The sequence below is a fragment of the Schistocerca gregaria genome, chromosome 5 (assembly GCF_023897955.1).
Source record: "Schistocerca gregaria isolate iqSchGreg1 chromosome 5, iqSchGreg1.2, whole genome shotgun sequence".
Taxonomy (NCBI): domain Eukaryota; kingdom Metazoa; phylum Arthropoda; class Insecta; order Orthoptera; family Acrididae; genus Schistocerca; species Schistocerca gregaria.
In genome coordinates, this window is record NC_064924.1 from 91509604 (window position 1) to 91653672 (window position 144069).

Consider the following 144069-nt stretch of genomic DNA (forward strand, 5'->3'; position numbering starts at 1 on the left):
ATGTCACAGTTGAGCTGTGAGGCGCCACTGTTTAGGTGACACTGCACGTATTCTGTATAGGGCTGCTTCATTTTAAAAAATCAAATCTTGAGACTTTTTCACTAATCTGCAGTCACCTTATACAGATTGCCTGAGTTTGCAACTGGATTGTGGTTACCTAATTTAAATGAAACTTGCACTAGTACAAACCAAAATCCTCCAAAAGTAGTTGCAGAAAAATGTGTAAAACAAGATAGTAAGTGCTCGGGCACAGATGAAGGAACATCTGTGATAACATGTAGCATTGTTTCTGCCTAGTGCAACACAATTCCACCTGTGGTGATTTTCCCTAGGGTTTACTTCAAACCCTACATAACTGATCATGCTCCTTCCTGAACTCTAGGCTCAGCTTACAGTTCTGGCTGGATTACAGCTGAGCTTTTCGTACAGGTGATGAAGAACTTTATTAAACATTCTAGATGTCAGAGACAGAAACCAACTTTAATTCTCTGTGATAACAACAAAAGTGTTTTAATACATGACGTGTTAGATGTAGCAAAGAACGTGTCTTCACAGAAGTAGACTTCATAGGTCGTTATATCACTGACCACCCTTTTGAAGCTTCAGTAGAAAAGGAGTCATTGTTGATGGAAAATGTTCGCCAATAAGAGGCTTCATGCACAAGTGAATTCCACACATCAAAGGAAAATTCACAAGTCTTCAAATATTCTCTTGGAAACATCTGTGGCTACCCCAAAGCTAGTAACAGGAAAAATGAAAGACATGCTCGCAGGAAGGGCAGAAGGGTAATTGCTTCCAGCACACCAGAAATGAAAACATGGTAAGAAAATTTAATGCACAGAAAGGTAACATCATAAATGAAGAGGTCACTTTTTTCAAAGAGAAAATGGGATGACTCAGAATCTAACAATGACAACACTGATGGTAATGTCTTAGATGATTCTGATAAAAATAAAGAAATGCTTGAAGAACTAATGTCATCATTAAAGCCAGATGAGTTTGAGGATCTGGGGAGGGATGCGTAAGCAGATGATTGTTTATGGTGCAACTTAAAACTTCCAGCAGGAAGAAATTTTGCATTGGTATTGCAACCAAATAAAAAAATCTATGGTAAGCTTCTTTAGGTCCTGCACAGAAAAGGGAAATTCATATCTAAAACCACAGTTGCACCTATTCAGTATGGGCAAACAAAAAGACTCAAGTGTTACTTGTCAATTGGAGCTGACTTTTCTTCTATAGATATGGGATAAATCTCACTGGGTAGTTCCTCACAGAGTTATTAAAATTTTGTGTTTATTTGGTAGGTGCAGACATTTTTATTCTACTGTCATGAATCATTCAAGTTCTCATATTTAAGCCTAAGTAGCCTGTATCATTTCAAGGTTAAGAGTGCAGTTTTTTGATTGATAATGTCCAATAATTTTCATGCTAATGTGTTTTTGGGTAAAACCAGATAAATGATTCAAGTTGAAATGTTAGAAATGTTTGTATCACTGTGCCCCTTCAACCATTTGAGTGTTCCCTATACATGTGCCCCCATCAACCATTTGAGCGCTCCCTATACATGGGGCACAGTGAAGCAAATGTAATGTTGATTTAAAATTATAATTACAGATAGCAGAAAAATTTCTTGACTCTGACAGTTGTGTTCTACAATGTGCCAACAAGTATCTATTTCTCCTGTGTCTTACAATGTTATTATTATAAATAAAAGTGGATTTACAACTCAATTTATATTAATTGTTTCACTCTGCTCCATGTTCCCCCACTTATTTTCTCCAATGAGAAGGTTACAAGGCTGAACACAAAAAGCTTTGCTCATGTGTGGGCATACCTCTTTGGAGCAAGGTTATTAAACACTTTTGAGTCACCAGAAGAAAACTCCTGGTCAGTTGAAACTAGTTGCAACCATCCACTGAAAGCCACTTGAATAGCTTTTGCCCAGTCATAAATCATGAGAAATGGGAAAAGCTCGCATCAAAACATTCGCATGATTCCTATAATTTGGTCAGTACATGCAAATCTGTAGTGTTCTCTCAGGAATTAACAAGAGAATAGAAGGCAGCATACACACAATGGCAAAACAATTATGTGAAAGTAGTAAGTTCGATAGAAAGTGTGCTAAGCAAACCAGTTGCTGAACTTGTGATGATGTGCAGTGCAAAAGAAATACGGCAAAAACTCTGTGTGCAATTTGAATGTAGAAGCATGTGATGTTTAAATATGTTAACTGGAACCTTTTTTTTGGGTCAAATGTGATGAATCAAAAGATATTAGCTAATAAGTAACTAAGCTGCAACAGTTATTTGTAGATCTAAATGATGAATTAATGAGACATGAAGACAATGTATTGTATGAGAGAACATTAAATGATCAAATTTTATCTATGCTGGGAAAGAAATATAATTTTAAAAATCTCTGGGACACAATACCAGTCAAGAACCAGAGTTTGAACTTATTTATTGAAAAATTTTGTGCCACTGAATTGCATGTACAAAATTAACAGATGTAACTGTTTTGTCATTTCTAACACATGGAAAAAGGAGATGCCGAAAGAGTGGGAAGAACAAAAATTTGTGTATGATAAATGTAAACAACTAGGTCACTGGCATAGCCTACATTACTGAAGCTGGAGCCATGAAAAGTGGCAATAATGCTGTGAAGACTGCCTATTGAACTTATGCAGTTCTGCATTATGAGATGTACAGACTGCGAATGTTTGGCTTTGTTCGCTGTGAGATCTGCTACTTTTGTTAAACTTTTTCCTGTGACATCTAAAGGTCACTGGTCTACCTATAAGAGTGAGTTTTCTGATTGATAAGTTTTTTTTTAATGTTAATATAGTGTACAGTTTAAAGCCACATGATGAGCATGTTTTGATGAGTAGTTTGTTATCTACAGTAAACATGTATTACCATTAATTTAATGATGCGTAGGGTTTGGTAATGAGGCCATTGCTATTTAATGTGTTTGTTAATGATATATGTACTGAGGAGGAAGAAAAGAAAATATTGTATGCTGACGACATGACAATACTAAATAGTGACCAAAATATGGAACAGCTTGAGAGAAGAGCATACATATCTGTAAATATCACAGCTCAATGGCCGTTGGAAAATGAACTGGTTATAAATCTAAAAAAGACTTTGTCTGCAGTGTTTAAAAACAAGGAAAAGGCTGTAGACATGGATTTAGACGTTGATGGAACAAGGCTGGAAGAAGTAGAATCTGCTAGATTCTTAGGTATTCTCATGGATAATGAACTGAAGTGGAAAAAACATATTAATAATGTCTGTAAGAAACTGAGCTCTGTCATATTCTTAATGATGCAGCTATCACAGTATTCAGATAAGAACCTTCTGTGTCCAGTGTATCATGGACTTTTCGAACCATACTTATAGATGGAGTGACTGTGTGGGGAAACTCAAACAAACAAGAGACAAAACGAGTGTTCACACTACCAAAAAAAAAAAAAAAAAAAAAAAAAAAAAAAGCAATTAGGGCTATTTTAAGAAGAAAGACCTCTGAAACGTGCAGAAACTGTTTCGAGAATTTAGGTATCTTAACTTTTTCATCATTGTATATATACAAAACAATAATGTACATCACAACAGGTAGTGAGGACTGGATTACAAATGCTAGCGTACACACCCACAATACAAGAAGGAAGAAGTAAGTACGGAGCATACCCCACCGATTGGCAATGCTAGAAAATGGACCCCAGTACTCTGGTATCAGGCTACTAAGAAGTCTGCCTAAAAACCTGCAAGATAGTGTACTTCACAATAAATTTCCAAAGAAATTTAAAGACTGTCTCATTGAAAAAGAGTTTTACTTATGCCATTAAATTTGAATATATTGTTATTCATTATCAATTATGTAAAAATGTAAGCTAAAGGTGTAGAAAAATTAGTGATAATGAATGGTAATACTTTGACTTGTCCTATATTACATTTACATTTACTGTGCACAATGTAATCTTACAGGCTCAAATAAAATTCGATTCAATTATTTAAGCAAACCACCAAAATCTGACTCTAGAAAAGATTCAAATGAAAGAAGATGAAACTGAGAGAGAGAGATCTACATAAGTGTGGCTTGCAGAAAATGGTATCAAAAGTTTTACAGACCTGTGTGAAAACTAAGTAGAATTGTGCAAGGTGACAAGTGGTGCTATACTGCAATTAATGATTGTATATGTTTCTATAGTACATCAGTGGAAGGCATTCCACAAATTCAATTTACTGTAAAGATTTGGCAGTTGTATGTGAGTTCAAGTACGTGTTGGCAATAATATTGTAAGAAGTGCTCAAGATCTGCAATAAGTAGGGTCTCTAAACTTGAAAATAACTCGGTGGTCACACCTAGACAACATTCTGCAGAAGTATGTAACTATTGAAACATCCAGGGAAAGTTGTGAGCATGATTGTGTCACAAAGCTAAGAAACTCGGTTGCATATTTGGAGCAAAATTTGACTGAAGACAATGGAAGCAGCCTTTGTGTCAATTTCTTGTCAGAACAAATTATGTTATGTGGCAAAAAAGAAAAGGTAACTACTCTATACATTGCTATACTCTTTCTTAACATTTGAACAGCAAATGGAGAAACTTACTGCTTCCTTAAACATTCTGGCAGAAAATAATTCAAGTGATTATCATTTTCTTAAGATTGTAGCAGTCAGATTGCCTGAAGAGGAATGAATACATATTTTACAGTTGGATGAATTTATATTAATCCAAAGTTTCAGTTCAAGGGAGGTGTTATAACTGGCATTCCTGAGAATTTGTAAGAACTGAAGCTACAACACTTCTAGCTTTTCTAGTGTCATCTGATTTGGCAGTAAGAAGGAGATTGTTTTATTGCACCCGATGGAGAACATGTCTGGGCATGAATTATATGAAAAACATTAGCAATTTTACAATCTGTAATGTCTTGTGGACTTAAAGTCATAATAATGTAATAACAATACTTTAAATAAAAACTTGTTCATGAAATAACAGAAAACTATGAAAGCAATTATTATGTCCATTTTTCTTTTGACAGTAAAGATAAAATACCGGTACAAGTCATGCATGACACTGTGCAACTATTTAAGAATATAAGAAAAAACTGGACAAACTTAGCTGGTGCAGACAAGATATTTATCTTCCCCTTATTTGAACAGAAATGTGGTCAAGTTTTAGAAGCGAAGTGTTTTGGTGTGGTACACTTATATGGGGCAAAATGTAGAGACAACCCTATCATAAAAGCAGCTCCAAAGCTCAATTACAAAAATTTATATCCCAATGACACTGAATGTCAAAATGTAAGCTTGGCCAATAATGTTTTTCATGACACAACTGTTACTGCTGTGAGTGTTTTGAAGTGCAGAGTGAAGTGCACTGTTTGTATGAATAGTTACAGATTGGTGGAAGACAGTGAAAGTGAGAAACTCAGTGCAGTTGTTTGCAATGACTCTATTCCACAGTAATCAGAAAGCTTCAAATTTTGATTAAGCAGGTGGCAATTGTTAAATGTAAAGGGCTCATCACTTTCAAGAGGATCACACAAATCTTTGTGCCGCACTAATGAAGTTCTTTGCATTACTCAGCTATGCAGAATTTTCTGACTGGAAACTTTCAGACTGATAATTTAAAAGCAAGATTTGGATTGTACAAACAACTATCTGGAGCAAACTATCACGTGTCATACACCAAGACTTGGGAATCAGAAAAAAAGAAATTGTGTCAAGAGTGTAATTGGTTTGTGGTCTGAATGATGATTCTGGAATGTTCCAGGCTGACTGTGCTGATATGGATGATTGCATTTTTCTAGAAAACCCAGAATTTGAAGGTTAACGTGCACAAAGAGCCAGAAATTATATAGCCAATAATAATACTGCTTTTGTTTATGTAGCACAAAGGCTTTATAAAAAGAAGGATCATTTGAAGCTTGTGTTACAGTTCTAAAATTAAGTAACAGCAATAGCCTCTATTCTGACATTTCTAAACACAGTGGCTTAACTTTGTCATCCTTAACAGTTATGAAATTGTGCCACCTGGCTATGAGTATTGTTTGTGTACTGATATCAGATTCCTATGACTCACATATTTTAAAAATATGTAAACAAAAACAGCTTCTAAATTTAATTTTGAAAATAATACTTTTGTCAGGCACCAGTTTCTTCATGATAGATGTGGGTGATGTGCAGTATGTGACATGTGTGAAGATATAGTCAATACAGATTTGTTTCCAATACTCTGCTGAATAATAATGCGAAACAAAAAAATGATACCATAGTTGCAAACAAAAGTAAGAGGAAGCTTCATGTATTTCAAGGAAAATAAAAATGTAGTTACATAGTGATGTTTTATTTGTGCTGCAAACCTGTATCAAAGTAATTTCACACTTTGCTCTTTTGTATCTGATTCTGGATTTTGCCTATTGATTCTCCTGATTTAGAAAGTGTGGTATAAGAAAAGCATAGCTTTACAGTAATGTCAAATCACAGTAGGCTATATGAAATCTTTCCCACCACAAAGATTTGAAGGCGGTTAGTTAAAAGCAATCTTTTCCCTGAATTCTCTAATTTGTGAGCCTTTGGAGTAATTACAAATGGATTTAGACACCAGGAACTCTGTGAAAATAGATAAAAAGTTTGCTGCGTTTTTTTCTCAATCGAATTAGAAATGTTACTGCTTTCTCCAGTAAATAGGCTCCAGTGAAATTCTAATGAATGTCAACGACTGCATAATGACGGTACAAAGCAACGGATACACTTCTCATTACATAATACCAATGTAGTATAATATTTAACGTTTATTGTTTTGAAAAAACTTTAGTTTTTAATGTGCTGTTCTATGCAGCTGCACAATATCTTTGTTTTCGTGAAGAATAAGTTTCCTGTTTTAAAACTTCACTCTTGGAAATAGAAATTGGCAGTGTAGCAGTGATTTGTTCGTGCACACTTTTATTATCAGTAGAATTGCGCCAATTAATGTGCCCACCACAAGTCTTATTGCATAATTGACTTCTGCATTGTGTTCTGGTTTCGTGTATTACAGTTTATGGCTCTTGATAAAATTGCATTCGTGGCTATTTAAATCGTAAGAATATACATGTTTCATTCTTGTGTGCATGCTGCAATTATACTATTGCATTTATTACAAAGTGAAACTCTTTTGCTTTTAAAGTGCAACACGTTCATTCTGGCTAACCGGATGCCTATTTGACGCGTCCGCGACGTTGCCATGATGAAGATTCCGGCTTGTGTGAAATTGGCACTCACGGGGCAGCGGTGTGTCGGTAGAAGGCTCTTGACTGCTACAGCGGGTGGCAAAACCAGAAGGTGAGTGGAAAGGCAGTGTTTGCTTCAAGCGCCATGGGTTCATGAAATAGAAAGTATATTGACGTAAATATATTGTATTGTGATAGCCGTGCCACGAGGCATATCATTCCGAATAAATGGTACTCCGTTTTGTAAAGTGAATTCGATGTTCCTGATGTTGTTTCATTAGAAAGACGAGGTACTAATATGCGAAGGAGAGGAATTAGTGTTTAACGTCTCGCCGACAATGTGGTCATTAGAGACAGAGTTCAAGCTCGGATTAGTGAAAGATGGGGAAGGATATCGGCCATGCCCTTTCAAAGGAACCATCGCGCCATTTGCCTGAAGCAGTGTACGGAAATCAACGGAAAACCTAAATCAGGATGGCCGGACGCGGGTTTGAGCCGTTGTCCTCCCGAATGCGCTAATTCGCTCTGTGAACGGCCGCGTATAATGGCTACAAATAACGTTCTACTGCAAAGGTGTTAGGAATGAGGCTGTCTCCTCTCCCCGCGTATCAACCCATTGTTGGTGGTGGTTAGTGTTTAACGTGCCGTCGACAACGAGGTTATTAGAGACGGATCAGCCCATTGATTTGAGAGCTGGAGCTCTGCAACACCTGTCTGTTGACCTACATCTTCGTCCATACTCAGGAAACCACTGCGAAGTACATGCGGGTCGGTACTTTCCACTATACCAGTTATGATGGCTTCTTCCCGTTCCATTCACTTATGGAGTACGGGAAGGATAATTTCTTAAGAGTTTCTGTGTGTGCTGTAGATAGCCCAATCTTATTTTCGTGATCCCTATGGTTTCTTCCTAGATTTCTCACTTAAAGTTGGTTCTAGAAGATTACTGAGGCTTTCAAGGCCTGGTTTGCGTCTTTTGTTCACGCATTGGTCATTCATTTTTCACCATCTGTGAAGTTCTCCCACAGGTGAAGGTAACACATTGTGTCCTCCCTTGCCAAGAAATCCTTAATCCATTCACAAATTTCTTTTCATACCCCATAGGATGGTATTTTCGATAATACGCGGAAGGGACCTGGAAAGAATACCTGCTGTCTCGATCTTAGCGCTTACTCCTACAGCTGCCGCCCTTGTATTTATTATTCCCGACCAATTGTGCACTACTACTACCACAGTCTAACAGACTATGCTACTACTACTAGTACTATTATTATTATTATTTCTAAGAATCAAAATTACAAACAACGACTTAAAAGCATATGAGGTGGTCAATAAGCTCCACGTACAATGCGGTAAGCCAATAGCGAATGAATGGGTTGGTTACTTCCGAACGAATGCTACCACTTTTCTGTTTGCTGAGAACAGTCGAAGATATTTGTCAGTTTCGAGCTTCAAGTCCGTCGAAAATCTTTATGGATGTAAATAATCTTGGATTTTGTCCTTTTTCCCTGGTTTCAGAACCGAATTTTATTATTGCGGATTATAGTTAGCAATATCATCAGTATCATGAAAGAAGATAAGCTCAGGATACAATTTAACGAATCACACGAAGACTTTACACATTCAGATATCCTCTTATCTTTCACACTGCAGTATGTTCTCGCAACAAATCTAGCCGGTCAATATTACTGTACAATAATATCGTGCAATAACGGTTCTCTCTAGACAGCTCAAAGATAATGTGCAGTACATAGTCTGGTTCAGATTTTGGTCGCTCAAGACATTGTTGTAGTAATTGCTCTACCTTCTTTCAACCTGGAGGAAGAAGGTGGACGAAAAACTGATACAATGTATGAAATTCACTTAAGATAACTTATTAAGAAAATTGTGGTTGTACGAGATAAATGATTTTCGTATTTTGTTGTGAGTTTATGGTTCGACATTTCGCAAGTTACTGGAAGTGGTTACCCTTATGTTTATTCTTAAAGATTTTTCCAGAGAGCTTCTCTCGTAATTGTAGGATACCGTACAACTCGATGTATTTAGAGAGCACCAGCTTTCCAGAATTATTCTAAAATTTCCGGGTTTTTTATTTCATCTTCCATCCCATAATATCGACAATAATTTGTACATTTAGATGCACTCTAATATGAGTGACTGTAGTGTATTCATACAGTAATCATTTAACGCCAGTTCTAGAAAATTTGTTAACAAAAATTCTCGGGATAATTTACTTCTGTCTTCAAGAGTCTTCCAGTTCAGTTCTTTTACTATCTCTGCGACACTATCCCACGGATTAAACAAACCTGAAGCCGCGCGGAGTGGCCGTGCGGTTTGAGGTGTCATGCCGCGGATTGCGCGGCGCCTCCCACCGAAGGTTCGAGTTCTCCCTCGAGCATGGGTTTGTGTGTTGTTCTTAGTATAGGATAGTTTAAGTAGTGGGTAAGCCTAGGGACCGATGACCTAAGCAGTTTGGTCTCTTAGGAATTCACACACTTTTAGAGCCAAACAAACTTGTGATCATTCGTGCTGCCCTTCTTTGTATACGTTCAATATCCCTCGTTAGTGCCGGCCACTGTGGCCAAGCGGTTCTAGGCGCTTCAGTCTGGAACCACGCTGCTGCTACGGTCGCAGGTTCGAATCCTGCCTCGGGCATGGATGTGTGTGATGTCCTTAGGTTAGTTAGGTTTAAGTAGTTCTAAGTCTAGGGGACTGATGACCTCAGATGTTAAGTCCCATAGTGCTTAGAGCCATTTGAACCATTTTTTTCCCTCGTTAGTCCTACTTTGGTATGGGCCCCACATACTTGAACAATATTCTAGGATGGATCGCACGAGTGATTTGTAAGCAGTCTCCTTTGTAGATATATTGCACTTCCCCAGTATTCTACCAACAAACGAAAGTCTTCAGAATGGGGTTTTCACTCTGCAGTGGAGTGTGCGCTGATATGACAATTCCTGGCAGATTAAAACTGTGTGCCGGACCGCGACTCGAACTCGGGGCCTTTGCCTTTCGCGCTTGCCCATGAAAGGCAAAGGTCCCGATTTCGAGCCACGGTCCGGCACACAGTTTTAATCTGCCAGGAAGTTTCAAACCAAAGCCTGCTACCTGTTTTACCCACAACTGTGCCTATGTGACCATTCCATTTCATATCCCAACAAAGTGTTAAGCCCAGTATTTGTATGAGTTGGACGATTCCAACAGTGACTCACTGATATTATAGTAATAAGATAATACATTTTTTTCGTTTTTTGAAGTGCTCAATCTTAAATTTCTGGACATTTAAAGTAAGTTACCAATCTTTGCACCACACTGAAATCTTATCAAGAGCTGACTGAATATTTATGAAGCTTCTTTCAGATAATACTTCATTATAGATAACTGCATCATCTGCAAAGAGCCTGACGTTACTATTAATATTGTCTGCAAGATCATCAATATACATTGTGAACAGAAATGGTCCCAACACACTTTCCTCGAGCACGTCCGAAGTTACTTCTACATCTGATGATGACTCTTCATCCAAGATTTCTCAATCCAGTCACAAATTTTACTTGATACTACATATGATCGTACTTTTGATAATAAAAATGGCGTGGTACTGAGTCAAATCAAGAAATACTGCATCTACCTGATTGCCTTGATCCAAAACTTTCAGTATGTCGTGTAAAAAAGTAAAAGTAGGGTTTCAAATGATCGATGTTTTCGGTATCCGTGCTGGTTGGCACTGAGGAGGTCATTCTCTTCAAGGTACCTCATTATGTTTGAGCTCAGAATATGTTATAAGACTCTACAAGAAGTCGATGGCAAGGATACTGGAGGATCGCTTCTACTACCTTTCTTATAGACGGGTGTGACATGTGCTTTTTTCCAAGAACTGGGCATGGCTTTTCGTTCGAGTGATCTACGATAGGTTATAGTTAAAAGAGGAGCTAACTCAGCCTCAAATTCAATATAGGATCTGATAGGGTTTCCATTGGGCTCTGGAACTTTGTTCCGTTTTGATGGTTTCATCTGTTTCTCAGCACCAGTGACAGTAATACTTATTTCATTCATCTTTTCAGTTGTGTGAGGATTAAATTGAGGCAATTCTCCTGGGTTTTCCATTGTAAAGGGACATTTGAAAACGGAATTAAGCATTTCAGCTTTGCTTTGCTACCCTCAATTTTAGTTCCTGTCTCATTCGCTAGGGAGAGGACCCTAACATTGTTCTCACTAACACCCTTTACATACGACCAGAGTTTCTTTGGGTTCTGTGAAAGATCATTGGACAATATTTTGCTACGGTGGTCATTGAAGGCATCGCGCATTGCTCTCTTGACAGCCAAACTCATTTCTTTCAGCATCTCTCCATCTATAGCCCTATGCTTTGTTTCACACCTATTTCTTTAAAAGTTTATTTTTAGTGACCGTATACCATGGAGGGTCCCTCCTGTTAGGGGCTGTTGTACTAGGTACATATCTATCCAGTGTGCGGTCAACTATTCTTTTAAACTTGCACCATAGTTCCTCCACGTGTCCCTGCACTTTACTGAAAGTTTCAAGTTACTCATTGAGATATGTCACTACTGATTATTTATCTACGTTGATGAACATGTATATCTTTCTGCTTGTTTTGGTTGTTCTTTGTACTTTGGCAATCATTGTAACCACAACCGCATCATGGTCACTGGTGCTAGTTTCGATGGAGACAGCCTCAGAGAGGTCAGGTCTATTCGTTGCCATTATGTCCAACTTATTTTCATCACGAGTGGTGTTCCTAACTATCTGTACTAGATAGTTATCAAAGAAGGCATTTAGTAATGTTTCACTTGATGTCTTATTAACATTAACAACATTAACAAAACACTAATTTTCCCAATTAATTGTTGGATGATTAGTCTCCACCAATGATGACCTCGTTCCTTCAATGGCTGCTGGAATATCGTCTTGAACATGCTGAATGAGGCCTCCAGGAATACATACTCAGTGCACCTGTTGCCCTTTCCTGTCCTTTGGCATCATTTCCCTATGAGGTACCATCATTCGTCGTAAGTTTGAACTGCCGACGATTAATGGACCCCTGCCCTTTTGCGTTTGCCTCCTCTCGACACCAGACAAAACGGGTTTCCGTTTTTCCCAAAAGGGTGAAGTGAGTCCCACTGGCTCAATTTCAGTTCCGGCGAGAGACAGCACCTCAGACTTGTTGGTTAGGGGGATCGGTACAACACCGTGAATCCTCCACCGTCCCCATCCACCCTGTTGTACATATCGTATATTACGTGTCTTTCGCTATAGCTTACCCCTATTTTTCTCAGAAATTTGAACATCTTGCACCATTTTACACTGTCGAATGTTTTTTCGAGTAATCCTGTGAGAGTGTCTTGATATTTCTTCTGCCTTGCTTCCGTTATCAGGTGCAACGTGAGGACTACCTATCTGGCGCCTTTACCTTTCGTAAAGCCAAACGGATCTTCATCTAACAGATACACATCTTCAATTTTCTTTCCCATTCCTCTGTGTATTGTTCCTGCATGCAGCTTGGATGCATAAGTTAAGCTGATTATGCGCTGGTTTTCAGACATATCTGCCCTTGCCATCTTTTGAATTGGGTGGATATTTTTCCCAAAATCGGATGGTACGGCGCCGGTCTCATAGATTCTACACACCAACTTGAATACCGACTTCCCCCAGCGATTTTAGAAATTCCAATAGACTGTAATTTACTTATTCTGCCTTATTGAATTTCGTGTTTCAGAGACCTAATGTCATCCATATCGGCTCCAATTTCTTCTCCCGTTACATTATCAGGTGAGTCCTCCCTCCCATAGAGGCCTTCAATGTACTCCTTCCATTTGCCCGCCCTCTCTTCTGCGTCTAACAGAGGGATTCCCTTTGCACTCTTCAAAGTTACCATTTTTGATTTTAATTTCGCGGAAGGTTGTTTTGGATTTTCTCTATAGTGAGTCAGTCCTCCCGACGACTTCGCGTTGGCTGCATTCCACGTACTATTTATTTCATTCCTAAGATTTATATTGGTGTATTCCTGTCTTTTCCTGAACGTTTTGTACTTTCTTCTTTCGTAGATCAATTGAAGTATTTCGTCTGTTAATCAATCTCTCTTCGCAGCTATCTTCCTTGTACCCATGTTTATTTGTCAAACCTCTGTGATTGCCATTTTGAGAAATATCCACTCCTTTTCGACTGAAATATCTACTCTGGTACTCCTTATTGCAGTATCCACATCCTTAGAGAACTTCAAATGCGTCTCGTCATTCATCATTACCTCAGTGGCCCACTTCTTTCCACATTGAGTCTTTTGGACGATTCTCTTAAACTTCATTCCGTTCTTCATCGTTACTAAATTGTGGTCTGATTCTATATCGGCACCTGCCCCTTACGATCCAATACCTGATATCGAAATCTCTGACCTTGATGTAATCCAGCTGGTACCTTCCAATGTTTCTGAGTCTTTTCTAAGTATACCTCCTCCTCTTGTGATTCGTGAACAGTGTATTCACTATTATCGTCTGAAATTTATCGCAGAATTCAATTAGTCTTTCTCCTCTCGTTTCTACTTCCAAGTCCGTATTCTCTCGCAATGCTTTCTTCTGTTCCTTCCCCTATAACTGTGTTCCTGTGCTCCATGACTATTAGATCTTCATCTACCTTTACATACTGAATTACCCGTTCAGTATCGTAATATACTTGCTCTTTGTCTTCATCTGCTGCTTGCGACGTTGGCGTGTATACCTGAATTATGGTTCTCGGCGTTGGTTTGTTGTCGAATTTGATGAGAACAACCCTATCACTGAATTTTTCACAGGAGCTCACTCTCTACCCTACTTCCCTATTCGTAACGAATCCTGCTCCAGGTATATCATTTTCTGCCGCTGTTGACATTACCCTATATTCATGTGACAAGAAATCCTTATCTTCTTCCCGTTTCACTTCACTGGCTCTCACTACATGTAGAGTGAGTCTTTCATTTTCCTTTTTAGATTTTCTAGCTTTCCTACTACGTTGAAACTTCTGACATTCCGTGCCCCGACTCGTAGCACGTAATCCCATCGTGGGTTATTCTATCTTTTTCTCGTGGCCACCTCCCCCTTGGCAGTCCCCCTCCCGGAGATCCAAATGGGTGACTAATATCAGATCTTTTGCTTCAGAATACAAACAGAAAATGAAAACAATGAACCCAGCTGCCAGATGCGTCGACGGGAGGCGCTAGGTCAACGGAGAGAGAGAGAGAGAGAGAGAGAGAGAGAGAGAGAGAGAGAGAGAGAGAGAAACTTGCCACGGCAGTGTGTGGTTTTCATGGCCTGTGGTCGTCGTGTAAAGGTCTAGGTATACTAGGTGAGCCAGTATATTGTCCCGCTACTGTTAAATATTTATCTCTTTTTACTTTTTAAAATAAATCTTTATGTGCTACTTATAGAGAGAAGTATAAGCAATAGCAAAAAATGGAAAAATTATTTAATTATTCCTTCTGTTAATTGCGATCATAATCTCTGAATTTAAATTTTTGGTATCTTAATTTTAATGCTTTAGAGGGCGTCGAATAAGGTTGATGAACAAAATTCTTAGTGAAAATATTTCTATCGTTACGTAAGAACAAGCCACAGCCTGTCGCGAAAATACTCGTTAAGAAACTGCAAACTGACTGTAAATTACGTTACTCCCATTCATTAATATGCTGAAAATCAGAATGTATAATTTACTTTCCTGTCTCACAATTTAAAGAACATTAAGTCTGTCGTGTAATAGCGGCGTATTGTTGCGCGCCAACGATGTTATTTGTCGAAGCTACAGTCTGAAGTAAAATATGACAAATGCTTAAATATTTGAGATGGAGGGTACCATTATTACATAACTAACCTCAAAAGTAATACTTAATACATATATTATTCTTATTTCTCACAATACAGACGGTATACAACAGCGTAAGTAATATGCGTCTACTTTCGGTTACATCCAGAGAACAAGGTTCATTAATGTCCGATCTTATGCACCATTTCAAGGAGAAGACCTCAGAGTTTATTACATAATATGCTATTCACAGACATTACGGCACTCTGTTTATTCTTTGCGAAGATAAATAAAATTCTTTTACACTTATTCTCACATAAACAGCGTTTATCGTACGCGTTAAAAATAATAATCAGATGTCACATAGGAAGTTCTTCGCGGTGATGCGTTTAAAATCTTACATTATTTAATATGTTCATCCATATGGGGACGCTATACCAGAACTTTCTTTCAAAGATTTTTCAGGGATACCTTCTAAATAATTTGATACGAAGGTCCCAAACTCTTCTACAGCTCGTCACGCGGTTATTGCATTTCATTGGTTTCTTTCCCCAATCAGCTTTGTATCTGTATTGCACTGAAAACAGGGCACAAAATTTCAAATGTAGACAATATTCGTTGTGTATAAATTTGTTTCACGATCTAACTTTGCACCCGATGTTAGGAACCCAATTGATGTACAGTAGTTACAATAGTATTATGGTCGCGGCGGTCCTGTTCCATGGCCAGCTTGGTCGCCTGAAATGACGCAAATGAACTTCTTCTCCTGGATGCACGTGAAGAGCCCAATTTTCGAGATTCCGGGTGATATTTGCACGGGCATGGTTTTTCGGATTATCGCAGACGCAGAAGTAGTACGCCAAAACTCCTGGAATTCTTGAGCGTGTAAGACAGTTGATGGTGCGTCGCTGAACGCACTGCCGTCCTCATGGTGGTCGACAGTTTGAACAAAATCCGGCAGGGAACAGTCCTGCATTTGTTACGTGCTGTACACCAGTGGCGGCTCGTGACCAAAGAAGATGGTGGTGCACTTTGCTCACGAAGGAAAACACCAACAAAAGAGAGAAAAGCAGTACACTGCTCATGTTTTTGTAATGCCTGATATAAACAGGCCGCTCTGTCGTGTCACTCCTACATCTACTCGTAATAAAACCAAAAGGCGTACATAGAAAAAAGTATTACTTTTTCAGAATAAAAGGAATTAAAATAAACTCCCGCTCTATGTACTCAAAAAGGCATGCCTTACTAACGTTTTTCAGCAGGACTGATGTTAACGCCGTTCGATTTTATCTCTGAATTTGGATGTAGTGGTGATCACTTATACAGGAAATCTATTCTCCTTTTCTTCATATTTGCAAATCTTTCAGTCACTCTTTGATTCCTAAAATGAGGTCTCGTTCAATAGAGAGCATCGCAAGTGCTGATAGTCTTTCTTGGTCCATAGTATTCCGCAAGTAGGTTTTGATGCGTTTCAGCGAAGAAAAACTACGTTCTGCTTCTGGTGTGGTCATTGGAATTTTCATCGTGACCTGTTGTTGCAGTCTGACGACGAGCTCCGTGCAAATCTGTAACACCGCGGTGTCCACTTTGTACGACGCGTCTTCAGGGGACCTAAAGATAGTAGGGTCGCCACCGGCACCTCTATCTTCGTTATTGAGGGTGACACCCTGCCCGAGAAGGGCAAGGTGATGATATATTGATGTCATGTTAAGCCTTACGTCCCTCCTCCCATGCGCTGCTTTAAGTGCTGGAGGTTTGGGCATATGTCATCGAGACGTGATGCCAACCCTACCTGTCATCCCATTGTGGACGTACCTCCCACCTGAACGTCCCTTGTTCGCCGCCCCACTGTTTGTGTCAACTGCAGACAGAAACATTCACCTTGCTCGTCAGAATGCGCGGTTTATCAAAAAGAACGGAAGATTATGGAGAATAAGACCTTGGACAGGCTGACTTACACAGAGGCTAAACGCAAGTACGTCCGACTTCACCCTATGAGCATTTCATCGACGTATGCTGCAGCAGTTTTGATGTCGCCATCCCTGACACTGAGCCCCTTTTTGTGGACCCTCCAGCCTGGCCGTCTATTCCTGCCCCTCTGGTAGTTGGGGGATCACCCTCTTCCAGTGCTCCCGTGTTTTCAACATCGGGAGTAACAACCCCTCCTTCTTTGAGGACACCAATCCCCACCTCTGAGCTGGAGAAGTGCCCACCTTCTCCAGCTCCCCTCGTCGGAAGTGATCGCTTGGTGCCCTCCATTCCACGGTTACTGCCCCTCCAGATGTCAGCCAGTGGCTGAAAAAGCCACCACCTGAGGGCCGTAGGGCTTCCAGGTCTTCCTCAGTCCATGAGACTGGGTCGTAAAAGCCCACCCAGCCTGATAAACCAAAGGACAAATGGGAGCCAACCAAAAAGAAGAAAAAGCAAAAGGAGAAGGACATAGACACATAAAAGGAGTTCACCACTGCACCTGAAGATGATGTGGAGCATCAAACGTCCACTCAGGAGCTAGATGTTGCTCGACCCAAAGCTCCTATGGAAGTTTGTCAGGCTACTTCGCAATTGGTGGCGGCGAGTGCTTCTAAGGTGTGACTTATCCTCCCCCCCCCCCTCCCCCCAGGTTATTTTTGCCTTCACAGTCAGATACCATTATCCTTCAATGGAATTGCCGTGGTTTTTTCCACCACCTTGCTGAGTTGAAACAGCTTTTGTGCTACTTCCCTGCCACTTGTCTGGCCCTACAGGAAACCTGGTTTCCTATCCAGCGGACCCCCTCCCTCTGTGGCTACCGGAGTTACTATAAGAACCACGTAGAATACGACAGGGTGTCTGGTGGTGTCTGTCTTTATGTTCCTGCCACTGTTCCTAGTGCCCCAGTGCCACGCCTTGTGGCTCTCGAGGCTGTGGCTGTTAGAATCCAGGCAGGAATGGAGCTTACCATCTGTTTCTCTACCTTCCCCCAGATGAGGTTGTCCCTCTTGGCCAACCTAGCTGCCTTGTTCGCCCAGCTCCCCTCGCCATTCCTCCTTTTGGGGGACTTAAATGCCCACCATTCTTTATGGGTTGGGGCCCAGATCTCGGACCAGGGTAGGTATGTTGAGGCTCTCTTGGCACAGCAGGACATTTACCTCCTTAACACTGGTGCTCCCACATATTTTAGCTTGACTCATAGCACATACTCGGCCATTGACCTCTCTCTTAGTAGCCCAGGTCTTCTTCCATAGCTCAGTTGGAGGGTCCACGATGACCTCTGTGGTAGTGACCACTTTACTGTCCTGATTTCTCTTTCTCTATCCCAACCCCCTGACCAGCTGCCACGATGGTCTCTTTGTGGAGCTGATTGGGCAGCCTACACCTCAGCTACTATGGCCATTGCCCCGCTTCCTGGTGACATTGATTTGGCAGTGGACGAGGTCACTATGGCCATTGTTTCTGTTGCCGAGGCAACTGTCCCCTGCTCTTCAAGCACCCTAAGGCGTAAGTCGGTCTCTTAGTGGACACCAGAGATTGCAGAAGCTATCTGGGACCGCTGGCGAGCCCTACAACGACATCGGCGTCATCCTTCCCTAGAGAATCTGGTTGCCTTTAAATGGCTGTGGGCCCAGGCTCCGGTTAATCCAGAGGAGCAAACAGGACTGCTGGGAACGATATGTTGCCACCACAGGTTCTCACACCTCCCCATCTCAGGTGTGGTCGCGGGTTCGGCGCATTTTTGGCTTTCGCCCTCATGCATCTGTCCCTTGCCTTTCTCTTCAGGGTACACTGTGTACTGATCCAATTGCCATCGCCGAACATCTGGCAGAGTATTTCGCTCGTAATACTGCGACAGCAGGATACAGCTCAGAATCCGCGCCATTAAAGAGCAGGCTGAGCATACACAATTGTCGTTTCGCACGCACCGTTGGGAACGATACAATGCCCCGTTTAGTGAATGGGAGTTCCAAAGTGCCCTTACAGCTTGCCCCAATACATCTCCAGGTCCAGACCGAATTCACAACCAGTTACTTCGCCATCTCTCGGCACACTGTCAGGGAGAACTACTCACCCTGTTTAATCCCATCTGGATGGAGGCAGGATAGTGTTACCATCCCAGTGCGGAAACATGGTGCAGATCCGCTGGTGGTTGATAGCTATCACCCTATCAGTCTCACTAATGTTATGTGCAAACTCCTGGAACTGATGGTGAGTTGGCGGCTCATGTGGATCCTCGAAGCTCGAGGCCTCCTAGCCCAGCAACAGGAGGGCTTCCATCAGGGCCGCTTGGCGATCGAAAATTTAGTCTCGTTAGAGTCGGCTATTCGTACAGCTTTTACCCGGCGAGAACATCTAGTTGCTGTTTTCTTTGATCTTCGGAAGGCGTATGATACCACCTGGCGCCATCATATCCTTGCTACACTGCACGAATGGGGCTTATGGGGTCCACTTCCGATTTTTCTACGGAATTTTCTCTCCAATCGCTCCTTTCGGGTTAGAGTTGGCACTTATTTTAGCTCTGCTCATATTCAGGAGAATGGTGTCCTGCAGGGCTCGGTTTTCAGTGTTCCCCTCTTTTTGGTGGCAATTAATGGTCTTGCGGCTGTGGTGGGCTCATTAGTCTGTTCCTCTCTATATGTCGATGACTTTTGTCTTTATTACAGTTCCCCAAGCATCAGTGCCAATGAACGGCGGCTGCAGGGAGCTATCCGTAAGGCACATTTTTGGCCATCCAACCATGGTTTTCAGTTCTCAGCCTCTAAGACCCGAGTGATGCATTTCTGTCGTTGTCGAACGGTCCACCTCCATCCAGAGCTCTACCTTGCCAATGAACTCCGTATTGAAGAGACGCATCGCTTTCTTGGCATGCTGTTTGATGCTCAGCTCACTTTCACACCTCATCTTCGCGGGCTTAAACAACGGTGCTGGCGGCACCTCAACATCCTTCGCTGCCTCAGCCACACTGTTTGGGGGCTGCACGAACAACCCTCCTTCAGCTCTATAAGGCCTTAGCCCAGTCCCATCTCGACTACGGGAGCGTGGTGTACGACTCAGCAGCACCTTCAACATTGCAGATCCTCGACCCGATTTTCCATTGTGGCGTCAGCCTAGCGACGGGTGCCTTCCGCACTAGTCCGGTGACTAGCCTTCTTGTAGAAGCTGGAATCCCTCCGCTACGATACCGCCGACAACAGTTGCTTGCGTCATACATCGCCCGCGTCCATGCTTCGCCCGACCAACCAAACTGCAGGCTCCTTTTTCCATCTTCTACACTCCCCTCCCCACGACGGTCGCCTAGGTCGGGTCTCCCGATCGCGGTCCGCATTCGTTCCCTTCTCTCGTCACTCGAGTCCTTTCCCCTTCCTCCATCCTTCCAGCCCTCTTCCTCTACCCCTCCTTGGTCGTTCCCTCGCTTGCGGCTTTGCTTGGATTTGCCCTGCGACTCCAAGTCCTCCGTTCCACCTGCCAGTCTTCGTCAAGAATTCATGGCTCTTCTTGCCTTGTTTGGCGACGCAGATGTAGTCTACACCGATGGTTCTGTGGTCGATGGACGCACTGGGTTTGCTTTCCTCCACGGCGACTACATTGAGCAGCATTCACTGCCTTGTGGGAGCAGTGTTTTCACTGCGGAGCTGGTTGCTCTTTATCGTGCACTCGCTCACCTTTCCTCCTGCCCTGGGAGTCATTTGTCATATGCAGTGACTCCCTGAGTGGATTGCAAGCACTCGATCAGTGTTTTTCTCGGGATCCTTTGGTGCGCGGCATTCAAGATGCTGTTTTTGCTCTCGCCGAGTGTGGCCGTTCAGCGACGTTTGTGTGGACCCCGGCCATCAAATAGAGCGAGACATAGATTATAGTGGTTTCAAGGGAAGCAATGGATGGTTGCATGACATCAAACAATGCTGTAGAATTAAACCACGTAAGATAACGAAATGTGAAACAAATTCCAGGGTATATATGATAGTGATCTACCACGTTATGCACATGAAATTGCGCGCGACATAGATTATAGTAGTATCAAGGATAGCAATGGATGATTACATGACTTAAAACAATGCTATAAAATTGGAAGAGGTAAGATAATGAAATGTCAAACAACGCGACAACTTGACGATGCGCAGCCATCGTTCAGTAAAGAATTTGTGTTCAGCTCTGAACAATCGAAATTTGATGCTGAAATGTATATGGAAGGAACCCTGGAAACAGAGGTACCAAGGGAGTTGTATCAAGATTAGCTAACATCAGTGCCTTAAACGTATTCGTATGCAATTATTCCGAGTGTTAATCTGTATGGTAAATTGGCTAGAAAGTGATTTAGTGTGCTGCGAGAAGTTGGGAAGGCCCTGCCCCCTACGATTTCTTCTCGTGTACGCGATCTTGCAAGGACAGTAGGGAATATTTACGTGACAACAAGCAACAGTGGGAAAATAGACGTAACAGAACTAAAACTATCTATGGGCATTGCTTTTGGTCAATAGCTGATCAAAATAACTTGCTTATACTTGATTCCTGGTCTGCGTATAAAAATTATACTCCTTTAGAGCAAACATTCCCTCCTGAAAAGTACACTCCTGGAAATGGAAAAAAGAACACATTGACACCGGTGTGTCAGACCCACCATACTTGCTCCGGACACTGCGAGAGGGCTGTACAAGCAATGATCACACGCACGGCACAGCGGACACACCAGGAACCGCGGTGTTAGCCGTCGATTGGCGCTAGCTGCGCAGCATTTGTGCACCGCCGCCGTCAGTGTCAGCCAGTTTGCCGTGGCATATGGAGCTCCATCGCAGTCTTTAACACTGGTAGCATGCCGCGACAGCGTGGACGTGAACCGTATGTGCAGTTGACGGACTTTGAGCGAGGGCGTGTAGTGGGCATGCGGGAGGCTGGGTGGACGTACCGCCGAATTGCTCAACACGTGGGGCGTGAGGTCTCCACAGTACATCGATGTTGTCGCCAGTGGTCGGCGGAAGGTGCACGTGCCCGTCGACTTGGGACCGGACCGCAGCGACGTACGGATGCACGCCAAGACCGTAGGATCCTACGCAGTGCCGTAGGTGACCGCACCGCCACTTCCCAGCAAATTAGGGACACTGTTGCTCCTGGGGTATCGGCGAGGACCATTCGCAACCGTCTCCATGAAGCTGGGCTACGGTCCCGCACACCGTTAGGCCGTCTTCCGCTCACGCCCCAACATCGTGCAGCCCGCCTCCAGTGGTGTCGCGACAGGCGTGAATGGAGGGACGAATGGAGACGTGTCGTCTTCAGCGATGAGAGTCGCTTCTGCCTTGGTGCCAATGATGGTCGTATGCGTGTTTGGCGCCGTGCAGGTGAGCGCCACAATCAGGACTACATACGACCGAGGCACACAGGGCCAACACCCGGCATCATGGTATGGGGAGCGATCTCCTACACTGGCCGTACACCTCTGGTGATCGTCGAGGGGACACTGAATAGTGCACGGTACATCCAAACCGTCATCGAACCCATCGTTCTACCATTCCTAGACCGGCAAGGGAACTTGCTGTTTCAACAGGACAATGCACGTGCGCATGTATCCCGTGCCACCCAACATGCTCTAGAAGGTGTAAGTCAGCTACCCTGGCCAGCAAGATCTCCGGATCTGTCCCCCATTGAGCCTGTTTGGGACTGGATGAAGCGTCGTCTCACGCGGTCTGCACGTCCAGCACGAACGCTGGTCCAACTGAGGCGCCAGGTGGAAGTGGCATGGCAAGCCGTTCCACAGGACTACATCCAGCATCTCTACTATCGTCTCCATGGGAGAATAGTAGCCTGCATTGCTGCGAAAGGTGGATATACACTGTACTAGTGCCGACATTGTGCATGCTCTGTTGCCTGTGTCTATGTGCCTGTGGTTCTGTCAGTGTGATCATGTGATGTATCTGACCCCAGGAATTTGTCAATAAAGTTTCCCCTTCCTGGGACAACGAATTCACGGTGTTCTTATTTCAATTTCCAGGAGTGTATTTGACGTTGCACTTTATACCACTTGGAACCACTGGACAAATTTACAACCTATGGGTGTTTGTGTTCTTCGTGCCTATGAAACATGTTATCGTACTATCTGGAATTACGCTTTAGAGGATAGCCAGTTTTACGATAACCCCCAGACTGTTTCACATTCGGTTGCATGCCATAACATTCCATCAATTCTCATCACCACATTCCAGTAAAATGTTTCTATATACTTTCTTCAAGACTGGATTACCTAGCTAAACGTGCTGTATGATTTGTAACTCTCAAGGAGTTCACCTTTGAGCTTGATGGTGTGAACCTTTGTGGTCATTGTGCCGTGCCATTTTTCATCGGGTGTTCGTGGTGCAAGTTAATGGTTTGTTTTGAATATGTCCTGAATGTCGACGATATCCACCTTGTGACGTGTAATGCATACATCGCACAGAAAGTTGATCTCTGCACCTCCCAAGCACTCATTTTCTGTCAATCTCCTAATGCACTCTTTTTTTCTTTTTTTTGTGACATCGGTCTTCTGACTGGTTTGATGCGACCCGCCACGAATTCCTCTCATGCACTAACCTCTTCATCTCAGAGTAGCACTTGAAATCTACGTCCTCAATTATTTGCTAAATGTATTCCAAGTTCCTTCTTCCTCTACAGTTTTTGCCCTCTGCAGCTCCCTCTAGTACCATGGAGGTCAATCCCTGATGTTTTAATAGATGTCCTGTCAACCTGTCCTCCTTGTCAGTGTTGTCTCCTCTCCCATTCTACGCAGAACCTCCTCATTCCTTACCTTATCAATTCACCTAATTTTCAACATTCGTCTATACCACCACATCTCAAATGCTTCGATTCTCTTCTGTTCCGGTTTTCCCACAGTCCATGTTTCACTACCATACAATACTGTACTCCAGACGTACATTCACAGGAATTTCTTCCTCAGATTAAAGCCTATGTTAGATATTAGTAGATTTCTCTTGGTTAGGAATGCCCCTTTTTGCTAGTGCTATTCTGCTTTTGATGTCCTCCTTGCTCTGTCCCTCATTGGTTATTTTGCTACTTCGTGATCATCAGTCGTGATGTTAAGTTTCTCGCTGATCTCATTTCTGCTACTTATCATTACTTTCGTCTTTCTTCGACTTACTCTCAATCCATATACTGTACTCATTAGACTGTACATTCTATTCAGCAGATCATGTAATTCTTCTTCACTTTCACTCAGCGAATCTTATCATTGACATCTTTTCACCTTGAACTTTAATTCCACTCCTGAACCTTTCTTTTATTTCCGTCATAAGTTCTTCGATGCACAGATTGAAAAGTAGGGGCGAAAGGCCACATCCCTGTACTCTACCCTTCTTAATCCGAGCAATTCGTCGTTGGTCGTCCACTCTTATTATTCCCTCTTGGCTCTTGTACATATTGTATGTTACCCGTCTCTTCCTATAAATATGTGAGTGAAATCTTATGGGACTTAACTGCTAAGGTCATCAGTCCCTAAGCTTACACACTAATTAACCTAAATTATCTTAAGGACACACGCACACACACACACACACACACACACACACACACACACACGAGGGAGGAGTCGAACCTCCGCCGGGACGAACCCCACAGTCCGACTGCAGCGCCTAAGACCGCTCGGCTAATCCCGCGCGGCTCTCTCCCTATAGTTTACCCATACTTTTCTCAGGATTTCGAGCATATTGCACCATTTTACACTGTCGAATGCTTTTTTCAGGTCGACAGATCCTGTGAATGTGTCTTGATTTTTGTTTATTCTTGCTTACATTATCAACCGCAACGTCAGAATTCCCTCTCTGGGGCCTTTTCCTTTCCTAAAGCCAAATAGGTCGTCATCCAACACATCCTCAATTTTGTTTTCCATTCTTGTGTATATTATTCTTCTCAGCAACTTGGTTGCATGAGCTGTTAAGCTGATTGTGCGATAGTTCTCGCACTTGTCAGCTCTTGCAGTCTTCGGAATTGTGTGGATGATATTTTTCGGAGAGTCAGATAGTCTGTTGCCACATTCATACATTCTACACACCAACGTGAATAGTCGTTTTGTTGCCACTTCCTCCAATGACTTTAGAAATTCTGATGAACGTTATCTCTCCCTTCTGCCTTCTCTTAAATTCTGATACTGGATTCTCTATATCTTTTAAATCCACTTCTGATTCTTCTTCTGTAACATCAGACAAATATTTCCCCACATACAGGCCTTCAATGTACTCTTTCCACGTATCCGCTCTTTCTTCTCTGCATTTAATAGTGGACTCCCAGTTGCGCTCTTAATGTTACCTCCCTTGCTTTTAATTTCACCGAAAGTCGTTTTGACTTTCGTATATGCTAAGTCAGTCCTCCCGACAAGTATTTCTTTTCCGATTTCTTCACATTTTTCACGCAGCCATTTCGTGTTAGCTTCCCTGCACTCCGAATTTATTTCATTCGTCAGCGACTTTTATTTCTGTAATCCTGAATTTCCCTGAACATTTTTATACTTCCGTCTTTCACTGACCAACTGAAGTATTTCTTCTGTTACCACTGGTTTCTTCGCACTTACATTCTTTGTACCTATGTTTTTCTTTCCAAATTCTTTGACTGCCCTTTTTAGAGATGTCCATTCCTCTTCAACTGTACTCCCTACTCAGCTATTCCTCATTGCTGTATCTATAGCCGTAGAGAACTACGAGCGTATCTCGTCATTCCTTAATACTTCATATCCCACTTTTTTGCGTATTGATTCTTCCTGCCTAATCTCTTGAACTTTAGCCCACTCTTCATCACTACTGTATTGTGAACTGACTATATCTGCTCTTGGGCATGCCTTACAATCCAGTATCTGATTTTGGTATCTCTGCCTGACCATGATGAAACCTAACTGAAATCTTCCCGTATCACTCGGCCTTTCCCAAGTATACCCCCTCCTCTTGTGATTCTTGAACAGAGTATTCGCTATTGCCTGCTGAAATTTATTACAGAGCTCAATTTTTCTCCTCTCTCATTCACTGTCCCAAACCCATATTCTCCTGTAACATTTTCTTCTATCCCTTCCCCTCAACTGCACTCCAGTCCCCCATAATATTAGATTTTCATCTCCGTTTATGTACTGTATTACCCTTTCAACATCCTCATATACTTTCTGCATCTCTTCATCGTCAGCTTGCGACGTCAGCATGTATACCTGAACTATTTATTGTCGGTGTTGGTTTGCTGTCGATCCTTTCCAGATCAACCGTACCACTGAACGTTCTCAGTATCACACAACACACTCTCTGCCCTACCTTCCTATTCATAACAAATCTTACTCCCTTTACACCATTTTCTGCAGTTGTTGATAATACTCCATACTCTTTCGACCAGAACCCCTTGTCTGCTTTCCATTTCACTTCACTGAGCTCTACTATATCTATATTGAGCCTTTGCATTCCACTTTTCAAATTTTCTAACTCCTCTACCACATTCAAGTTCCTGGCATTCCGACCCCCCCCCCCGTCTCATAGAACGTTATCGTTTCGTCGATTATTCAGTCTTTTTTTCATAGTCGCCTCCTCCTTCACAGTTCCGAATGGGGGACTATTCCGGAATCTTTTGCCAATGGAGAGATCATTATGACACTTTTCCAATTACAGGCCATGTGTCCTAAGTTATGTGTCTTTAATGCAGTGGTTTTCCGTTGCCTTCTGCATCCTCAAGCCGTTGATCATTGCTCATTCTCCTGCCTCTAAGGGCAGTTTCCCACCACGAGGGCAAGAGAGCGCCCAGAACCTCTGTCTGCTCATCTGCCCTCTTTGACAAGGCCGTTGGCAGAATGAGGGTGACTTCTCATGCCGGAAGTCTTCGCCGGCAATGCTGCTTATTAATCAAAAATTAAGCGGTGGCAGATTTTGAACCTGGGACCAATGACGCTACCTCCTTTTTTTTTTTTGTCCGTTATTGTTCGTTGTATTTAGTCGTAGCCGACGTCACATGATGCCCGTTGAAGTTCATTGTTGATCCCTTAACTCATTTATTATTATTATTACAGAGACCACTCAGCTCTCTGACCGAACGTGCCGAGCTACCGTGCCGGCAAACCCTAGACCATCGGTCGGTGGCAGCTTAGTTTCTTTCCCTGTCGTAATTGTTAATAGACACTTTCACTAAAGATTGAACATGCGACTTCGCACACGAGGAGTTCGTTCTTATTTCCGAAATTTCGATTCGACCAAACGAAACTCCAATATCGACGACTGTTTCGCTACTTGAAGTCAATTTTGCCGTTAAAACTAAAGTAACATCTCGCAGCACAAGCGCTAATAGTACTGTGAAACGATGCTACATGACACAACCCACTGACTCAAAAACAAAGTTTCAAAATAATTAACCATTCCATGCCTGCCGTTATTAATGAGTTTATCAGGTGTACCGGTATGAAATGAGCGTCAAGATACAAATGTGTCGATAGGGAACATTTGTTGTGAACGACACTTAATTTTTTTTGTTTGGTTGGTATGACATCTGTCAAAGATATTTAGTATACATCAAGTCATGGAACAAAAAACATCATATGTTTTCATCGTGTTAACAATGTCGAATTTTGTACCAGAAAGTGATGATTTGCGGAAAGCATTAATTTTTTCTTTTGAATTGAAAAAGTGCTGCAGAGTCGCATCGAATGCTTGTTGAGGCATATGGTGATCATGCTCTATCAGAAGCAACATGCAAAAGGTGGTTTCAATGGTTCAGAAATAATGATTTTGATGTAAGAAATGAAGAACATGGAAGAACACCAAAAAGTTCGAAGACGCCGAATTGCAAGCAATATTGGAAGAAGATGATACTTTGAGTCAGACGCAAATGGCAGCAATGCTAAATGTTGCACAACAAACAATTTCTGACCGCTTGAAAGCTATGGTAAAGATCCAAAGGTGTGGAAAATGGGTGCCACATGAATTGAATGAAAGACAGATGGAAAAACCGAAAAACCATTTGTCAAATTTTGCTTCAAAGACATGAAAGAAAGTCAATTTTGCATCGAATTGTTGCTGGCAATGAAAAATGGATTTATTTTAACAATCCTAAACGGGAAAAATCATGGATTAATGCGGGACAACCATCAACATTGAGTGCAAAACCAGATCGATTGGGCAAGAAGACAATGCTCTGTGTTTGGTGGAATCAGAAAGGTGTGGTGTATCATGAGCTTCTAAAACCCGGTGAAACTGTGAATACTAATCGCTACAGACAACAAATGATCAATTTGAACCGTGCATTGATCGAACAAAGACCAGAATGGGCCAGAAGACATGGCAAAGTAATTTCTTTACATGACAATGCACCTGCACACAAAGCAAAACTTGTTCGAGATACGATCAAAACACTTGGCTGGAAGCTGCTACCCCACCCGCCGTATTCACCAGACTTGGCCCCTTCCGACTACCATTTGTTTTCATCAATGGGGCACGCATTGGCTGAGGAACACTTGGATTCCTACGAAGGAGTCGAAAATTGGGTGTCCGAGTGCAACATTTCTATTGGCGTGGTGTCCACAAATTGCCAGAAGGGTGGTCAAAATGTATAGAAAGCAATGGTCAGTACTCTGAATAAAATGTTTTTACTTAATAATTAAAAATAGTGTTTCATCTTCACATAAAAACGCTCATTTCATACCGGTACACTTGGTAAATAAACTTTAGTCCCGGAAATCTTAACGAAAGAACGAGTAACCCCTTCCGAACTACTTCAACACGATTTATCTCTGCTTACCTGTTAAGTGCTTCACATTTATTCTGAACAGTAGTGCTAAGAATTCTAGTCTATCTGGTTACATTCACACAGAAGACTAGTCTTCTTTTTTTTTCTTTTATAAAAAGTAAACAAAAGGAAACCCCCACAATCCGAAAGGAACTGAACAATATTTCTGAAGTACAAATGAGTTAGTCTTGTGCTTGTTAGTTTGTTTCTGTAGGATAAGGCCTGTGTACTGCTCGGCGTAGATATTTATCTCAGGCAATGGCGTTCACATTTGGTAGCCTCATGCCCGCTTCGTGATAGTGCAATGCTGTAGTCGATAAGATAGCAGCTTTTACTGGTGAGCTGGCAGCCTCGCTGGAGTGTTTCGATAAGTCAACCGAAGATCGAGCAGACATGCGACGTGGACGGTCAGCACCTGTGGGTATTTCAATAGCTACCACGCCTCCGGTAAGTACTGCTCATCCCGTGGTAGTTTGCCACTGTGCGTAGCTTTGGCCCCTGGACGGACCACAATTTCTGCACCCAATCTAGGATTGCAACAGGCAATATATGTAGTGTAGATCATTCGGTACCACTTCTGAAATTTCGTAAGCAGTATCTGAAGGGTCGTACACACGAGTCACGTTCCCAGCGATCAGTTGCAAGGGAGAACAATCGCTTCGTAGATGGCACATATGTGGGCAAATCGCAGCGATCGGTCGCTGGTCGCATGGAAATCCCAGGTAATATGGCGATTCGTGCACGCAATATGGCTGTCTGGCTGGTTAGCTACGGTGTGTGGCAATATGGCTGTGATCCGTTTCTCCGGTTATCAAGCGTGGTTGTGCAGTTTTGTTTCGTTTCACTTTGCCCACCTTGAGTAAGAAATTTACGTTAGAATTTATAGTTATCGAGCGACCACGAATTACTCTGAGAAGTGAAATGGAAGCCGGAGTTGCCATTTATATTAAAAATTAGTGCAAAATAACCTTCTGATTTTGCAGTGATTAGCATTTTGAAGGTCATGGTATAGAAGTAGAACTGATAGGAAACTCACTGTAAAAGTTGTGATACAGTGAGCACCCTCATAGGATTTTGAGTTTTCTATGAAATAATTATACGCCTTATTAAGTTTCTAATATTTAAACAGAATTACATCATACCTTCTGTAGTGTTAAGAGGACTTTTAATTGAAATGTTCAGCTGCTAAATTGCCGCTCCCCACCCCGCTGTTTTTCACAAAACGTTTTTGGAATTTTATTTAACCCTGTGGTGCACAGCGTCCACTACATTGGACAGTTGTTAATGGTCGCTTCTTTGGCATTTTCAGTCAGTCCTGAGGCTGCAAATGCAGACAGTTAACTGCAGTCGGCATTCCCTACTGGTGTTGTGTCCTGCATGCGTTTGCAGCCTCATGACTGATTGAAACCGGTAGACAATTCACCATTAAAAGTTGTCCACTGCAGTGAGATTCATGCACCACAGGGTTAAATGAATCTGTAGGTAATGTCAGCAATCGATCGCAATTTTTCTTACGAAACGCAGTGGAAGTGCTTCTGACCAATCTTGACTCTCTCGGCCAACTACCAAAACGTATTCTGTAGTTTTCGTTGTAGAGAACGCAACAATACCTGTTGCCTGGAAAGGCGAAGTGGTGACGCGGCAGTGCCAGCAACTAGGTCACGTGACGAGGAACTGCGAGGTTACGGTTAGACGAGCGCCCAAGAAGAAGCAAGAAGCTCACAATAAGTGTGTGCCCGATGATATGGATAAATGTATTATCAGGCAGCAATTTCTATGGCATTACGAACAATAGAAAGTAATACGAACTTTGTGAAAACTGCACAACTTCTGTCAAACAGAGATAAGCTTCAAAGCTAGCATTGAAACGCTTAGAAGCAATGTTCCGTCTATGGATTTTCGTTTTAGAAGGTGTCAAAATTAACGTTTTGTTTTGTGCGGACGGGAGGACATTGTTGCTAAAAAAAAAAAACCTACTTTCTCAGGTTTTCATCCGAATCAAAGCGACCAGTAGTTTACTAAAATGAAACTTGGGTTCACACGCATCATACTGTAAAAAATGTTGGAAAAATGATAGTGTGAGAGTAATATTGTCAAACAAAAGTGTCGGTTAGAGTTTAATTGTTGTTCATGCAGGCGGAGACAGGTGTTTTATGGCTCAAAGACCAAAACGTCCGACTATCACTAAGAAACGGATAGCAAAAATTTTCAAAAAAAAAGTCGAAACCCAACTTATGCCAGGCTTATTAGCAATATCTTTACCCCTTGGAATTACCCGCAGTGTATTTACCCATTCGGATTACTTCTAGCCATTGTAGGTGTTGGACATGTTTGACTGTAGTAATGTTCAACATTTTTTTCCATAATGCGGGAAGAATAAAACACTCGAAAACTGCCATTGAAGGGCTTAGCAAAAGTGCGTCAGGCTTAACATGTAATCGCAGTATCGAACGTTGCATTCGAATTTCCAAATTAGATTTCGTCTTCTGCCGCTCTTCGGAAAGTACCGCCCCATACGGCCGCACGTTTCACACGTGACTTGCGCCGGCCCTGGTTACGGTAATCAGTAGTGTTGCTATTGACATCTCTATATTTGGCACATGGAGTAAACTGTGTAAATACTTGCAATTTAAATCCTAAGACTAATGAATAAAAGGGAATTGAGAACTAAAAAATCTAAAACGAATTCTACTGGTACGCAAGAAAAATGAAAATAGCCCATTTGCTGTCGGTGAGAAATGTAATACATTCTATAAAGTAACCAACGATACCCAAGAAAAGCGTTTCAAAGCGAGTTTAATAAATTCTAATTCTCGTTTATTTTAAATTTATGTTTTCCAAGTATTGGTGGGGATACGGAAATCAACTGCAACAACTGTTAGATATGGCAGTTAATTTTCAACACCAGAACTTCTAGACACAGTGAAGTTTTTTTTTTTTTTTCCTAAGCTGATTGAAATTGCTTGGCAAATCGCGTGTGTGTAGAATATCGAGGCGAGGGACTGACTGCAGGCGATATCGCATGCGATGCATCGCTGCGATCGATCGCTCGTATATGGTGCCTTTAAATGCGACTTTGTTCAATCCCTTATCAAATCATGCTACTCCCATCACAAGAAATGGCAAAAATCAGTAGTGTAGTACGAGTTCAAAGAGTAACAGTAGAACAAATGCTGATCAAAGATATTTCGGCTTCTCCTCTGTACTAAATTTATTAAATAAACAATGGAAAATCCAGGATGGAATCCAGCAGTATTGTAAGAAGGATAGTTGCTACTCCCCATATAGCGGAGATGCTGAGTCGCAGACAGGCACAACAAAAAAACTCTCACAATTATAGCTTTCGACCGTTAAGGCCTTCGTCAACAATAGATGCGTGTGTGTGTGTGTGTGTGTGTGTGTGTGTGTGTGTGTGTGTGCATATGGTTGTCTATTGTTGACGATGGCTTTCTCATAATATTGTCACATTTATGAAACAGTTTTTTTTTTCTAGTTAGTTATATGCCTGTCTTGATTGCGCTTGTTTCGAACTGAACATACTTTATAACTGACGTGATACACATCGCTTCATTTAGTGCCTAAAATTAGAACTATGTTGAATTTTGTTATTTTGAAAAAAATCCTGGTGGAAATGATTCAGTGTTATCTTACTCTTGAACCGTATGATGTTCTGTAAAGTATAATAATGTATCTATGTTGTTGCGAAAGAACTTCGGAAGTGATGGAGACAAACTTGATGTATATTTTGTTCTCCATAATGAGTGGAATGACACCAACAATTAACGAAGCAAGTATACAAGACACAGTGAATAGGACAGAATGTTCCAGATTCAGACTTGGCCACTGTTTCTATGTTTCGATATAGTGTATCGATACGTGGAACTGTTTCAGGGTTTCGGAACGGCTGTGGTTCACTGTTTCGAAACAGTGGTGTTTCATTCCGCCCCTGTCTCGGACCAGATTCGAGCCAAACACAGATACTGTATCGTTGTTTCAAAATATGGCTGTTTCAGTTCACCTGTGTTTGGAACGGACTGATTGTATCGAAACAGTGATGTTTCATTCCGCTCTGTGTCGGACGAGATTCGGGCTCGGCACAGATACTGAAACACAACATACCACTTCATGAAACACTTTCAAGAGTGTCGAAACATTTTTGACAAGCAATAGCATGAAGCTTAAGATATCCGAAAATAAAGCTTCGTTTCTAGCTGGCTGTACTATTTCGAAATGGCGTAACATCTACTTTATAAACACTAACCAACAATAAAACAACGCATACTATTCACATTCAAAATAATGAATATGTGAAAATCATTCAGTTAAATTATACTTTTTCTTATAACATACGCTTCTCTGTTCATGTACAGTAATCATATTAAGAAACGCAAGTAGGCCTACAACATTTTGAATAAAAAAGGCGTAGAGTGACAGTTATCAGACATATACATAAATTTGTAGGTATAATTGCAAGAAATCTGTTTGACATATCAATGATAGTGTAATGGTGAACGGGAAGGGCTGCGAAGCATGATGAATTTATAGGAACGGTTCGAAACACCTTGAAAGACCACAATTTTTTTGTTATATTTTGTTATTTATTCGAATTATTTGGCCGTATTTGTGAGTCTACAGTCACTGTGCCTATTATCCACAATGATTCTCTTGTGTGCATGGAAATTAGCGGGATGGGTATATTACCCATACTAACGGAATGTGGGAATCCCAGTAGCATATGCGTTGTTTCTGCAGTTTGCTCCAATCTCCAGTTCCGTTCGTGGTGGCTCTTCTGTCTTCAGCTATGCCTGGGGTTCTCAGTCAATTGAAAAGTATGAAAGCCACAGGACACGAAAGTAGCGCATTTGCTGCAGGAAATACGAAACTGCCAAGACGCCTAAGTGATAGTTTCACACTTTCTGCGATATGATTATCGCTCTCGCACCTCATTTGTGCTTATATGGACATGCTTATACAGTAGACATTCAAGATGATAAAACGTGTAGGTTTATTAGATTACAAAATGCCAACTGTTTCACAGTTTCGAAACTGCGTATCGAAACATTACATTGTACTGTTTCATTTGTTTCGAAACAGTTACGTGTTTCAGTTTGCCCATCTCTGTTCCAGAGTTTTATGTGTACATACTGATGAAAATTTGAGCTGGAAAACAGAAATTATTGAGTTTCTCGAAGTTCAGCAATTTTTGCCTTTCACGCAATTACTACAACGACCAACACAATTAAAGGGCCACATTCTCTGAACCAAATGATATGCAAAAGTTTGAAATTTGGCTCTAAGGTGCCTACAACTTTCATCTGTAATACTGTAAAAGCGCGGCGCCCTGCGGCATCATACTCGGAGCCGTCGATACTTCAAACAGCAAGTTGTCGACACATGCGACAAAAAAGCAAGGGCTCAGGAGTTCGTGTGACGTGTAATGTGGGCTTACGACGTCACATTGGCACCAAATTCCACCACAATTCTGGTCAGCGCCACCGCGAACATGTCACTCTGTGAGAATATCGTCACGCCCCCTCTTATCCACATTTTACCCCTTATTTTGACGCCTCTGCGATGGAGGTCAGAAGAGCGACGCCAAGGGTCGAAATAAGTCGGTTTTCTCATGGGTAGCACAAGTAGACATTGCGGTCTCGTTTGGTCATATTAAAATGTCAGAGCTAGCAAAGAACCCGTCGAGTGCGAGGTAGCAAGTTCAGTCTTAAGTAAGGCTCATTTGATAGTGTTGTGTTAACAACAATGACAGGAAAATATTAGCTGCTAATGACTCGCACAGAAAATGACTGTCCGGGAGGTGCAGAGATCAACTTTCTGTGAGATGGACATCGTCGACATTCAAGATATGTTCAAACCAAACTATTAACCTGCTCCACGAACACCAAATGAAAAATGAAAGGTCGAGGAAAACATTTCAGACAAAAAGCCGCTCAGAATCGACTCGAAAACGCCCCGGGCGGTGGCGTGGAAAACGAAAGTTGGCAATGAGTAACAGAACGACAACCTCTGACAGTGCTGACATCCCAGACGTTGAACATTCTGGGCTGTATCCCCATTAAACGTGATCTGAAACCTTTGCAGCGCAGCGCAGCGCGATTGCAGTTTATGCTCTCGTGTACAGGTTGGAACCTCTAGCTACCGTTCAGAACCATTCGACGGAATCTAACCGCGATGCGAAGCAGCAATGGGTGCTTAAGCATATTCATCCCTAGTGTTACGAGCTCTTCTACGGCGTCATCATGGGGCGGGTGTGCATCATTGACACTTGAGTGAATAGAACTACAAAGTGTCCCTCTAAGACCCCAATTTAGCCACACCCTTAGTGGCACCTGCCCACCTTTATTGAGAGTTTGAACAAGTGCCTATACAGGGACAACATGTGGAGTAGTGCAAGGCACCTGCAGCCAGGCAACCCCTACCATCCCTGCCTGCAGGCCTTTCTGCCATACTTTCAACTTCATCTGTACAGTTTTGACATATGCAGCTGTTGATGCTGGTAGATTAATAGTTAACATTGTCTTCTTTTTATGGGATGTACAGAACATAATCGAGGGTGCTTTGAAAAGTTCTCGGAACGGAATAAAACAAAATTACTTACATCACTGAAACTTTTTTTATTTTTCAATATAGTCTCCTTGTGGATTAATGCACTTGGTCCAGCGGTGTTCCGGTGCCTTAGTCCCAACTCGAAAATTAGTTTCCTCCAGGCCTGCAAAATAGTTGTCAACTCCGGCTATCAATTCTTCGTTTGAAATGATTTCACCCACCAACAAAAATTTTCAAGAAGAGATGGAAGTCTGACGGAGCCATATCAGGTGAATAAGGCGGGTGTGGCAACAAATCATATCTTAGTTCGTGTAATTTAACCATGGCGACGGCACATGTGTGCGGGCGCGCATTGGCTTGATGGAAGGTGACTTTCTTCCTTGCTAAACCTGGCATTTTTTCGCGTATCCTTTGTTGCAATTTGTCCAGGAGGTTAGCATAGTATTATCCAGTAATTTTTGGCCCAGTGGTGAGGTAATCTACAAACAGTATTCCCTTCGCATCCCAGAACACTTATGCCGTGACCTTTCCCGCCGAAGGAATTGTCTTTGCTTTCTTTGGGGCGGAGAATCAGCATATTTCCACTGCTTTCGCTGTTGTTTTGTCTCTGGGGTATAGTAATGCACCTAAGATTCATCTGAGGTGACAAACCGGCGCAAAAAATCTTCTTTCTTTCTTCTAAAACGGGCCAAACATTGTTCCCATAAGTCTATTCTCATGCGTTTTTGATCCAGCGTCGCCGGCCTGTGTGTCCTTGTGGTTCTAGGCGCTATAGTCTGGAATCGCGCGACCGCTACGGTCGCAGGTTAGAATCCTGCCTCGGGCATGGGTGGGTGTGATGTCCTTAGGTCAGTTAGGTTAAAGTAGTTCTAAGTTCTAGGGGACTGATGACCTCAGATTTGAGTCCCATAGTGCTCAGAGCCATTTGAACCATTTGATCCAGCGTCGAGAGTCGCAGAATCCATCTTGCAGATAATTTGTTTCATTTCTAATTCTGCAGTTAAAATGTGATATACCCTTTCTGGCTAGCGTGAGCAATTTCACGCACTTTCAATCGGAGATCCTACATGACCGTTTTGGGCACTTATGCAATGATTTCTGGAGTAGTACCACTTCTTGGCCGACCATTGCGCGGATCATTATCTAAGCTCTCCCAACCAAATTTAAATTCACTTGTCCACTTCGCAACAGTTGAATATGAAGGAGCAGTGTCCCCAGAGTATTCTGGGAAATCGGCATGAATATCCTTTGTTTTCATACCTTTCTTTACGAAGTACTAATCCACTGCTCGAATCTCGATTTTTTCCATCTTCGCAAATCACTATGCGGGAACAACAACAGAGCCACGTCACCGCCACAGCTCTCTTGCCCACCGTGTCCTGTGGGGCTCCACTTCTCTTTGTGCTCGAGGTCGAATTTTGGAGAGCCTCCTAACATCTCAAGTGTTGTGCATCCTCAACACAGGTACTCCGACTCATTTCTCTACTGCTACGGGGTCATTCTCAGCCATTGACCTATCTTTCTGCTCTCCAACCCTCACCAACTCTGTTCACTGAGAGGTCATTGACGACCTTCATTCCAGCCATCACTTCCCTATCCGCATTCATCTCCTGGATGGTATATTGCTGGAGCAGCGGCCACCATCGTGGATGATTGGCAGGGCTAACTGGCCACTGTTCGCTCGGTTGGCTGTCTTTGACCGCCACAATAGCGTACAGGAATGGGTGGATCACATCACGCTTGTGATCCATCATGCTGTTGACCTGTCCATACCACAGTCTTCTGGCACTCTTAAGCGGCGCCTTGTGCCTTGGTGGACAGAAGAGTGCCGTTCAGACATCCGGGACAGGCGTGCGGCTCTTCGCCGATTTAAATGCCGCCCAACAGCGGTCAATCTTACCGCCTTTCGAATCGCGAGAGCCAGGACACGCCGTGTCATTAAAGAGAGCAAGAAAAGGTCATAGCAGGAGTTCCTGGACTCCATCAACCGTTCCACAAAAGTATGGGAAGCCATCCGGAGGATTTCCGGTAAACATAGCCATTTACCAATAGCTGCTGTCCTGAACCAGGGATGCCTCCAAACGACACCCAGAGCCATTGTTCAGACGCTGGCAGAGCATTTTGCACAAAGTACTGCCACTGCAAATCAGGATCCAGCGTTTCGTAGCTACCGTGCGACTGTCGAAAGAGCCACCTTGGACTTTCGGTCGAACAGTTCTGAGGCCTACAACTCCCCTTTCTCCATGTTTGAACTTGAATCGGCTCTTACTGAGACTTCTGACACTGCACCAGGTTAGGACCGCATCCGGTACTCCATGCTTCGCCATCTGCCAGCGGCGTCAAAGGAAATCCTCCTCGAATGTCAGACGGGAGTGTTCCCACCTCGTGGAGGGAGGCAATCCTCATCCCTCTCCTCAAACCAGGAAAGGACCGCACATGTCCCAGTAGTTATCGTAGTATCGCCTTGACAAGCTGTATCGCAAAGACCCTGGAACGGATGGTCAACCGGCGTCTGGTCTGGCTGTTAAGAGACCAGACAGCTCCTTAGCCGCTTTCAGTGTGGATTCCGGAAATTTCGGTCCACGGTCGGCAACCTGACCTTCCTAGAGACGGCTATTCAGCAGGCTTTTCTCCGTCAGCATCACTGTATTGGTGTCTTCTTTGATATCAGTAAGGCATATGATACTACTTAGAGATACTGTATTCTTGTACAACTGCGTCAATGGGGCTCCCGATTTTCATTCGGTCTTTCCTGTCTCAGCGGTTTTTTCGGACCCGCGTTGGTAACACACTGTCTGATCGCTTTGCGCAAGAGAACGGTGTCCCCCAGGGCAGCGTTTTAAGCGTTACCCTCTTTGCCATAGCCATCAACACTATAACGTCTACAGTGAGGAGTCCAGTACAGTGCTCCTTATTTGTGGACGACTTTGCTGTTTTCTGTTCCTCCTCCAGTGTTGCAACCGTGAGCCGTCAGTTGCAGCTAACAGTGCGGCGGTTAGAGGAGTGGGCTGCAAAGACGGGTTTTCGGTTTTCTGCCGATAAGTGTGTTTGTGTTCATTTTAATCGTTCTCGTCTTTTTTATTTTGCCTGCCTTGCATAGGGGGATACTGTCCCACATTTTAGAGACACAGTGCGGTTTCTGGGCCTAATTTTTGACTCCAGGTTGTCATGGCTGCCACACCTACGTGACTTGAAAGCCAGAACCCTGAAGGCACTCAACATCCTCAAGTGCCTGAGCCACAGGTCTTGGGGAGCGGACAGGGCGCGTCTCCTTCAGTTTTACCGAGCTTTCGTGCGTTCACGGTTGGAGTATGGGTGCAAAGTGTACGGGTCAGCGAGGCCGTCTTATTTGCAGATCCTTGACGCTGTCCACCATGCTGGGATTCGACTGGCCACGGGTGCTTATCGGACCAGTCCCGTACCCAGCCTCTGCGCTGAGACTGGCGAACCGCCACTTACCATCCGGCGGCAGCTCCTGCTGGTGCGCCAGGCTTGTAAGTTTCTTGCAGCTCCCACCTCGCCTGCTCACCATCTTGTTGCCCATCCACCTCTGGACCGCCTTTTTTCCCGCCGTCCCCGGGCTACGTTGCCGTTTGGGATCCGTGTGCAACGTGCACTAGAGTCCCTCGGCGTGGAGTCTGTACAACCCCAAATCCAGGGTTTTAACCGCCTGCCACCCTGGTCACTGTAGTGATTATAGATTTATTGCAGTACAAGAGAGATTGCACTCCTGCCACCGTTTTTAATGCAGCATTTTCTGCCATTTTATCTGAGCACCACGACTATATAGCTGTTTTTACGGATGGATCGAAACAAGGGGACTCTGTTGGTTGCTCAGCTTTTTTCCGGATCGTGTCTTCAACGTCCTACTGCTCTGACTTTTACTGTCTTTGATGGAGAATTGTCTGCGATCTTGCGGGCACTGGAACACATGAGACATTCTTCCTCTCCTAAATTTCTTCTCTGTTCCGATTCACTCAGTGCCCTTCACTTATTGCAACGTTTGTATCCGTCAGACAAAATTGTCTAGACCATCCAGGATGCCCTCCTCCGACTACAGCGACTGGGGAAGGTTGTAGTTTTCTGCTGGGTTCCGGGGCATGTCGGCATTGCTGGGAATGAAAGGGCAGATCTCGCAGCCAAGGAGGCGTGTCTCGCCCCACAAGTATCTCAGTGTGCTATCCTCCTGCACGCACTCACCTCGCTGTTGAGCTCACGGGTTATGCGTCGGTGGGAGGATCAGTGGGTGGAAGTGGCTGACAATAAGCTCCGTATAGTGAAGCCCACAACGCGTGTGTGGTGTACTTCCTCTCAGCCCCATCGACGGGACGAGGTTCTCACTCGGCTTCGAATAGGCCACAGCCCTATGGCGCATGGCTTCCTGCTCCGGCGAGAGGACCCTCCAATGTGTGGTGCTTGCGGCGTCCAGGTCACTGTGCGCCACGATTTATTGGATTGCGTTTTATTTTCTGACCAGCGGGCCGCGGCTGACTTGCCAGCGGACCTGCCATCTTTTTTAGGCAACACTCAGACGAATGTGGCTAAAGTTTTAAAGTTATGTGCCATGTCAAATGTTTTTTACAAAGATTTTAGGGAGAGGATTTTAATTTGCTCACTGTGTGACAAGCTCACCCATATTTTATGTAAGTGGCCAGCCAATAACAATTTCCTGTGACATTCTTGTTGCTATGTTTCCCCTTTCCTTAGGTTTTACTTTCTTATGTAGCATTTTCCTTCTTTTCCTGCTTTCTTTGAGTGTGTGCTTTAGTTTTGTTAGGTCTGTCCACATTCGTTCCTTTTAATGTGTGTCAGGGCGCCGATGACCTCGATGTTGAGCGCCCATAAGCCCCAACACACCACCACATCCAAGAGTACTGACGTGACACTTAATGCAACATTCCAATGAATATCACGTGAACAACTCGTTGCGCTAGCGCTGACCTCTCGTGGTGATTTCGAGAACTTTTCAAACCACCCTCGTAATTCATTTCCTATATTAGTATACTTTAAATTTTATCTCTTCTGTTTAAAAGTCTAACCAGATGTGTGTGGTACTCCTAAGTTATTCAAACTCAGTCAGACTCATTCCCAACTCAGGCCTAGTCTTGCGTGAAACTGTCGAATTCTGTCTCCGATTCACATGGCTGTGACATATTGTCCTTAATTTAAATGCACGGTGCACAAGAAATGTGACGTTGCAACTCTGTATAGCTATTTTACAGTTTCCAGTTGCTACAAGATATGAATGTTGACGTGTTAGTTCTGTCTATTGCGAATGCTTCTTACCGGTTTGGAAAGAAAGTTATACATCGAATATAAGTTGTATTTGTCTATGCAAATTCAGTGAAATTTCAGTTGTTTCAGTCTGTGATTTTATCGCTTTCTCTAGCAAACCAATGGAAGAAGCGACAAGAGAGTATTAAGGTCGGGTGCACATAAACTGATCGCACAGAAAGCCATTCGAAAAATAACTTTTTTTTTACTTTAAATTCATGTCAACACTGGAATTATTACAAGTTGACTACCACGGAAGAAGCAAACTAGGTCTCGACACAACGATTCGGACTGTTAACTTGTTAGTTCTTACTTAAGTGCCCGAGAGTTTCATTTGGTTATACCGTGAAGCAGCTTGGTTTTATTTCCAGAAAGAAAGATCGCGTGTAACGGATTTGGTACACCTAGCTGAGGCAATGAATATTTTAAGCTCAATTGTCTGTACTTCTTCGTTTTTATCCTTTTCGACCACTAGTCTATTAACAGATGAACTAATCAATTGAAGGACAGTGATAGCTCAGAATTTTCTGTTAACGCCTACAAAACAGTAACACTTTGAGTGTTATCGTCACATAACTAAAAAGACAATATCGAAATGGGTTGTTTTTCTTCCAACGTACAATGGTGAGTGGTTACCTTGGAATTATATAGAAATATAGCCTGAATGAAACGTGGGAAGCAATAGAACAAACAAGTTTCTGCTCAGTGACGAAGTTAAAGTACAAACAACGCGATGGAAGGAAGAGTCAAGACATATTCTACAAGCAAGTACTATAAAAACAGGCAACAGGCTATGTGCAAAATGAAACACAACATGCAGACAATAACGGCGAGAAAGTAGAATCATGCGCTGGTCAAATAACGCCCAATAAGTATGTTAAAAAAGCTGTCCTGTATCTAAACTTGTATGAGAAGTGCTTTGACGCATCTAACATAGGCTAGTAATTCGTGGGTTATAAATTCGTGTGACCAATAGTTGGTCAGCAATATTCGCTTCAGGTAACAGTTAGCTTCAAGGACTGATAACGCAAGATTATAAAGGTGGAACACCCATTGGAGAATTACAGGGTCTGATAGATTGTGGTACTATCCACGAGTTTACAGATAAGCTGATACTAAAGAGTGAGTCAATAAGTGTCGCAATAAGAAATGGAGATAACTTTCAGCACGCACTGTACACGTGACATCGCGTGGTCGTTTGGACTTACAAATACACTGACGAAAAATATGCGCAACACCAAAAACTAATTAGTGTTGAGTAATGAAATTTCGGGAATACATTTACCTAGGAAACATATTTAAATAACTACAATTGCAAGATCGCACGTTAATGTACCCGCAAGATAAGCCATTGCAATGTGAAATGGTGGTACATTTATAATCGGTGCAAAAGTGCATGCATCGCATCTTATGGGTGCCGGATGTCAGTTTGTGGGATGGAGTTCCACGCCTGTTGCACTTGGTCGGGCAATACAGGGACGGTTAAAGCTGTTCGTGGATGACGCTGAAGTTGTAGTACGATGATATCCCATATGTGCTCGATCGGAGACAGATCTTTTGATCGAGCAGGCCAAAGCAACATGTCGACACTCTGTAGAGCATGTTAGGTTACAAGCGTTATCTTGTTGAAAAACGCCGCAACCCGTGGTGGCCGAGCGGTTCTAGGCACTACAGTCTGGAACCGCGCGACCGCTACGGTCGCAGGTTCTAATTCTGCATCGGGCATGGATGTGTGTGATGTCCTTAAGATAGTTAGGTTTAAGTAGTTCTAAGTTCTAGGGGACTGATGACCTCGGAAGTTTAGTCCCATAGTGCTCAGAGCCATTTGAACCATCACGCCTACCACGCTTGTGTTTGTGTGCTCATACAGCTTTGGTGAATATTATGTCTGTACAGCGTAATAATGAATTCTTCGTTTTTGTCTCGTTTGTAAACAAGTTGTACGTTTTTATAGTACATCCTATCGTACCATGAATGATTATTTTTGTGTATCTCTCTGCACCTATTAAGTTATGTATTATTTTGTCCCTTGATTTCTGTCATATTCATTATTTTCGCAACTTTCTCGTGTGTCTGAATCATGACTTCTCTTTTAGTGACACCTACAGAGAAATTAGCTTTATGCTTCGAAAGATTTATAGAATAACAGAAGATTGTCTGGTGATACATGAAACTAAACAGAAGGAATATCGTCAATAACTTGGGATCTTGTAGTTGCAACCACATAGTTTGCAAAGTACGAAGTCTCTGAGATTGTCCTGTAGACTACTACACTCAGCTTTTACCATATAAATAATGAACTCCTCATGGATTTCCAGTAACTCCATTTCCAGTTTCTCCCCTTCAGCACTGCCTTAACTTTCCTCATTTTCTATTTGCAGTCTCATTTGGTGGATCAATTCGTAAAAAGGGATCCATACTCTCGTCGGCAAATCAGATCGAAATAACTTTGGCTTACCTGTTGTTTCTCGTATGTACTTTCTTTATACTGTAACTTACAATCCTCCCTTCCGCTCATAATCAATGTTTCATAAAGCACAAATGTTGAACGAGTCATCGTTCCATGGATTTACAAATAAGTTACCATAACGATCAAATTATATGAAGTGTACTTCCTGTAGCACAAGGTAGCGCGAAATATAACTTATGTCAGAGTCTGAAGCTACGTGCATGCTTTTCTGCACAGTGTATTCTATCAAATGATGCTTTTTACTTGTATGTACCGTCTGTATATTACCTGTGCATGTATTATCCGCCTCCTTTTCACATGACTTAGTAAATCTTACTTTCTTGAATCATTGTTGTCTTACTTTTTTTGCTAAACTCAATAATTTTGTTTTATGCGGTCCCATAGTCATAACCATCTGTGATCGGACAACAATGAATATGAAAACATATACATGAATGTAAACCGCCTGAAGATCGGCTCAAGCCCGAAACCGGTCGTGTGCTAAATAAAATCACCTTATATTGTGACTGGTAGCGGTTATTACTCTGTGTAGAAATGTTACATATACAGACACATTACAGATATTACAAATTATGTAAATCAAATTGTTACTTTATTGTGGAACCACGCTGTCATTTATAATGTACAGAATGGTTGCTGGCGAATAGAATGAGTTTAAATAGACGTGGCCTTTTTGTTGTTGCATAATTTTAACCCATAAAAAGAAATTGTCAAAGTCATGTTCACAGTTTGTAAGCAATGTTCTCACGTTCAGAAAATGTGTAGTCTTTACTGCAATGATTAAGTGGCTTGGAGCACTATGGGACTTAACATCTGAGGTCATCAGTCCCCTAGAACTTAGAACTACTTAAACCTGACTAACCTAAGGACATCACACACATCCATGCCCCAGGCAGGATTCGAACCTGCGACCGCAGCAGTCGCGCGGTTCCGGACTGAAGCTCCTAGAACCGCTCGGTCACCACGGCTGGCCGCAATGATTAAAAGCCACTGTTCTGTCGTAAAAATAAAGTCACTGTTATTGCAGGTCCACTGTTCGCTTTCCTACAATTCTTCACCGCCACAGTCAATACAAATCAACCCTGCAACGGATGCCATATACAACATCTCCACTCTGTAAAAATCGTGCGTGGGTGGCTGGTTATAACAGCCTAACTGTACAAGTATGGGCTGAAGGCTGTAGTTCGAGATATATTGCATCAGATACATCTGCAGTTTATCTAAACGAAGGGACAGTTTGATAGGACACGTCCTGAAGCATCAAGAAATACTCAGTTTGGTAACGTAGGAAAGTGTGAGAGAAATAAACTGCAGAGGGCGACCAAAAATTGATTAATGTTGGCAGGTGAAAGTGGATGAAAGATGCAGTAATTACGCAGAGATGAAGAGACTTGCACAGAATAAACTAGCGTGGAGAACTGCATCAAACCAGTCCTTGGACTGAGGACCACATCAACAACACAGAAAATGCTGTGTTCGTAGTCTTGCACACAGGTGACATTCCGCTTATACACTGAAGAGCCAAAGAAACTGGTACACCTGCCCAAAATCGTGTAGGGCCCCTTTGAGCACGCAGAAATGCCGCAACTCGACGTGGCGTGAACTCGACTAATGTCTTAAGTGGTGCTGGAGGGAACTGACACCATGAAACCTGCAGGGCTGTCCATAAATCCGTAAGAGTACGAGGGGGTGGAGATCTCTTCTGAACAAAAGGTTGCTGGGCATCCCACATATGCTCAATAACGTTCATGTCTCGGGCGTTTGGTGGCCAGCGGAAGTGCTTGAACTCAGAAGAGTGTTCCTGGAGCCACTCTGTAGTAATTCTGGATGTGTGGGGTGTCGCATCGTCATGCTGGAATTGCCCAAGTCTGTCGGAATGCACAATGGACTTGAATGGATGCAGATGATCAGACATAATGCTTACGTACGTGTCACCTGTCAGATTCGTATCTAGAGGTATGAGGGGGTCCCATATCACTCCAACTGCACGCGCCCCACGCCATTACAGAACCTCCACCAGCTTGAACAGTCCTCTGCTGACATGCAGAGTCCAAGGACTCATGAAGTTGTATCCACGCTCCTACACGTCCATCCGCTCGATACAATTTGAAACGAGACTCGTCTGACCAGGCAACATGTTTTCAGTCATCAACAGTCCAATGTCGGTGTTATCGGGGCAAGCGAGGCGTAAAGCTTTATGTCGTGCGGTCATCAAGGGTGCGGGTGCACAAGTTGGCCTTCGGCTCCGAAAGCCCATGTCGATGATATTTCGTTGAATGGTTCGCACGCTGACATTTGTTGATGGCCCAGCACTGTAATCTGCAGCAATTTGCGGAAGGGTTGCGATTCTGTCACGTTGAACGATTCTCATCAGCCTTCGTTGGTCCCGTTCCTGCAGGATATTTTTCCGGTCGCAGCGATGTCGGAGATTTGATGTTTTACCGGGTTTCTGATAAGCACGCTACACTCGTGAAATGGGCGTACGGGGAAATTCCCACTTCATCGCTACCTTGGAGATGGTGTGTCCCATCGCTCGTGCGCCGATTATAACATCACCTTCAAACTCACTTAAATCTTTATAACCTGCCATTGTAGCAGCAGTAACCGATCTAACAACTACACCAGACGCTTGTTGTGTTGCATAGGCGTTGCCGACCGCAGCGGCATATCTGCCTGTTTACACTTCTCTGTATTTGAATACGCATACCTATACCAATTTCTTTAGCGCTTCAGTTTAGTATATACGTTCTTGCGATATTACTCCATTCAAACGTCCATGGGCTATGGTAGAGCATGAACAAAATTAGGAACGGTGAGCAGCTATTAAGACAGGATAGCGTAGGTTTTCTTCTGATGACTTCCATCCACATCTTGAGCTGATTCCATGGAAAGTTGTTGCAGTCCTTCAAGGTTCTAGAGTGTTCGTCTAATGTGGGATGCTGCTGAATCGCTTTTGTGCTATCATCGTGTTCTAAGCTTTTAGCTTTACACGAGATATAGAACACAAGGCAGTGTTTTCAGTGACTTCTTCGTCTGCTCAGGTACAAGACCACCATGTCTCCGTTGGCGGTGGTCCTGCTGGCTCTGGCAGTGGGTGTTCCGTCGGAGGCGGCGAACATCTTGGCGCCCGTGTGGTTCTCTGGCGCCAGCCACTTCGCCATGTTCGGGCGACTCTTCAGGGAGCTGGCGGCTAGAGGCCACAACGTCACTGTCATCAGCCAGTTCCCGCTGAAGACTCCTCTCAAGAACTACCGCGACGTGAGCATAGCCTCAAACGAGAAGAAGCCAGAGGTCAGTTACCGTCGCACATTCACCTTTCTTTACTCATTAGTCTGGAAGTCGGTAATTTGCTTCACGTGTCGCTAATCAGTTGGATCGTTTATTGATAAGTATGATGTTAGTAACCTGCTACTCAATACAGCACTGAACAATAATTAACAGACATACAACAGCAATGAAACTTCTAGTAGTTACACATTAAATATAGGCGTGTGCATTTCGCTCCAACACATCATCGGCGGGAAATTAGGAACGTTCCAGAACTTTTTGAACAGACCTCGTGTACTGAGTCAGACAGCGCCCCTTTGATTATTGTTTGAGGTATGCTGTAGGCAATCGCTACGCCGCTGCGCCGTGTCGCAGCTTGTTTAAAGGAGTGTTGTTACATGGTTGTAGATGCGTGAGATTTGATTGAAAGGAAGACTTTGAACAAAGTCTGGAACATAATACTATAACGGGAGCACGGAAATTCAATAACCGATACGGATGATTCCGTTATGGAGGATATAAATGAGATATCGACAAACATGCAGATATGCCGATGATGTGAAACAGTAGCTCACTTGTGACTATAATGATCAAGGTTTTTAGATCATGTGGGACGACGAAATTATTGAATACATATTGCAGGCAAACAAACACCAGGAAATGCAAGAACATAAAACCAAAGAAGACGTAAATGATGCAGGATCACGTCATAAGCAATTATTTCAAGCCCTGGGAACGGTTTTCAAACCGATCGAAAATAAAACGTGTGATATCGTGAGTTTAATACAATTAAAACGAATTCGTGATGTGGCAGCAATGAAGAGAATTTTTTTAAAAAAAATCAGATGACAATTACTAAATATTTTAAACAAATACTACAATGACTGCCCTACGTGACTTTTGTTAGGTATTTCATGATTAAGCTTGCAGTGTTTTAGTAATATTAATAAAATATGTAGTTACGCACAAAAGTGTCTCTATTTTCTTAATAAACATTGTTTTTATTGAGTTTAATAAGTTTAATTTGTTTTTGTTGTTCTGAATAAACACCTAACATTATATATCAATCTTAGAAAGATAACAATATGACAGTGTACCTAAAAGATAGCCATACACAGGCAATGTTTATTATCTTTGTATAGATAATAGCACAAAAATCGCTTTTCTTCAGCCATTCAATTATTCGGATTTTCGATAATCCTAAAGACGTACGGCAACAATTAGTCCTGTTAATCGAGTCTCCACTGTAGCAGGAAGAATGGATGATAGAATTTGAAGGTGAATTGTGGTATACAGGATGCGAAATTTAGTACATAGAGAAGCCACCTATGGCAGCAGGAGTGACTCTAATCCGGCTGAGCACGAATGAATCGAGGTAGGCTGACAGATAAGCTGCTTCAGATCTGTGCCAGAGTTCACCAGTTGTTGCAGCTGGTGAATGGAGGCGTACCAGCTTCTTGGCAACCCGTGACCAGATGTTTTCAGTGGGTATGAGATCTGGAGAGCGTGCTGGCCGGGACAGCACGGACACCAAGTGGTTTTGCGTTATCTTGTTGAAAGATAACGTCTCGACAACCTCGGCCGTAGTGCACAGTCATTTGCGTTAATGTGTCAGAAGTGTAATGGCTGTTGTCCATATTATTGGCTACGTGAGCCAGAAGTGATTGTATTGTGTACGTAATGGCATCCCAAACCATGGTGCTACGTCCTGGGACCATATGGGAATAATGAATGCAACTGAGCAACATTCGTTCTTCTTGGAGCCTCTCACATGGGTACGTATACCATTATGCTTTACACAGGACCAAGACTTGTCTGAAAGATGCCACTATGCCACTTCCATTGTCCAGTGTTGCAGCTGGACGAACCACTCTTGGCATACCTCACGCTGCTGCCATGTCAGGGGAAGCCACAACACTGGTTGTCGGGCTCGCAGTCTGTGGTACTCCACATCTGGAGCACTGTTATTGCGGATACGTTTTGCTACAAACAAACCCAATTTCTGAATCAACATTCTTAACAATCCCGTATGATCGTGCACAGCCAGGCGACCAGTGTACAGGGATCAGACAAAAATATAGAAACACCGCGTGAAATACGTAGCCGGCTGGAGAGGCCGAGCGGTTCTAGGCGCTTCATCTGGAACCGCACGACCGCTACGGTCGCAGGTTCGAATCCTGCCTCGGGCATGGATGTGTGTGATGTCCTTAGGTTAGTTAGGTTTAAGTAGTTCTAAGTTCTGAGGGACTGATGACCTCAGATGTTGAGTCCCATAGTGTTCAGAGCCATTTGAACCATTTTTGAAATGCATATTTGAACAAAAATGCAGATGGTAGCCAAGTTTGCAAGTTTTTCTGTTGTGTTTGACCACGAATGACGTTTGTGCAATGTCCTCAATATCTTTCAAGTGTTAGTCGTGGCCACAAGAATGCCTTATGTAGTTGTGTATGCATCACATGGGAGCTAATTGAGTTCGAACGTTGGGAAATTGTTGTTGCTCGTATGGTGAGTGCTTCCATAATCAAGCGTTTGATGTTTCAAAAGGCACCACATGGAAGATTTACGGGGAAAGTGGAAAAACATCATCTGCTAAGTCACAATTTGGACGAAATTGTGTGTTAAGCGATGGTGACAGACGTCGTTGAAGAGGACTGGGACAAAAAATAAGAGGGCGATAGCAGGAAAAATCGGAGCGGAACTGAATGGCGCCTTCACGATCCCTGTCAGAACCAAAACTACAAGAAGAGAGCTCCGTAAGCAGGGAACTGCAGAGCGTGCAGGAACTCCAAAGTTAGTCTTCAGTTTCACAAGCTGCGACATCGTCGCGAAAAAACAGTGACCCGTGTATGTAATAAGTTTCCTTTAATTTACACAAACTTTGTATTAACAGATTACCGGTTTTGGTCTTTAATGACCATTATCAGATCTGCAGCAAAAATGGGAAAAACATAAATACACTCGCAAACTGTATACAACTTAAGAACAATATATAGACCATAATGGAAAGTAGTACTCACACAATTTACATTTGTGCGCTTTAAATGTGAAGGGGCATACCTGTCTCATAAAAACAAAGACCTAATGTACTGCAGCCATAGTGGCATCGTCAAATGTTAAATGGGGAATCAGCATCAACACCGTCAAATACATACAAATAACATCACATGCACGAGTCATGCTGTCTGTAGTACTACTGTTTAAAACAAGCTCGTGTACAATAGCTACAAGATGTTTGTGTTGTAAGTTCACCAGATGTCGCTAATATCGGCATACACTAGTTTTCAATAATTACTTGAGACAGCGAGAATAAAATAGTTGAAGTCTGTAATAAGCTTATAACGTATAAAAGGCATTACAGTAATAAAAAGCAATAAAAAGAGGAACACGACAAAAGTAATATTGTTAAAAAGATGAAGATTACGTGCAACACTATGTTTTCTTTCATTTGTGGCTCCTTTAACGATTTGTTTTATGGTTTTTTAATACTACCCGGTGCACTATCAACGGTGTTTAATATTTATGTCATTATCTACAATATTAGCACTGAGCACATGTCAACCAAGGTTTCTTAGCTCTTCCTCTTTTTAACAATATTACTTTTGTCGTGCTCTTCTTTTTATTGCTTTTTGTTACTGTAATGCCGTTTATACGTTATAAACTTCTTACAGACTTCAACTATTGTATCCCCCTTTATTTTCGCTGTCTCAAATAATTATTGATAACTAGTGTACGCCGACATTAGCGACATCTGGTGAACTTGCAACACAAACATCTTGTGGGTACTGTACGACAGCTTGCTTTAAACAGCAGTTTTACTGACGACATGACTCGTGCATGTGATGTTATTTATATGTATTTGACGGTGCTGGTGCTGATTCCGCATTTAACATTTGACGATGCCACTATGGCTGCAGTACATTAGGACTTTGTTTTTACGAAACAGGTATGCCTCTTCATATTTAAAGCGCACAAGTGTAAATTGTGTCAGTACTACTTTCCATTATGATCTATATATTGTTCTTAACCTGTATACACTTTGCGAGTGTATTTATGTTATTCCAATTTTTGCTGTAGATTTGATTAGGGTCATTAAAGACCGAAACCGGTAATCTGTTAACAAAGATTTTGTGACCATAGACGTTGTTGTTGTTGTTGTTGTGGTCTTAAGTCCTGAGACTGGTTTCATGCTGCTCTCCATGCTACTCTATCCTGTGCAAGCTTTTTCATCTCCCAGTACCTACTGCAGCCTACATCCTTCTGAATCTGTTTAGTGTATTCATCTCTTGGTGTCCCTCCATGATTTTTACCCTACACGCTGCCCTCCAATACTAAATTGGTGATCCCTTGATGCCTCAGAACATGTCCTACCAACCGATCCCTTCTTCTAGTCAAGTTGTGCCACAAAATCCTCCCCAGTTCTATTCAATACCTCCTCATTAGTTACGTGATCTACCCATCTAATCTTCAGCATTCTTCTGTAGCACCACATTTCGAAAGCTTCTAATCTCTTATTGTCCAAACTACACTCCTGGAAATTGAAATAAGAACACCGTGAATTCATTGTCCCAGGGAGGGGAAACTTTATTGACACATTCCTGGGGTCAGATACATCACATGATCACACTGACAGAACCACAGGCACATAGACACAGGCAACAGAGCATGCACAATGTCGGCACTAGTACAGTGTATATCCACCTTTCGCAGCAATGCAGGCTGCTATTCTCCCATGGAGACGATCGTAGAGATGCTGGATGTAGTCCTGTGGAACGGCTTGCCATGCCATTTCCACCTGGCGCCTCAGTTGGACCAGCGTTCGTGCTGGACGTGCAGACCACGTGAGACGACGCTTCAACCAGTCCCAAACATGCTCAATGGGGGACAGATCCGGAGATCTTGCTGGACAGGGTAGTTGACTTACACCTTCTAGAGCACGTTGGGTGGCACGGCATACATGCGGACGTGCATTGTCCTGTTGGAACAGCAAGTTCCCTTGCCGGTCTAGGAATGGTAGAACGATGGGTTCGATGACGGTTTGGATGTACCGTGCACTATTCAGTGTCCCCTCGACGATCACCAGAGGTGTACGGACAGTGTAGGAGATCACTCCCCGCACCATGATGCCGGGTGTTGGCACTGTGTGCCTCGGTCGTATGCAGTCCTGATTGTGGCGCTCACCTGCACGGCGCCAAATACGCATACGACCATCATTGGCACCAAGGCAGAAGCGACTCTCATCGCTGAAGACGACACGTCTCCATTCGTCCCTCCATTCACGCCTGTCGCGACACCACTGGAGGCGGGCTGCACGGTGTTGGGACGTGAGCGGAAGACGGCCTAATGGTGTGCGGGACCGTAGCTCACCTTCATGGAGACGGTTGCGAATGGTCCTCGCCGATACCCCAGGAGCAACAGTGTCCCTAATTTGCTGGGAAGTGGCGGTGCGGTCTCCTACGGCACTGCGTAGGATCCTACGGTCTTGGCGTGCATCCGTGCGTCGTTGCGGTCCGGTCCCAGGTCGACGGGCACGTGCACCTTCCGCCGACCACTGGCGACAACATCGATGTACTGTGGAGACATCACGCCCCACGTGTTGAGCAATTCGGCGGTACGTCCACCCGGCCTCCCGCATGCCCACTATACGCCCTCGCTCAGAGTCCGTCAGCTGCACATACGGTTCACGTCCACGCTGTCGCGGCATGCTACCAGTCTTAAAGACTGCGATGGAGCTCTGTATGCCACGGCAAACTGGCTGACACTGACGGCGGCGGTGCATAAATGCTGCGCAGCTAGCGCCATTCGACGGCCAACACCGCGGTTCCTGGTGTGTCCGCTGTGCCGTGCGTGTGATCATTGCTTGTACAGCGCTCTCGCAGTGTCCGGAGCAAGTATGGTGGGTCTGACACATCGGTGTCAATGTGTTCTTTTTTCCATTTCCAGGAGTGTATTTATCGTCCATTTTCACTTCCATACATGGCTACACTCCATACAAATACTTTCAGAAACGACTTCCTGACACTTAAATCTATACTTGATGTTAACAAATTTCTCTTCTTCAGAAACGCTTTCCTTCCCATTGCCAGTGTACATTTTACATCCTCTCTACTTCGACCATCATCAGTTATTTTGCTCCCCAAATAGCAAAACTCCTTTACTACTTTAAGTGTCTCATTTCCTAATCTAATTCCCTCAGCATCACCCGACATAATTCGACTACATTACATTATCCTCGTTTTGCATTTGTTGATGTTCATCTTATATCCTCCTTTCAAGATACTGTCCATTCCGTTCAACTGCTCTTACAAGTCCTTTGCCGTCTCTGACAGAATTACAGTGTCATCGGCGAACCTCAAAGCTTTTACTTCTTCTCCATGAATTTTAATACCTACTCCAAATTTTTCTTTTGTTTCCTTTACTGCTTGCTCAATATACAGATTGAATAACATCGGGGAGAGGCTACAACCCTGTCTCACTCCTTTCCCAACCACTGCTTCCCTTTCACGCCCCTCGACTCTTATGACTGCCATCTGGTTTCTGTACATATTGTAAATAGCCTTTCGCTCCCTGTATTTTACCCCTGCCACCTTTATAATTTGAAAGAGAGTATTCCACTCAACATTGTCAAAAGCTTTCTCTAAGTCTACAAATGCTTGAAATGTAGGTTTGTCTTTTCTTAATCTAGCTTATAAAATAAGTCATAGGGCCAGTATTGCCTCACGTGTTCCAATATTTCTACGGAACCCAAACTGATCTTCCCCAAGGTCGGCTTCTACTAGTTTTTCCATTCGTCTGTAAAGAATTCGCGTTAGTATTTTGCATGCATTACTTATTAAACTGATAGTTCGGTAATTTTCACATTTGTCAACGCCTGCTATCTTTGGGATTGGAATTATTATATTCGTCTTGAAGTCTGAGGGTATTTCCCCTGTCTCATAAATTTTGCTCACCAGATGGTAGAGTTTTATCAGGGCTGGCTCTTCTAAGGCTATCAGTAGTTCTAATGGAATGTTGTCTACTCCCAGGTCCTTGTTTCGACTTAGGTCTTTCAGTGCTCTGTCAAACTCTTCACGCAGTATTATATCTCCCATTTCATCTTCATCTACATCCTCTTCCATTTCTATAACATTGCCCTCAAGTACATCGCCCTTGTATAGACCCTCTATATACTCCTTGCACCTTTCTGCTTTCCCTTCTTTGCTTAGAACTGGGTTTCCATCTGAGCTCTTGATATTCATACAAGTGGTTCTCTCTTCTCCAAAGGTCTCTTTAATTTTCCTGTAGGCAGTATCTATCTTATCCCTAGTGAGATAACCCTCTACATCTTTACGTTTGTCCTCTAGCCATCCCTGCTTAGCCATTTTGCACTTCCTGTCGATCTCATTTTTGAGACGTTTGTATTCCTTTTTGCCTGCTTCATTTACTTCATTTTTATATTTTCTCCTTTCGTCAATTAAATTCAATATTTCTTCTGTCACCCAAGGATTTCTACTAGCCCTCGCCTTTTTACCTACTTGATCCTCTGCTGCCTTCACTACTTCATCCCTCAAAGCTACCCATTCTACTTCTACTGTATTTCTTTCCCCCATTCTTGTCAATTGTTCCCTTATGCCCTCCTTGAAACTCTGTACAACCTCTGGTTCTTTCAGTTTATCCAGGTCCCATCTCCTTAGATTCCCACCTTTTTGCAGTTTCTTCAGTTTTAATCTGCAGTTCATAACCAATAGATTGTGGTCAGAGTCCACATCTGGCCCTGGAAGTGTCTTACATTTTAAAACCCGGTTCCTAAATCTCTGCCTTGTTGTTGTTGTTGTTGTCTTCAGTCCTGAGACTGGTTTGATGCAGCTCTCCATGCTACTCTATCCTGAAACAGGTGTACCAGTTTCTTTGGCTCTTCAGTGTATAATTAAACTGAGACTTCAGTGCAGATGGACAACACACTTGAACTCTTGCAGGAACTGGCGAAATTCTCTGAGTACTGAGAATAATGGGCAATGGGTACTACATTAGTAGTCTGAGGATAAGTTGAGAATTTGGGTATGACAAGAGGCGTCCGTGCAGTTGCGATGACCAATGTGTCGGGATGGGGCAGTGGTCAATACATCTGCGTAGTAAGCAGGAGACCCGGTTTTGATTCCTGGTCTGGCACAAATTCTCCACTTACCCCACTGATTTAAATCAATGTCCACTAGGGCCAATGTCTGTAACTCCTCTGTTTCTTAATAAAGGACCTGTATTTATCCATTCCGAGACGACTGGAAGTTTTTTTTGAACGCCAAAGGTTTCCCTACACCGTATTAGGTATGGTAATGTATTGTGTTTCTGGGGTTTCCATGCTTTTGTCCGCTCCCTGTATGTCCTCTCGGGCACTAGTCGCATAGACTCAGTATGGGGCTGAGTACAGCTCTCCTCATCGACTCTGTATGGCGTTGCAATTTCAACTTTCAGCAGTTTTTTTGTGCTGATCCAAGGGGACAGGAAACGCGTAAATAGCGAGCTAGTAACCGGCGTGCTACTAGTCCCATAAACTGTACAGTGTGTGTGTGTTTGTTCCGACTGCAGCTGACCTGGGACCTGATAGAGCGGGCCCGCTCCCCGCCGGTGAGCGCCATCATCATGAAGTACATCACCAGGCAGCAGTGCACCGACGCCCTGGCACTGCCCCAGGTGGGACACGTGCTCTCCTCCGGCGACCAGTACGACCTCGTCATCACCGAGTTCTTCCATGCCGACTGCATGGCCGTGTTTGCCGCCAAATTCGGAGTCCCGCTCGTCGGCATCACTTCCAGCATGGCTCTGCCTAGGGTGTATGACAGGGTGAGTATGTCACCTCCAGCACGACTGTGGTGCATGTGCCAAAAGGCGCGTGTGCTGCGAACATGACCTCTTGCTCATCAGGTGCTTCGCCGGTATCCAGATTAGAATAAAGCAGAGTCACCCCAGATCATATAAAATGATACATTCTGTTCAGAAAAAAAGACCACCTTGAACGACTAAAGATATGACGATCATGTTCACAGCACATGTGCATTAGTATGTTCTGCAGTAATGATTGGCATTCGTACCATGGCGACCTCCGGGTTCAAGGTCAACACCGACATCGCGACACAACAGCACCTACCGGTAAAATGTGCCTCCGGCTCTCGTTGTTGCTATAAACCGAAGGTAATGCATCAGTGTGACTTGAGCAGACGTGCAGTATGCCTCGGACTCGTATGAGCGAACCGCACTATGCGGTGGCGTGGTTCTTTCTGTCCCTTTACGACGAACCTGCACCTACCTGTGAACATTCTCAGCAAATCATCAGTAGGGAAGCCGAGCGAAACCTAATGTACTTCGACGTGAACCAGGCTGCAACTGAAGTCAGCAATCTACGTTTCGGGAGAAAGTTTTCACACGAAATGAAAGTTGGAAATTTTGTCCTCAATTAATATATTCTGAAACTTGGGTGAACAAGTGCCACTGCCAAGCCCGTGCTAGTCTTAACACAGTCACTCACAATCCCTTTCACTCACGTTAGCAAGTTTATGGTGTTGCATTTCCCGAAAACGTAATAGCTAAAAAAATACTGATTGTTTTTGATTAATAATGCTCGTCAAACATTAAGTCTGTCGGTACCAAATGCAGTCACAGTTTTTAGCCACCGATCTGCTTAATACGCCACACGGAATTTATGTCTTTTCTCGTCACAAAATTCATTTAAAAATTCCGAAATTTCTACGCGCCCATCGGAATAAGTATGCCGTCACTTTACCACACTTTTGATGTATGAAACACTGCTTGATCGGGCAACTTATCGTTTCTATCGGAACTACTACTACACAATTCCGAACTGTTTCATGGCTAGGCTTCCACTCTTCTCTAGAAGTCTTCTCTACCAGCAGAGAAAGGAGCGCGAAGAATATTGCTTTACCATTGGTCAGTTTACTCAACAGCCAATAGCAAAACAACATTCTCCCGCGTCAGTACGCGCTTTTCATCAATAATCAATCGCAAAATAGTAAACCTAACGACTGCACTTTTTACCGAGGTAATTATCTAATATGCTGAAGTTTTGTTTATGCATAGAGTTATTTACTATTCTTATTTATACCTGAATTAACTTTCCCTTTACCATAAACTTACTTTACAAACCTATTCTACAAAACTCCCCTTTGTCCATATCCATACTTCCTCGATATTTTCCCACACTAAATCCTACCACATAACTCTTTGAACACTTATCTTCATATTAACCTTAAACCACATTCACGCATAATCCATACTGCTAAAACACATTTATAACATTTTATCTACACAAAAAGACATAATAACACTTTATGAAATTATTAGAACAGTTTATGAAAAACATTCTATTATTTTAGTGCACTCTAGTGGGCACAATCGAAACTAAATCAGTCCCCTATCCAATAGTGTCCTCTGTCGGCTAATACATAAACTACGTGCGCGTCCAGTCACCATCTGTCACTATCCAGCTCTGAGACACATCTCGCACTTAACCGCCTCCAAGGCAGGAACGGTATATGGCGCTACGCCTCAACTATCCAATCAGTGAATTTGAAAGAGGGCACATTATTGGCATGATGGAATGTGACGCATGAATCTGGGAAACTGCTGCTCGCACGGGACGAAGTGTTCCGGCAGTGACACGGGTGTGTGCAAAATGGTGCACTGAAGACCGTAGAACACGATGAGATGGGTCAGCTCGCACCACCCAGACCAATCGCCGAGAAGATCGACATCTCATCCGAGTGGAATTGCAGGCCAGACCTGCGTCCTCCTCGACTCTGGCGCAACAGTGGACCAGTGCAACCCATCGTACACTATCAGTGGTGACAGTGCATCGCCGTTTATTATGGGTTACGTGCGCGTCGTGCACTCCTCTGCGTGCTGTTTGACGAATGTGTAGAAACATGCAAGAGACAATGATGTATGGAACATCGTCACTGGGGACTGTCATTGGGTCAGATACTGTTTTCGGACGTATCCGCGTCCTGTTTGTTTGAAAATGATGTCTGCCTATTGATCCGAAGCAGACAGGAGGAGCGGCATCACGGTGGCCGCATTTGCACAAGACATACAACGCCAACTCAAGACCTTATGGTGTGTGGTGCTGTTGGGTACAACCACAAATCACAGCTAGTGCGTGTCCAGGGCACTGTGACCAGTGTGACCCACGTGAATGATATCCTTCGACCTGTAGGCTTACCCTTTCTGCACCCAGACGCCAATTTTCAACAAGACAATGCACGACCACGTGTTGCTGCACGAACACGTGCATTCTTAGTGTCACAGGATGTCAACCTTCTGCCCTGGCCCGCCAAATCAACAGATGTGTTGCCAATCGAAAATGTGTGGTATATGGTGAAACCACAGGTGCAGCACTGTGACCCAAACCAGCCACCACAGATGGACTTTGGAACTAGCTGAATGCAGCATGGATGGCTATACCAGAGGACGCCATTCGCGCCTTTTGGCGTCGATGCCATCATGCATAGAACAAGTTGTCAGGGTCGATGGCCGACCCTGTGCCTACTAGGCAACACGACACATGCTGAACTCAGGTGACTGAAATGCTAATCAATTCTGCAGAACATACTAGTGTATGTCTCCTGTGAATATGAGCGTCCTGTCTTTAGTCCTTCAAGGTGTTCTGCTTTTTTTTCTGAACATGAATCTAGATTACCCCCATAAAGCTAATAGGCTACCTGAAAAAATCAACTGCCACACACACGTCAGAAAATGTTATTTGGTAAGTTCCTGAACTCGACAGGTGCCGTGCGTATTGCTAATGATTGGAGGATTTTGGCGCTTCAATTGAATAATTTACTTTAATGGTTGCTGAATGATGCAGTTTGATCTGGTAAAAATAATATTTATTCAAGTAGTGTGTAAAAATTATTCGGAACACACAAACGTCGAGGTCATAAAACAATTTGAGAGTGAATTTACATAATTGAAATAGAACAATAATACGAAAATGAATGGCTGTTATGGCTACAAAGTCTGTCGTGACGTATTTCTTGAGTAAAAATCTCTCAGTGTACATGCCGCGTCAATTCAGGATGAAACTCCAAGCTTTCGACCACTACCTCCATGGTCGTCGTCAGGGCTAAAACTGACTGACGCATCGAATTACTGGGACTCTGTGATTCGGGAAGCAGTCGAAATTAGACTTAGCGATAGCAACTTTAACAGAGACAACGGCTATGCACTTAGCAGCACCTGGAAGAGTGCATCTGGATAAAGAAAAATTGTAGAGGAAAACTTCCAGCACTTTACCTCCTGATTAAAGGGATGGCACTGCAAGCCTGTGTTTTCTCCCCACCTAACCTCTCCCTATCTCCCTTCTCACCCCCCCCCCCCCCCCCCGAGTCCTTTTGTATTCCCATCCTCTGCCTTCCCCACTCCCTGGCACGTCTGCTCGGAGCCCCCCACCCCTCTTATGAATCCTCATCCTCCATTGGCTCCTTTCCCCCCCTTCACTTTTCCTGTCCTTCCCCCCTTTCTTTCCCGTCATCTGTCCAGTATCCCCCCACCTGCTCTCGGCTGTGGTATGTCATATTTGTGCCAACTTTTTAGTGGAGTGTTTAAGTGAGTGTTCAGTGTTGTGCGTCTTTCCACAGTGTTGCGAACAGAAATCATGCTGTCGCTGGGTGTGCATTTTATATCTCTTGCGAACAGAAACCAGACTGTCGCCGTGTTTTTTAATTGTCTGTCTATTATTTTTCTGCTTCCTATGTATTTTATTAGCATCATCAACCCTGTGTTTTATGTTTTAAGTTCCAGAATTTTCTGCATTTTACCTTTAAGTCGCCGATTTTGTCGCCAATTGTTATTTTTTTTATTATCTTCATCTTTTTAAACCAAATTCTGTAGGCTGTAGAGCGGCGTACTAAGCTGCTACCAGCCCGCCCCCTTCAGGAGGAATCGAAACACAAAAAAGGAAAAAAAACTAGTTTACGACAGTCAGTTTTAGCCCTGACGACGACCATGGAGGTAGTGGTCGAAAGCTTGGAGTTTTATCCTGAATTGACGCAGCATGTACACCGAGAGATTTTTACTCAATAGCTGTTACAGTTGCTGGACAATTACGTTTTGAACTGTGATTGCAAAATTATATAATTACACGAAAAAAGTATGAATTCGAACAGAAGCATAAAACAGTTCAGAGAGTAAAGAAAGAATCATGAAGAAACGTCTCTAAGCGGGTGAGCTCCAATAAGTTAACTTGATTACGAAACGAAACACAATTGGTTACGAAAAGAATCTCCTTTGAAGCAAGACTTAGGTTGCAGAAAAACTTGTTTGAGCCGTTTAGATCAACTTAGGAAGACTAAAAAATAGAAACCAGGAAAGAAATCTTATTCCCTTAATACACTGCGTTTCCCGAAGTCGGGAGTGTGCATTGCAAGCATCGTAACTGTCACTGAGCTGGCTGCCGAACTTTGACCGCTGCTAACTAACTGTTGCTGGGCTGAGCTGATGTGATAAGACTGCGAATGGCAGATCTCAACATCCTCCTGGTTACTCGTCGCAGATGCGCGTAAGTTCAGAGTGAACTTCGAACACTTGGCAGAGGGCGAAAGTCAAGGAAAACACATATGCCCGCAGAGTCCAGAGTAGCCTCACCAAGCAAGTTCGAATCAAACTACCCATATGAATCCCAATACGACACCGAATGCCTCTCTAAATTTTTGGTAGCCTTCCTTCAGAGACCAGAAAGAAACCTGTATAATCTTTTCTAGCCAGTCCCAGAAATGGCCTAAGTGCCCTTCCAGTCAGGGATCTGGAAGTCCGTCCCCTACATCTCATCGTAAAGTTAAAGATGTACCCGCCAATGAGGTGCATGTATAAGTATATGGAAAACATGTGTCGCTCCATTCCCACATACAGACGTTTTTGTCGGAAAATGTGGAAACGTGGTTGGGCTTCACACAGCATTTCCATGCGAAGAGCAAAATTTATAAATTTGCAGACGCACGAGTGGCAGGAGACCATACACAGTGGGATAACAGCAAGTGGACAGTTGAGGACTCCACCGAAAGGTTACTAACAATCAGAAAAATGGTTCAAGTGGCTCTGAGCACTATGCTACTTAACTTCTGAGGTCATCAGTCGCCTATAACTTAGAACTAATTAAACCTAACTAAGCTAAGGACATCACACACATCCATGCCCGAGGCAGGATTGGAACCTGCGACCGTAACGGTCGCTCATCTCCAGACTGTAGCGCCTAGAACCGCACGGCCACTCAGGCCGGCACTAACAAGCAGAGTTCTCACCCCGTTCCACCAATGGTTTCCCGTTCTACTATAGACGACACAAGTTTTCCATTCTGCTGCTCATTGTCTCCGGAGGCTGAACCAGGAGGATAATCCCTGAAAGGCCCGGGTGTCTATCTGTGCGGTCTCCTCGTGTCGGAGCTGCCTTCTGAGTGGCTGACCAATCTTCCAGAGAGTATGAAATTTCCTCCTCTTTTCACCTGAGCGTTCCTGTGGTCAAGACCAATTAATGGGAAAAATTGTTTTAAGAATGAAATGTTAGTTTAAGTACAGAGAGGTGGCTAACCCACATTGCTACAAGTTACTCCTAACCACTCATGTAATCAGCGCGGAATACCGGTGAAAAGTTGAAAAGCAAAAACTGAATCGGAAAGTAAGTGAAGCAAGAGAGTCTCATATGCAAATTCAGTACGTAAATACACTACTGGCCATTAAAATTGCAACACAACTAAGAAATGCACATGATAAACGGGTATTCTTTGGACAAATATATTACAGTAGAACTGACATGTGATTACATTTTCACGCAATTTTCGTGCATAGATCCTGAGAAATCAGTACCCAGTACAACTACCTCTGGCCGTAATAACGGCCTTGATACGCCTGGTCATTCAAATCAGAGCTTGGATGGCGTGTACAGGTACAGCTGCCCATGCGGCTTCAGCACGATACCACAGTTCATCAAGAGTAGTGACTGGCGTATTGTGACGAGCCAGTTGTTCGGCCACCATTGACCAGACATTTTCAATTGGTGGGAGATCTGTAGAATGTGCTAACCAGGGCAGCAGTCGAACATACATACCATCACGCCGGGTGATAGGCCAGTATGGCGATGACGAATACACGCTTCCAATGTGCGCTCACCGCGATGTCGCCAAACACGGATGAGACCATCATGATGCTGCAAACAGAACCTGGATTCATCCAAAAAAATGACGTTTTGCCATTCGTGCAGCAAGGTTCGTCGTTGAGTACACCATCGCAGGCGCTCCTGTCTGTGATGCAGCGTCAAGGGTAACCGCAGCTGATAGTCCATGCTGCTGCAAACGTCGTCGAACTGTAAGTGCAGATGTTTGTTGTCTTGCAAACGTCCCCATCTGTTAGCTTAGGGATCGAAACGTGGCTGCACGATCCGTTACAGACATGCGGATAAGATGCCTGTCATCTCGACTGCTAGTGATACGAGGCCGTTGGGATCGAGCACGGCGTTCCGTATTACCCTCCTGAACCCGCCGATTGCATATTCTGCTAAGAGTCTTTGGATCTCAACAAACGCGAGCAGCAATGTCGTGATACGATAAACTGCAATCGCGATAGGCTACAATCCGACCTTAATCAAAGTCGGAAACGTGATGGTACGCATTTCTCCTCCTTAAACGAGGCATCACAACAACGTTTCACCAGACAACGCCGGTTAACTGCTGTTTGTGTATGAGAAATCGGTTGGAAACTTTCCTCATGTCAGCACGTTGTAGGTGTCGCCACCGGCGCCAACCTTGTGTGAATGCTCTGAAAAGCTAACCATTTGCATATCACAGCATCTTCTTCCTGTCGGTAGAATTTCGCGTCTGTATCACGTCATCTTCGTGGTGTAGCAATGTTAATAGCCAGTAGTGTAGGATAAAATATGAGCAGAAAACCCCGAAAAAGGCGCTGCCTCACACTAGGGCTGTTGTTAAAATATCGACATAAGGTTGTATCGATATTCTTCCCAAAAGGTATCGATATGCTTAGGCGGCATTTATTTCACCGACATATGGATATCGAAACAGCAATATCGAATGCCGAAATTTTTATCTTATATTACACTTCTTTCGCCATTTTGCGCTAAATGTTTAGAATTGTTCTTTTAAAATTGTAGTAGAAAGTAAGTTTACTTTCACTATTTGAAGGAAACATTCTCGCGTCAAGTGGTTTACCGCCCACGAGCTTTTGGCAGAGATTTCCTCTGCCATTTTCAAGTGGATGACTGTCGTGTCGTTGTCATTGCTGTGCTTATGTAGCCGCGCCATCGCTCGTGACGTCACTGGTGCTCGGTCTCGCACCATATACAGTAATCTTTTGGCCGCGCGACTGCCGGGCCCGCTTCAACTCCCTCAACATCGGATCCCACGCTGTACTCAGCTGCAATACACCGGCTCTATTGAAGGTGTTGTCAGGAATTCTAATATCTATGGCCTCGTTAATCAAGCTATCCCAGAAGCCATTAGTCCGTCTAAAGATAAACGTCTCATCGAATGCAATTCGGTGTCCGTTTTCCAGAGCATGTTCTGCTACAGCTGACTTTTCGGGATAGCGCGGACGGTAACACCTTTCATGTTCTATGCGGCGCTGTTCAATAGTGCGAACAGTCTGGCCGACATAGAACTGCCCACATCCAGACAGTATCTTTAAAATTCCTGGCGTTCTGAGGCCTACATCGTCTTTCACAGGGTTTATTAGTTGCCGGATCTTTGCTGGAGGCCTGAAGATTGTGTCTATTTTATGCCTCTTCAGGAGCCGACTAAGCTTCCCTGTTGACACAATCTTCAGGCCTCCGGCAAAGATCCGGCAACTAATAAAATCTGTGAAAGATGAAGGAATTTACAAGATACCGCGTGGATGTGGGCAGTTTTATGTCGATCATACTGTTCGCACTCCCATGGCAGGTGTGGCAGTGCTTAAGGACTCAACAGCGACAACTTTCCCATTCTCCAGAGGAGTAGCACTTACAACACCATTGAAGGAACGATGTTCTCGACGTTGCTATGTCCCATCAAGTGCAACAGCAATGTCCCTGGTTTCACTAACATTTACAGGTTCTTCTACTGCACGTTTCATAGATGCTTCAGACACAACCGTCAAGGCACCTAAAAGTATTTTCATGTACTTGCCGAACCTACTGGGAGGAGGGGAGGAGGTGGAAGGTCCATCAAACCACAAAACTTTTGAGCAACCTTTTTTCCTTTTCCTATTGCACGCATTGCATACACAAACTTCAAATTCACATCATATGAATTATGGACAATGTTCTAAGTCATTTTCGAGGCAGATTCATTGCAGGATCTAGACAGAATAACTAATTTTGACGCTAAACCCATTCTGCTACTTTGTTGTTCAGTTATTTCCAGACAGCCTATGCCATCAGTAAGATGCCCTTATCAACAAAAACAACAAATCCACAACAAACAGCGTCACTCTTAACGCAAAAATTTGAATCACCAGGAGGTGTGCCATGTGGGAGTTTATTCCCTGTAGAACTGATACATGGGTTACTTTAAAGAGTGTGGCTTACTTTGTTTATCAACTAGTTGCCATGGAATTTCTTGATGCGGGGTATAATTGGTATTTATTGCACACTAAAGGATATGTAGTTCCACAAATATATGTAGCACTTGGGTAACAAACATTCAGTAATACGTGAACAAGCTACTTCAGCGAATCAAAAATAAATGCTAGCAAAGATAACCATTTACCCACACTAGAAACCTGCACTGTTGCCAACATATACAATGTATCATACATATAATCGCTGGAAACAGAAAATTCACAGTTTTTTTTCGAAATAATACTGGTTTCTGTAACAGAAAGAAAGGGGGTGTGGTAGCATACGAGACCATAACTTTAAAATTTGGCATATATCGGTCATTTTCCATTTGAAACCCTATAATGTATATATCAATGTAATCAGGAAAGACTATAGAATTTAATAAAGTCATAAAAAATTTCGATTTTTCCACCATTTCTGAGTACCCTTATCCTTAACAGCGCGCCACTCTTGTTGCACAGTGATGTTAGCATGGAACGACGCGTGCAGGTTACTTTTTTTGCAGGCCCTTCGTTTTCAGTGTGTTGGGGATATTATGGTTGGTGACTGAGAACAGTGTCTGAACAACACTGCGTCAGTATTTACTTCATTTACGGACTAAAGATCGTAACTATTAGGAGTAGTTTGTTTTCTGGTTGGTTAGCACCTTCAAGTAAACTTACTCTGAAGCCGTGGGTGTACTAGCTGTGGGCTCAACTCTAGCTGGAGGACTAGCGTACTGCATCTGCGCTTCTCGGCTTCTTTAAACTGTCAGACCTAAAATGGGCAATGAAATCTTAAGAAACCCTCTGCAGTGTAAAATTTCTCATAATCTAGATTCAGTACATTTTAGGCCTGAACGTGAAAAACTTATGAAATTCCTAACTTTCACGCTTGTTACTACCAGCATTTTTTCTGCTTCAGCCAACAAAATGTAAAGGTTTTGTGAATAAATAATTTGATTAAATACTAAGTGATACTGAACAATTTGTTAAGTAGGTAGACAACTTCACTTCAGGTGTTGTGGAAGCTATAAACAGTGGTTCCAGACGATCGCCAGCCTCGAACACTCATTGTGTGGATGGAACGTAAATTATGTTCCTGGAGGTAATCTAATATTGTGTTATGTGATCACCATTCTTTGTTTATGCTAAACCCACTGATGGAGAGATGTACCCTATGTGATCAAAACTATCCGCACACCCCCACAAATACACTTTCTCCATATTAGTTGCATTGTGCTGCCACCTACTGCCAGGTACTCCATATCAGCGACCTCAGCAGTCATTAGACTTCGTGAGAGAGCAGAATGGGGCGCTTCGCGGAACTCACGGACTTCTAATGTGGTCTGGTGATTGGGTGGCACTTGGGTCATACGTCTGTACGCGAGATTTCCACACTCCTAAACATCCCTACTTCCATTGTTTCCGATGTGATAGTGAAGTGGAAACGTGAAGGGACACGTACAGCACAAAAACATACAGGCCGACCTCGTCTGTTGACTGACAGAGACCGCCGACAGTTGAAGAGGGTCGTAATGTGTAATAGGCGGAGATCTATCCAGACCATCACACAGGAATTCCAAACTGCATCAGGATCCACTGCAAGTACTAGACAGTTAGACGGGAGGTGAGAGAACCTGGATTTCGTGGTCGAGCGGCTACTCATAAGCCACACATCACGCCGGTAAATGCCAAACGACGACTCGCTTGGTGTAAGGCGCGTAAACATTGGACGATTGAACAATGGAAAAACGTTGTGTGGAGTGGCGAATCACGGTACAAAATGTGACGATCCGATCGCAGGGTGTTGGGATGGCGAATGCCCGGTGAACATCATCTGCCAGCGTATGTAGTGCCAACAGTAAAATTCGGAGGCGGTGGTGTTATGGTGTGGTCGTGTTTTTCATGGAGGGGGTTTGCACCCCTTGTTGTTTTGTGGCACTATTACAGCACAGGGTTACACTGATGTTTTAAGCATCTTCCAGTTTCCCACTGTTGAAGAGCAATTTGGGGGATGGCGATGCATCTTTCAACACGACCGAGCTCCTGTTCATAATGCACGGCCTATGGCGGAGTGGTTACACGACAATGACATTGTAATGGACTGGCCTGCACAGAGTCCATACCTGAATCCTATAGAACATCTTTGGGATATTTTGGAACGCTGAATTTGTGCCAGGCCTCACCGACCGACATTGATACCTCTCCTCAGTGCAACACTCCGTGAAGAATGTGCTGCCATTCCGCAAGAAACCTACCAGCACCAGACAATGTATGGTTGCGTGAGTGGAAGCTGTCATCAAGGCTAAAGGCGGGCCAACGCCATACTGAACTCCAGCATTACCAATGGAGGGCGCCACGAACTCGTAAGTCATTTTCAGCCAAGTGTCCGGATACTTTTGACGACATAGTGTAGCTGTAATGTTTAACGGTAGATAAACGAAACCCTTTGATTTCACGCCATAAAGTGTTAGGCATGTCCTAAAGAAGTCCAAACACTTGAAGGCTATCATAAAACAGAATACCGCATTAGAGATAGGTCCTGGGAACATCAACCTATCGCTTCAAATAATTAATCTTCACCTCTTGCTTAAATGAAAAGTTGCGCGTCGCGCAAATATAACAAGGAATGAAAAACAGATACTGAGACTAGCAACACCACAGTTGAAATCGCCATGGAAGAACTTGACAAAGTTATTAAGAAGTCGAAAAATGCTGAAGTAATCGTTTTAAACAGTGTAAGAATGAGACAGATTAAACATTCAGACATCACGGGGAGTTCGTTGTGTATATTAATAAATTTGTCCCTTAGCGACGAGGAAACGACTAATAAACGCCATTGATGTTTTCTTACTTTCGCAGCTTACAGTCGAGGTGACAAGCGCCAACGAAGTGCCAGTGCGATAAGGTGTGCAATCTCAGAACACGAGGCAATTAAGCTAGCTAGAAAAAGATTTATCAGCGGACACGGTTCAATTTCCAACACCTGAGTACGATCGAACTAGTTTAAACAATGGTTACCAGCCTAACCTTTATACACATACATACGACTATCAGTTGTGTAGCAACCCGATTACATTACGTTTAGTTCCAAATTTCGACCACTAAACCGGAATATACATCACTATCGGGTCTCCACTTAACTGTCTTCACTTCACTCCCAGCTATAACAACACAATGCCGTAAAAAAATTGAGAAGACAAATGTTCAGAGCAAGTAAGATCCAAAATTCACATGAAACCAAGCACATTAGATCTCACGGAAAAAGTGCTGTCTTCTACGTTCCCAGTTTCCACGTTTCTGAAAAGATACACAGGCGAAATGTCAGCTGAAGAAACTGAGAAATACGCGTGAGTTATCTGTTTTACAATGGCTGAAAATTGGCAGCAAGGTTACTGCCAGCGCAACCACTCTAAACAGTGAGGGGTGGGAGGGGGGGGGGGGGCTGTTGCAAAAAACTGATATTAAAAAATAAAAAAAGTTGTAAACAGAGCTCATATGCAGGAGATTCAAAGGTAACGAGCTGGCAACAGTTTCCAAGAAAAATGCAATCTCGGATCATTTTTTTAGCAGACGTGTCTGGCGCATGGGGGGTGGGGAAGAGCGTGGCGTGTGGAATAGGTGGGGGGGGGGGGGGGGGGGGAGCGGGCTTGCACGATTGCACGGGGCGACTGAATGGACTTCACTCTACCTTCCCCCTCCCCGCCTCCAATACTTCAGAAGAGGAAAATTGTGAATGAACGGAAAATACCGTGAGAAGCGACTAGGTCACGAAATAAATACTCGTAACTCACGAATTGTTTACACAGTGAGCGACCTAAAGTAATAAGATGTTTAAAAAATAAAAACACTGCAGTTAAAGGGAGACGCGTGTTTTATAATTAATAGCACATGATAAGTCAGTGTTTGCAACAAGGGCAGGCGATCTAGCATGTGGTGGGAATCTGGCAAACGCTGATTGGCTCGATGACAGAGTCGTGCAGTTAACTCCGAGGAGATGCCAGCCCTACTGGGCAGGAACGTGGTCCATGTGACTGGCTGTCTATAAGCTCTATGGAACTGCGATAGCACACATGAAAGAGTCTCAAGAATTAACTGTATAGACAATTTGTTGTTTATGTATTTACTGCTTTTTTATTTTTGATCTTTTTTGTCAGTATTTGGTAATAAAGTAATTTAAATTAAATTTCGATGAATGTTTACTGTGCCTCATGTTACGAAAATGTCCTCATAATTTGTAAGTTCCACCAGTAATATACAGTATGAGGCACCTAAGACAGGCTACTTGAATAACTCGGCCACTTTTAATGACAGAACAAAATCTTTCAAACTAAAGCTGCTTAGATTAAAAGGGCAGATTGTGTGACGTTCCTCATTTTTTCGTAGGTGGAAGGGCAGAAAAGTTGTGACAGTCAACTTTGTTCTTTGAAATTGATTGGCATGTTATATTATTAATGTTTTAATAATATGTCTGAAGACACATACAGTTCATTAGGTCGTACAGTAATGATCATTCATCAGATCATAGTGTTGAACTTCTACAAGTCCCTTTGCAAACGTATACAGTGGAATTGGGATGAAATGTACAATAAGTAATTTAATGGCATCAGATAGTGTTGTTGCAATATCTGTTCAAAATGGTGACAATTAGCAGTCATGCATGCTGTAAAACGATTGGATGTGTACAATACTGCACGCTGAATTTCAGACGAGCTGAGAGCAGAACAAGCTTCGTGTAATACGATATTTCATGTCTTCGCGACTGTTTGGAACTTCTCGGTAAGTAGTTCTTTCAATTTACCCCGCGATTAAAAGTGCAGAGGCGTTAGGTCGCGCAAACGCGTAGGCCATTTAGGATTGGAAGATTGACCAGTCCAACTACACTCCTGGAAATTGAAATAAGAACACCGTGAATTCATTGTCCCAGGAAGGGGAAACTTTACTGACACATTCCTGGGGTCAGATACATCACATGATCACACTGACAGAACCACAGGCACATAGACACAGGCAACAGAGCATGCACAATGTCGGCACTAGTACAGTGTATATCCACCTTTCGCAGCAATGCAGGCTGCTATTCTCCCATGGAGACGATCGTAGAGATGCTGGATGTAGTCCTGTGGAACGGCTTGCCATGCCATTTCCACCTGGCGCCTCAGTTGGACCAGCGTTCGTGCTGGACGTGCAGACCGCGTGAGACGACACTTCATCCAGTCCCAAACATGCTCAATGGGGACAGAACCGAGGATCTTGCTGGCCAGGGTTGTTGACTTACACCTTCTAGAGCACGTTGGATGGCACGGGATACATGCGGACGTGCATTGTCCTGTTGGAACAGCAAGTTCCTTGCCGGTCTAGGAATGGTAGAACGATGGGTTCGATGACGGTTTGGATGTACCGTGCACTATTCAGTGTCCCCTCGACGATCACCAGAGGTGTACGGCCAGTGTAGGAGATCGCTCCCCACACCATGATGCCGGGTGTTGGCCCTGTGTGCCTCGGTCGTATGCAGTCCTGATTGTGGCGCTCACCTGCACGGCGCCAAACACGCATACGACCATGATTGGCACCAAGGCAGAAGCGACTCTCATCGCTGAAGACGACACGTCTCCATTCGTCCCTCCTTTCACGGCTGTCGCGACACCACAGGAGGCGGGCTGCACCATGTTGGGGCGTGAGCGGAAGAAGGCCTAACGGTGTGCGGGACCGTAGCCCAGCTTCATGGAGACTGTTGCGAATGGTCCTCGCCGATACCCTAGGAGCAACAGTGTCCCTAATTTGCTGGGAAGTGGCGGTGCGGTCCCCTATGGCACTGCGTAGGATCCTACGGTCTTGGCGTGCATCCGTGCGTCGTTGCGGTCCGGTCCCACGTCGACGGGCACGTGCACCTTCCGCCGACCACTGGCGACAACATCGATGTACTGTGGAGACCTCACGCCCCACGTGTTGAGCAATTCGGCGGTACGTCCACCCGGCCTCCCGCATGCCCACTATACGCCCTCGCTCAAAGTCCGTCAACTGCACATACGGTTCACGTCCACGCTGTCGCGGCATGCTACCAGTGTTAAGGACTGCGATGGAGCTCCGTATGCCACGGCAAACTGGCTGACACTGACGGCGGCGGTGCACAAATGCTGCGCAGCTAGCGCCATTCGACGGCCAACACCGCGGTTCCTGGTGTGTCCGCTGTGCCGTGCGTGTGATCATTGCTTGTACAGCCCTCTCGCAGTGTCCGGAGCAAGTATGGTGGGTCTGACACACCGGTGTCAATGTGTTCCTTTTTCCATTTCCAGGAGTGTATATTGAAGACCGTTGTTCAGAACCCCTGCAATTTTCTGTGCAGATTATCCCTCGTCTTGGTGCCACATGACTTTTCGTATTTCCAGCGGGATGTCTTCTAGTAATAGTGGCAGTCAAGAAGTTAAAATACCTCGCATTATTTTAGTTCCAATCAATAAAACAGGGACCAATAATTCGGTTACTTAGAAGACCGCACCAGTCAAAATACCTCGCATTATTTTAGTTCCCATCAATAAAACAGGACCAATAATTCGGCTACTTAGAAGACCGCACCACGCGTTGACTGACCAAGGTCTTTGTCCGCTCCTCTCAGTCACTGTGAGTGTTCAAGGACCAGTACTCCATGGTGCTAAGGTTAACATGCCAGTGGTGTGTAAATGATGGTTCATCTGTAAATAACATCTCGATCAAGACACGTCATGTGTTTGCAGTTTCCGTAGCGCCTTTTGGCAAAATTGTACCCTTTAACTAAAGTCATCACCGAGGAGCTCCTGATGAAGTAATATGCGGTATGGGTGAAATTTGTTGCAATGTAGTATTTGCAGAATACTTCGTTGACTGTCCACCCGGACATTCGAACTGTCTTGTAGTAACAGGTGGAGTGTATGCTGCAGTTGCCAAGATGGCAACTGCATGTCGCTTGGCGGCTTCTTATTTGATCTGCTTACTTTTTTTATCTTTGTCGACGGTTACCTGGTCCCTGAAATGTTTGTATTATCTTCGCAAAAATAGATCGCGATGGTGTTGAACGCTTAGGATATCTCTCAATATAAAATCACACTGCTGCCCTCATATTTTGACGTCATTCGCCGTAAATAAAAATCTTATCCACTTCCTCGGCTTTTGCATAGAACATTGTGAAGATCTGATAACTTTATGTAGGCATCGTCTACTCGCTACTATAGCAAACCACAGAGTAATGGTCTCCATTCAACAGATAAACACGTGAAACCTGCAGTGAGTGGAATATTGTTTACATTCGATGTAACCTGTACACTAAAGCAGCCACGTCGTATACACACTCTGTGTCGCTGATGCTGCATGGTTAACAGACCCTCATACATACCCAAACATTGTACGTGTCTTCAAAAGCATTGTTAATGGGTAAATAATATAACATGCCAATCCATTTAAAACAACAGAGATGACTATCATTATCTCCTCTAGCCTTCCACCTACAAAAGAATGATGAAAACAATATGTTCCGCCTCAAACTAAGCAGGTTTTTTTTTTTTGAAAATTTTCTTCTTTGAATAAAAGCCTTGAGTTACTTAGGTGGCCTGTCTTTTTAAGTGTTTCACCCTGTACGATTAGGAAAGTTGAGTCACCGCTATGTCGTAGACATGAAAAGCATCAGAACTGGCTTCTTTCTTTCATATGCAGTAAAGCCTAGCGGCTACCCTGTTATTCGGTGTTTAATTTATTTTTGTCATATTCCAGAATTACCAGTTCGCATGTAACAGGGTCTTAATTAACCAGTAACAACAAGCCGTTAGACAATGGATGTGCTAAGATGATAAAGAAGCTCATGCTGTGAAGGACAATGCGTAATCCACCAGTAAGAAAATCTATGCAATCCCTCAAGATACAACTGAAACTTTAACGGAACAACACTCAATAATCGTTAAAATTATAGTGCAAAATAACAACAATTAAAAAGTCAAAACTGATGAGGAGTTTTCAAAAGGCACATAACTGTATGAACATGCTTTATTCGGAACTACCGGTTTCACGCCGATATAGACTATCCTCAGGTTTATCTGCCAGAAATACAAATCACTGTTTGGAATTTTTAAAACTGCAGAAATACGGAACCATAGTGTTGACATTCAACAAGAAGCAATGACGAGCAAGCATTGTGGCCTGACTTTTAACGTGGGTAACTTTCCGAAAGCTGGGACTCCGTAGTTGTCCATATAAATTATGGAAATATAACCATTGTAAGTACTCGTTATTGTTTCTTGATTAATGTCAACATTATGGTTCTATATTGGTATTGTTGTTGTTGTTGTTGTTGTTGTTGTTGTTGTGGTCTTCAGTCCTGAGACTGGTTTCATGCAGCTCTCCATGCTACTCTATCCTGTGCAAGCTTCTTCATCTCCCAGTACCTACTGCAACCTACATCCTTCTGAATCTGTTTAGTTTATTCATCTCTTAGTCTCCCTCTACGATTTTTGCCCTCCAATACTAAATTGGTGATCCCCTGATGCCTCAGAGTATGTCCTACAAACCTATCCCTTCTTCTAGTCAATTTGTGCCACAAACCCCTCTCCTCCTCAATTCTATTCAGTACCTCCTCATTAGTTATGTGATCTGTCCATCTAACCTTCAGCATTCTTCTGTAGCACCACATTTCGAAAGCTTCTATTCTCTTCTTGTCTAAACTATTTATCGTCCACGTTTCACTTCCATGCATGGCTACACTCCACACAAATACTTTCAGAAACGACTTCCTGACACTTAAATCTATATTCGATGTGAACAAATTTCTCTTCTTCAGAAACGCTTTCCTTGCCATTGCCAGTCTACATTTTATATCCTCTCTACTTCGACCATCATCAGTTATTTTGCTCCCCAAATAGCAAAACTCCTTTACTACTCTAAGCGTCTCATTTCCTAATCTAATTCCCTTAGCATCACCCGACTTAATTGACTACATTCCATTACCCTCGTTTTGCTTTTGTTGATGTTCGTCTTATACCCTTCTTTCAAGACACTGTCCATTCCGTTCAGCTGCTCTTCCAAGTCAGTTGCTGTCTCTGGCAGAATTACAATGTCATCGTCGAACCTCAAAGTTTTTTTTTTCTTCTCCATGGATTTTAATTCCTACACCGAACTTTTTTTTGTTTCCTTTAGTCCTTGCTCAATATACAGATTGAATAACGTCGGAGATAGGCTACAACCCTGTCTCACTCCCTTCCCAACCTGAGCTTCCCTTTCATGCCGCTCGACTCTTTATAACTGCCATCTGGTTTCTGTACAAATTGTAAATAGACTTTTGCTCCCTGTATTTTTCCCCTGCCACCCCCGGAATTTGAAAGAGAGTATTCCAGTCAACATTGTCAAAAGCCTTCTCCAAGTCATTTCAAAAATTTCAAACAATAATTCGTATTTTTGACAGATATATCTGATGATGCGTCTATACTGACGTGAAGCCGGCAGCTGCGAATAAAGCACGTTCATACAGCTATGCGCCTTTTGGAAACACCTCATCATTCTTGACTTTTTAATTTTTGTAAATTTTATGATATTTTTAAGGGTTATTGAGTATTGAGTGTTGTTATTGTTACTCATAATGTGTCTGAGCTGTGGTCGCCCTCCTGAGAAAGTTGTTAAGATCTATATAGATGACCTGGGTGACAATCTGAGCAGTTCTCTTCGATTGTTCGCAGATGATGCTGTAATTTACCGTCTAGTAAGGTCATCCGAAGACCAGTATCAGTTACAAAGCGATTTAGAAAAGGTTGCTGCATGGTGTGACAGGTGGCAGTTGACGCTAATTAACTAAAAGTGTGAGGTGATCCACATGAGTTCCAAAAGAAATCCGTTGGAATTCGATTACTCGGTAAATAGTACAATTCGGAAGGCTGTCAATTCAACTAAGTACCTGGGTGTTAAAATTACGAACAACTTCAGTTGGAAAGATCACATAGATAATATTGTGGGGAAGGCGAGCCAAAGGCTGCGTTTCATTGGCAGGACACTTAGAAGATGCAACAAGTCCGCTAAAGAGACAGCTTACACTACACTCGTTTGTCCTCTGTTAGAATATTCCTGCGCGGTGTGGGATCCTTTGGATGGAAGTCATTAAAGCAAAGACGTTTTTCGTCGCGGCGAGATCTATTTACGAAATTTCAGTCACCAACTCTCTCTTCCGAATGCGAAAATATTTTGTTGAGCCCAACCTACATAGGTAGGAATGATCATCAAAATAAAATAAGAAAAATGAGAGCTCGAACAGAAAGGTTTAGGTGTTCGTTTTTCTCGCGCGCTGTTTGGGAGTGGAATGGTAGGCAGATAGTATGATTGTGGTTCGATGAACCCTCTGCCAAGCACTTAAATGTGATTTGCAGAGTAATCATGTAGATGTAGATGTAGAATGCATGGTACTGCTACTAATGTAGCACGGCATTCAGCGATATAAGTGAGTTTCAGTTGATCCCTGCAACGGCCAGCTGATCCGCACTCCATACGAGTGCTAAGTCTCGAGGTTGCAAATCCTTCTGCTGTATTTTCCAGATTGGGAATCCGTATAACCCGGCATACATGGAGCAGTACGACCTGCATCTGAAGGCGCCATTCAGCTTCTGGGGCAGAGTGCAGAGCACCCTGGTGCACCTCTTGATACGCGCCGCTGACTGGTGGATAACGGAAGCCTTCCTCGAGGACAAGGTGCGTGCGGTATTGGGCGGAGACACACCCAGATTGCAGGATGTGCTGCACAACACCAGCCTGGTGCTGGTCAACAGCCACTGGAGCTGGGACCAGCCGCTGCCAGCGGTGCCGGCTCTCGTACAGGTGGGCGGCCTCCACGTCGAGCAACCCCGGGCCCTGCCACAGGTACAGTGCTCCAGTTTCCCTCCCATTTCACTTTTGTATTGATGCTGAGCAGGAGAGGAGTGGGAGAACTGGGCCTATTGCATGCGGTGCACGCTGATGAGCCGAAACATTATGACCATTGTCATAGAGAGCACAGACAGCACAGTAAGCCGGTTGCAAACTTTTTTCCAGAAGTAAAGTTCAAGTATATAAGCTTGATCAATGCTGGAATATTCAGGTCTGTTAATTGGATTCAAGCTTGGCTTATCAAGTGTGGCTCCAGCTGTATCTACACACGTGGAATACAGCCTGGTATTTACAGCTTGTTTTAAGCTATATAATTATTTATCTGAATTTATTGAACCTAATTAATTAAGTAAGTATCAGAATGGAAATGGTGTGGAAAAAATTATCAAGACATGTATGTTTAAATTTTTTATTTTCTAAGTGTTTAAAATTGTTTTATTTTAAAATTTAATTATTCTGAAGCCCCTCCGGCCCCAGCACACAGACCAGAGCAGGATCTAATATCGCTGACTTCTGCCAGTATAATGATCCTGTAACAGGTAAAAGAAAATGTTAGCCATACCTAAACATAAAAAATGTCATTACTATTTGTATTCGCAAAGAAACTTTTCACACTTCACGATTATTCATTCATGGTGTGACACCCGCGAATACTTACAAGTAAACAAATGTAATAGGGCGATATATATAAACAGGCGAGATTTTAAAAAGGTAAAATAACATTAAGTTTTAATTTATTGGTGCCACGTACTAGACAGCTAGTTTAAAATGACCTCTTTTTGCTGAACAACTTATAATACACTCCTGGAAATTGAAATAAGAACACCGTGAATTCATTGTCCCAGGAAGGGGAAACTTTACTGACACATTCCTGGGGTCAGATACATCACATGATCACACTGACAGAACCACAGGCACATAGACACAGGCAACAGAGCATGCACAATGTCGGCACTAGTACAGTGTATATCCACCTTTCGCAGCAATGCAGGCTGCTATTCTCCCATGGAGACGATCGTAGAGATGCTGGATGTAGTCCTGTGGAACGGCTTGCCATGCCATTTCCACCTGGCGCCTCAGTTGGACCAGCGTTCGTGCTGGACGTGCAGACCGCGTGAGACGACGCTTCGTCCAGTCCCAAACATGCTCAATTGGGGACAGATCCGGAGATCTTGCTGGCCAGGGTAGTTGACTTACACCTTCTAGAGCACGTTGGGTGGCACGGGATACATGCGGACGTGCATTGTCCTGTTGGAACAGCAAGTTCCCTTGCCGGTCTAGGAATGGTAGAACGATGGGTTCGATGACGGTTTAGATGTACCGTGCACTATTCAGTGTCCCCTCGACGATCACCAGAGGTGTACGCCCAGTGTAGGAGATCGCTCCCCACACCATGATGCCGGGTGTTGGCCCTGTGTGCCTCGGTCGTATGCAGTCCTGATTATGGCGCTCACCTGCACGGCGCCAAACACGCATACGACCATGATTGGCACCAAGGCAGAAGCGACTCTCATCGCTGAAGACGACACGTCTCCATTCGTCCCTCCATTCACGCCTGTCGCGACACCACAGGAGGCGGACTGCACGATGTTGGGGCGTGAGCGGAAGACGGCCTAACGGTGTGCGGGACCGTAGCCCAGCTTCATGGAGACGGTTGCGAATGGTCCTCGCCGATACCCCAGGAGCAACAGTGTCCCTAATTTGCTGGGAAGTGGCGGTGCGGTCCCCTACGGCACTGCGTAGGATCCTACGGTCTTGGCGTGCATCCGTGCGTCGCTGCGGTCCGGTCCCAGGTCTACGGGCACGTGCACCTTCCGCCGACCACTGGCGACAACATCGATGTACTGTGGAGACCTCACGCCCCACGTGTTGAGCAATTCGGCGGTACGTCCACCCGGCCTCCCTCGCTCAAAGTCCGTCAAATGCACATAAGGTTCACGTCAACGCTGTCGCGGCATGCTACCAGTGTTAAAGACTGCGATGGAGCTCCGTATGCCATGGCAAACTGGCTGACACTGACGGCGGCGGTGCACAAATGCTGCGCAGCTAGCGCCATTCGACGGCCAACACCGCGGTTCCTGGTGTGTCCGCTGTGCCGTGCGTGTGATCATTGCTTGTACAGCCCTCTCGCAGTGTCCGGAGCAAGTATGGTGGGTCTGACACACCGGTGTCAATGTGTTCTTTTTTCCATTTCCAGGAGTGTGTGTATTCTTAGCTGGTAATCCATTTCACTTTCATCCAGGCTCAATTTTTCTATGTAAAAGAATATGATATTTCTTTACGTTACGTAATAATATTTATCATTTGTAATATTAATGTACCACTCGAGAAAAATGCACCAACGTACCTGTAATACACTATATAGCCTCTTCAGACCCGGTGTAGCAGTAAGGCAGGAGACGCCACACACTCACCATACTGTTTTCCAGTATAAAACAAACTTCACAACAGTCAACAATCATTAACGCGTGTCACAAAGGTAAAATGGCCGTAAACCTATCAGTCAGTGTAAGGCTTATAAACGCTTGTGGCGCTTCCCGTGGACGTCTATGGAAGCTATGCTGCGGGTGCATCTGCTGTACAGCCTTCCAGGGAAATTACAGTTTATTTCAGGCTTGGGAAAATTATTTTCATTCAAGCTAAATTTTTACAGCTCGATGTAAACTGTGTAACAGGTTGATTTTTCAATCTTGAATTTTCAACTGAACCTATACTCAATATCCACCTTGAAGTAAGCTTAATTAATTAGTGGGAATAGAAAGTGGCTGGGGCAGGGGGATTGTTTTGGCGTAAACACTTAGCAAATTTTATCTCCGAGGCGTATGTATTCCAAAACTAAAGTCCGTTTGCTCACAAAAAAAGCTCATGGGAAAAGCCTTTATTCACAGCAATATTTTACTGCATATCTACTTCACGTTTCCACGTAATCACCGTTCACACCTATACACTTTCTGTTGAACAGTGTTACAGAAACAACAAAAAAAGCAGGCAAAATTTAAACGAACGCCAAATCCTCAAGATTGGCGATCTTTTACAGAAGCTCGAAATTTAGCGCGGACTTTAGTGCGAGATGCTTATAACAGTTTGCACAACGAAACTTTGTTTCGTAACCGGGCAGGAAATCCAAAGAGACTCTGGTCGTATCGGCAAGACACAATCAATGCCTTCTCTGCGCTATTACAATGGAAATACTATCGATGACAGTCTGTGAAAGTAGAGTTACTAAACACAAAAAAGCACTCCGTCTTCAGGCCACGAGTGGCCTAGTGGGACCATCCGACCGCCGTGTCATCCTCAGAGGAGGATGCGGATAGGAGGGGCGTGGGGTCAGCACACCTATCTCCCGGTCGTTATGATGGTATTCTTAACCAAAGCCGCTACTATTCGGTAGATTAGATTAGATGGGTAGATCACATAACTAATTAGGAGGTATTGAAGAGAACTGGAGAGAAGAGGAGCTTGTGGCTCAACTTGACTGGAAGAAGGGATCGGTTGGTAGGACATGTTCTGAGACATCGAGAGATCACCAATTTAGTATTGGAGGGCAGTGTGGAGGGTAAAAATCGTAGAGGGAGACCAAGAGATGAATACACTAAGCAGATTCAGAAGGATGTAGGCTGCAGTAGGTACTGGGAGATGAAGAAGCTTGCACAGGATAGAGTAGCATGGAGAGCTGCATCAAACCAGCCGCAGGACTGAAGACCACAACAACAACAGCAGCTCCTCAATTGGCATCACGAGACTGAGTGCACCCCGAAAAATGGCAACAGCTCATGGCGAACTGGATGGTCACCCATCCAAGTGCCGACCACGCCCGACAGCGCTTAACTTCGGCGATCTCACGGGAATCGGTGCATCCACTGCGGCAAGGCCGTTGTCATACTAAACACGGCCTTCCGTTATTCCTTCACTAAAGACGACGAAGTAAATAATCCAGAATTCGAATCAAGAACAGCATGAGAAACGTAGAAGTTGATATCCTCAAAGTTGTGAAGCAATTTAAATCACTTAACAAAAGCAAGTCTTCCGGTGCAGACCGTATACCAATTTAGTTCCTGTCAGAGTACACTTGATGCAATAGCTCCGTACTTGACAATCACTCGACGGAAGATCGGTACCCAAAGACTGGGAAGTTGTACAGGTTAAACCGATATTCAAGAAAGGCGGTGGGAGTAATCCACTAAATTACTGGCCAACGTCATTAACGTCGATTTGCTGCAGGATTTTGGAACATACATTATGACACAGTGGATCTCGTTAAACCGAATTGTCTAACAATTTCCAAAATGGAATATCCCATTCGTCTAGAACCAACTACGACTCCGTGTTCAAAGTCTGTTAATTTCCGTCGTGCGGCCACAGTCTCGTCGGAAACCTTTTCACATGAATCACCTGTGTACAAATGACAGCTCCGCCAATGCACTGCCGTTTTATACCTCGTGTGCGCGGTACTACCATCATCTATATGTGCGCATATCGATATCCCGTGACTTTTGTCACCACAGTGTAAATTACAATGGCAAAGGGCACAAAATTGTGGCCTGGTGTCTGGGAACGAGCATCTCGAAAATGGCGAAGCTGCTCCCATTTTCACGTGCCGCTGTCATGAGCGTCTCTCTGAAGTGGTTGAAAGGTGGTGAAATTACGAGGAGGCGACAAGATGTTGGACTTCCACGCGACATCACGTAACTTGGAGGTCGGAGGCTTTTCCTGCCTGTAAAGGAAGATATACGGCGTTCTGCGGCTGACGTGATGACCAAGAGTCCCGACGAACTTTCGCGGATTGAGTTACGAATACGGGAGCTCAACAAATGAACACCATGAACTGTTTAGTAACAGGCATGTGAGTCTCAACCTGCTTGTTGTTTACCCTTTCGTGGGCAAGATTATTGAGCAGTTTTTTTAAATGAATGGAGAGCAGATAGTAGTTAACAGACAGGTATATTCATCATACAGAATATCAAATTTGCTCCAACTGTGAAAGTGAGGTCACACAACAAGGTGGGAAGTATTCTTCCCACTGCCTTCCTTGGAGTTAAATGACAAAAACAACTTTTTCAATATATGTCATATTTATTTAATAAATTTACTTTCTCTTGTTACAATGATTGTTCACAATTACTTGCCATTAAATTTTCTGAAAATGGGTCTGTACAAAGTGGTATTTGACAATATGTACAAACACAGCGAATGCTCTTTTCCGCAGCATTGGTACTACAATGACGGCACGTCCAGTAGGTTTCTCCTAAAATGGGTTGATGCTCCCCTACAGCCACATGACGAAAATCTTCAGGTACTTTACCCCTTTTTGCCAGAAAGACAGGTTTTTGTCCACGCCTTTTTTGGGATGAGAAGCCAGCGACCAATTGTCTGGCTAGATGGATCCTGTATGTGAGCTGACCATGCTGTCCACTTTCTCTTTTACTCCACAGGATAAAAATGTTCACTGCAGAAACGTCCACCAGGAAATAAAATATTCTGTGCCACTATTTTACAGAACGTCTGCCAATAGCGTACCTTTCTCGTAATTGACCAAACACCACCCATTATTTTGTTGTATCCTGCCACAACTTCAGGACAAGAAATCCTGTACTAGTACCATCCTTGTTTTTCCTTTTCACTGTTGCTGTTTCTAATGGGTCATGAATTGAAGACAGGAAAATGACTGGACGGTTATCCATCCATTTTACTGCAGAAATGGCTCCTTTTGTTTCAAACTCGAATTCTCCTTGTTCCAATTTTACGTTTTCCTTCATAAATTTTGGCAAATCAAAACTATTTACCTCATACTATAGCTTTGAGGAAAAAATCACAAAATGTCATGCAAACAGCACTGAAAGGCTCCTCTACAGAGCAACAATCAGCTACATAATGCCTCTGCGCGAAGGTACAGCCAAAAAGGCGAGAACTACCGATTGTAAGCAGTACCCTATACTGTCCACTAGGTGGTAGCACCGTACAGAGGTGGGAACTGTGAATCCCACGGGACTAGGAGCGAGTTCATTGTAGTGGGAAGCATGTTTCCCACGGCTCATGGAAGGTTAACTAATGGTCACGTCACTGTTCGATTTTAATTTCCTGGCGGCGTTGCAGACTGAGGTAATTAAGCAATACTGAGGACACACTTTCCTCCCCTTGGCCGATGTGTACGGATACTTGCCGTCCGTGGAGAACTTTCTGATGGAGTTCTACTGGGCATCAACCAGGAGAGCGACATGCCACAACGGTTGTGACTGCGTTGGTGTGCGGGACACTCACTGAGTTGTAACTATGGACTTCCACGTGTCGTCGTTGCGGCCAAGGAGTGTTATTGGGTTCCTCCCGCGACAGTTACATGTATTTTAGGTCGGTCTTTTTCGAAGTAATCCTATTGATGAAGTCATGTATGCCGCCTCACCAACTCGCCACCTACCGTGTTCCTTGCTTTAATATTCTGTTGCTGAAGTCTTGTGTAATGACACTTCCTCGGACGAGAAATAAAAATCAAAAATTAGCTCCCAAAACCCCAAAGATTTCCCCCCAAGTCCCAAATTCCCAGAAAAGTAAATAAGCGAACGTAGTTCCAGTTATCACTATTATTAGCACAATAACCAGTAATGAAATCAGGAATCTAAGACTTGACGATTTAGCAATCTACGAAAGAAAGATTAAATTTCAGTAAAACTAAAATCAAAATCACAATAAATCGCAAAATTAGCATAAATTAACATTCACAAAGTAGAACCAACGATCCCAAAAAATACTCCGTGTGAGTACTCTTTGGGAATCGTGAGTAACAACTAAGTATAATTCAATGCATTGTCACTACGTTAAGAAAGTTAGCCGAAGCAGGTCATGTATTTGAATGGTCGTACATGTAGGCGCGCTTAGTTTTTGAGATTGAATAATTGCGATCTATTATGACGTAGTAATACGATCTTCTGACTTCAAATATCACGGCATTAGAATTCGAACGGAGCACTTTTACCTACTAGAATAAAGTGAACTTTTAACTAGATAATTGAACTAAACATTACTTGTACAGTGATTTAGGCAACGAACACTGATAGACAATTTTCATTCATAATAGCCAGTGGTTTATAGAACTTTAGTGATAGGTCCGAAGCATATAATTTGAATCCCCCCAACACCTGGGAAAGTTTTCTTCTCAAGTCTCAGTTAGGAAGTGATTGATATTCTGCAATAAAACTCCCTCTCGTGCCAAGTCGTGCATTTGTGATTAAAAATTCTGTCAAATTATTGACATGAAACTCCCGAGTAATAATTGCGCGCAGCGATAATATTTGACTGTAGCGCTCGGCGCTTGTGTAGAATCTTTGACTCAAATAACAAGCCCACTGTTACAATTTTTTAGATACTTGAAATTACGACCAGCTTGTGGTTTTATCATCAATATTTTCATCATTAATCAGTTAAACATCGATTACGAACTATTAATTGCGATTCTTGGTTCGTGTTTACTGATTTTTTTTTACATCTTCTGTTGCTCTATTGTCGGGAGATCGCAGTGCTACACCAAAGTCAGCACAGACGTTAGAGAGGTTTTGCTGCAAACCGCAACGAGAAATCGGAGGCGCTCTTGAAGACCAGTGTCTCGCAGCCCTATTACCCGACCTCGTTGAAACTCAGTGAAGTGTTGACAATGGCGTCTGTGTCGCCTTAAAGGCCTTGTTGACTATCGTCAACTCACCACGTACAGTCTCAAAGGTAACTAACTTTCACGACCGTTACAACATGTATTTAAAGCAAACCTGAATTTCATCCTCATAATAGCTCCACTCTTACGCTACTGACGTGAATTTTGAATAGACGCCACTGTTCAGATGTAGAAACACGCTTACCAACTTCCGTTCTTTTCCCACAACTCTTTCTTGGCGCTGCGTTTCTTTTTCCGTCAGTGTACATGATCTAATCACATTAATGTGAGCACTGCATATGTTCGACGTCAACTTGAAATAATCACTCACAGATAGAAGGTAGCAGTACTAGCATTTGAGGGTATATAAAAAATTGGGGGGGGGGGGGGGGGGGGGAGAGGGATACAGGGGTGCGAGAAACAGTGCAGTCGTTGTGATGCGGAAAAGGGGCGATTCATTTTAAGTCCAAAATAGCATGATCATTAACTTCCTGGCCAAGGGTGGAAGCATTTACAAAACAGCAAAGTCTAGCCCGTTCACATGCTGCCGCATAGCAAAATGGCGCTATCCAAAACAGGCACTGGTGTAGCAGCGGTGCATCATGCGCCATAGATGTCAAGGCTGAGTGACAGCTGCAGAGATGTGTACGGGCGGCGGCTCAAGGACTGTTCAGCGAATCTTGCTGCATGTGGGTGTCCGCGACAGGCTCGTGGTTCGTACACCCACGCTGACTGCTGTTCATCGGCGACGAAGGCTGGAATTTGCACGGCAGTACCACAACTGGACGTCCACTGAGATGGTCTTTTTATACTTCATCGGAGCAGACATCCTGCCCAATTCTTGAAAGGTTCCAAGCCGGTGGAGGGAGCATTATGGTCTGGGGAATGTTTTCGTGGCATTCACTGGATGACCTCGTCATTCTGGAAGGAACAGCGGATCAACACAAATATGCATCTACCCTCAAGGATCATGTCCACTCATACGTGCAGTTTCTTTTTCCTCGGCACGATGGAATCTAGCCACGGCACAATGCAACGTGTCACACAGCTTGCCGTATACGCGTGTGATTCGAAGAGCACCAGCATGCATTTGCCTTACTCTCCTGGACGCCAAACTCCCCGGATTTATACCCAATCGAGAATTTGTGGGACCATCTTAATTGGGCTGTTCACGCCACAGATTCTCAACCGAGAACCCTAGGGCAGCTAGCACTGAAGTTGTCGTGGCTCCACATCCCTGTCAGTACCTTCCTACATGTCTCGCAACGGTCCACGGTGGTTATTCAGGCTTTTGACAGGTGGTCACATTAATATGACAAAAAAAATCCGCCCAAACAGGCGATGAGGATCCAACGATACCGAGTGCCCGCATTGTCATCCACAGCCCACAGGTGCCGCTGGATGCTGATATGGAGAGGCATGTGATCACTACACCACTCTCCAGGCCGTGTGTCAGTTAACAAGACCGGGGCTGCTACTTCACAATGAAGTCTCACAAGGGCTGAATGCGCTCGGCAGAGTGGATGGCCACCCATCCAAGCCTCCTTTAGAAGGACATCCAAGAACTCTATCAATCAATGCCAAGCCGAATAACTGCGTGCATAAGGGCCAGAGGTGGACAAACACGTTATTCACTGCACAGTTTGTGAACCTCTTTCTCTTGACTAAATTATTCAATTTTTCTGAAAATGTAAGCATTTTTTTTCTGTACATGTACATCACACCGATTTCCATCCCATTCGGGTAATTCCTTTGTGGTGCATCTTTTCGTTTTTCTTAGAGTGAATTTCATGCATTTTAAGACGTGCAACTCAACTTACATCGTCTGCAATCGGGGCAGATGATGTAAGTTGGTTTGCCTGTCTTAAGGTACACAAAATTCTATCTGGTCCCGTTTTTATTTTTTGCGCCCTGCTAATGTGTTAGCCAGTTAGAGGATTTGTATTTTCTCCTTAAGTCTACTCAGACTCCTTCATGGTACAGGAGTTCATAAGGAGAAACAACTTTAACTTATAGAGGGTGTTACAAAAAGATACGGCCAAACTTTCAGGAAACATTCCTCACATACAAAGAAAGAAAATATGTCATGTGGAAACGCTTACTTTCCATGTTAGAGCTCATTTTATTATTTCTCATCAAATCACATTAATCATGGAATGGAAACACACAGCAACAGAACGTACCAGCGTGACTTCAAACACTTTGTTACAGGAAATGTTCAAAATGTCCTCCGTTAGCGAGGATACATGCATCCACCCTCAATCGCATAGAATCCCTGATGCGCTGATGCAGCCCTGGAGAATGGCGTATTGTATCACAGCCGCCCACAATACGAGCATGAAGAGTCTCTACATTTGGTACCGGGGTTGCGTAGAAAAGAGCTTTCAGATGCCCCCATAAATGAAAGTCAAGAGAGTTGAGGTCAGGAGAGCGTGGAGGCCATGGAATTGGTCCGCCTCTATCAATCCATCGGTCACCGAATCTGTTGATGAGAAGCGTACAAACACTTCGACTGAAATGTGCAGGAGCTCCCTCGCGCATGAACCACATGTTGTCTCGTACTTGTAAAGGCACATATTCTAGCAGCACAGGTAGAGTATCCCATATGAAATCATGATAACGTGCCCCATTGAGCGTAGGTGGACGAAACTAAAATGAGCTCTAATATGGAAATTAAGCGTTTCCAGACACATGTCCACATAACATCTTTTCTTTCTTTGTGTGTGAGGAATATTTCCTGAAAGTTTGGCCGTATCTTTTTGTAACACCCTGTATTTGAAAATATTTCTGCTGTCTCTCAGACATTTTACTTGCATGTCTTTATACACAGGGTGAACACATTCTTTTTACATTCAAGTGCCGGTTCTGTTTAGGACTTGCGTTCGTACATCGACAAGAGCCGTCACGGAGTGATCTACTTCAGCCTGGGCTCCATGGTGAAGACCAGCTCGTTACCGGCAGAGAAGCTGCGCTCCATCATCGATGCCTTTGCTGCGGTGCCGCAGAACGTCCTGTGGAGAGTGGACCCCTCCTCTCTGCCACCGCTGCCACCCAATGTCAGGGCAGAGACGTGGATGCCGCAGAATGACATACTCAGTAAGCGTTTCCAGCAGAGCAGCCAGTCCATAAATACTGTTTTATTCCAGTGTCAGGCGCTCTCCTCACAGGGAATTCTATTTAATTCTGGGAATTAATTAGATAAAACAAACAAATTTACAACAATGATTGCACCTAACATTATCTAGCAAGAAGTGGGTGTGATGTATGCATCTAGTCAGATTTGAGCCCAAAAAAGACTTAAATACGTGGCTGTTTCAAATTGTCGCTTGCAGTTCTCATGCTCGAATTCATCTTTTAAGCTCCCGAGAAAACACTACTGTCTGTGAATGAAGGTTACATTAGTAGTTCATTGGGATAATGCAGCCAGTCTACAAAGGAAATTGCTTACAAACTCCTGATACGACCCATACTAAGATATTGCTTAAGTGATTGAGATCCCTACCAAATAGGATATTAAACTATACAGACAAGTGCAGCACATATTGTTACATGTTTGTTTGCTCCAGAACCAGTTCAAATCTTGGCAAATCTTGATTGATGTTTAAGCAGCCAATCACAGCTCAACTTTCAGGACATATGGCGATGGTCACAGCTCTAAACACAAACCAGCTTCATATCCTCACCTGGCGAAGGTCACAGTGAGAAGCATGGTGAGCAGCGATGCTGTAGGCTAAATGCACCAGCAAGACTCAGCGACAAGCAAAGGTCCCGAGTTCGACTCTCGGTCCGGCACACAGTTTTAATCTGCCAGGAAGTTTCATGTCACTGACAGATTAGCTACCCAGGTGGACCCAATGAGAAGTCAACGAGGAAGTCATTGAGCTCTTCTCACGGATTTATGCTGCTGTCACTGCCTCTCTGCAAACAACACAATAGTCCCTGCCTTCTTTCGTAGTAGCGAGTCCACCTCTCGTGACATTTTGGGGCAATTCTGAATTATTATGTGTGTGTCCGGATACATTTGACCAGATAGTCTACGGGATGGTTATCAAGAAACTTTCGCTACTGAGCCAATGTAGACGAAAACCATTTACCAGATGTGTAACAAACTTTATAGGAAACATGTTCAGACTATGCACCACAGAATTTATGTTGTTAGTAGTGTTAGTGTCATGACTTGCCTTTAAGCAGTGGTACTGGTATGGCAATGTGGAGCGGAAACATGTGCATCAGCGTGAATTACAGTTGGAGACAGTCAACGTGAGTCTGGACAAGATGAGCAGGGCCTTAGTTGTGAAGCTGTTTTATCAAAACAACATCAGTAGTGCTGCTGCTCTTCATGAGTATTGACGCCACAAAGGAATACAGGGAGTTCTTCTTTCTGCACCAGGGTTGAAGAAGATGTTTCGGAAATTCGAATTAAATGGCGATTTGGGAATTGCTCATGGTAGAGGCCAACAGCCAATTGCACCACAAATTCTTTTATATCTATATCTAAATACATCTACTTATATACTCCGCTATCCACCAAGCAGTGTGTGGCGGAGGGCACAATTCGTGCAAAAGTCATATCGCCCCCCCCCCCCCCCCCCCGCCCGCCCCTTCTGTTCCACTAGTGGATTGCGCGAGGGAAAAACGACTGTCTGAACGCCTCAGAACGAACTCTTTATTTCCCTTATCTTTGAATGGTGATCATTGCGCGATTTGAAAGTTAGAGGTAATAATATATGCTCTACATCCTAGGCGAAGACCAGACTTCAGAATTTAGTGAGCAACCCCTTCCGTTTAGCGCGTCGTCTAGCTGCAAGCGTGTCCCACTTCTAACTTTCTATGAGATTTGTAATGATCTCATCATGGCTAAATTTACCCGTCTCTAGTCTTGCCGCTCTTCTTTGGACCTTCTCAAACCTGGATCAGACCCAAGTGGTAAGAGTCCCATACAGACGAACAATACTCTAATACTGGATGAACTAACGCATTGTAAGCAATTTCCTTTCTTGAATGACTGCATCGATTCAGGATTCTACCAATAAACTGCAATCTAGAGCTTGCCTTGCCCGTTACTTGTGTGATCTGATCATTCCATTTGAGATCATTTCGAATAGTCACACCTAGATACTTGATGGATGTTACCGCTTCAAAAGGCCAGGCATTTATTTTGTACTCGTACATTAATGGGTATCTTCATCTTGTTAGACTCAGTAGGTTACACTTACTAATATTGAGAGATAATTGCCAGTCATTAGACCACTCATTTATTTTCTGCAAATCCTCATTGCTTCATTCACAACTTTCATGTGATACTACTTTCCTATAGACTACAGCATCATAGGCAAACAATCTAATGCCGCTGTCAATACCATCAACCAGATTGTTTATGTAAATCGTAAAAAGCAGCGGACATATTACGCTGCCTTGGGGCACACCTGAAGTTACGCTTGTTTCTGTTGAAGTCACCCCATTCAGGACGTCATACTGCTCTCTGTCTCTTAGAAAACTTTCTATCCAATCACATATGTCATCTTATAGACCGTAAGCGCTCACTTTTTGGAGCAAGCGATAGTGTGGAACTGAGGCGAACGCCTTTCGAAAGTCGAGAAATATGGCATCAGCCTGGGAGCCGGTATCTAGAGCCTGTTGTATATCATGCTCAAAGAGGGCCAGCTGTGTCTCGCATGGCTGCTGTTTCCTAAAACCTTCTTTCCTAAACACTTCTTGAAGAAATTCCTGTTGCCATGGCTGCGAATGCTGGATGTTGAAGATGACAATAGAGACGGAGGTAGCCAAAACCCCACCTGAAATGTAATGGTCAGCAACAGAGCAATCTCTAATGCCGTTCCAGGATGACGTGGATGCAGATGGTCGTCACAGTGAGCAACGTTTGTATTATGGAATGTTAACATGCTGTTAAAGAATGATACCCTATCATGTGGAAATTAAAATTTGTTTCGTTCAGTGTTTCATTCGTAATTTCTCTTCTGCATGCACTTACAAATGTTTCCAGGAAGTTCTATTGTACTGCGACCTCTCGTTTTTCACAGGGGCCTTTTCAAGTAGCCAAAGTTCAATTAGAACAACCCCATATGTATCCATGCACACCCTGATATTCTTACAGTATTCTGTGCCCTGAGTGGCAGAGACTTAGGCCTGTGTTCCTTTCCTCCACTTGGCACTTTTTGTGATATATATGTGTGGCGGTATGGAACTGTTTGTGTTTTAGTTGGGCTGGGACAAATTTGCTATCAGGATATCTATTCTATTCAGAAGTGTGTCACTACATTGTAGAAGATGTGGAAAGGTGAGAGCACTTCTCATTCAAGAGGAGAGTGATCACAAAAATGAGTCACTCTCGGTTTCAGACCGCCCAAACGTGCACGTCCTCATAACGCATGGTGGACTGATGGGCATCCAGGAGGCTGTGATGGCAGGAGTACCAGTGCTGGCGGTGCCTCTGTTTGCCGACCAGTACCTCAACGCAGAGAGGGTCGCTGCCTCGGGCAGCGGAATCTGCCTGCACTTTGAGGACCTCACCACACAGACGCTGAGGGCAGCGCTCGATGCTCTCGTCAACGACACCAGGTAAACCCGCCAGCCCGCTCTGCATCCGAAACATCCACTGTGTCCTACACCCTCACTCTTGTTGCCTGTCTCAAATATTCTTAAAACTTGTGAGAATTTTTTATGGTGGAAGCCCTTTCCTATTACACTTAAATTACCTCACCTAGATGTTAGCACTACCTCAGAGGTGGTCTCACAAGACTGGAAAGGGAACTTCTCTTAATTGACAAATGGATGAGATCATGCAAGTGTGATTCAGATAAGCTGTTCACTTCAACTATTTCTGGAACCAGTTAAGATATCGAGAGTCTGTTTTCACCTAAAAAAACTGTGAAAAAATCCTTACCAAATGACTTTTAACGTGAGACTTCCCGGCAGATTAAAACTGTGTGCCAGACTGAGGGGTTTCGAAGGAATGAGACAGCGTCCTGGCAGAATTAAAGCTGCGAGGATGGGCTGTGCGTTGTGCTTGGATATCTCGCATGGTAGAGCACTTGCCCGGGAAAGGCAGAGGTCTGAAGTTCGAGTCTCGGTCCAGTGCACAGTTTCAATGTGCCAGGAGGTTTCATCAGTTCCCTGTAGAGTGAAAATTTCATTCTGGCATGCAGTGTCATTTCATAGTTTTGTGGTTGGCAGGAGAGCCAACACCGTGTTACTAGAGGAGGCTGAAAGGCGCGCGTTTTAGCTCACGCAGGCTGGCGTGAGGTCTGGAACAGGACAAGGAAATTAGAATTCAGAAAAACGGACGTAGCTGGTGGAATACTTAACTTTAATCCATTTATAACTAATGTCACTCTTGACATTACATGATTCACAGTATCAATAGTAACTGATAATGGCGCCTTGCTAGGTCGTAGCAGATGACGTAGGTGAAGGCTATGCTAACTATCGTCTCGGCAAATGAGAGCGTATTTAGTCAGTGAACATCGATAGCAAAGTCGGCTGTACAACTGGGGCGAGTGCTAGGAAGTCTCTCTAGAGCTGCCGTGTGGCGGCGCTCGGTCTGCAATCACTGATAGTGGCGACACGCGGGTCCGACGTATACCACCGGACCGCGGCCGATTTAAAGGCTATCACCTAGCAAGTGTGGTGTCTGGCGGTGACACCACAATAGTTATATAAATTACAGAGATATTGGTATCAACTTCACTTTTAAAAAAGAAACGACAGTAATTTCTGCTGCCACTATCGCAGTTGTAAAAGGTACAAATTCCAAGGTGTTTCACTCTTCAGAATCAGATTACCAGTTTCAGAGTAATTACATTATTTAAAACCAAGGTTTTTTTTTAAATGAAACCGATTACTGTCTCAAGTGAAAATTAGAATTGTTGTACCAATGTGGAACTTCCTCAAACAGTACGCTAAGCTAGGTAACGTTGGCTGCAGGCGCAAACAAATGACTATCAGCTGAAGCCTTCCAATTTTTGCCCCTTCTACCAATTCAGTATTATAGTCTGATTACAGTTGTTACCTGTTAGTTGACGCCTGTCGCTTGCCGCTACAATGTTGCCACATCAGCTGCACCTGGACAATAGGCGACACACCAACAAGGTATGTCATCTGAGAAGTGCTGTTATGCGTAATGTGGAGTAATGTTGCAACGAGCCACCATGAGGCATGGAGGGAATGCCATATACTCTGTCGGCAGCTGACCAATGTGTGAACTGTGGCAAATGACACGTTTTGTTGCTCAAATTTAAACTTGTATCCTAACCTAAACACAGCTTCATGATGTGCAATGTATCTTGAGGAAACAGTGGTTAGCACCTTGCGGCAGAGTTATTAATCATACTCGCTTTGTTCATGGCAATTAAAGCCAACCTCTGTAAGCAAACTCAAGACAAATAAAATAAAACTGTAATTTCTCAGTTTCATTGGTTATCTGACACTGTCCTCACAATAGCTACACGATCTGACATGTTAATAACTGGTGAGTAGTGGTGGTTGATACTGTTGTAGGTTACACACATCGCAGGAAATGTTTTATGGACTGAAGTATTTTTATATTTAAAATCGAGGCTCTGCAGAACCACTTGCAATTATGATTAGCTGCTTTTAAAAGTTCGGTGTCACGTAGTGTCATGCAAAGATTGTATAATGTACCGGTAAGCCGATCTGTATGATGAAAATTATTTATTGTATATGTCATGCTTAAGCGCATCTTATATTGGAAAATCCACATTTGTTACGTGTTTCTGAATAATTCTGCCCTTTCCTGGCATATTAAGATAAGGGTGTCCTGCTTCACCTCCATCCTTCTCGTATACTTCTTCACCAGTACGAAGTACGCCCATTTCACTAAAGTTAACCACAGCTGCGGTTTGCATGAATACTTTGGGAACTGATAACGCACTGTCCTGTGTGAACAAACTGTTGCGAATGAGGTGCGGCATGACAACCACACAAAATTAACACTGGCCAACAGTTGAGTTGTCTCCCATGTGAGCACAAACGGATGGGGCATTGGGCGAAGCGGTGTACTCTACCCCCTACTTCTTAGTTGCGGCTGTTGTCCACAGTGTGCAAAGTCATTTCTGACGATTTGAGAAGAGTAAGATTACAATAAACTTTTTAGTTTACTTATCTTTTCTTGTAGAGTGTGCTCCAGCTCTTCTTGCCTAGGGGTCTGATTCTTGAAGCTGAAATTCTCACATTTTAGGTCCTCATGGTTGAATTGATCTAAATAATTTTGAAGATTGTTGCAGCAGAATTTTTGTTTTTACGTTAATTTATTTTGTCACATTTTAGTATACCACACAGTCTTTTGATTTTTCACATTAACAAAGCCAAAATTCCATTGTTTTCTTTAAATACAAAAATACATCAAATCACATCAGAAGCATGTTTACTACTACTTCACTTTGTAGTAATAACAATATTCCAAATGGTTTACAGTTTTTCTTGACAAATGAATTTCTATTAGTTTCAATTATTATTTTATAAATGAATCCAGAAATAAACATAATAAACAGTACTATATTGTGTAGTTAATAACAAAAATTTGAAGTGTGGTAAATAATTCATAATTTCAAATATTTCTAAAAAAAAAAAAAATTAACTGTATATTCAGAACTAGTATTTATCAATTACAACATCCAAAATAACAATTCATGTTCATAAATTGTAGTTTGAAATATACATATTGTGTATAAACTTATATGAATTTTTTCAGAAAAACAGCTGAAATAATACTGACTTGTCCAAAATTAGAAAAATATTACTGGTATCGACTACTACTGTTGAAGAAACGTAATGCTAGAGGAGGACATCCCATTACAGTGCAATGCGTTGAAGCAGGCGCAATCCTTCAGTCTGATACTTCCACATGAAGTAGACACATTTTGCGGCCTTTTGTTCAACTTAAGTGTCTGAAATTCTGGCTGAGCTATTTGAGAACGTTTATAGTGTGGACCAAGAGAAATAAAATTGGCACTTAATTAAATGTGGAAAGTCTTGGTAGCAATTTAATTTATTGACACATTTTGGTACATCATCATCAGAACATAGCCATGTTAAAAAAAGTACAATATGAAATCCCACAGAACAATTATATGCACAACGGTCAGTACTTATGAAGAAATACAAGATTGAGCCTAGAGTGGGCATTTAAGGTAATGAAAACAGTCCATACATCTGCAAAGCATAGTGCCAAACTGTACATAGAGATCAGTAGGGGTAAGGAAAACAAGTGCCATCATCAGATGGTGTTGGCAACTAATACAGCACATGAATGACTATCAAACATGTAACCAACAAGAGATACATACACCAAACATCGATTATGTACTACACAATTTGTAAACCACAGACAAATCATGCAGACATACTGTTTTTAAAAAAAAAATTGTGTGCAGCACAGGATCACAATAAAGACCATAATTCAACAAACTATACAGATTTCATACGGAATGATAGTTGCTACAATTACTTAACACAGAGGAAGTATCAATAAGATAATTTGTATGAAGCTATGTCAAATTCTACACTCACTATGTAGTCATTTATGAACATAAATTGTATTGCTTATGTATTTCATATCTTTCACTTTGTTATAATGTAATCTTATTGATACTTGCTCTATGTTTAGTAACTGCAGCAGCTAACATTCTGTATGAAATCTGCATATTTTATTATATTACTTATAGTTATTCTCTCTATCACGTAGATTTTTAAAATACAATGCCTGTATGGTTCTTACGTGGTTTTCAAATCAATCCTCAGTGGATGATCTCCTGTTGGTTACATTTTTCGATAATCATTTATGCACTGTATTATTTGCCAATGCCATCCTGCGATGGCAGTTGTTTTCCATGCCACTGCTTATCTGCATGTAACAGTTTGGCACTGACTTCGTACATGTATTGGCTGTTTTCAATACCTTACGTGCAAGAGTTCCCATACAAAAATTTGTAGGGGTGACCAACACCTAAGGGCATGGAATATTTTTAATATTGACACTTCTCGGTCATCATGGTACTTTCCTTGAGCTCTACTGCACCCATGCATGTCCATGTGAATGTTCCGCAGAGTGTAATGGAGCTGCCATGTGCCTGTCTCCATCCTGTAGTACAGGTGTCAAGAAGCTACAGTATTCATCTGGAAGACGATGGATTCATGCCCTCCTTTAGGCATGACGAAGAAAGTATCAGAATTCATCAGATCATGTAGCACCCTGCCATTGCACCAACATCTTTTGCCATTGGTCAGGTGCCCATTTCAGTCGTAGTTTCTGATGCTGTGGTGTTAACATTGGCACATGCATTGGTCATCGGCTATGGAAGTCAATCATTAGGAGTGTTTGGTGCACTTTAGTTCAGACATGTTTGTGCTATGCCCAACAATAAAGTGTGATGTTAGTTCCACCACAGTTCGCTACCTGTCCTGTCTTACCAGTTCCTACGACATCCACCATCTATAATGAGTGGTGGCTGTCCAACTGCACAGTGTTTTGTTGTGGTTTCAGCTTGGTTTTGTCATGTGTTGAATTCACTCACCACAGCACTCCTTAAGCACGCATCAAGTCGCACAGTTTCCCAAATGCTTGTGCCAAGTCTCCAAGCCATCACAGTTTGCCCTTGGTCAGTCTCAGTTAGATCATACACCTTCCACATTCTACACACTGATACTGCATGCATTGTGTGTGTATCTGAGTAGCAGTCATTCCTCACCAGGCGACTGGCTATTGCTTGTATGGGTTTATATCAATAGTAGGTTGGTAGTCTTAAAGTTCTGGCTGATCAGTGTAATAGCTCTGTGGCTTTTCATATTGTAACTCTTCCTTTCCTTTCTAACACAGCTAAGCTATGACGATGATGTATCAAAGCACATCAATAAATTAAACTGCGACCAAGACTTTCTAAAATTCATAAAGTGCCAATTCCACATGGTCGCCCATCTCATACACAGAAGAACATATGAAGTGAAGACAAGAGAAATAAAAATTATAATACCTTTTAATGTCATATGAGAAAGCATGTAAGTTTCAAACGTAATTGGTACTATATATAAGTACATACAACAGATTTATTAATCATCATATTTTGCGATCTTTGTATAGAATTTGGTTCGGAACATAATTTAAAATTTTTCCCTCACCTTCAGGACTGCTCACAATGAAGCATTATATCTGTTTTGTAAATTGTTGTGCAGTTTTTGATATATTTTGGTATAAATCCTGGGAAAATGCAGCATCGGTCTCATTTATTGATTAGAGATCATACGTAATGTGTCATACAGTTATAACTTTCACAGTACGTACTGCATTTTCTACATTGGTTTTGATAGGTTTATGCAATATTTCAATTTTAGATGTTATAAAGTATGATACCATGATGATGTCACAAGCTTTCAGGCATGACGGAGAAGGGTATATGTCTCCGTTTGAGGTAAGAGACCCTGGACCGGGAACGACTGAGTTGAAAGTTGCAAGCGAAAATCATACTCATACTTCTGACTGTGGACCTTTTCTACTGCAAGCTCTTTGATTCCCATATTTTGCAAGGTGTTAGTGTGGTCCAAAAGAAGAAAAATATGTCTAGTAAACATTGGGTCTGAGATGCACGTCCTACGAGCTATGACCGCTTGTTCTCCTTCATAACTGTGAAACCTCTTCTACTGAATAAGTTCTCATAGCTCCTAACGTAAGCATCTTAGAGCACGTGTTTACTGGGAACGGTTTTGTTGTTTCGGTCCACAGTACCTCCTCCCAAAATATGTAAGCAAGTATCTTGGATAGATGAGGTTCACCGTCTAAGTTGTCAGAACAATTTTCTCTTATAACTTTTGACTCAGTCATTTGTAGACCAGGGCCTCTTGCCTCAAATAGATACAGTTACTCTTTCCCACCACCTTGAAAGTTAATAGCATCACCACAGAACCACTATGTAGACTCAAAAGCACGTTCTACCACTATTTTTTCCCAAGATAATTGGTTGCCGCATCTATATTTAGCATCATCTACAATCACTAAACTTTCAGGAAAGGCCTCACGAGATATTTCTTTATCGAAAATGCTGCATCCCCTAGGAAATCACAAGGCCACATTTACGCAGTGTCGACACCTATCCGTCTGCGCCATCGCTGGGCCTGAGGGTAACATTACAGGGCGCCACGCTTTTGCACCATTACAGAGGAAGATTGTAGACACTTTTGAGCCAAATTTCAAACTTATGTGTCACGATGAGAGGCAATTGCAAGCATTTCTAAATTGTGATCCTTCAATTGTGTTGCACAGTGTACATTTATATGTTACATGAGAAATGTGTAATAAAATCGATACAAAAATATATTAAACAATACAAATGATGCAGATATTCTGTATTACTGTCATATACATTTTTCATTTACATTTCTGGTACCATATTATTATTGTACCTTATGTTCATGTGTTATGTGGATGTAAAACAACACACTTAAAAATATGAATATGTGTTTGTGAATAGGAGTCACTTATCTCATCAGTGATGTTAAGTAAGCTCTATTTCATGCTGCACGAGTTGCTCATTGCGTGCAGGTATCGGGAGCAAGCGAAGCATCTGTCACTGCTGTTCCGCGACCGCCCTCGGTCGCCACTGGAGGAGGCGGTCTACTGGGTGGAGTACGTGCTGCGCCACCAGGGGGCACCACATCTCAGGTCCGCCGCCCTCGACCTCACCTGGTACCAGCTCCTGCTCCTAGATGTTGCCACCTTCCTGGTGGCAGTGGCACTGACTCTGTGCCTTATCTTCTGCCAACTCACATCATGCCTTAAACGCAATTTCAGCCAAAAACAGAAAGTTAAAACTAACTGATCAGTGAAATTTGTCTCGACACTTTCAGCAGATCGCTATCTCCTTTACCAAGGAATACAGGAACAGCCTTCCCGACATTTCCAAAAGCATTTTCTATTTAATGAAAGGCATCTTAATAAATTAAATTCTACAAGGGTAGCCTAATACGCTCTTTGGGTGGTATCGCGACATCCTAGAAAGTACGGGCAAAACGTGGTATGTCTATTCAATTTCAAAATTATTTCCATTAGCTGAAAAACACTTTCAGCATCAGTTACTCCTCTGGTGGAAACTCTGGAAAGGTTTAATCTGGAACTGAGTGTAGCATTGATGTCAGATATTCGATATCCATTGAAATGTGATGCAAAAGCTGTGTACTGAGACTACTGTGATGGCCAACCCAGCTTCGAATGGAACTGGTTGTACCAAGCCTCACTCACCCTGTGTTATGATGATTTGCAGGAAAGACAATTCTACAGATACATGAGCCAATGAAATCTCTAGCAGTTACCAGTTGTGATGTCTTCTACTTGTCACATCCTCCACTTACCCTATCCTTGTGAATGATGGCATGGGCACTAGCCTTGTTAATGCCAAATTCATCAGATACCTATCTCACTGGCCATTCCAATACCATATGAGGTGTAGGAGGGTTGATTGCTTAAATGCTTCTGTGAATGCTGTGATTAGTGAAATCTTGTCTTTGCAGAGTCAACATTGGAGATACATAGGGAGCTAAAGTCTATTCCTAGATTCTTTACTTCATACTGGTTCTTGAAACTTTGTAAATTGACTTTCATGGGATAACTGGCATCTATCTTCAAGTTTATACGAGTTCAGATTTCGCATCATTTCTGTGGAATTCTCCTAGGAGTCAAACATTCCGTTGACTATTGTAACAACTCCTTGAGTGCAAGGTCACAAGTTCAGTGTTTAGTAAGGCTCATTTAAAAGTGTTGTGTTAACAATTATGACAGGAAAAATATTAGTTCCTACTGACTCGATGTGAGCATCAGGAGGGCGAAGGAAAATGAGTGTCCGGGAGATGCAGAGATCAACCATCTGTGAGATGTATGTATTACACTTCACAAAATGGACATTACTGTCATTCAAGAAATGTTCAAAATGAACTATTAACTTGCACCATGAACACTGAGTGAAAAATGGCACATCACAGTGATCACAAAGGTTCACACCATCAAGATCAAAGGTGAACTACTTGGGAGGTGCAAACAGTGCAAGATGTTCAGCTAGGTATCCACCCTTAAAGAATGCATGTATTGGTGCAGCAGGGTAAGACAACTGACGGAATGTGATGGCATCAGACAGAATGCGACACAGTCTGTCATGGAGCTTATAGTAGAACTGGCTATCTTTTAAGGTGTAGCTGCAGATACTGTGGTAATATATTTTACACACATGGAAAAAAACAAAGATCCAGAGACTGTATTTGGCCAGTTGTTCCAAGTGGCATGGATTGCAGTGTCACACACTTTTCAGAAGGGATAGTTTGCTCTAAAGGAGAATGATTTTTGTACACAGACCAGGAATTGGGGAATCAAGCAAAAGCAAGTTATTTTGACTAACTATTGGCCAAAAGCAGTGATCAGACCATAGTTGTAGTTCTCCTACACCCATTTTCCCAGTCTTGTTTGCTGTGACATAAATATTCACTTCTGCCTTTGCAAGATCACATACATAAGAAACAATCATAGGAGGCAGAGCATCTCCAATTACTTGCAGCACAATAAATAACTATACAGCAAATTTAGCATCCAGATGAACAGTTACCATAATTGCATTCAAATTTGTCAAGGCATTGATGTTAGTTCAACTTGATGTGACTCTCTCAGTACCTCTAATTCCCAGGGTTTTTATCTCATGCATCTCCACTTCAAATCCCAATTGGTCAGAGCTGAAAACAAACTCTTTACTGAACAATTGGTTAAGTTTGTTTATCTCATCTAAAAAAAATTTGGGCCAATTCCACAGTCTGCTGTGCATTGTCAAATTGGTGCTTTGTTTGACATTTTGTTATCTTCTGTCTACTAATTCTGTAGCGCTGTTTCAATTTATGCAAACACCCACTGCTTCCCTTGATATCACTGTAATATATATCATGTGCAGTTTGATGTGCATAATGTTATATGTGCATAATGTTATAGGTCTGCCCATCCTGTAAATTGTATCTATCATCCTTGAAATGCCAAACACCAGTTTTTGTAACAATTGCACTTTCTTCTCCCTTGAAAATCCATGTTGTTGTTGTTGTTGTTGTTGTTGTTATCTTCAGCGCTGAGACTGGTTTGATGCAGCTCTCCATGCTACTCTATCCTGTGCAAGCTTCTTCATCTCCCAGTACCTACTGCAGCCTACATCCTTCTGAATCTGCTTAGTGTATTCATCCCTTGGTCTAACTCTACGATTTTTACCCTCCACGCTGCCCTCCAATACTAAATTGGTGATCCCTCAATGTCTCAGAACGTGTCCTACCAACCGATCCTTTCTTCTAGTCAAGTTGTGCCACAAGCTCCTCTTCTCCCCAATTCAATTCAATACCTCCTCAATACCTCATCTACCCATCTAATCTTCAGCATTCTTCTGTAGCACCACATTTCGAAAGCTTCTATTTTCTTCTTGTCCAAACTATTTATTGTCCATGTTTCACTTCCATACATGTCTACACTCCATACAAATACTTTCAGAAACGACTTCCTGACATTTAAATCTATACTCGATGTTAACAAATTTTTCTTCTTCAGAAACGCTTTCCATGCCATTGCCAGTCTACATTTTATATCCTCTCTACTTTGACCATCATCAGTTATTTTGCTCCCCAAACAGCAAAACTCCTTTACTGCTTTAAGTGTCTCATATCCTAATCTAATTCCCTCAGCATCACCCAACTTAATTCGACTACATTCCATTATCCTCGTTTTGCTTTTGTTGAAGTTCTTCTTGTATCCTCCTTTCAAGACACTGTCCATTCCGTTCAACTGCTCTTCCAAGTCCTTTGCTGTCTCTGACAGAATTACAATGTCATTGGCGAACTTCAAAGTTTTTATTTCTTCTCCATGGATTTTAATACCTACTCCAAACTTTTCTTTTGTTTCCTTTATTGCTTGCTCAATATACAGATTGAATAACATCGAGGATAGGCTACAACTCTGTCTCACTCTCTTCCCAACCACTGCTTCCCTTTCATACCCCTCGACTCTTATAACTGCCATCTGATTTCTTTACAAATTGTAAATAGCCTTTTGCTCCCTGTATTTTACCCCTGCCACATTCAGAATTTGAAAGAGAGTATTCCAATCAACATTGTCAAAAGCTTTCTCTAAGTCTACAAATTCTAGTAACGTAGGTTTGCCTTTTCTTAATCTTTCTTCTAAGATAAGTCGTAGGGTCAGTATTGCCTCACGTGTTCCCACATTTCTACGGAATCCAAACTGATCTTCCCCGAGGTCAGCTTCAACCGCTTTTTCCATTCGTCTGTAAAGAATTCGTGTTAGTATTTTGCAGCTGTGACTTATTAAACTGATAGTTCAGTAATTTTCACATCTGTCAACACCTGCATTCTTTGGGATTGGAATTATTATATTCTTCTTGCAGTCTGAGGGTATTTCACCTGTATCATACATCTTGCTCACCAGACGGTAGAGTTTTGTCAGGACTGGCTCTCCCAAGGCCGTCAGTAGTTCTAATGGAATGATATCTACTCCCGGGGCCTTGTTTTGACTCAGGTCTTTCAGTGCTCTGTCAAACTCTTCACACAGTATCGTATCTCCCATTTCATCTTCATCTATATCCTCTTTCATTTCCGTAATATAGTCCTCAAGTACATCGCCCTTGTATAGACCCTCTATATACTCCTTCCACCTTTCTGCTTTCCCTTCTTTGCTTAGAACTGGGTTTCCATCTGAGATTTTGATATTCATATAAGTGGTTCTCTTTTCCCCAAAGGTCTCTTTAATTTTCCAGTAGACAGTATCTACTTGCACTACTGTAGTAGGTGTGGGCTTCGTGTCTATCTTGGCCACAATAATGCATTCACTATGCTGTTTGTAGGAGCTTACCCGCACTCCTATGTTTTTATTCATTATTAAACCTACTCCTGCATTACCCCTGCTTGATTTTGTATTTATAACCCTGTATTCACCTAACCAAATGTCTTGTTCCTCCTACCACCAAACTTTACTAATTCACACTATATCTAACTTTAACCTATCCATTTCCCTTTTTAAATTTTCTAACCTACCTGCCTGATTAAGGGATCTGACCTTCCATGCTCCCATCCGTAGAACACCAGCTTTTTTTCTCCTGATAAGACCATCCTGCTGAGTAGTCCCCGACCGGAGATCTGAATGGGGTCTATTTTACCCATGAGGACGCCATCATCATTGAATCATACAGTAAAGCTGCATACCCTCGGGAAAAATTACAGCTGTAGTTTCCACTTGCTTTCAGCCGTTCTCAGTACCAGAACAGCAATGTCATTTTGGTTAATGTTACAAGGCCAGATCAGTTAATCATCCAGACTGTTGCCCCTGCAACTACTGAAAAGGCTGCTGCCCCTCTTCAGGAACCACACGTTTGTCTGGCCTCTCAACAGATACCCCTCTGTTGTGCCTGTACCTACGGTACAGCTATCTGTATCGTTGAGACACGCAAGCCTCCCCACCAATGGCAAGGTCCATGGTTCATGGAGGGAGGGGGGGGGGGGGGGGGGTGAAAATCCTTAGTTTTTCTTAAGCACTATGTGGTCATATTGCTGTGCACTTATTCAAAATCTGTTCATAACTTTTTTTACTATGCTGTGGGTAATTATGTTTAGTAACCACTCCTTGTACAAGAATTGTCCTTTACTATATTTCATAGGAGACAGGATTTGTGGCTCCCTGTCTGACAAGGATGATAAACTACTTGGCTCAACACCTGTTTCAGTATCACATTCACTTTTTAAGCATGTGTCATCATCATCATTGTACTCCTCATCTACATTGTCTGCACAGTCAAACGTATATGACATCGCACATTCCACTGACTCATCTTGCAGAAAGGCTAACCTTTGATCTGCTACTTCTTTCTCACTCTGCAAAATTCCTTGGGTTCCTTTCTGATGGAACATTAATTTTGGCAACTGTTGTTTTAGATATAATTCAAAGTTTGGTCTGTTTAGTGTTGCCATTGATCTGCTTTGTATGAACACCACTAACACTGTAGCACCTCATCAGCTACACAGTTCAACTATGCTCCACAGCCTTATCTGAGCTCACTGTATGCCTTCAGTCCTGCCCTCTGTTGCCATTAGAAGCCAATATTGTGGTTTGATGGTAGATAATATGTGTGGTGTCAAATGACGTAAATATCATTAGCCTTTCGCAAGCTTCCACTCAAGGGGTTCCTTGTAAGATGTGATGCACAAGTGTTTTGTAAGCAGTGCCCTTTATAGACTTATTGTAGAAATTCAAAGTATGGGACCACTTAAAGCACACACATGGAATAGTTCATAAAGCATGACATCTGTATTTAGGAAATAACAAAGGGCATTATATAGACAGAAAAGATAGACATTTCACTTCAGCACATCCCCCAAATGATGATATTGCTAAAAATAGTACTAGACACATTGCAGTTAATGATTTTAAATGTTCAAGTTGGACATGTGGCATTATGTTGGCGAGAATATCGGCAATTTGTTTATTGCCAGGTACAAGTCCAATAGCTAACTGGCCTTCTTGAATTTTCTCACAGACGTAGAGCATATGTATGTCAATGTGCTTTGATCTCTTGTGCAATTCAGAGTTTTTGGCCAGTTTAATGGCACTTGCTTTATCAACAAGAACAAAAGGAACACTCTCCAGTTGGGAAATTTCTTCATGGAGTTTTCATAGCCGTATTGCTTCTCTTGCCCCTTCACTGTCTAACAAACCTACCACAACAAAAGTCTAAATTTAATAATGATTGTGGTGTTGCTCACGCTGATAAATACTGCATTTTCAGGCAACAACATAGTTATTATGTGGCAGGTGTCATTAGAGCACAGTTAATAAAGTCATTTCATGTAATAATGAATAAACTAGGCACTCATCTTTTCGTGTTTCCCAGGCTGCTCTCATTGCAAAATCATGTCTCAATCGTCGAAAATCTAGGTGGTGATGATTCCAAGCTGGGATGCAAAGATGCCTAGGTTTTATTTTGCTATATTCAAAAGTTTTGTAGATGTGTTTAACAAACCATTCTTGAAGATTGCACTTTTGCAAGACTATGGTGATGTTATGCGTCTTTCCAACATGACGTCCAAGACTTGACTTTTTCAAGGTCCGACTCTCTAACAAACTAATAATCGCTTATGTGCCCAAAAATCAGAGTTACAAGTATGACAAAAATCATAGTGACAAAAGAAAGAATACGCATAAGAATAATATCATTGCAACATAAACATATCGATGTATCAAAGTACCTCTACATTAATGAAATCAAATCTGAATGTTGTCTCAGAAATATGTCAGCTACTTTACAGAAACACAGTAGAATATTGCTGGTATCGAGAGGTTGAGTTGAGGTGCTGTAATGGTTACGTAATTCAAGTACCATTACAACTGGCAGCTGCATATCCTGACATTGTTTTCAACAATAATATGTATTGTTGCTATTCACTTGCACATGTAGTTGCTTTCCTATTCATTTGTGCAGGTAACTGCTCCTCCACTAAATTCTGTAATTACTCCACTAACTGAGCAGTGAGTTGCTGGATCAGTGGCATAAGCAGCATCAGTATATATCTCAAATCTTCCGTCTTTGGTGAGTCATGTGTCAAAATTTTTAGAGGATCCTCAAGAGAATCACTGGCCTTTGGTAAAAAATATATCAAAGGTTCAGTGTCATTGGGTATGAAGTACATAACTAGCCATGCAAATGGATGGCAGTGCATTGATTGGCAAGGAGGGGAGGGGGGGGGGGGGACATGTAGACATGCAGAGGTGGAAATTGCATCGCTTGAGGCAGGGCCAACAGGGTGGTCAAAAATAATAGTGGGGACACCTCCTTGTACATCACCAGGCACAGCTGCCACCAGCAGCTGACAGGAATACTCTCATGAAGCTTGCAGCCCAATGTACATCTGTGGAGTAAAGCTGAAATAGTTTTTTATATATTGTTTGATATTTTTATGTGAAGAACCTCTTTCAACGTTATTCCACAGATGTATGTTGGGCTGCTAGTGGTTTTTGTGCGAGACGAGGTCCAAGGAGGTGCCCTGCTGTTAGTTCTGGCCAACCTGTTGGCCCCTGTCCCAAGCAGGACAGTTGCCACCTCTGCATGGCCTCCCCCTGCCATCCAATGCAAGGCGTCCATCTGTCCACATTCCTAGTGCCAATGTCAGCAGAACATGCTGTCAGCAGCCAAACCAGAGATACATGAGTGGCAAAATGCTGCAGTGTGTTCTCCCGTCTGTTCCTGTGTCCACCACTGCTCTGCCCTCTACCTGGCACCTCGCTGCATTCACGTGTTCCATGGCTGCTGCCCAGTGCAAGCAGTCCTGCTGTGTAAGGCCTCCTCTCTTGACCCCAAGTCTGCCCTTGCCACTAGCAACAACTTTAACTCCTCCACTACCCCATCCTGAGATGGCTGGATCAGCCTCTTGCCCTCCTCCTGTCCAGAAGAGCTCCTGGTGCCTCAATGAGCAGCCGACTCACTTCAGTCACATTTTCAGACTGTCTGCACACCATATCAGTCCAGCCCTCCATGGCCATTACTTTATAGGCATGGGCCTTTATGAATGTGATGGCAGTATGCCTAAGGCAGGTAGGTGAGTGCCTCACTGTGAGAACAGCTGTGGCAACCACAGTCTCCACGTTCAGCTGCGCAGCCACCTCCTACTCACACTCTGCCTTCCAGGGCAGGGGGTGGGGAGTGAGAGGTGGGGGGTGGGGTGGGGTGGGGGGGGAGGGGGGCTGGAGGGTGTACAGGTAGGCCAGCAGCTGGCGCAGTACTGGACCCTCAATATTTATAATAGTGACTTGCCCAGTGCCAGCCTGCCTAAGGTTGGTGCCCGCCCACAGCTTCTCCACTGCCTCCTCTTGTGGTACCTAGATAAGCTTCTTGTTCTTTTGGTGTCCAACAAGGCTCAAGAGCACCTCAGTCAGCAGTTGACTCACTTTGATCACATCCTGAGGCTGTGTGTGCATCTTGTCAGCCCAGCCCTTCGTAGCCATCACCTCATGGGTACAGGTCTTCATGAATGTAATTGGCAGAATGTCTGAGGCTGGTGCGAACAGCTACCCCACTGCCCCCTCTGAAATGACTGGCTCAGCCACATGCACTTCTCCTGTCCAGAAAGGCCCGTGAACACCTCTGTGAGCAGCTGACTCATTTCGATCAGATCCTCAGGCTATGTGTGTATCATACAGCCCAGCCCTCCGTGGCCAATACCTTGTGGGTGCAGGTCCTCGTGAATGTGACGGCAGTCTGCCTGAGACTGTTGCAGGAGTGCCTTCGTGTGAGAACAGCTGTGGGAGCTGTGTTATCTACAGGCAGCTGTGTGGCCTCATTTTGTCTGCACTCTGCCTTCAGAACCAAAATGCTACATTTATCTGTGGCAGTTGGAGGACTGGAAGATGTACAAGTGGGACAATAGCCCTGTCAATACCAGGACCTTGATGTCTGTGATAGTGACCTCACCACTGATGATCTCCAGCATATCATAGCGGAACATGGCCTCGAACACCAGACTTCTACCAGCCAGAATGACCCTGAGTGCCACCAGTTGAGTGTCCCCCATCAACAAAGTCATCACAGCATCTCCTCTGGCATTCAGTAGAATACCTGGCATTCTGCTGAAATTCCTTATTAGGTTCTATCCTTACTGACACTGTGAGTGCAGCAATGCAGCAAAAGAACTTGTCTGTGCAGCAGCAGCAGCAGCAGCAGCAGCAGCAGCAGCAGGAGGGGGGACAGGGGAGGGGGGAGGGGGAAGACTGGACCATGTACAGGTATGATAGCAGCTGTCACAATTGATGTCGAAGTCTGTGGTAGTGACCTCACAACTCCTGGCCTCCAGTATGACATGGTGTAATGTGGCCTCAAAGACTGGGCTTCTAGTAGCCAGGATGGCCTTATGTGCAGCCAGATGCGTGTCCCCCACCACCATAGTCACCACAGTGCATCTGTGGTATCCAGTAGGGTACCTGGCTCTACAGTGGCAGTCTGCTGAACTTGCTTATTAGATGCCATGGTAGTTGATCCTTACTGACACTGTGGGTGCAGCAGAAGAACATTTCTCTATGCTGCAGAGTGTGTGTGTGTGTGTGTGTGTGTGTAGTGGCAGTTTGCTGTTGTTCTCTATTAGGAGCCACTATGGCACTGTGTGTGATGGGCAAAAGAACTTGTCTGTGCAGCAGTTAGGAGGGAAGGGGGGTCTTGGAGGACTGGAGGATATAGAAGTAGGCCAGCAGCTGTCTCAGTACTGGGACATGGATGTCTGTGATAGTGACCTCGCCACTGCCGGCCTGTAGCAAGTCATGGCGGAACGTGGCCTCGAAGACTGGGCTGCTAGAAACAGTGACGCCCTTGTATGCAGCCAGTTACATGTCCCCTGCAACCAAACCTCAGTGGCATCTCTGGTATCCAGTAAGTGACCTGAGTTTACAGTGGCACTCTGCTGAACATCCCTGTTAGGTGATTCAGTAGTTGATCCTTACTGACTCTGTGGGTATGGCAAAAGTACTGCTTTGTGCAGCAGTGTGGGGGAAGAGGGGGGGGGGGGGGGGGGGGGGTGGACGTCTGGATTATTCACAGGTACGCTAGTAACTGTCTCAGTACCTGGTCCTGGAGGTCTGTGATAGTGACCTCGGCGTTGTTGGCCTGTAGTATGTTACGGTGGAATTTAGCCTGGAAGATAGAGTTTCTAGTAGCTAGGGTGGCTCATTCAGCCATCAGTTGTGTGTCCCCACCGCCCTCAAATTCACCACAAAAAATTTGTCTATTGCACTTGGAGGACTGGAGGACTGAAGGATGTACAAATAAGACAGCAGCTGTCTCAGGACGTGGGCCAGGATGTATGTGATAGTGAACTTGCTAATACTGGCCTCCAGCACGTCATTGTTGAACGTGGACTCGGAGACTGGGTTTCTAGTTTCCAGGACTGCCCTATGTGCTGCCAGTTGTGTGTCCCTCACCACCAAAGTCACCTTAGCACCATCTCTGGCATCCAGTAAGGTGCCTAGCTCTATAGTGGCTGACTGCTGAACTTCTTTCTTAGGTGCCATGGTCATTGATCCTTATGCCGCTATGGGAGTGGCAAAAGAATATTCCCTGTGCTGCAGTGTGTGGGGAGGGGGGGGGGGGGGGGGTGGAGAGGGGAAAGGTGGTATTGGCGGAAAAGTTGTAAAAGTTGGATACACGTGTACAAGTAGGATAGCAGCTGTCATAGATGACCTCAAAGTCTCTGATAGTGATGTCACCAATGCTGGGCTCTTGCATTTCATGGCATTAAGGGGCCTGACAGACAGGGCTTCTATCAGCCAGGAAATCCCTGTGTGCCCCCTGTTGCATATCACTCACCAGCAAAGTCACCACAAAGAACTTATCTGTGCAGCACTTGAGGTGGGGGGGGGGGGGGGGGGAGTGTTTTGAGGACTGGACAATGTGCAAATAGCCCAGTAGCTGTCTCAGTAGTGGAATCTGGATGTCTGTGATTGTGACCTCACCATTGCTGGCCTGTAGCATGTCATGGCCAAACCTGGCCTTGAAGATCAGGATTCTAGCAGCCAGGAGGGCCCTGTGAGCAATCAGTTGTGTGTCTCCCACCACCAACTTCATCACAGGGCCATCTTTGCTATCCACTAGGGTAACTGTGTCTATATTGGCAGTCTGCTGAACTTTCTTATTAGGTGACATGGTGGTTGATCCTTACTGATGCTGTGGGTATGGGAAAAATACTTCTCTGTGCAGCAGCAAAGGGAGGGGTGGGGGGGTTGTATGTGGTGCGGTTGGAGGACTGGAGGATGTACAAGTAGGATAGCAGCTGTCATAGTCGACCTCAAAGTTTCTGATAGTGACCTGACCAATGTTGGCCTCTAGCAAGTCATGGCGGAAAGGGGCAGGGCTTCTAGCAGCCAGGAAATCCCTGTGTGCCACCAGTTACATTATCAATCAGCACCAAAGACACCACAAAGAATTTGTCTATGCAGTAGTGTTGGGTGAGTGGTGATTTTTGAGGACTGGATGATGCACAAGTAGCCCAGTAGCTGTCTCAGTACTGGGACCTGGATGTCTGTGATAGTGACCTCGCAACTGCTGGGCTTAGCACATCATGGCAGAACATGGCATTGCAGACCATGCTAGCAGCCAGGATGTTCCTGTGTGGAACCAGTGACTTGACCCCTACTGTCAAAGTCACTACAGTGCTGTCTCTGGCATCCAGTAGGCCCCTGAGATTTAAAGTGGCAGTTTGATGATGATCTCTATTAGGAGCCACAATGACACTGTGTGCGTGGGGCAAAATAAATTATCTGTGCAGCAGTTAGGGAGGAAGGTTTTTTTTGGATAACTGGATGATGTACAAGTAGGTTAATAGCAGCCCCAGTACCGGTACCTGGAAATCTGTGATAGTGACCTCACCACAGCTGGCTTGTAGCATGTTGTGGCAGAATGTGGCCTCGAAAACTGGGCTTCTAGTAGCAGTGATGCCCTTGTATGCAGCCAGTTGCATGTCCCACGCAACCAAAGTCACCACAGCATCATCCTTGGAATCAAGGCGAGACTTGGGTGTATAGTGGCAGTCTGCTGAACTTGCTCATTAGGAGTGATGGTAGTTGATCCTTACTGACACTGTGGGTGTGGAAATGAACTAGTCTGTAGAGCAATGTGGGGAGAGAGGTATTTCGGAGGACTAGACACTGTACAAGTACATTAATAGCAGCCTCAGTGACATCGACTTCACCACTGCTGGCCTGTAGCATGTCATGAGAGAGCATGGCTTGAAAGACTGAGCATGTAGTTGCCAGGATGGCCCTGTGTGCAGCCAGTTGCATGTCCCTGACCACCAAAGTCACCTCAGTGGCATCTCTGGTACCCAGTAAGTTACCTGAATTTACAGTGGCAGTTTGGTGAACATCACTGTTAGGTAACACAGTAGTTGATCCTTACTGACTCTCTGTGTGTGGCAAATGAACTTCTTTGTACAACAGTGTGGGGGGAGGGGGTTTGGACATCTGGACAATACACAAGTACACCAGTAACTGTCTCATTACAGGGTCCTGCAGGTCTGCGATAGTGACCTCGGTGGTGTTGGCTTGTAGTATGTTAGGGTGGAATGTAACCTCGAAGACAGGGCTTCTAGCAGCCAGGATGGCTCAGTGTGCCATCAGTTGTGTGCCTCCACCACCAAAGTCACCACAAAAATTTTGTCTATGCAATAGTGAGGAGTGGATGACGAACAAGTAGCCCAGTAGCTGTCTCAGTATTGGGACCACTATTTCTGTGATACTGACCTCGCCACTGCTGGCCTGGAGCATGTCATGGTGGAGCATGGCCTCGAAGACCAGGCTTCTAGCAGCCAAGATGGCCCCATGAGCAATCAGTTGCTTGTCCCCCACAACCAATCACTACCATGCTGTCTGTGTCATCCAGTAGGGCACCTGGGTATACAGTGGCATTCTGCTGAACCTCCCTGTTAGGAGCCAGAGTGGTTGATCCTTACTGACACTATGGATGCAGCAAAAGAACTAGTCTGTGCAGCAGCAGCATGGGGGGGGGGGGGGGGGAGGGCTGGACGACTGGAGGACTGAAGGATGTACAAATAAGACAGCAGCTGTCTCAGGACGTGGACCAGGATGTATGTGATAGTGAACTTGCCAATACTGGCCTCCAGCACATCAATGTTGAATGTGGACTCGGAGACTGGGTTTCTAGTTTCCAGGACTGCCCATGTGCTGCCAGTTGTGTGTCCCTCACCACCAAAGTCACCGTAGCACCATCTCTGGCATCCAGTAAGGTGCCTAGCTCTATAGTGGCTGACTGCTGAACTTCTTTCTTAGGTGCCATGGTCATTGATCCTTATGCCGCTATGGGAGTGGCAAAAGAATATTCCCTGTGCTGCAGTGTGTGACAGGTGGGTGGGAGAGGGAAATATGGTGTTGGAGAACTGGAGGTTGTAAAAGTAGGATTGATGTGTACAAGTAGGATAGCAGCTGTCACAGATGACCTTGACGTCTCTGATAGTGACGTCACCAATGCTGTGTGTGGCGGAAAGGGGCCTATAAGACAACTTCTAGCAGCCAGGAATTCCCTGTGAGCCACCAGTTGTGTATCACCCACCACCAAAGTTAAACAAAGAACTTGTCTGTGCAGTGGTTGGGGTGAGGGGGCAGTTGTTTCGGAGACTGGACAATGTGTAAATAGCCCAGTAGTTGTCTTAGTAGTGGGGCCTGGGTGTCTGTGATTGTGACCTCACCACTACTGGCCTGTAGCACGTCATGGCAGAGCTTGGCCTCAACGACGGGGCTTCTAGTTGCCAAGACAGCCCTGTGTGCGAACAGTTGTGTGTCTCCCACCACCAAAGTCACTGCAGTGCCATCTCCGATATCCAGTAAGTTACCAGAGTTTACAGTTGCAGTCTGTTGAATTTTCTTATTAGGTGACATGGTGGTTGATCCTTACTGGTGCTTTGGGTGTGGCAAAAATACTTCTCTGTGCAACAGCAAGGGGGGGGGGGGGGGGGGTTTGTGGTGGGGTAGAGGACTGGAGGATGTACAAGTAGGATAGCAGCTGTCATAGTCGACCTCAAATCTGATAGTGACGTCACCAATTCAGGGCTCTAGCATGTCATGGTGGAAAGGGCCCTGAAAGACAGGGCTTCTAGCAGCCAGGAAATCCCTGTGTGCCACCAGTTGCATATCACCCACCACCAAAGTTAAACAAAGAACTTGTCTGTGCAGCGATTGGGGTGAGGGGGCAGGTGTTTCGGAGACTGGACAATGTGTAAATAGCCCAGTAGCTGTCTTAGTAGTGGGGCCCGGGTGTCTGTGATTGTGACCTCACCACTACTGGCCTGTAGCACGTCATGGCCTCAAAGACAGGGCTTCTAGTTGCCAAGACAGCCCTGTGTGCTGACAGTTGTGTGTCTCCCACCACCAAAGTCACTGCAGTGCCATCTCCAATATCCAGTAAGTTACCAGAGTTTACAGTTGCAGTCTGTTGCATTTTCTTATTAGGTGACATGGTGGTTGATCCTTACTGGTGCTTTGGGTGTGGCAAAAATACTTCTCTGTGCAGCAGCAAGGGGGGGTCGGGGTTGTGGTGGGGTAGAGGACTGGAGGATGTACAAGTAGGATAGCAGCTGTCATAGTCGACCTCAAATCTGATAGTGACGTCACCAATTCAGGGCTCTAGCATGTCATGGTGGAAAGGGCCCTGAAAGACAGGGCTTCTAGCAGCCAGGAAATCCCTGTGTGCCACCAGTTGCATATCACACACCAGCAATGTCACGCAAAGTACTTGTCTGGCAGCAGGCGTGTGTGGATGGGGGATTTTGGAGGACTGGATGATGTACAAGTAAGCTAATAGGTGAAACTCCCTGCAGATTAAAACTGTGTGCCCTACAGTCTTCTCGGTAGAACTGCCTTGCCTTCCACAAGACCAAGATCCTCTAGGAAGTCCTTGAACTTTTGATTCCAGCACTCCTGAGATTGTTTTACACCATATAAACTTTTATGAAATTTGCATACCCAATCAGCCTCGTCAATACATCTGTCAGGCTGCTGCATATGTATATCTGCTTTTAAGGATCCATTCAGAAAAGGAAATTTAAATTGAACTGCACCAAGTGAAGATGCTCACTTGTGGCAGCACTGAAGATTTCTTGAATTGTATAACATCTAAGAACAGGACTAATTGTTTCATTGTAGTCAATACCTTCTTGTTGGCTAAATCCACAAACAACTAGTGTTGCTTTATATTAGTCAATTTACCATCAGTTTTGTGTGTAATTCTATAGACCCTACAGTTTGTAATGGCTTAAGATTTGGTGGCAGAGGTTCCAAAAGTCCACATGATGTTTTCCCCCAGTGAAGCCATTTCTTTCTCCATTGCTTTTCTCCAATGTTCACTGTCCACAGACTCAATAGCAGCTTTACAGATTTTAGGCTTGTTTTTTTTTTCAGCCAGCATGATTTCAATAACATGATCTGGTTTCTTCAGGTGTTGTCCATTTATCAGTTCTCTCTCAGCAGAACTTGTTTCTGCAGGTTCTTTAAACTCATTTGCATCATTTTCATTATGAATCTCCAGTTTTTCAACACTCATTTCACTTGGGAGTAATGCCATTGTCTTTCCAATTTTCACACTTCTAATGATGTTCTGTCTTGGTCCATGGTCAGCTTTGTCCTGTGGTTTTGGCACAGCACTAAATGCATCTATTCGTGCTGTTGTTGCATATGCTAACAAAGCTGCTGCTTTTTTGAACTTCAGCAACAAATACTTCATATTTGCAGTTTGATGCACATAATATGTTTTGTACTGCAAACTTCCATACGGTCTAATTTTCAGCATTTCCCTGGGGCATGCCGGATGTTACTTCTACTTCTGCTGATGACTCTCCATCCAAAGTAGCATGCTGTGTCCTCCCTAGCAAACAATCTATGACCCATTCAGCAACTTTTTAACTATCTCATATGATTGTACTTTTGTTAGTAAATGATAGTCAAGTCAAATGCTTTTTAAAAATAAGTACATACTGCATCCTCCCAATTGCCTTGAACCAAGTCATGTGAGAAAAATGCGAATTGGGTTTCATATCACTTGTTTTCAGAACTCATGATAGTTGGAATGGTGGAAGTCATGCTGTTTGAGTTACCTTGTTATCATGGCACATCATGGTTTTCTTTCCATTTCAAAAGTGTGTGGAACTGCTAAGTTACATTTTTGCCATAGTGCATGTTATGTTGCCGCAATATACATTGTGTTAAAGGTATACAACACAGCCATTCACCCTGCAGTACTATGCAGCAATAGATGAGGAATAAATACAGTAATCACAGTATGACACCTTCATCATAAGGGAATGCATGTGTTGCAGTGAATAATAGCTGTTTCCCCACTAGATGTTGTTAATAATAACAATATCAGGAAAACGTTTGGTACATCTGCAAGGCAACATGGTTAATCTACAGAGTGGTGAATAGGTTTAGAGTCACCCTTCTCAAAGAAAAATGGGTGAATAAACAGAATTTTAAAGAAATTAGTTGAGGTGACAGAGAAGGAAAACCTGTGAGGTGAGGTGGCCATTTCATAAGCTACTATATTTGATTTTCAAATGGAACAAGCGTTATATGGCATATCAAAGAAGTAGAGAAATACATGAGAAACAATGGTTTCTTTCATGTGAGCATATCTTTGTTCATTCTCGAGTTATTATTGGTGTTCCTTCTGTAAAGTTGATGTGGTATCTGATGGCACTAATGATACTGAATGCATTGAGATCATCCTGATATCTGAAGAGGGGGACATCTGTGTTATCACAGAAGATTTCAACCAAATCAAATCAACTGGATGATAGACCACCCATAAACCTCAATGTCTATAAACCTAAATGTGGTGGTGAAATTTCTTGTAAAGCCTCATAAAACTGGTTGTGTTGCAGACAAATTGAATGTTGTATGATTAAAAATGGCTAAGGATGAAGTAACATCAACCAGTAACTAATTTGGACAAAGGGGAAATTGTTGCCACTGGAGAAGTAGACAGACAATGTAGCACATATGGAGACTTTGAATAAGCATTGGTTGCAACAGGCCAGTAGAAATTTAAAAAAAAGTCCTGCAAAATCTACAGGAATTTGTTTTCAAGGCTCCTGTGGATCCAACCACAGCGAGAAAGAAGCATGGGGATCTGCCTGACGGGTGGCACACTGCAGACTGGCTGCAACATTTTGCACTATTTTACTCAAAACAGGTTTCAAATTCTCGAAGAAATAGTGAAACAAGAACAAGTTCAGTCCGTGAAAACTAGAAGTAATCCTTCAAGCAGCAAAAAACCTGTCAGTGATAAGTTCAGAAAACACCAAGTCCCAAACTCGTGTGCAAAACGTGAAACTGAATGTAAACAAACTGTTCAGGGAAATGGAATCTGTGAAATTACACACAAGGAATCATCCCTAGAGAAAAACAGAAGAAACGACTACAATCAGAAACGCAAGCAGGGCTGGATTCTATTATATGGAGACAGCCATGGACGTGAAATAGCGCAAAACATCGCAAATATGCAAGACAACTTTGCAGCGGTAGACCACAACCAGCCTGGAGCCCCTCTTTCTGCTGTAGTGAAGCCGTGCATGCAGGATTGTGACTCCTTCTCATCCAATGACTGTGTCATTATTATGGGAGATTCATATGATGTAGCAAGAAATCAAGCAAATGATGCAATTAGACATATGAAAATGGTACTGGGTAAGTTAAATGACACTAAAACAATTGATGTCAACATTCCACAGAGGCATGATCTTATGAAACAGTCAATTGTGAACTGGGAAGTTCATAAAACAAATGACAGGATTAAAGCTCAATGTAGTAAATTTCAGAATGTATCTCTAGTAGATGTCAGCTATCTAGAACGGGAGCTGCACACATCTCATGGTCTGCAGATGAACAAAAGGGGCAAAAAGATTGTTAGGAGCAAAATTATTGAGGAAGTCAGGCGACATTGTTCACAAAGTGATGAAAAGAAGTTCATTGCCACAGGGTGGTACAACCCACCTCAACAAAATCTGCCACAACACCAGCCACTGCTGGCAATCCAGGGAAACTTTTAAAGCCTGCTGGCCTCATTGCTTGTCCAAAATTATCCTCTAAGGTCCAGCAGGTAAAACTCAGCCTTAAAATAATACACCAGAAGCTTGGTAGTCTTAGAAATAAGCGTAATGATCTAGATGTAATTTCACAGATTGACAAACCCGATATATTAGTTGTAACTGAACATTGGTACAATGAAGCTCTGATTAGCATTAGTCAACCATTGTGTATGAAATTCTGCACAGCCTTCAGTAGAAAAGACAAGACTGGAGGAGGTGTAGCAATTTTCACTGTAAATGAAAGTAATTTTAATGTTATTGATGTGAGTGCCTTCTGCTTGGAAGGAGTCTCAGAATTTGCTGCAATAAACCTAAAATGGGGTAGAGGTAACATAACAGTTATCAGTGTTTACAGGCCCCTGCAGCAAATACAGATACCTTTTTTTTAAATCTTTCTGGCTTGCTTGTATATATAGACACAACATTTTCTGGGCCAAATGGTCATGTAAATATTATAGTTGCAGGGGATATAAATATAGATTTATTAACAAATGATGTCAGCACCAAAAAGTTACATCGTCTGTGTGATGAATTTAACCTGACTCTACTCGTTCGGGAACCCACTAGAGAAATTGGCAATAGTAAAACATGTCTTGACAACATAATAACAAACATGACCCACCTATCCCACAGTGCATCGGTTTTAAAACTAGCCATCTCAGATCACCGTGCAGTACAGCTTAAATTGGAGCTCCATGAGGCCCCCACTGTCACTACAAAGCAACAGTTTGTAACTAAAAGAATAATGTATAATGACAACATAAATAGACTAAACTGCATGCTAGCACAAATAAAATGGTTTGAAAATAATAGCTTTTCATATGATACCTTTGCTACCGACTTCTATTACTGCCTTGATACCACATGCCCAGTTATAATCACAAAAATGAAACAAACAAAAAATATAAACAAAAATATTTGGGTAAATAGTAATGTCACCGAAGCGAGGGAAAAATTAAAACTACTCCACAGTGCAATGCTGAATAATAGAGAGATTCCTGAGGTAAAGGAAGCCTTCAAAATATATCAAGCACACTATAAGGACTTACTCTCACAGACCAGGAGCAACTATGTTGCAAATAAGCTTCAAAACTCACACAACGTAACTGCTGGCATTTGGGGAGTCATAAACAGTTTTAGAACCTGCAATGACAAATCCTGTATGGACTTTACTATTAACCACAATGGTATGCTCATAAAAGACCAACTGAAAATTGCAAATATTTTTAATGAATATTTTTCTTCCGTAGGGGAATCCATAAATGACAAACATAAAAACATGCACTACAGTTTTAAAGGTAATACATGTGACCATAGTATATATCTAGCCCCCACAAAGTGTGCAGAAATAATGGGCATCATTAGCTCTCTAAAACTCTCTAATTCAGCTGGGCATGATGGCCTAAATACTAATGTTTTAAAAGCCTGTAGCCAAAATGTCTCTGTACCTCTGCCTGCAGCAGTCAACAATATAATAGAATCAGGCACCTTTCCAGACAGACTCAAAATAGCACAGGTATCACCCATTTTTAAGAAAGGTGACAACAACAAAATAGAAAACTACAGACCAGTCTCAATCCTTCCTGTCTTTTCCAAAATAGTTGAGAAAGTTATATACAACAAGATTATAAACTTTCTTAACAAACACAACCTGATGTTCGAAAATCAAAATGGACTTCTAAAAGGTAAATCAACTAGCACTGCAGCTGCTCAACTAATTGAAGAGGTGATAGGGGGTATTGAAAGCAAGGGACATGTGGCAGGTGTATACCTAGAGCTGGAAAAAGCCTTTGATTGTATGAATGTTGACATCCTATTAGACAAGCTAAGGAAAATGGGCATTAGAGGCGCTGCTTATGACCTTATAAAGTGTTATATGAGCAATAGAGAACAATTTGTTCTACTTAAAATGGAAAGTGGTGTCTACAAATCAGAGATCACGTGCATAAAATATGGTGTGCCCCAGGGCTCGGTGTTGGGCCCTCTTCTGTTCTTGATCTATGTAAATGATATTAAATACTGTACTATAAATTCCAAAATTGTTCTGTATGCCGATGACACATCCATTGTATGTAAAAAGGAATCAAGTAAGGAACTAGAGACTGAGTTCAATAATGTGACAAAAGAAATTGTTCAGTTTTTTAATGAAAGCCATTTAAATGTAAGCACCAGTAAAACATGTTTGATGGTGTTTAACAAAAGTAGTTTGAATACTGAAATTAAATTATACATTGGCAACGAATTGGTAAAGAAAGAGTCTAGTGTAACAATCCAAAGCAACCTGAAATGGGACTCACATATTGACTCCCTAGCAACTAAGTTGTCAAAAAATATATTTGCAATCAGTACTATTAGCAAGTTCTGTAGAGACACCGTAGTCCTAAAGACTGCATACCATGCTCTTTTCTCCTCTCACTTGAACTACGGTATTGAAATTTGGGGAGCAACAACCAAAGCTAATCTAGATAAGCTACTCATTCTTCAAAAAAAGGGGTGTGAGAATAATCTGTGGAGCAAAATATAGGGAATCTTGTCGCAACTTGTTTCCAAACACATTCTATAATCCATATTGCTTGTGAAAAGACTGCACCCAAACACTTATTCAGATTTCGACCAGTACAATACTAGAAATAAAGAAAGATTTTACATTGGCAGCCACAGAACAGCACTTTACGAAAGGGGGCCTCAGTACGCAGGTATAAAATTAGCTAATGCACTGCCTTGTGCAGTCATGGCTCTTCCTACAGTTAAACTGAAACATCAACTTAAGAAATTTTTAGTAAAACACCCTTTCTACTCATTAGAAGAGTACCATACTCATATGAAGAACAACAAATGCTTTGTGAAATTATGTGAATAGAAATCAGTAAACATCTTATTGTAATTTTGTTGTAAATTAATGACCTATTCAGAAGAATGTGTCTTGCGTATTGTACAAATAACTTTAATCATTACTGTTTCTTTGTACATGTGCAGTGTACCATTCGATGTTGAATAAAGCTATTATTATTATTATTATTATTATTATTATTATTATTATTATTATTATTATTATTACCCATCAATGCCAGGCCAAAAATCATATCTGCATGCTACTGCCTTTGTACGTGACACACCCCAAAAGTCCACATGTAATAAAGACATAATTTCACACCAAAGGGCAGCTTGGACTACAACCCGAGGAGATAGAGAATCTCACACAGTTTAAAAACATCCAAACCAAACAGATTTTTAGTGTAAGCTTCGTCCACAACTAGGAATATTAATGAACAAACCACAGCCTCACAAGTTGCAGGTGCATAGGAATATGCTGTCTGGTATAACTCATCAGTCTCCATGACACTGGAGTCAGAGGCGGAGAACCCAAGTCCACTAAGTCTAAGAATTTACCAATGTTGCTGCTGCACCCATCTCCACCCCCATCTACATCTACATCATGCTCTGCAAGCTACCTAATGGTGTGTGGTGGAGGGTATTTTTATACTACTAACTGAGCCCTCCAGACCTGTTTCACTCACGAATAGAGTGTGGTAAATCTTTCTGTGATGTATGACAACTCTCTTGTAATGTCTGTCAATGAAGTTTGTTGAGAATCTCCATAACATGCCCATGCTGGCTAAACAATCTGATGATGAAATGCACCACTGTTCATTGGATTTTCTCTACCTCTTCTATGTCGTACCTGGTAGGGATTCCAGATAGATGAACAATACTCAATATTCAGTTGAACAAGTGCCTTATAAACATCTTCCTTTGTGGATGAGTTACATTTCCTTAATATTCTTCCCATTAATCTGAGTCTGTCATCAGCTTTTCTAACTGTTCATTTTATGTGCTCATTCCACTTAAGGTCACTCTTGGTAGTTACTCCTAGATATTTTATGGTAGATACTGTTTCCAGTGGTTTGTCATAAATAGTGTAGCTATACAGTAGCAGATTTATTTTCTTATGTATGTGCAATGCATTACTTTTCTTTATGTTCAGGGTCAACTGTCAGAGCCTGCACCAATCATCAATTCTCTGGAGGTCATTCTGTGAATCATCTGTATCTTCTGGCATTCCTACCTTGTTATAGAAAACCACATCATCTGACAGCCTTAAAGAGTGTCTGACGCTTCCTACTACATCATTTACATATATTGTAAACAGTAAAGGCCCTATCACACTACCTTGGGGTACTCTGGAAATTACCTCTGCATCTGTCAGCTTTGTTTGTTAAGAGCGAATTGAGTTCTATCTGAAAGGAAGTCTTGAATCTAGTTACAAGTTTGGTCTGATAGTCCATAACCTCATTTTTTTTTCACTGAACGGCAATGTGGAACAGAGTCAGATGCCTTCCTGAAGTCAAGGAACGCATCATCAACCTGAGTGCCATTGTCTATGATGCTGTGGATCTCACGGAGGAACAGAGCGAGCTGAATTTCACAGGATCTATTTCTGTGGAATCTATGTTGATTTTTACAGAGTAGATTTTCATTCTCTAGAAACATCATGATTGTTGAGCATGAAACATGTGTCATAATTCCACAACAGATTGATGTCAACAAAAAAGGTCTATAACTGCATACATCTGTTCTATGTCCCCTCTTAAAAATGGGAATGATCTGTGATTTCTTCCAGTTGCTACATACCCATCATTGCTCAAGTGATCTATGGTAAATTACTGCTAGAAGGGGAGCAAGTTATTTCACATAATCTTTGTAGAATCTTACAGGTATCTCATCAGTTCCTAACGCCTTTCCACTACTAAGCAATTGTAGTTGTTTTTCAATCCCATGATCAGTTAACTCAATAATTTCCATTTCAACATTTGTGAAATGATTGAAAGGCGGAACCATGTTACAATTTCCATGGTGCAACAATTTCAGAAGACCAAATTCAGTATTTTGGCCTTCTCTCTGTTATCTTCCCTTTTGGTGACAGTATGGTCACTGGGTGAATGAACAGATGATTTTAACCCACTTACTGATTTTTACATATGACCAAAACCTCTTAGGGTTTTTACTCAGATTGGCCGACAGAGTTTTCATTCTCAAGGACTTGTTAAACACACGCACTTCAGTGTATAACTTGCTTTGAAACACTGTCACTGCTGACTCATAGCTCACATCTATGTTCATTTCATCCTCATTCATGTTTGGAAAGGCGTTACATACGGAAGCAATGTGTCCTTCCTTATGGCACCTATTACATGTTGCCCAGCACTTGAGACACAGTCTGTTCATATTGAATAAATCAGTATGGGCACAAAGGCAGTGGAGTGTGAGGTTGGTGCCATTGTGATGCGGACTACGGCAGTCATGAATGATGATGACCTATATGAGAGAAGGAAAGTTTGCTATTCACCATATAGCGGAGATGCTGATCCGCGATAGGCACAATAAAAAGATTCACACAGTCGTAGCTTTTGGCCATTAAGGCCTTTGTCAGCAGTACACACACACACACACACACACACACACACACACACACGCACACACACACACACATACGCAAGCACAACTTGCACACACATCTTGCACATTTATTGTGCCTATCGCAGGTCAGCATTTCTGCTGTATGGTGAGTAGCAGCTTTTCTTCTCTTGTATTGTTACATTCCATCCTTGATTTTCCATTGTTTGGTGAACTACATGACACTGATGCATCTGCTGGATTGCTGTAAGAATGTCTACCTTCCCTTCTGAACTGACTGAAGGGTGGGAGGGGTGAGAAGAAGTGATTTCTGAAACTTTAGACCAGGCTTCTATCTGGCTACCTGCAGCCCTTGAAACTTTGGATGACTGAGCTACGTACAGTACTGCCATAAGTATAGGATTTTCACAGTGCAGAGCTCCCTGTTGAACTTCCTTATCAGGGGGGAAATGTATGAAAGCATCGTGAATAATTTTATCTGAATAGGACTCCTTATGAACAATGGCCACAAAACTGCAATGCTCGCCAAGTTCACGTAGTTCTGCTGCCCATGCCCTGTATGACTATTTTGGTTGCTTTTGGTTGTGGTAAAACTCCATGCAAGCAGCAACTTACCTTGGTCACTGCCACATCCTCCACAGTATCACTTCACAGAGTGTTCCTGCAGAGCACACAACTGGAAAACCAATGACACACAATACATGGATGTTCTAAGCAGACATGGCAAAAAGTCGTTTTCAAGAGTTTTAAGACCACTGACTCCCACCTTGCAGATGTAGGATGTACAGATAGTACAGCAGCTGGCGCAGCACATGGACCTCGATGTCTGTAATAGTGACCTGTCCACCGGTAGCTTCCAGTGCGTCATGACAGGACATAACCTCAAAGATGGGACTTCTGGCTGCCAGGACGGGCCTGTGTGTCACCAGTCACGTATTCCCCACCACCAAAGTCACCACAGTGCCATCTCTGTTATCCAGTACAGTACCTAGGTCTATAGCGGCAGTCTGGTGAACTTCCCTATTGGTGTTGCAGTTATTATTATTTCTCGTTTGATCTGCCAGATACCTTTTACAAAGAACCGATAAGATTAATATTAATCAGAATAAATATTTGGAACTTACAATGTGAAAACAAATTACATCAGTTATTACATTACAATTATGTCAGGGAAACTACATTAAATGGAACATAAATCACATAAATTGAAGACAATTAATGACACAGTAACATTAAGATTATGGAGCCATTTCCTGGCATTGTCCGTTAACTTGTGGAGTGAAATTAGAGAGCCAGCTCTGAAACCATGAATATTACAAACCAGAAGATGATCCATTGTTTGTACCTCGCCACAGTCACAACACAAATCGTCTGTATAGCCCCATTTGGTTGTTTGCTGTCTGCATCGTCCAACTCCTGTGCGAAACCTGTTTAGAGCCGACCAGTGTTTCCTGTTGAGATTGAAGCCTTCAACCCCTTTGGTTGGGTCATGGATTAGGTGATGGTTTTCCACAACGCCTCTTGTCGGATCCTGCCATGCATTCCTCCACTCAACATCGAGAGCCTCTGTGCTCAATGTTCTGCTCCAGACAATAGGTTTCCTGGACTTGAGTCACGTGGGTCCTCCCATGTTGGCATGTATGGGTAGCCTTGGGTTTGCTTCAATTTTTTCTACTATGTCCTGGGTTGCTTTCTCTCTAAGTATGGAAGCAGGAGCTATGTTTGCCAGCACCGGAAGCCACTCAACGGGGGTTGGTCTGAGAGTGCTGGTGATGGTTCTCAGAGTGGCATTTAGTTGTACATCCACATTTTTGGTGTGCGGGCTTCTGCTCCAGACTGGATCACAATATTCTGCAGTGCATACACCAGTGCCAGTGCAGCGGTTTGTAGAGTGGCAGCATCACAACCCCAAGTGGTGCCTGCCAGTCTGTTGAGCAGGTTATTTCTCATCTTTAGCTTTTGGGCAGTATCAGTTAGGTGTTGTCTGAAAGTCATGCTGTGATCTAGCTTAATACTGAGATATTTTGGGAAATTCTCGTGGCTGACAGCTTTACCATTTATAACCAGGCGCAGTTCCCTTCTCGCTTCCTTGTTATTTAGATGCATGACTGTGCTTACTGTTTTTGTCACATTGATTTTTAGATGCCATGTGTCATAGTATTTTTTCAGTGTAGCTAGATCTTCATTTAGTGTTGATACCAGGTTTTCAAACGAGTTACTTTGCACTGTAATAGCTAAATCATCTGTGTAGGCAAAATAATATGAGTGCAGATCAGGCAAATCTGCTATATAAATGTTGATGAGCCAGGGAGCTAAGACTGACCCTTGCGGAAGACCATTTTTTAGGGTATGGCACTTGCTGGTTTCACCATTTAATTTGACTCTGAAATTCCTTTCGCTCAGCATGTTGTTCATGAGCTTCAACTTTGTTTTGCATTTGACTATCTTTGCCAGTTTTAACATAAGACTATTTAGCCGTACAGTGTTGTACGCTGATGTCAGGTCAATGAGGACTATCCCTGTTTCCATCTTTTCTTGAAAGCCTCGTTCAATGTGTGTGGTAAGTGCCAGCACCTGGTCGCAGCAGCTTCTTCCTTGTCTAAAACCTGCTTGCTCCACTGGTAGTTGTTCCTCTGGTACTGGTTTAAGTCTTTCCAACAGTATCCTTTCAAACAGTTTGTAGGTTATGCACAGTAATGAGATTGGCCTGAAGTTCCCTGCATCAGTTTCAATCTTCCCTGGGTTAAGTATGGCAATGATTTTGGCTGAAGAGAATGGAAAACAGCCAAAATCATTGCCATACTTAAACCAGGGTGTTTCACTGGCTGATTCTTACTGATGCTGTTTTGAATTTTGGACTTTTGAAAAATCGAAACACCATGAAGGATAAATCTGATCTAAGTCAATCTTATACAGCAAATTGTGCTCCAACCTATAAGGTAATTAGTTCCAACAGGGGGAACTGTGGGGAGGCTGAGCAAACAGCTTTTATCATATTAGGTGGCTGGATGGCCTCTAACGGGTGAACTGAGCACAGACTTCATGCGTGAACTATGAAGCAGCACACACACAGCATTGTAATTACAGAACCTACCTTGGTCACTTCTACATCCTGCACAGTATCACTTCATAGAGTGTTCCAGCAGAGCACACATCATGGAAACCAGTGGCACACAATACATGGATGTTCTAAGCAGAGATGGCAAAAAGTCATTTTCAAGAGTTTTAAGACCATTGACTTCCACTTTGCAGATGCAGGATGTACAGATAGGACAGCAGCTGGTGCAGCACTCAGCTCTCAGTGTCTGTGATAGTGATCTGTCCACTGGTAGTCTCCAGTGTATCACTGCAGGATGTGGCCTCAAAGATGGGTCTTTTGGCTGCCAAGACGGCTCTGTGTGCCCCCAGTTGTATATCCCCCACCACCATAGCTACCATAGTGCCATCTCTGGCATACAGTATAGTACCCAGGTGTTGTAACCTGTTGTGAGCATGACCGTTCCGGTCGCAGGGTGGCCGAGAAAGCGCGGTGGGATCAAATGGAGAGCGACCCATGAACAAACAAACAAACAGAAAGGATGGACACGAAATGACGATGGATGATGGAAAGAGACCTTATGACGACAACACACAAGATTAATGGAGTTACAGAAACAACCAAACGAATCCAAGATGTCCACTAGTAATGAAAACAAAGAATGGTAAATACACTGTCTGTTGCTGAGGCAGTGTGTCGAGACTCACACAATGATTAGACTCGCTGGATGAGTGAGAAGCAGGCGCTTAAATACTCTGTCGGGGGTGCCACTATTGGCCACTGGTACCACGTGTTCCACTGTGGCACCCTCACACTAAATGCGGGCCAGGACGCACATACTGCCACAGCTTATGATGCAATGGGTCAGAGACCTCTAAGGATCTTCAATATCCGTGACGTCTTGCGGGGATTCAAATTCTGTGGCACGCAGTACCAGACTGGGTATATAGCGGCAGTCTGTTGAACTTCCTTATAGGTGCTGCAGTGGCTGATCCTTACTGATGCTGTTTTAAATTTTGTATTTTTGTAAAACGACAACACCACGAAGGATAAATCTTATGTAAGTTAATCTTGTACAGCAAATTATGTGATTGTAAATAAAATAGAAAGAAACTTCCACATGGGAAAAATATATTAAAAACAAAGATTCCAAGACTTACCAAGCGGGAATGACTACTCAAGAGAACTCCACATAACCTCTGACCTCAAAATTCTGTCCCCTTTTGTCCTCAGTTGTTTCAGTCAGAATGTCTTATCATGGCATCAGCACAAAGGTGGTTCTGGATACTCTATGATGGGATTTCAATGGTTTGGATGTATGCCTATTAGTAATTTACAGTTATTGCTGCAGGACTAAGATGAACAAGATGCTAATAAATCATAGCCCAGATATGTTCAATGGGCAGCCTAGGGAAGCAATCATACCTGTAGTTCTTCTAACGAAGCTTGCCCATTCATCACTACATGTGGGAAAGCATTGCCCTGCTGAAATGTGTAATTGTGTGAAGAAACAGTCCATCAGCATTTAGAACCTAATCTAATGTAGTGGATGCTGTACAGATTTTCCTGCAGGATATGATGCATACGTCGATGCCCCAAACCACCCCATTTGGCAACTGCCACCTATGACTTTCAGTGCAGGAGGTTTGATCTTAGTTGCCACAGCAGCTTATAACTAAAACCTGGATTTTATACGATATCAAATTAAGAAATATGTACATAATTGTGTACCCAAAATTGGTGAAATATGTAAATAAATATGCAATGAAGCAATTATATGTCAAATTCAAAATTTTATTTTTTTGCTAGAAAATATAAGTATACAGTTAGGCAAGTCAAATATCTATGTTAATTCTTATTCAGTTCACTTATCAAATGTTAGCCATTTTTCTCTGATGTTTCTCAATGGTACAAGAAATTTGCATTACACTAGTTCAACATTTCCAGGGTACGCCCCCTATGTTTATGATTAGACACTCTTCAAAGTGTGGCTACTCTGAAGATCATCAGTGTGAATGTGGAGAAACACAGACGATTGAACATTTGCTCATGTTTCCACAGGTAGAATTTGTTTGCACTATGGCCATCATTTGAATAGTGTGACTGTTTAATATTATAGCATTGTATATAATATTGTATACATATATAAAGATAATGTACTGTTACATTATATAAGAAAAACAATTTAATAATATTACTATGTCCAATATCAACCTGTACTGATAAAAAGTAGTGTAGGGAATTATGTATGGAATGGATGATCATAAATGTATATTACGAGACAAATAAAATACCACAGGAGGTCATTTTTGTGCAATGAAAAGGCACTAAAGCTGCAGAGTTTTGGAAGAAGAGACTTTAGATGGAAAGTAAGGTAAATAAGTTCACTTCTGCTACAAAGTACTAAAATAATAGTGTCTCCTACTCAAGTATTTAAATCATGCTGGAATGGAATGCACAATAAATTGTAATATACTTTTTCAAATGTTCTGTTGCCATTCACAGTCCTCTGTCTGACAATGTGTTTTTATAAATAGAGAATGATTGCTCAACTTCGCATGGAGTCAACAGTTTGTATCTATACAGAGAGGTTGAGCTAGATTCTCAGGGGGTTGTACAATTTTACCATTAAATAAGCAAGACAAAATGACATGATTTGAACATCCAGGATTGTTATTCAGTGCAGATTGCTAGAAACTACACCACCCACTTCATCTGCTACAACACTAACCTTCTGAACTACATCTTACATTATTCCCACAGTCTCTTGGAGAGGCATACTTGAAGGCTCCAGTTCCTCAATACTGTTGGGAAACCAGCTGAAGTGACTAGCAAAGTATAAAACTGAATTGAGCACTTTAAAACTGTTGAATGAATGCTGACAAGGATTCACTGCTAGACACTGCAGGATCAAAAGAAAAATTCTCCACCATTTACTTAACAGCTTCAGAATGCTTACTGTTGAAAATCACAACTTCAGTCCATGTTGCCCACCTTACTATCACTGGCTCTAGAGGCACAGGTACATCAGGTAGCTTCTACTTGTAGCAGTGTATACATTAAGGACATTTCAAGAAAAGCTTGTTCGTTGTTGATATCAGTGTATTTACTTCTGGGAATTGATGTCTAACTCTCTCTGCCACTTTTTGCAATGCCTGAGCCATACATGTAACAGGCACTAAATTAGAATAAAATACATTAAGCAATTTCTCCACTTTCAACATGTAAGAGCTAACATCAGTTACATCAATATGACACTCTCTTCTTTTACACCATCTGACCGTAATCAATGAATCTAGCAATTGATGAATTATTTGTTCCTCCAAAGGCTTACAATAAATTAAATAGGTCTTAGATGCAGCCTCAGAGTCTAACTTGCCCACAATTATATTAGCAATGAAATAGCCTACCACATCCACTGCCCCACTGGAAGAAATCCTTATAAGTGATTTGCCAACGTCAGCACCAATTTTTTTTTCTAATATGTCAACATGGCAAGAATCCAGATCATTCTTCCTGGGGATGAACTAGTTATAAATGTTGCAGTTGCAGTATTTCTGTAAGAAAGGTTGAATTCCGGGTACCTGAAGTTTTTCTGCGGTATGTTCTCTGCAACCAATGCAAAGCACAGTTCTTTAAAAATTCACTATTAGATGATCTAGGTTGTCCCTACAACTGTGTAAGTAGAACCTCATTACCTGAAGAAATCTGTTATTTATTCCTCACATGTAGATCACTTTGTGAGTGGTGTTCAGTTTGAGATTTCATTGTACATCCTACAAATTTATCGCAAGTTTCACAGAGGACTATTCAGCCATCGGTGGTTAAAGCACTGTCAATAGAAATCCATGTTTTCAGCTTTGATGGCAATGATGATGGAACCAGTACCATGGTTAACTTAAATGCGACTGACTTTACACAGTGTGAAGCATTTGAGAATGAGAAAGGGAAGCATTTAAAATAAATCATTGTTGTGCGCATTGAACTTGTGCAGTTTAGATTTAACTGTAATGATATTTACAGCAATATGAGAAACACAACAACAAAACTTAATTTTTTTCCTTTCTTGCTATGTAACAACGATCTATGGGACTTATGAAAATGTAAAATTATATGATATAGTGTGAATTATGTATTATACCTCAAAATATGTAATTTAAAACTCTGATTTAGGGGTCCTTTCACTGTAAATCATAGACATTTTAGTTTTTCTTATAACTACATATAAAGGAACAGAATATGTAATTATATAACATCATAGGTCTACTTATGACACTTGCAGCACAGACACTGTTGGACAGGTTGAATAGGGTTAGTTTGAGAACACTAACCTTACCTCTAAGCAAACCAGCAATGACTGCCACATATCCATTGCTGCTGGAAGTACTTAATGGCCTCAACAATGGAGGCTAATGTAGCAATACACAACCCACCAGTCCAAATGCCAAAAGATAATGTCAGAACATTGATGTAGCCAGTACACACATTTCATTTCTTCAGCACCAAACCAACATATTTGGTCGGTTGGTTGATTTGGGAGAGGGGGCCAAACAGCAAGGTCATTGGTCCCATGTCTCTATGCATGCAGTAATTATTCTAATCTTGTCTTCATGATCCACATGAGAGCAATACGTAGGGAGTTGTAGTATGTTGCTAGAATATCACTTAAAAACTGGTTCTTGACATTTTATTAATAAACTTTCTCAGGATAGTTTACGTCTATCATAAAGAGTCTGCCAGTTCAGTTTCTTCAAGATCTCTGTGACACACTCCCACAGGACAAACAAACCTGTGACCATTTATACCCTTCTCTGCGTATGTTTAATATTCCCCATTAGTCCTATTTGGTATGGGTTGCACACACCTGAGTAAATATTCCAGACTAGATCAAATGAGTGATTTGTACGCAATCTCCTCTGCAGACTGATTGCACTTCCACAGTATTATACCTAAAAAATGAAGTCTACCACCTGATTTACCCATGGCTGATCATATTGATTATTCTATGTTTGCTCTTTTAAAGGGGGACTAATATTTTTTTACAGTAAGCTTTGTAATTTGAGCGATCTATGCCTGATGATGAAGCCATGAAATTTGAAATGCAATGTGTGTGGGTACATAAAATATAAGTGTGATTGAAGCCAGACTTCCCTCCACAAAACTTATTTCAGCCTACTGTTTAAGTGCCTCTCTCTCTCTCTCTCTCTCTCTCTCTCTCTCTCTACATCTACATCTACATCTACATCTACATGACTACTCTGCAATTCACATTTAAGTGCTTGGCAGAGGGTTCATCGAACCACAATCATACTATCTCTCTACTATTCCACTCCCGAACAGCGAGCGGGAAAAACGAACACCTAAACCTTTCTGTTCGAGCTCTGATTTCTCTTATTTTATTTTGATGATCATTCCTACCTATGTAGGTTGGGCTCAACAAAATATATTCGCATTCGGAAGAGAAAGTTGGTGACAGAAATTTCGTAAAAAGGTCTCGCCGCAACGAAAAACGTCTATGCTGTAATGACTTCCATCCCAACTCGTGTATCATATCTGCCACACTCTCTCCCCTATAACGCGATAATACAAAACGAGCTGCCCTTTTTTGCACCCTTTCGATGTCCTCCGTCAATCCCACCTGGAAAGGATCCTACACCGCGCAGCAATATTCTAACAGAGGACGAACGAGTGTAGTGTAAGCTGTCTCTTTAGTGGACTTGTTGCATCTGCTAAGTGTCCTGCCAATGAAACGCAACCTTTGGCTCGCCTTCCCGACAATATTATCTATGTGGTCCTTCCAACTGAAGTTGTTCGTAATTTTAACACCCAGGCACTTAGTTGAATTGACAGCCTTGAGAATTGTACTATTTATTGAGTAATCGAATTCCAACGGATTTCTTTTGGAACTCATGTGGATCATCTCACACTTTTCGTTATTTAGCGTCAACTGCCACCTGACACACCATACAGCAATCTTTTCTAAATCGCTTTGCAGCTGATACTGGTCTTCGGATGACCTTACTAGACGGTAAATTACAGCATCATCTGCGAACAGTCTAAGAGAACTGCTCAGATTGTCACCCAGGTCATTTATATAGATCAGGAACAGTAGAGGTCCCAGGTCGCTTCCCTGGGGAACACCTGATATCACTTCAGTTTTACTCGATGATTTGCCGTCTATTACTACGAACTGCGACCTTCCTGACAGGAAATCACGAATCCAGTCGCACAACTGAGACGATACCCCATAGCTCCGCAGCTTGATTAGAAGTCGCTTGTGAGGAACGGTGTCAAAAGCTTTCCGGAAATCTAGAAATACGGAATCAACTTGAGATCCCCTGTCGATAGCGGCCATTACTTCGTGCGAATAAAGAGCTAGCTGCGTTGCACAAGAGCGATGTTTTCTGAAGCCATGCTGATTATGTGTCAATAGATCGTTCCCTTCGAGGTGGTTCATAATGTTTGAATACAGTATATGCTCCAAAACCCTACTGCAAACCGACGTCAATGATATAGGTCTGTAGTTAAATGGATTACTCCTACTACCCTTCTTGAACACTGGTGCGACCTGCGCAATTTTCCAATCTGTAGGTACAGATCTATCGGTGAGCGAGCGGTTGTATATGAGTGCTAAGTAGGGAGCTATAGTATCAGCGTAATCTGAAAGGAACCTAATCGGTATACAATCTGGACCTGAAGACTTGCCCGTATTAAGCGATTTGAGTTGCTTCGCAACCCCTAAGGTATCTACTTCTAAGAAACTCATGCTAGCAGATGTTCGTGTTTCAAATTCTGGAATATTCCATTCGTCTTCCCTGGTGAAGGAATTTCGGAAAACTGCGTTCAATAACTCCGCTTTAGCGGCACAGTCGTCAATAACAGTACCATCGGCACTGCGCAGCGAAGGTATTGACTGCGTCTTGCCGCTTGTGTATTTTACATACGACCAGAATTTCTTCGGATTTTCTACCAAATTTCGAGACAATGTTTCGTTGTGGAACCTATTAAAGGCATCTCGCATCGAAGTACATGCCAAATTTCGCGCGTCTGTAAATTTTAGCCCATCTTCGGGATGGTGCACTCTAAAGCTCCTCTCAGTTAAGAGTTTTTCTGTGCTAACTTATTTTTTATGGTGTACATGTCTTTTTCCTTATAAACAATTCTGGGTTCATCTTCCTGGATTGCTTCAGTTGCAAGTTATTATCTACATCAGTGGAAGGGAACAGTCTCTATATGCTGAAGACAAGGAGCAGCACTCACATATAGCTGGGTGTGTCAGAATCTGTAGTGTGTGCACCACCTGTTATGATGTAAAACATGGTTCAGTAAAGTGCCCTGGAAGACTCTGGACTGATTAAAACCTACCCACTAAGTGCACAAAATTAAAATGTATGTTTTTGCACTGAAAAAATTACAATGTCATGATGGTAGTTCTCTAAAGACAGATCTTATTGTGGGTGCATAGTGAAAATTTTATCATGGTTTCAGTATTGAGCATTTACATCCTGACTTATATAAATAAAAAAAACTGTCCCATTGCACTCTAAAACAAACACATTTTAGTAATGTAGATATACTAGTGAAACACTAACAGAGCTCATCTCCCATTTGACACCAATGCTCACATTCATAGTGTATGGATATACTCACCAAAGCATTGTACACAGCAAAATTCAAAATGAATATAGCAATTACAAACAACTATTTAATGCATAGAAGTACATTGATATGAATTACATAGAATGTAAAAGGAGTTTTAAAATTTTGATGGAGCAGCCCCACATTTGTGTACAGAGATTTGTCCATTTTAAATGAACATCTTCCAAACAGCTGGATTTGTCATACTAGACATAATGACACCATGTTCTGCCTTTGGCCATTTGGATCTAGGACAGGACATCCACTGGTTTCTTTCTACAGGGTTATGTGAAGGCTCTTGTATATGTGCCTCTTGGTTGTCCTGAGTTAGAGGACATTTTTTTCTGTCTACCTGCCCACCCCCTCTCCAGCATCGCTTATTACCTTAAAAGCTCTATTATTTTACAACTTTATTGTCAGCAGCAAGATATATCTTCTGTTTACAGTGATGGCTGCCTTGAAACTTCAACCTGTACACCTTGTTGGCTTTTCACACAAATAATTCAAATCACATTTTTGAAACTTTCTGGGTGTGTGGTAGGGAACACTGTCACACACTAGTGTTTTGCTCTCTAATTCTACCTTAGGAGTGGCTACATAAACCCTTGTAAGCTAGCTTAGAAGGGACAAGTAACATGCCACTTGCTGACTGTTAGATAAATGTGGAAGTAACTTCAACATTATAATGGGTGAGTGTCTGAGATTCCTAAAACAGCATAAAGGAAAAGCATATTCAGCAATTGACTTTTTTACCTCACCAGAGATTTTGTGATTGATCCTCCAAGATATGAAGTTTTATTTTCTTTGAAATTTTCTGCAAGTTGAAGAGATGTGAAGAAATTGTATGCCCTCATGTTTCTTCCTTAATTTAGAAATGGTACCATGAGGCATAGAATGACATACTACCCAAGCACATGCTTTTCTCTATGTGTGTCCTTTTTGCCTAGCTGTGGTGAGGCATTACATACTACATTCTTATTCATGTTTAAAAACCTCTGAAATGATGTACATGGTGCTGAGACAAGTAATTTAACGTGAGACACGCGGGACTTTAGATGTCACACAAGTGGATGAGAAATGTTGAACACATGATGGCAGCAGATGATGTACCTCACCACATGTGCAGCAGTTGAGCCTCTCAGTCTGTCATACCTGATCATACCAATACTAGTCAGGTACTTACGTCGGTGTGGCTCTGGTCCCACGTGACTGACTTTAGCATCTGGGGATAAGGGTTCACCTATGTCTAGCAGACAGTACTTTTTTGACTGGAGTACACATTATGTGTTAACATTGAAATAAAATTTCCTATTTTATTTAACGATCTCATAGTCTTTGCTGGCCTAGTGCAAAGTACAGTACAACAAAAATGCAATAAATGAGTATATCCTTCTGAATTGCATTGTTGCCGGTAAATGGCCTGCATTTTCTTTACTAAATAAAAAAAAAGGGACAAATGGAAAGAAACACAAAATAAGAACAGCTTTTCCTTGGCTATACCGAGGACAATAATTTTTAATTTACAACAGATCACATTTACTAAAGGTGTCCAAAATTTGCGCCGTTTGCCTGAATGCAAATATCACATCACTCAATCACCCCTTCACAGCCCTGCAGGTGTGGCAAAGTATGTCACCTGCCAACATCACATGTTCAACATTTCTCTCATTCATTTTAGTTGTATTTGTCAACATTTGCTGCCCCACGTGTGTCAAATTACTTGCACCTATGCCACTTCAGGGGTTCTTAAATGTTATTAAGAATCACTTTGTCATTACGTCGGCAACAATCCAGAATTTGAGACCAGGTTTGTCATGCATAAACTGAGTAAACATGCATCTCGTTTTGCTTGGTAATAGTTGTTTGTCTATGATTACATTTTTTTCCAGGGTAGTAATAATTAATACTGTTTTCCATAAATGTTCCCAAATTTCAGATGAAAGAGCAAATTTGTTGGCTGGTAGGTGTTCGGTGCTCATTCATTTTTTATCAAAACAGAGAAATCTGAGAAGCTCCTTAAATCTGTCCCTTCACAAGACGGTCCTTGATGAAAGTAGGTCCCTAGGAATGTGACCAAGTACCGTCTGCAGACATACCTTTTGCACAAATGATACTGAGCATATGAGACAGCTATCCATTTTTCCAGCTCCTCAAGTGACGCGGTCCAATAACTGTTTTTTTAGTACTTTTTGAACATTTGATTCTGTGCATTTCTTCATGAGATGTAGCACTGCTTTGTCAAAAATGTTGTGGAAAGCTTTGATGACAGATCCACTACTTGTTGGCAAACATAAATAGCGGGACTGCCTTCTCCTTTAGAATGTTCACACCTGACCTCCTTCCAGAAGACGAAAAATTTGCAGTCTCTCACTTGCTCCCATCCCTAGTGACTGTCTTTGTTGAGACATTCAACACGGCCTGCTGTTATGGATGAAGTGAGGATTTATGTAGATCTGCATATGAATCCTCCTGCCCAAATCCTTCCTTGTCCACAATGTCTTCTTCAGCTTCCCTTGTCTCTGCTACAAAATCGTCATCTTCATCAGTGAAGTCAGTTTCTCAGTCAGTGTCAGAATTCTCTAAGAAATGTAACATTTCTTCATCAGAAAGTCCATGCTGAGACAACATGTTTGAAAAAATATTTCATGGACAGATAATATTACCTGCATGACATGATATGAAATGTGGTAGATTGGAATGTACATGTGCCATGATGCAACAATGAACAGCAACAATTCTGCACAATTGCTGATTGTTTGCCAGCTCATTGTTGGATTAGTTGCATATATTCAGAAAAGAAGTAACAGAAATTGACCTCTTCAGATATATCAAATGAAATTTCCAAGAAAATGTTAATATTTTGTTAATCCTAATACATCTTTGTAAAGATGAAAAAAAGTTAGGAAAAGTCAAATGATTTCACGAACAAAATAAAAAATGGATATAACACTGAAGGTAAAAATACAGCAAGGGTCTTTTGAATCCTTCTGTCATTCCAGTTTTAAACAGTTAAATAAGTAACATGTGATAAAGTAAATGAACATACTGTTAGTGTAAAGAGCATTCACAGGTAGTAGTTCTATTTAATTAAGCTGTGGATTGACAAAGCGCAACCATTGTTGTCGCAAATGCAACTGTGTGCATGTAGCAAAACAGCCACCTGTGGCAATTGAGCAGTTCGTATGCAAGTTTGATGGTTACTTTTGTGGCTGGAGCACCTGTTCTTCATTAATATGGAAGAGTTTATTTACAACCACATTTGACACACAGCAAAACCCTGTTTGGAAGGTGTTCACAAGCAAACATATTTTATTGTATCTCATTAAACAAAGTTGAATTTTCTTCCTAGTAAACATAAAACGTTTTTCTCTACAGTCAGTAAGACCAAATAAAATAAATAATGGCAGAACACAGTTTATTCAGCTCCTAATGAAAACTTAGTTTGTTATCTATATTAAAGATACTGAATACAGAAACCCAGAATTAAGTACCAGTTAGTGAGTAGGTCACTGCAGTGTGGTTTCAGCTCTCTGAGACAGCAGGCATGTGCGCAAGTTGCGTTTACATATGTGTGTGTGAATCTTTTCGCTGTGCCTGCTATATGGTGAGCAGCAACTTTCTTTCTCTGGTATTGTTACATTCCGTTCTGGATTTTCTATTGTTGGAACTAGCACTTTGCAAGTTTGCTGAGCATACACAGAGCTAAACCGTCTGTCTCAACAGTGTATGATCCTATTTTTGCTTGCATAGTCTGGTCTAGCATATTCCAATATTTAATAAATAATAAAGTTCCAGGAACTACCAAAAATCTCAAATTTTGAATAACTGTGAAAGGCAGGAACTGTAAATTGGTGACCAGTATATTGCCAGCCCATTGACTGTAACCACCACATCATAGTGAACAATGCACTTCACATGGTGCTACTATTTATTTCACTGATTTCCATTATAATTTTAACTGTATATCTAGCACATACAAAGCTGTAGCCACACCACGTACAGTAATTCCAACTATGAAATAAAGAAGTGAGCCAGTGCTTGCTTGTGGACAATAGAATAAGTTATGTCCAATTGAAAAGGTGATCCTAACTGTAGTGGTGGTGTATGTAATTTCAGAGCACAAATGTGGCTGCTGAGATATGGCGTGGTGGTCAGTTGCACAAATGGGAGTTAACAGCTTTGCAGTAGTTTCACAATTCTGGAGGGTTGTATCTGCAGTTTGTTGCGTGATGGATTCCTCATGATCAGCACAAAGAAAAGTTATCCAATTTCTTTATGCAAAATAGTAACACGCTTCACAAATTTATCGCAGGATGAAAGAGGAGTATGGAGAGCAGTGTGTCACACAGTGCACAATATTCTGGTTCTGTGAGCATTGTGAGACAGAATTTGTAAACATCAAGGGTATACCATGCCCTGGATTGGTTCAAGTTGTTACCAGTAGTACCACGATTTTGGCTGTGGAGAAGCTCAGATGGACAAATTGTTGCATCTCCACCTGTTGTTGAACTGTCGATAAGCAAAAGGAACTGTGCATCACATCCAAGAGAAGCTTCGTCATTGCAAAGTTTGTGCACAGTAGGTGACCAAGATCCTTCTGAGAATCAGGTGGTGAGAATGTGAGTTTTCCTGACCTCTCTGTTGAGATATGCAGAGCAAGGAATGGATTTCATTGCTCAGTGGCATGTGATGAAACATAGTGTCACCGCTTTGGCCTTGTCTCTAAAGGTATGAGTGTGGAATGGTAGCATCCCGACTCCCCTGGTCCAAAAATGCTCGCTGTTCCAGAGGATACAAACAAAGTTGGACTTCTAGTCATCAGTTGGCTACAAAGGAGGGCCTCTGTTCATCGACATAATACCATGGGGTGCAACAGTTACTGCTAAGCAGTATTGCAACATGTTGCCAAGGCTAGAACAGTCCATCAAAAACAAGCACAGGTGCAAGCTATCAAATGGGATACTGCTTCTCTAGGACAATGCTATACCAATTGCAATGAAGAACACCCTAAATAAGAGGACCTGGAACATACTCCTTACAGCCCCGATACCTTCCCATGTAACTCTCATACTTTTGGCCTCTTGAAACAATCTCTGAAAGGTCAGAGGTTCACGTGTGACAAGGAAGTGCAGGGCACCATGGGAAACTGGATCTGTCAGCTACCCAGGAGTTTCTACACTGAAGTTTTCCACTCCCTTCCTAGGTGATGAGGTCACTGTATATGTGTCAATGATGTACAGTCGTACTGTTTCACATGAATTGTCATAATAATATTGTAACTGAAATTTCTTCAAGTATAAAAGTAGACTACTTTTCATTTGGGAACACTTTATAAGTTCTGATGGTGTCGAAAACCTGTCTTTCATTGGTGGAATAATGGGCACATGGTTTAGTGACAGGCAAGAGTGTGTGTGTGAGTGAGTGTGAGTGTGTGTGTGTGTGTGTGTGTGTGTGTGTGTGTGTGTGTGTGTGTGTGAAAAGTAGGTTTGACTGCTAACAATAGTATATTAAGTAAATAATAAAATAAAATTCCTCTGCCACAAACCAAATGGTTGCTTGTGGAGCACAGATGTAGACCACAACAATTTGATCTTCCAACAGGAAAATGATATTAAGCATACTGCCACAAATATTATAATGTCATTCCAGTACAATATGTCAATACAGCTGAATACATTCCAGCCTCATAATTTAAGTATGTTGAAAATTTGTGGGACATCTTAGAATTTTTTACTAAAGGCAATCATACTGCAATTAAAAGCGATCTGGCAAAACGTCTTTGAGGAAACCTGAGCAAACTACCAGCAGTGGAGACACTGATACTAACAGAATTAAGAACTTCTTCCAGATGGTACTTACACAGAATAAAAAAAGACATCTTTTTACAATGGTACTTAATCTGACAATATATGATTTTTCAAAAATAGGTTTCTGTACCAAATTCTGTAAATAAGTCACAATTTTGAATTTTCATCCCTCTCTGAATGTTGATACTGTGACAGTAAGTCACCACCATGTATCCATCAACAAATTATCTTTCTTCAGGCACAATTTTTATAATTTCCAAATACATCCACAGCCCATGTTAACACATGAATTTGAACACAGGATCTGTTAAAAGAAAAAACAAAACTGTACATGTCCTGAAAATTTGCTTCATATTTAAAGTACAAGGTTGTTTAACTTTTATTCCATTTGAAACATTAATTTTTCTTTTATCATCTGTGCAGCAAACATAAATGACATCTGCATCTACAGTATATTTCCTTGCTAGCACAATAATTTATTCCCTAAACAAACTCCAAAGTTGAAATATCTAGGTAGCCAAATACCTTTTACACTTTTTGAGTACATGAAGAAAAGATCAAAAGCACACAAGTAGGTACAAAATTAGATAGGGCAACAGCAAAGAAACCTGACCACATATTGCAGTATTTAAAATGATACAACTCAAATGGTTTTAACCATAACATAGAAGTATCTTTCATACCCAGAAAATGAGTAACTTGCTACTGCTGTTAGTCATATCTGCACTAGCAATATTTAAAGAAGAAGAGGTACTGGTAATACCCGACTGCCTCTAATATTTCAAGCTTCTTCAATTGGCAGATCATGCTCACTGTATTTTGGCTTTCAAAACATTACTGGGCACAAATATGAAATTTACCTCATCTTCTGACATTTATTTAAATATTGTCAGGCCCACAATTTCCTATTCAAACTTCAGTACAAGTAAGGTGTTCAGTATGGCACTTTCTTATTCACATAAAGAAACAATGCATCTCATATGAAATGACCACATTTTTATCATGTATTGTCTGCACTCAGTTCCAGCAGTTCACACAGGAACGTATTATTTTACTCAATGAATTGCCCCATTCCACATGACATCCAAGCCTATCGTACTCTTCAGACTCTGAGTACTACAGAACCGTGATGTCAGAGGCGTGCATACATTCTCGAGTTTCAGGAGACGTGCATCAAAAGAAATGCATCAAGCAGTTTTTAAGACATGTGGTCTCAATTTTTCCATCTATAAGTCACACACGACCTATGCCTGTAACCATCAGATATTAATCAACTGTGTCTACTGTTTTGTTGGGTAAACTGGTTTGTGTTTTGGTTTTTTGTTATTGATTACATTGTGCTTGTGGTACATGTTCCAATTGTTCAGTATCATTTCTTGAAGTACTTAGCTGAACTTCCTCTCTTACCTAACTCATGTTAGCACAATATATTAGATTCTATATGGAATTTCAAACAATAGAAAATCCAGGGTGGAATGTAACAAGAACACAATGGTCCTGTGTGTGAGGGGTGTGTGTGTGTGTGTGTGTGTGTGTGTGTGTGTGTGTGAGAGAGAGAGAGAGAGAGAGAGAGAGAGAGATCTATTTTTGATGAAGACCTTACTGGCCAAAAGCTTTATTTATCTGTGGCAGTCTTTTTGTTATGCCTGTCTGCAATTCAGCATCTCTGCTTTATGGTGAGTGGCAACTTTCTATATGTAATTTGTTTTATGTGAATATAGGCAAATGGGATGTTCATGGTATGATATAAACAACAAGTTTTGTTTTAATTTGTAATCTATTGCATGTCCCTCCCCCCCCCCCCTGTCCCGCCATCCCACCCCCTTTCCCCCATGAACCAAGCAAGGGGAAACTACAGCAGTGATTTTTCCCGAGGGCATGCAGCTTTACTGTATGCTTAAATGATGATGGCGTCCTCTTGGGTAAAATATTCCGCAGGTAAAATAGTCCCCCATTCGGATCTCCGGGTGGGGACTACACAAGAGGGTGTCGTTATCAGGAGAAAGAAAACTGGCATTCTACGGATTGGAGCATGGAATATCAGATGACTCAATCGGGCAGGTAGGTTAGGAAATTTAAAAAGGGAAATGGATAGGTTAAAGTTAGATATGGTGGGAATTAGTGAAGTTCGGTGGCAGGTGGAAAAAGACTCCTGGCCATGTGAATACAGGATTATAAATACAAAATCAAACAGAGATAATGCAGGAGTAGGTTTTATAATGAGTAGGAAAATAGGAATGCGGGTAAGCTACTACAAACAGCATAGTGAATGCATTATTCTGGCCAAGATAGATACAAAGCGCACACCTACCACAGTAGTACTAATTTATATGCCAACTAGCTCCGCAGATGACAAAGAGATTGCTGAAATGTATGATGAGATAAAAGAAATTATTCAGAGAGTGAAGGGAGATGAAAAGCCATAACTCAATCATAGCTAACACTTAGTTCAAGAATCATAAAAGAAGGTTGTATACATGGAAGAAGCCTGGACATACTGGAAGGTCTCAGATAGATTATGTAATGGTAAGACAGAGATTCAGGAACCACGTTTTAAATTATAAGACATTTCCAGGGGCAGATGTGGACTCTGATCACAATCTATTGGTTATGAACTGTAGATTAAAACTGAGGAAACTGCAAAAGGTGGGAATTCGAGGAGATGGGACCTGGATAAACTGAAAGAACCAGAGGTTGTAAAGAGCTTCAGGGAAAGCGTTGGGGAACAATTGACAAGAATGGGGGAAAGAAATACAGTGGAAGAAGAGTGGGTAGCTTTGAGAGGTGAAATAGTGAAGGTAGCAGAGGATCAAGTAGGTAAAAAGACAAGGGCTAATAGAAATCCTTGGGTAACAGAAGAGATATTGAATTTAATTGATGAAAGGAGAAAATATAAAAATGCAGTAAATGAAGCAGGCAAAAAGGAATACAAATGTCTCAAAAATGAGATCGACAGGAAGTGCAAAATGGCTAATCAGGGATGGCTAGAGGACAAATGTAAGGGTGTAGAGGCACGTATCACTAGGGGTAAGACAGATACTGCCTACAGGAAAATTAAAGAGACCTTTGGAGACAAGAGAACCATCAGCAAGAATAGCAAGAGCTCAGATGGAAACCCAGTTCTAAGCAAAGAACGGAAAGCAGAAAGGTGGAAGGAGTATATAGAGGGTCTATACAAGGGCGATGTTCTTGAGGACAATATTATAGACATGGAAGAGTATATAGATGAAGATGAAATAGGAGATATGATACTGCGTGAAGAGTTTGGCAGAGTACTGAAAGACCTAAGTTGAAACAAGGCCACGGGAATAGACAACATTCCATTAGAACTACTGACAGCCTCGGGAGAGCCAGGCCTAACAAAACTCTACCATCTAGTGAGCAAGATGTATGAGACAGGCGAAATACCCTCAAACTTCAAGAAGAATTTAATAATTCCAATCCCAAAGAAAGCAGGTGTTGACAGATGTGAAAATTACCGAACTATGAGTTTAATAAGCCAATAGTGCAAAATACTAACACAAATTCTTTACAGACGAATGGAAAAACTGGTAGAAGCCGACCTCGGGGAAGATCAGTTTGGATTCCATAGTACTGTTGGAACACGTGAGGCAATACTGGCCCTACGACTTACCTTAGAAAATACATTAAGGAAAGGCAAACCTACATTTCTAGCATTTGTACACTTAGAGACAGCTTTTGAAAATGTTGACTGGAATACTTTCTTTCAAATTCTGGAGGTTGCAGGGTTAAAACACAGGGAGAAAAAGGCTATTTATAATTTGTACAGAAACCAGATGGCAGTTATAAGAGTGAGACAGGGTTGTAGCCTATCCCTGATGTTATTCAATCTGTATATTGAGCAAGCAGTAAAGGAAACAAAAGAAAAATTTGGAGTAGGAATTAAAATCCATGGAGATGAAATAAAAACTTTGAGGTTCGCCGATGACATTGTAATTCTGTCAGAGACAGCAAAGGACCTGGGAGAGCTGCTGAATGGAATGGACAGTGTCTTGAAAGGAGGATATAAGATGAGCATCAACAAAAGCAAAACGAGGATAATGGAATGTAGTCGAATTAAGTTGGGTGATGCTGAGGGAATTAGATTAGGAAATGAGACACCTAAAGTAGTAAAGGAGTTTTGGTATTTGGGGAGCAAAATAACTGATAATGGTCAAAGTAGTGAGGATATAAAATGTAGACTGACAATGCCAAGGAAAGTGTTTCTGAAGAAGAGAAATCTATTAACATCAAGTATAGATGTAAGTGTCAGGAAGTCGTTTCTTAAAGTATTTGTATTGAGTGTAGCCATGTATGGAAATGAAATGTGGATGATAAATAGTTTAGACAAGAAGAGAATAGATGCTTTTGAAATATGGTGCTACAGAAGAATGCTGAAGATTAGATGGGTAGATCACAAAACTAATGAAGAGGTATTGAATTGAATTGGAGAGAAGAGAAATTTTGTGGCGCAACTTGACTAGAGGAAGGGATCGGTTTGCAGGGCATATTCTGAGGCATAAAGGGATCACCGGTTTAGTGCTGGAGTGCAGCGTGGAGGGTGAAAATTGTAGAGGGTGACCAAGAGATGAAATCACTAAACAGATTCAGAAGGATTTAGGTTTCAGTAGGTACTGGGAGATGAAGAAGCTTGCACAAGGTAGAGTAGCATGGAGAGCTGCATGAAACCAGTCTCTGGACTGAAGACCACAACAACAACAACAACATTATATGTGTATAATAATGTAGGAGCAATACAATTTAGCTAAAAAGCAAATATGTTGGGTATAATGTGAAATATATCTTGAAGCTATATTCAGATGCTCTGTCTGTCAGTGGCTAGTGATCTTTAGATCTCTTGCTAATCTGCCCTCATAGAAATCCATGTCGCATCCAGCCTCTATATGATCAAGCAAAAATAACGCCTACGGCAATGAATTCTCTTGTACAACGATGTTGTTAGTTAATTAAAATGTCACACAATGCTACATATATGTTTGAAATTGTGGCTTTCTTTCCAGTTCAGTAATTTGGCTTCTAAAAGGAAACAAGTTATGCTAGATTTCAAGCAAAAACTTGACATTAAAGACAAGCTGAACTGAGGTGTTTCGCAAAAAGCCGTTGCTGCTGAGTACAATGTTGGATGAGCAACTGTTTGTGCCCAAGCTTTAACAGATGAACAGATAATCAAATGTGTACAGGAAAGTTACAATGAAAGTGATTAAGAAGAGAAATAGGAGGAAAGAACACGAAGATATCTCACGCTGCTGATGCTGAAGTTGCAGAGATCTTCCTAGAGTGTGTTATGCAACAACCAGAAATATGCATGACTAATCTAATGCTTGTAAAACCATTGTGTGGTAACGCTTACTGCAGATGCGTATTATCAATGCGACAACTACAAATGTGGGGCATGTTTCATAGTGATACTACTTATATGGACACTGAAGGACAAAGTTCTCTGCAAAAATGAATGTTTCTTTTGTAATGGTACATGTTGCTATAAAGTATAGCAACACGTATAACTTTCCTTTTACTATCCCAATGAAAGATATGCATGTGAAAAACATTACTTTAATTAGTAGCAGCGTAAAGAGCATCTCCAATGGTGGCACTTGTTGGAATTTATGTGCACATATGAGAAAGAAAAATGTGGACACAGTGCAGAATGCAATGACGGATGTGTAATTTGGACTGGCCAGTGAGGGGTCACTTGCACTTTGCAGTCATGCTTTGGACTCAAAAGAAGAAAGGGACCTAATGACAATGGTCGAGCTATAAAGAAAACTGAATATTTTTATATAGATTCTATGCTATGCTATCTTGAGTTAAGTATGAACATTTTAATTTTGTCAAGCATTGAAGAATCATGTATGAATATGTCATTTTAAAAGCTTTGTTAATTATCAGTTGTTGTAAGTTGAGAACTTATTTGAGTATGGAAGAATTACAGAAACAGTGTTTTGTGATTTCATAGTGAACTGTTTAAATGTAGAAGCTCTCCTATAGCACTCTCATGTCTGCACTCAGAAAAGAAGTCAGCGGTCAAATACTTGTCATATGTTACGTCAATGACTTCCCAAAGATAGTAAAATATAATACCTTTATTACAATGTATGCAGATGACACTTCTGGCCTTTGTTGGGCAAATGATATTCTTGATCTCGGCATACAGGCAAAAAAATTTGTAGATATTGCAAAGGAAAAGTTTGATAATGACAATCTAAAAGTCAACTTACAAAAAACAAATATACTCCCCTTCAATGTTGGTGATTTGCAAACTTGTATTGATTCTCAAGATAGCAATATAGTAGAGAAAATCTGCAGTGAGAGCAAATTCTTAGGTATATGCATAGATAGCAAACTACTATGGACACAACAAATTGACAATGTATGTGCAAGGCTATCATTTAGCTAGTATGTTTTAAGAAGAACAGCTCCATATGTCAATACTCAAACAATGAGGATGATGTATTTTGGTTTAATACATCCATTTCTAGCATATGGTCATGCACTGTGGGGCGGGGCTTCCAAAACTCATGTAGACCAAGCATTTAAACTCCAGAAGAGAGCCTTGAGAATATTAGGCAAAAAAAGATGCTCGAACATCATGTAAGGAATTGTTTATAGAATTTAAAATTGTATAAGTTTGAAACAGTAGTATTAACTGTAGAAGATAAGAAATATACCTTTCGTAATGCAGAAATTCATGATCACAATACTAAACAAGCACAAAATTACCATATGATACACAGAAGACTGAAAAAAATCTGCAAACAGTCCATATATTAATGGAGCAAAATACTTCAATGCACTGCCAAATGAACTGAAGGTAATAACTGGAGAGACATTCAAAAAACAGCTAAAATCGTGGCTCATTGAGGAGTGCTTCTATAGCCTACTGTAGAAAATAAAATTTAAAGTATTATTATGTCAAATAATTTGGACTACATTCTTAAGTTCCTATTATAAAGTAAAATTAGATATTATACTGTTGTATTGTACTACCAATTGCTATGCATCTAATTACATGTTTCACACAAATAAATTACAAAATTACAAATTACCACATAGCATGACCACAGCATCAAGAGAAAACAAGACGCCAGCTGGGAAATTTGGAATGGAAAGTAACTGTTATTACAGGGAATGAGTAAAGACTTGGCATCCCGCAATATACCGATCACTTAAAATCAACCCACAACGAGTAAAACACCTCCCTTCGTATTTAATAAAGTATAACTACTATGTGTTTACACTAATTTTAAGACAATAATCCAGCACTCATGCTTGCAAGAAATGGCCAGATTAGCAAGAGTCTACTGTAGTACCACTGCATGTTCCATGAGGATATTGTTGTTGTTTTGTTCTTCAGTCCTGAGACTGGTTTGATGTAGCTCTCCATGCTACTCTATCCTGTGCAACCGTCTTCATCTCCCAGTACTTACTGCAACCTACATCCTTCTGAATCTGCTCAGTGTATTCATCTCTTGGTCTCCCTCTACAATTTTTACCCTCCACGCTGCACTCCAATGCTAAATTTGTGATCCCTTGATGCCTCAGAACATGTCCTACCAACCGGTCCCTTCTTCTTGTCAAGTTGTCCCACAAACTCCTCTTCTCCCCATTTCTGTTCAGTACCTCCTCATTAGTTATATGATCTACCCATCTAATCTTCAGCATTCTTCTGTAGCACAATATTTCGAAAGCTTCTATTCTCTTCTTGTCCAAACTATTTATCGTCCATGTTTCACTTCCATACATGTCTACACTCCATACAAATACTTTCAGAAATGACTTCCTGACACTTAAATCTATACTCGATGTTAACAAATTTCTCTTCTTCAGAAACACTTTCCTTGGCATTGTCAGTCTACATTTTATATCCTCACTACTTCGACCATCATCAGTTATTTTGCTCCCCAAATAGCAAAACTCCTTTACTACTTTAGGTGTCTCATTTCCTAATCTAATTCCCTCAGCATCACCCAACTTAATTTGGCTACATTCCATTATCCTCGTTTTGCTTTTGTTGATGCTCATCTTATATCCTCCTTTCAAGACACTGTCCATTCCATTCAGCAGCTCTTCCAGGTCCTTTGCTGTCTCTGACAGAATTACAATGTCATCGGCGAACCTCAAAACTTTTATT

General features: G+C 42.5%; 1 protein-coding gene across 1 annotated transcript; it reads left to right on the forward strand.

The window, feature by feature from the left end:
• Nucleotides 1-6952: 6952 nt before the first annotated feature.
• Nucleotides 6953-96688, forward strand: LOC126272390 (UDP-glucosyltransferase 2-like). Its single transcript, XM_049975213.1, has 8 exons — nucleotides 6953-7086; nucleotides 7174-7328; nucleotides 46046-46295; nucleotides 54831-55085; nucleotides 74384-74704; nucleotides 85220-85442; nucleotides 88706-88925; nucleotides 95917-96688. Exons 2-8 carry the CDS (start codon nucleotides 7231-7233, stop codon nucleotides 96191-96193), a joined length of 1644 nt encoding a protein of 547 aa, XP_049831170.1. The 5' UTR covers nucleotides 6953-7086; nucleotides 7174-7230; the 3' UTR covers nucleotides 96194-96688.
• Nucleotides 96689-144069: the final 47381 nt, after the last annotated feature.

Coding starts and splice junctions, on each gene's coding strand:
- LOC126272390 (XM_049975213.1), top strand. CDS start 7,231: ATGATGAAGATTCCGGCTTGTGTGAAATTGGCACTCACGGGGCAGCGG. Junction 46,296..54,830: donor CAAACGAGAAGAAGCCAGAG/GTCAGTTACCGT, acceptor TTCCGACTGCAG/CTGACCTGGGACCTGATAGA. Junction 55,086..74,383: donor TGCCTAGGGTGTATGACAGG/GTGAGTATGTCA, acceptor TGTATTTTCCAG/ATTGGGAATCCGTATAACCC.